Raw genomic sequence first — 144,179 nt, 5'->3', positions numbered from 1 at the left:
CACATGTACATAAGAGATACTGATGAACTGTGTGGTGTTTAATCTATTTATAAAACTTGAAGATCAAAAGTTAGCCTTAATGAGGCAAACAAGCTATGCTGGCTTTTTTATTCTTATTAAAGGTAGCACTTGTATGAATTGTTTTCTTCAAGTGTTCTGAGAAGCTGTTTAAAGTAAGTACCATGCTAATAGCATAGCCCTAGGTGATTGGGACATCTGAACATTTTAAAATGTTGATTAAATTAAGAAGGGGGAGAAAGTGTTCTGAAGACTATGAGCTCATATTCATTACAGCAAAGTTTATTAAGACATTGAGAACTCACTAAGGTAAAAATCATTATCTTTGTACAGCAAATTTAATTTGTAATAAACAAGCTCTTGACCATTAAATCACTGTACTTTATTCTCTGCATTGTTCAATTTGGTTACATTCTGTAACACTGAGAAAGGAAATAAAAATGGTTTAAACATTTTTTTAATTTTATTTTTTTTGTACATTTCATGCTGTGTTCAATAGATAGCAGGATAACTACAGCAGGGGAAAAATAAGCAGAAATACTGAAAGATGTTTTAGTAAAACTCTTTCTTCTAAGAAGTAGCAGAAGTCACAGATGACATTGATGAGGGGAGGTTGTTATTGTTATTCTCACTGTTTTGATGTCATTACTATGTTATTTCCATTGTTCTGACATAATCACTTGTTTGTTCTAATTGCACCAATCTCAACAGCATGATATTTATGTCATCCATCAGAATGAATAAATAACATGTTTTAGTGTGTAATTTATACATGTCAAACATGCATACAGTTAAAGCTTTTACATGTTATATCATTTAAATACATACATTACTGCAGTTTTTTGTTGTTTTGTTTTTGTTTTTATACATGTTTATAATGTATGTATCAGGACAAGTCCAATTATATGTAGATAATTGAGAACAAGTGAAGATTGTGGACATGGCCAATCATTGTCAGCCATTAGGTGGACCAAGCTATTCTACCTTTATTGAGGTTCTAACATACAATTTTCAAATTTAATCATTGCTTCCGATCATTTCCTAGGACTGCTTAAGATCCGTACCAGCATAGGATCGATCCATGGAAAAGTGTGTTTTGGGGATGGCAGGAGGGGAAGGAATGTTTGTAAAATAATTTCTTTTAACATGTTTTTTTTGTTGTTGTTTGTTTGTTTGTTTGTTTGTTTTTTCATGTAAGGCTTTTCTTGCTATTGTTAATCAAGCTATATATTTTGAGATTCTGTGCTGTATATTGAGCACATTGCCTGATGGTCTATTTAAGTATGTGGATGAGTAAATGGCACCCTGAATGTTTGCAATGCACTTCAGAATTTCTGTTATGAGGTATAAAACCAAAAGCTAAAACAGAAAGGAGGATTTCTCAAGCTTCTATGTAAATTTTCTATCTCTGCCTGCCACACATGGTAACCAGTGAAATATACTATAATGCACTGAATCACAGCTGTGTTTCTTCCTGAGTACTCATGTATCTATATACAAACATTATTATTATTTTTATTTTCCTTGTTACATACTCTCTGCATAGTTCATATACCTGAACAACTGAATGTCTCTGTTCTCTGTGTCTATGTATCTATTACAAAATATTCACATGCTTTAGTCCAGTCAGTCATAACATTTTATATTTCAATGATATTATTTCACAGGTGGCCCCTCAACTAAATATGTACATATATACATATATAAACTGAAAACAGAAAGGACAGTACAAGCTACAGTACAGAAAGTACAGAAGAGAAAGTACAGAATTCTACAGCTAAGAAACAAGAAATGCAGTTTGGGTTTACAGTGGTCTTTTTAGTATATGTATACTAGCAATTAATTTGATATGTAGTCTAAAAGGCATTTTATAATTAATTTCTCAGCATTTACCACATACAAGCCATCACTTTAGCGTGCTATGTCATTAACAAATTCCCATTTTTTCATAGAGAATAGGCATACTGATCTACATTTTCCCATGCCGCCTAGCCAGAATGGACTCGAGGGATATTATCTTATTCAGAAAGAACCTTTCAAGGTTGAATAAAAGAAATGGTGCAGGGTCCCTGGGAGAGGGAAGTGATCATCATTTTCACCTTCAACTCTTCTTTGATGTGGCAGAGTCAATTTTTAATCAGCAGCCATCAGACTGGGCTTCATTTCGCCTTACAAAGTCCTATTACTCTGCCACTTTCTGGAAGGAGGTGATAAGGACAATGCTCTTCTTTTTCTCTTCATAGAGCCCTGCATATGATGAGTCCCTTTGGAGAGGTTTGATAAAAAAAAAAAAAAAAAAAAAAAAAAAGAGTACATAGGGATAAAGGTCACCTCTCTGACAGAATTAACTCTTCAAGACAACAAACTTTTGATTCCATTGCATTTGTTTTTAGCAATTCTTCTGTATTCTTGTGCATGTAGTTTTTGTGGTCACCAGTAACAAGACAATGGTTAATCCCTATGAAGTGTTTGATCTAAATGTTACTTCAGATTATTGGCTTGCCATAGAAGAAAAAAAAAAAAAGAAAAAAAGTGGGAAAAAACAAGAACAATTCACAAACAAACACCATGCACCACTCAATTGTTCCACTACTAAGGGAACATTTTAAAATAAGTAACATATAATTAAAATACACCTTTTTTAAAAAAGCATCTCAAAGTCATCCTTAGTACAAGCATATACCATAGATCTTTACAGATAAATGATGAAAGAGATATTCCCTACAATCAGTGAAATTGAAAAAAAAAAAAAATCCCCCTCTGGAGGTGTTTTTTATGTTAAATAAACCTAAATTATTTTTTAAACTATGCATTCATGCAGAAAAAAAAAACCTCTATAATCTCTTAGTATCATTTATTGTAGTCAGCAGTCTTAATTGCCTCCCCGAAATGGATCAGAGTTCTGGGAATTACACACTAAAATGATGTTACCACTCTCCCGTCTTCACATTCCTTGATATAATCTCATTAAAAATATCAAGCCTCTAGGTGAGGGAATACATATGGATGCTAAATGCATTTTAAGCAGAAGCACCTAAACTGATGACCTAGTTATTACAGAACAAAGCAGCTGAAGATGAATTTTAATGCTGAAATAAAGCAGATTTCTTTCTTTCTTTTCTTTCTTTCTTCCTTTCTTTCTTTCTTTCTTTCTTTCTTTCTTTCTTTCTTTCTTTCTTTCTTTCTTTCTTTCTTTTCTTTCTTTCTTTCTTTCTTTCTCTCTCTCTCTCTCTCTCTCTCTCCTCTCTTTCCTCTCTTTCTCTCTTTCTATTTTATTTTATTTTATTTTATTTTATTTTATTTTATTTTATTTTATTTTATTTTATTTTATTTTATTTTAATTACTACAGTTATTAACATGTTTTTGGACTGAATTTTCTTATTACCTCTGGAAAACATATATGATAATTCTGAATCAACCAAAACAGTGAAAAGATATTTTTGGAGTACGATAAACTGGAGTACAATAAATTGGAGTACAATAAACTCTTATTTTCCAGGAGACCACACAAGTTAAAAAAAGAAAAAAAAAAAGTTTATTTACTTTTAATTACCATAAAAAATAGATAGGAAAAGAGGTATATCAAGTTGCAATTTGAGTTGCAAAAATGCTGTGTCAAAAAAAAAAAAAAAAAAAAAAGGCTTCTAGAGAAAATCTTCCTACCCAATAATGGGTACATGAGGGAGAAGTTATGCTGAATTCTATATATGAAATAATAGGGTTTTAGAGAGTTGGATTTCTCGCTATAAATTGCAAGGAACACTTCTGCAGGAACTAAGAGTATTGAGCCTGAAACATCATATTTACTGTGTCATCTGATGCATTGCAACAAAAATAATTTTGTCTTTGCTACAGGTTAACAGAGGTAGTATGGAACTAGTCTTCAAAACAAGTAGTTACAAAAAATCTGAAGTATTTCAATATTTTAATTATCAGTGTTATCAGGTCAGATGGAGGTAAGTAATTCCTATGGGTTACACCTGGGTGAAGGACAATAAAAATTTGTAAGATGAAGAGTCATTGCTTAGTGACACAATGTTTTTGAAGCAAATGGCTATACACAGTTTCCCAATGATTTCAAAGTAAAACACAGAATCATAGAATCACAGAATTGTCTAGGCTGGAAGAGACCTCAAGATCACCTAGTCCAACCTCTGACCTAACACTAACAAGTCCCCCACTAAACCATATCACTAAGCTCTAAATCTAAACGTCTTCTAAAGATCTCCAGGGATGGTGACTGAACCACTTCCCTGGGCATCCTATTCCAATTCCTAACAGATCTTTTGGTAAAGAACTTTTTCCTAATATCCAACCTAAACCTCCCCTGGCGCAACTTACGCCCATTCCCCCTTATCCTGTCAGCAGGCACATGGGAGAGTAGACCAATCCCCACCTCACTACAGCCTCCTTTCATGTACCTGTAGAGTGCGATAAGGTCACCCCTGAGCCTCCTTTTCTCCAGGCTGAACAAACCCAGCTCCCTCAGCTGCTCCTCGTAAGACTTGTTCTCCAGACCCCTCACCAGCTTCATCACCCTTCTCTGGACTCTCTTGAGCACCTCCATGTCCTTCTTGTAGTGAGGGGCCCAAAACTAAACACAGTACTCGAGGTGCGGCCTCACCAGAGCCAAGTAGAGGGGGATAATCACTTCCCTAGACCTGCTGGCCACACTGCTTCTTATACAAGCCAGGATGCTGTTGGCCTTCTTGGCCACCTGAGCACACTGCTGGCTCATATTCAGCCGACTATCAACCAATACTCTCAAGTCCTTCTCTGCTAGGCAGCTTTCCAACCACTCACCTCCCAGCCTGTAGCTCTGCTTGGGGTTGTTGTGCCCCAGGTGCAGGACCCGGCACCTGGCCTTGTTGAACTTCATACAGTTGGCCTCAGCCCATCGGTGCAGCCTATCCAGATCGTCCTGCAGAGCCTTCCTACCCTCGAGCAGGTTGACACACGCACCTAACTTGGTGTCATCTGCAAACTTACTGAGGGTGCACTCGATCCCTTCATCCAGATCATCGATAAAGATATTAAAGAGGACTGGCCCCAGTACTGAGCCCTGGGGGATGCCACTAGTGACCAGCCTCCAACTGGATTTGACTCCATTCACCACAACTCTTTGGGCCCAGCTACCCAGCCAGGTTTTAACCCAACGAAGCGTATGCCAGTCTAAGCCATGAACAGCCAGTTTCTTGAGGAGAATGTTGTGGGAAACTGTGTCAAAAACCTTACTGAAATCAAGGTAGACGACATCTACAACCTTTCCCTCATCCACTAAGTGTGTCACTTTGTCATAGAAGGAGATCGGGTTCATCAAGCAGGACCTGCCTTTCATAAACCCATGCTGACTGGGCCTGACTGCCTGGTTGCTCAGTAAGTGCTGTGTGATGACACTCAAGATAATCTACTCCGTGAGCTTCCCTGGCACTGAGGTCAAACTAACAGGCCTACAGTTCCCCGGGTCTACCCTTTGGCCCTTCTTGGGTGTCACGTTTGCTATCCGCCAGTTGACTGGGACCTCCCCTGATAGCCAGGACTGTTGATAAATGATGGAAAGCGGCTTGGCCAGCTCCTCCACCAGTTCTCTCAGTACCCTTGGGTGGATCCCATCCAGCCCCATCGACTTGCGTACATCCAAGTGCTGTAGCAGGTTGCCAACCATTTCCTTGTAGATTACGAGGGCCGCATTCTGCTCCCTATCCTATTCCACCAGCTCAGGGTACTGGGTATCCAGAGAACAGCTGGTTTTGCTGCTAAAGACTGAGGCAAAGAAGGCATTAAGCACCTTTTCCTCATCTCTTGTAACTAAGTTTCCCCCTGCATCCAGTAAAGGATGGAGATTCTCCTTAGTCCTCCTTTTTCTGTTGATGTATTTATAAAAACATTTTTTGTTATCTTTAATGGCAGTAGCCAGTTTGAGCTCCAGATGAGCTTTGGCCTTTCTAATTTTGTCCCTGCACAGCCTTGCAACATCCTTAAAGTCCTCCCGAGTGGCCCGCCCTCTTTTCCAAAGATTATAAACCCTCTTTTTTCTCCTAAACTCTAGCCACAACTCTTTGTTCAGCCAGGCTGGTCTTCTTCTGCACTGGCTCATCTTTGGGCACGTGGGGACAGACCTCTCCTGAGCCACTAAGATTTCCTTCTTGAAGAGTGCCCAGCCTTCCTGGACTCCTCTGTGCTTTGGAACCACCTCCCAAGGGACTCTACCAACCAGTGTCCTGAACAGCTCAAAGTCAGCCCTATGGAAGTCCAAGACTGCGGTTTTACTGATCCCCTTCCTGACTTTGCCAAGAATATATATAGCTCTAGTATTTCATGGTCACTCTGCCCAAGACCACCACACCTCCTGACCACCACATCTCCCACCAGTCCTTCTCTGTTTGTGAACAGAGGTCTAGCGGGGCACCTCCCCAGGTAGGCTCACTAACCAGCTGCATCAGGAAGTTATCTTCCATGCTCTCCAAAAACCTCCTAGACTGTTTTCTCTGGGCTGTGTTGTGCTTCCAGGATATGACTGGGAAGTTGAAGTCCCTCACTGAACAAGCGCTGATAATTTTGCAGCTTCTGCCAGCTCTCTGTAGAATTCCTCATCCATCTCCTCATCCTGGTTCGGCAGCCTATAACAGACCCCCACCAGGATGCTTGCCTTGTTGGCCTTCCCGCTTATCCTAACCCATAGGGACTCAACCTTACCATTCCCAGCCTCAAGTTCCACAACATCAAAAAACTCTCTGATGTAGAGAGCCACACGACCACCCCTTCTGTGCTGCCTGTTGCTTCTGAAGAGCCTATAGCCAGACATAGCAGCACTGCAGTCATGAGAGTGGTCCCACCACATTTCCATGATGGCAACTAAGTCACAGCCTACCTGCTGCACAATGGCTTCCAGCTCCTCTTGTTTGTTACCCATTAGTGTAGATGCACTTCAGTTGGGCCACTGCCTTCTCCCCCAGCCTTGCCATTGCTCCCCCTGGCACAGCTCCAACAAACCTTATTTCAGCCCCATCCCCTTTCTTACCTAGTTTAAAGCCCTCTCAATGCCCCCTCAATACCAGAAAAAAAGCCCTGCCAGCTCCTGGGCTAGGATCCATTTTCCCCTTAGAGATAGGTGGGACCTGTCTGTGGCCATTAGGCCGGGTACCAAGTAAAGCGCCCCAAGGCCAAAAAAAACCAAAATTTCTGTGTTGGCACCAGCGTCTCAGCCACATGTTTATCAGGTGGGCTTTCTGTGTCCTCTCTGTACCCCTCCCTGCCACTCTAGGGATGGATGAAAACACTACCTGTACCCTTGTTCCATCCACTAAACATCCCAGGCCCCTAAAGTCCCGTTTGATAGCCTTCAGGCTTCTCTCTTCAATATTATCACTGCCAGCCTGGACTATCAAAAGAGGATAGTAATCAGAGGGGCAAACCAGGTTGGGAAGCTTTCTAGCAACAACCCTGACCCTGGCCCCATGGAGGCAGCAGACTTCCCTACAGGTAGGGTCAGGCTGACAAATAGGGCCCTCTGTTTCCCTGAGAAGGGAGTCGCCTACAATGATTACCCTCCTATCTTTCTTGGTGGAGGCAGTCCTGAGGCGTGGAGTCGACTTCCTTGCCCTAGACATCCTCCTGGGTAGACTTTCTATCTCATCCTCGCCTACAAGCTCCAGGGCCTCAAATCTGTTGTGTAAGGGCACCTGGGAAGGTGGGGCCAGTGGGGGGGGGTTGCCTGCGAGATCGAGCAGGGGATTGTAGGTGAGGTCAAGCAGGGACCTGTCTCCATTCCTCCTCAAATCCTAGGTCCCCTCCCTCTGCCCGACAGCGACAGGGCAAGGGGTCTCACCCTGGTACCTCTCCTTCAGGCCTCGCAGGGCGTTTTTCCACCAGTCTATCTCCCGCTCATACTCCCTGATGGCCCTCAACCTCTCCACCTCCTCCTTGAGCTCTGCCACTAGGCAGACCAGGTCATCCACCTGCTCGCACCTCACGCACACAGTCTCTCTACCTCCCTCTGATGGCAGCAACAGGCTCAGACACTTCCTCCATCCAGAGACCTGAACTGCTGCATTTTTGAGTGGGTAGTCAGTCTGGGTGTGTACAGACTTTCTAGAGAGAGCGCTGTGCCTGGTGGAGACCATTGCAGCCTAACTAGCGGTAGACCGCCATTAGAGGAGTTGTTTGTATGGGCAGGGGGAACACTCTGCCCTCCCTGCTCGCCCTGCCCTCGCAAACTGCCACAAACTGCCATGCCACTCCCTTCTGACGCGCAACACCCTGTTTGGCTGTCCTGGTCGCCGTGCTCCCTAGGGGCAGCTTGTGAACGGCTGGGGAGGGGGCGCTGCTGGCTCTGCCTACGTGGAGCTTCCCTCGCGAGGGCTGCTGGGTCCTGGTGGCTTCCTCAAGTGGGCTCGATGACGGAAAAAAAAGCCCTGCCTGTCCTGATCCCCGCTCCTCTGTAGAACGCGTCTGCCCCGGAGCCGATAGTCTCGGCAAGTCAAAACAAAACAAATCACAGTAACCTAACTAAAAGTGAGGTAGTAGTGTTTTTTGTACAACTCAGATTTCAGAACTTTATAACACAACTGCTCAAAATTATTTTCCAGAAAAAAAAAAAAAAAAAAAAAAAGAGAGAGAGATATATAGTTAATTGTTTATTGGTCTGTAGTGAGTAATGGACTGCTTGGGGGATTGGTGATACAAGATAGAGTATTTCATGTCATGACTGCCAGTTCAGATCTGTCATTTGTATATGAGAACAATTACCATCTGATGGCTGCTAAGTGACTTATATTATAAGCACTAATATCACAAGGGGTAATAGTGGATACTGTAGTGGAAGTCTTGACAGGAATGGCTACAGATTACCAGAGAAAGAACGTTGGTTTTCCTTTTTTTTTTTTTTTCTTTTGGGGGAATATTCCCCCAGACTAAACCATGTTAGTCCTTCAGTTTGCAGAAGGTTCCAGTCTTTCCTTTTTTTTTTTTTTGTTTTGTTTTGTTTTGTTTGCTTTTGTTTGATTGTTTGTTTTTTGTTTGTTTTGTTTGTTTTGTTTCTTTGTTTTGCTTTGCTTTGTTATAGTACTATGGCTAAATAGGGACAGAAGCCTTGCAGCTCCTACCTGAGAGCACTTAACTGTTTCACCTGAAAAAAAAAGAAGTGTCAAGCTTTACCTGCACATTTGGTTTAATAGATCAGCACTCTTTACTAGTGTACAAGTTTACTAGTTACTCTTACTGCCTATCTGCCTACCTATATTAAGTTCTGTGAACATATTGCTACTTTCACATTGTCAGATTTCTTAAGGGAGGACACCTACAACTCTTCCTGTAATTGGACAGAGGAAATGAAAGTCAAGGAAGGACCTCGGATAGAAATTCCTGAGGAAGTTTAGCTACGAAAATCATATGAGACAAGTTGACACCTTTTCCCTAGTACTTGTCTATATGTGAAAATTTTCAATCATTAATATTTATTTTTGGTCTTATTTTTTAAGCTTATTTTTTAAGCTTTAGTCCACAATTCCAAGGACTACAAACATGGAATATTGATAAAAAGTCTTGATAAAAATAAAGTTCACCAGACACGCCAAAATGCAAGCTTTTATATACCATTCCAGACACATGAAACCATGATTCTGAGTTTGTATCATGGCATCTTGTTCCCTCTTAGAAGTGTAGCTCAGTGGGATCAGATAATCAGGGTAAGATTTGTATAGTCAGTGAGTTGCACTGTGGTGTTCAGAACAAACAAAAGCTAGCTTAGGCAGTTGCTTAAGCTTTGTAACCCCTAGAATTGCAATACTCCTAATTATTAAGATAAGTTCTGCCCATGACTCTCAGAGCATTGTCTGTTGCAGCCCACTTCTTATGTTGCTTGTTCTGAAACAGCAGAGAATCTTGCTGCCTACCGCTGTGTCTACAAAAAGTGGGGGATCTATCATGCTGGATCTGCCAACTCATTCATCTAAAGGGCTCCTTACAACGTTGAAAGATATTAGCCAGATGTACAAGACAAAAGTGAGCGTGAGGGTCATTCTTAGCCAGTCTTCAGATTTCAGACCATGTAAGTTCATTTCAGATCATGTAAGTTATTTGAATGTTCTACACAGTCATATTCTAAGCAGGTCTAAATCTAGTTTAAATTTTAGTCCAAGTCTGTAGGCACAACATAATCTTTCTGCTGCTGTTCCATCAGAAGAGGTACTGCTCTGGCTTGCTGTCAAGCCTGCCTACCTTCCTGCTCTCAGACAAAACTACCCATGGAACTACTCACACATTTCCTCATTCACCCATTTCAGTTAAAATTCAGCTGGTTAAATGAGCTGAAGGATTTAGTTAATCTAGACCATTTTTATTTAAATGGATTATGAAACTATTGTAGGAACAGCTGAGTAGGCAGAAAAATGAGGGGTAAGATATAGCAGGGTCACAAACACTCATTAGGGTCATAATCTTTCTCAGCTGGCACAGATGCTGCTGTACATGGACGTTTATCCTGAAGTGGAAAAACTTTAAAATATCCATCAGGAGAAAGGCAAGAACAACTGAGGCACCCACTAATCTAACAAGGGAGATAAACTTCTAAACTATTTAATTTAATTTTCATTTAATTTTCATTTAATATAAAGTGGTAACCTCTGAGCACTAACCGAAGCATGAACACTGCTTATAGGAATATGTAATGAAATGCATACAACTCTGAAATAGTCGAAACCTTCACAGAAATATGGGGTTTATATCAAAAGAACATTGTTTAGGTTGAAATGTAAAGTGCTTAAAATTTAGGAAATGTAAAAGTTAGGTAACTTTTGGTTATGCACAACAGCATGCAAACCTGAATGATAGGGTTACATACTGCATCTATCTCAGTGGCCTCACTTTGTTACCCAACAAGGTTCTCAAGAATGACGCTCTTCAACATTTACATTCTCATTGTTATTGCTTGGCCACAAGCCTTTTTGAATGTACACTGTCCAAATTCCATTCTGAGGAGACAAAGTCTAAGTTCCTCAGAGATTCTTCTTTGGCCCCTTATTCAGTTACTATTGCCTAGAGATAAACCCTTCTTTCTTCTGCATCTCTCTCAACAAATTTCTATCCTTTCTCAAAGTATTTGTTACAAGCTCATGATAATGGGGTCCTTAGTCATACAGAATTGATCTATCCCCGAATTAGATCTGTTGTGCCTAGTTCCTGAGACAAGAACTCAGTGTAAAACAAATATGGTCGTAATACCTACAGAGAAGAAAATCCACAGGAAGTTGGATCCTAAGCTTTGTAATTGTCTAGTGTATGGAGACAGTATTTATTTTCACAGTCATGTTGCTACGCCTTATGCAAAAGAGAATTAGAGCATTTTTGTCAGTAGATATTTGCTTACTCAGCAATAATAGAAATTCCAAACCTCCATTCAAGAGTATTTCCTAATAAACAAAATGTTTTCCCCTTATCTTTGGAAATTCATGTTCATCTTTGCCTCCCTTGATACTCCAACCTGTCTCCCTTTCAGCTGTTTGCTTTAACCTTCCCAGCCCGTCACCTTTCTTCACAGATGTCATTATACAAACTATTCTTTGCCGAGTTTCCAGTCATTTCCTATTCCAGATACTTCACTTCAATTTCTGTCTCAGTGCTTACTCAGCTCCATTTTTCCCAATAAAATTATCAGAAACTATTATGTCTAGATTTTCTCTTGTGGGGACCACAGTATAAAAGAAATATATTTCACTTCAGTTCTTGAGAAACTTTGGTATGCTACTCATAATTTATGTTCATAAACAACTAGACCCACTATTTTTGCTCTCATTTTAGTATGTGATTTACCCTGGAGGGCTAAGGAGATATAGGGGAATGGTGGAAAGAACTCTTGATTGGAACATTCAGGATTTGCTGGTTTTGCTTAGCAAGTTGAGCTATCAGAGTTTACAGTCATCCCCTGCCATTTGCAGCTAGCAAATTTCTGAAAAAGTGAAGAAGTTTAATTTGGAGCATTCTCTGCCCTTACAGACATACATCCAACTGTCTGCCATCTGTTAGCATTCAGTTTTAAACATTTCTTCATATGACAGTGAATGCTGATTTTTCAGTTATTTGTAAATTTTTTAAATTAGGAAAGATTTTTCTAAAGACAGTAAGATTTACATTTCTGGTATGGTAGTATCTTTCAATCAAAAACAGTCTTGGTGTAAAACAAACAAAATTAACCAAACAAAAACTCTGAAAACAGAAACTTATTTATAATTTCTTACCATGGGCAAAATAACATGCTCATTAGAAACATCAGAAGTGTCAAATTGATATCCAAGAAGTTCAAGTTTGGCAAGATTATACAGGTAGTAAACCTTGGAAGTTGTAATAGAATGGAGGTATCAAGTAGATTTTATAGTAAGCCTTTTAAATAATAGCTATCACAGAGTTTCTCAAAGTATTTCTCATTATAATCACTTTCAGAGTTAATTAAATCTCTGTGATTCCAATTATTTTTCAAAAGTTCATTTTGTATAATTATTTGTACTCTGAAATATTTATTGCAACTGCATTGCAGTTCCAGTATTTCTGAGATATTTTTACAGACGTGTACTTTGGTTTTGAAAGCAATCCACTAAGTGGTCAATGACCTTAGATAACCAAGGTCACAGAAAGTGTGTTTTGGGAAAAACAGCTGAGTTCTGTGGCTTGACAATATGAGTGGATATTTATCTCTCTTCCTGATAAGCTCACCTCCAGTTTCTTAACTGGCCAGACCCACTGAGAATAAAGATATCACTATAGAAGGGATCACTCACAGGTAGATCTTCAATTTTTATCTGATCATTAATTTCACCTTTCCAAGGACAAAAGGAATACAAATTTATTTATTTATTTATTTATTTATTTATTTCTGAAATGAAGAAGGAAATAAATGTTGTATATATTGTTTATCACCAGTAGAAATTAAATAGATTCCATATTTAGACAACTTGCTTTTTAGTACTTTTGCTGGCAGTCCTACTAACTGTGTTTGAGATGTGCCAGATCTTAATGACTGCAATTTTACAGTCCAGGGATATTTGTATTTTACTATTGTGAATACCTTAGACTAGCCTCAGATTTACAATATCTCCATTTTCCTGTGAAAATATCTTCCAATACTGAAATAGTATGTGTCTCTCCAAGACTAATTTCTAATGAGATACATACTCAGTTTTTCTCAAACATTATATTTTTCTTCACCATTTTTAGATCTTCTCAAGGATTCCTCAGAAAAGAAAATCATTTGATATATTAAAGGTTTATTTTCTCACATTACTTTGCTAATTAAAACTTGGTAAGTGTCTGTTTTTGTGCAGGTCACCTTATCAGAATCTTTTCCAACAGTCTGCCAAATATAAATTGATTTCAGTGTATTCATTAAGTACTAATTTAATTAGAATTATGTCACACCTCTAATTTTCACACTTAAAAGTAATTAATATATAGAAATGATATTAAGATTTTAAACTCATTATGAAATATCTGCAAATACTGAAATGTTTCTTTATTTGCACAGATGTCTCATGTTGTAGATTGATGAACACCAGTTATTTAATAAGGGTAACAGAACTTGCACATCTCAAAAACTAGTCTTGAAATTACACTAGTACTTCAGTCTGATTTAAACAAAAACATTATTGGTATTATAGTCACTGTGCAGTTATTAGAACACTACTCTGCTGCTAGTATTTCCTACTTGAGTATTCATATGTTTGTGGTGGTTTCACTCAGCTGGGCAGCTGAGCTCGACTACAACTGCTTGCTCACTCCCTCTCCTCAAAGGGAAAGGGGAGGAAATATGATGAAAAGGACTCAAGGGTTGAGATAAGGATAGGGAGATCACTCGACAATTATTGTCACGGGCAAAACAGACTCAGCATATGGAGATTAAAAAAAAATTATTAGCTAGTACTAACAAGCTAGAGCAGTGAGAAACAACAACAACAACAAAATCAAACTAAACACACCTTCTCCCCATCCACCCCATTCTCCCTCCAGCCCTGAGCAGCTCTGAGGAACTAGGAATGGAGGCTGTGGTCAGACCCTAATGCTTTGTCTCTGATGCTCCTTCACGGTCACTCTCTGCCGCTGCTCCATGTGATGTCCCTCCCATGGGATGCCATCCTTCCTGAACTGATGCTGTGTGGGCTTCCCACAGGCAACAGCTCTTCAAGAACTGCTCCAACATGGGTCTGTACCACAGGGTCCCTCCAACAGGAGCAAACTGCTCCAACCTGGGTCCCCCCTTGGGTGGCAGCTCCTCCCAGATCCCATGCTCCTGCATTGGCTCCTCTCCACCAGCTACAGTTCTGGCTCAGAGTCTGTCTGGCCCAGAGGCCTGCTCCTGCGGGGGCTCTCCATGGGCCACAGCCTCCTTCAGGCCACATCTACCTGCTTCACTGGGGGCTCCTCCATGGGCTGCAGTGTGGAGATCTGCTCTGCTGTGGGACCCATGGGCTGCAGGGGGACAGCCTGCTCCACCAGGTGCCTCTCCACAGGCTGCAGGAGAACTTCTGCTCCAGTGCCTGGTGCTCCTTCTGTACTGAGCTTGGGATCTACATGGCTGGTTCTAACTCCTTGCTCTCCCAGCTGCTCTTGTACAGCAGTTTTTCTCCCTTTGTTCAATCTGATCTCACAGAGGCACAAACAACTTCACTTATTGTCTTGGCTCTGGCCAGAGGTGGGTCTCTTTGAAGCCAGCTGAAACTGACCCTTATTTAACATGGGGCAGCTTCTGGATTCTCACAAAGGCTACCCCTGCAGCCCCCTGCTACAAAAATATTGCCATGTAAACCCAATACAATGTTAAGGAATATTTTGTACTTAGTCACTCACCCCACCCCTAGGAAAAAGTGTGTTTTAAGTCAAGAGTTAGGTAGCTTTTTACATAAAATTGTTATTAAAAATTTTATTAGCTGATTTTCTTCTAACTCCTGAATATATGTAAGCAGCACTACAGGAAACTGAACCATACCTTTCTGAAGATTTGGAAGACCATTCTTAAATACCTGGAAAGGAAAAAGAAAGAGCCAGTAACGTGTATTCAGACACGATGCTACTCTCAGAAGTCTATAAAGCTAGTAATTGGGCTGCCTTTTTGTCATGTATTAACTGTGAAATGTGTCAGTCCTTACTTATATAAAGAACTAATAATTATTTGAAGTGTTTTATAGCATTAAAAGCAATGGTTTTCATTTATTGTTTTGCTAAATATTTTAGGTTAAGATATCTTGTTACAATGCAAATGTATGTAATTGTTTCTTGCTGTACAATAATTTTTGCCAAGACAACTGGTAGAGCCAAGTAGGGCTCTGTAACTTGTCTTTGATGAAGACAGCCAGTGAGTCAATTTCTGCCTCTAGAAGACAGTCAGAAAACAGATGTCAGGTGGAGATGGAGAGTTCCTTAGGCTGTCTGGTGACCTCCATGCTACTGAGTAGAAGTCAACAGCTGTTTGAAATACCACTTGGAAGGATGATGGACATTGATTAAACTCTGTTGGGACTTTAGAAGCTAAAAGTGCTAGTGTAGGAACAGACAGTCTGCCTCAGAAAGCATTGAAAAAAAAAAAAAGAGCACTGAAAAAAAAAAAAAAAAGCATTGAATAAAAAACTAGGTGTACTTTGCACTAATCATAACAATTTTAATGAAAGATTGCCCTATCACCTGCTAAAGTGTTAAGAACAAGCAGATGCATGGCACAGTTTGGAAGGGAAACATACTAAAAACTCAATGGTGTGAGTAAATGCATTGCCATATAAGCTTCAAATCACTCCCTGCTCCAAAAATAGTTTTATAAATGCATATCAATATTGCTTGAGTGGTGACTGACAAAACCTCAAGGCAGGATGTAATCAAGATATTGTAGAGCTCTGTATGAAATAGAATGGCTTAATCATTTATGAGTCTTGGCAATGTTGGAGCAGTTCTGTAGTTATTAAAGCTAAGGCTTCACTCAGATTTACATAAGATCTGTAGTTAAATAACACTGTGAAAGATGGACAGTGAAACAAAAAGGTCAATACTGAAGTTTGTGTGTTTTTTCTTTTTCTTTCTCTCTCTCTCTCTTTTTTTTTTTTTTTTAATTTATTTATATATTTTTTTATTCCATCTAATACTGTGTTCCATCTGCTATGGTAAAATGTTTGATCAGTGAGAGTATGTTTTAATGCCTTGAGGTGTAAAAGATGTTTTTTAGACAGACACAAGAGAAGGAGGATGGTAATTTGAACAAGATGTTTCTAAAGACCAACTACCAGCAATGTAATCAGCTGCTGGGCAAAGAAAACACTAGGGGAGGAATGACACAAAGTAAAGTGACAATATCAGCGGAAGTCAGCAGAGCTGGAGGACATTCTGTGTTACATTGTCTTGTCCTGCTAGTGATGTGTAGACAAAGATACTGCATATCATACTGCAATTTGATACAAAAGAAAATAATTATATTGTACTTGTTTGAAAGCTTAAGCCAATTAGGTCTGATTACAGTAACTTATTAATATGTCTGTACTTGTAATCACTTAGTTGACATTTGATTATCAGTCTGAGGCCAAAATTCAGATTTAAACAAATAAACCCAATGCAAATAAAGGTTTATTTTAAACAGCCTGTATCAGTTTATAAATTACTTCCTTCATGCTATGAACACAGGACAAGAAAATATTTGCAGAGGACAGAAAATATATCAGCAAAGAATTAGCAAGATTCAATTTAAGATTCATACACAACTGCGTATTTCGGTAATAAAATCCAAACAATTAACAAAAACAAAACAATGAAACAAAGCAAAACACAAAAGGAGTTTAGTCTTTGCTTTAAAATTTTATTAATTCCAACACCTCCATAAACAATTGTACTATATATGCATGATCTCTAATTTTTAATGAAAATGACATGATCTGCATGCATGGACAACATAAAAGACAATTTAGTCCTTTATGTTTATAAGAACACAGGATCACTGGCTGTGGGTGACAGCTAATTTCCTCTAGTCTCTTTATGCCCTGCAGCTATTAATGCATGCTGATCTTCAAGTATTATTGGAAAAAATTAAGCACAAACATAAAAGAAAGCCATCAATTTTAAGCTAATTTCAACAAAATAATTTGAAATGCACTACTACAGTTAAAGAATATATAATATAATGTTGGACCAACAATTTTGTATGAAAAGCAGGTTTTTTACATAAAAAAACCACCACCACCACCAAAAAAAAAAAAAAAAAAAAAAAACAACATTATAAAGTACAGATGTTCTCTTACATTAGAAAAAAAAATTATAGTATATGTAGTATATTTAAACAAAACATATGGGATCCATTTCAGTTATTTTAATGCTTTTTTAGATATTCCTTGAACAAATACTTAAGGAGTATGATATGGGATGTAAAAAAAGCCTCTAATGTTCTTTTATTCTTTGGTATTAAAAAGGTACAAGGCAATAATTTAGGAACTTAATACTGAATGGATTAACTAGAAACCAAAGACTAGTAAAATAGGAAAAAGCAAAGCAAAACAAAACTTTCGTCTCAGTTTTACTGCCTTTGCCAAACCATTCCCTATTTTTTTTGAAGTTAAATGAGTGTGGTATATTTCACATCTAAGTTTATTCAGTTTTACTTTTCAATAAACTGTGGTTTCCTCTAGCTGTGCAGAAAGTTCTCCAACACGTTCTATCCAGTCTGTCGTGTTTGTTTATCCTTGGTTGTTCCACGTTCCTCCTTATTAGAAGTTCCATTTTCCCCTTTGAGGTATCTTTTTGTCTATTGCATAAATACAGGATATGTGTGACGAACTTGTGATTAGAAGACAAAGTCCCGTGTAAATTAAAATCCCTTTGCCTTTGTTTTTCTTTGTATTGAGCTCTAACATATATATTCTGACTAGTACTAGCTATGTGCAGTTCAGACTTGATACTGATTTTGAGTTTGAATTGTGTTTTTGTCTGTGCCAATTGTTCAGTGTATAGAGGTGTATACTGAAAAGAAACATGAATATGATATAGTTGATATCACATATTCCTGTGGAAAGACAGGAGAACAAACACAACTCACATTGAAAGAATTGTGGGATTCAAGTGTATGCCTCTACCCATCCTTTTCTTTTCCTGAAGCATCTTTAAAACAGTGTTTCAGATTCACATATATAAAATTTTGATTTTTGAATGTGTGAATCACCCCCCAGTCAAACCCAACTAAGTTAAAGTGAAGCAGTTGGTTTTCAGTGACTCTGGCAATCATCTTCTAAGCATCTGATTAATTATATTTGCACACATGATTGACTGTCTGAGCAAAAAGGCAGATACAACTACTGGAAAGAGGAAAATTTTGTCTGACCAAAAGGCTTCTAATGCTTAAAGTCAGCATCATTGTGATACAATGTTAGTTCTCATGCATTAAAAATATGTAATACTTTTTTTCCATATACTAAAAGCTGTTGCAAAAACTTGCAGATGACCATATATTATTTCTTACATTTGCATCTCAAAAATAGCTATTTCAGAAATTTCATAAGAATCTTATCCATATCTTCATAAAAAGACATATTTATACAACTCACAAATGCTTAGTGTTTATTTATTTAGTTACCAAAAGGAACTGTTGATTACTGCTGCTTCCAATCTTTTCTCTGAATCTCCAATATGCTGTTTCAAAATTACAACATGAAGCGATTTTGCTTATGAGATGGATATGTTTAATCAAGAGAGCCATACAACAATACATTGTAAGCTCTGTAGCTAATTTTAAAAAGCTCTTAAGTCCAATATATAGATTTTCGTGAGTGGAAAATACCAGAGTGATCTTTTCCATATCAAGGACAAAAGGAACACAGAATTTGACTGCAGAAACACCAGAAGCATGGGAATTATTGTTATTGTTATTGTTATTAGTAATTTATATTAATATTAGGATACAGAGCTTTTTCTTTCAAATTCACATAATTAATTATATCCAAAAGTTTTTCCTACCAAGTGGCTTTCTGAGGTATAAGTGAAATTAGCACAGTTCCCAGTGTATTTTGTAGTGAAGAGGTAGACTCCTAGCAGAGTCCATAAAGATGAAACTGCTACTAACTGGCATTTTGCGCAAGAAGATTTCATGATTTCATGACTCTCTACAAACTTGAGGGGACATTCCAGAATGTTGTTGGTCATTTACTAATGGTATGAAAGGAGCTGTAGGACCTTCCTTTCTCTTTCTACTACATTAATTGCATAAGGAAGTAGAAGCCTATGGCCACCAGAGTTATGATCTTGACTTCCTTTCTAGGTAATAAATAAATTTTAAATAAACAAAAATAAAAAAACAAACAAACAAACAAACAAACAAAAAACAGAAAACAAGTACTTCTCAGGAATTGTTAGGTTGTTAAAATAAATAAAATAAACCTGAAAACCGTATTCGGTATACTCTAGGAATATATTAACATTAGCAGAACTGCAGTCTAAAACATGCACATGTTTAGTAAGTATTTGCATTCTATTCAGAACCAATGCTGACGTATGTGAATAATTCCCATCAACTTCTCTGGGGATGATTTCTGCTTGTCTGAAAGAAGAGTGTGGCTTCCGTAAAGTAAGTAACAACAAGGTGAAGTGCATAAACATCAAGGTTGGGAATGCATGGAGATTTATGCAAAATTATTTGGGACATATGGTGTTCCATAGAGAATGATTTTGGCTCTTACAACTGGAATATTGCATGCAGAATGATTTGACTTCTAAAAAAAAAAACATTTTATTGTTTTAAAATTTGACTGACAGATCCTTTCTGAGCTCAATTTAAGGTGAAATTTTACTTGTTTGCTCATATTATAGATGAGCCTAATATATATAATATGTAAAAGGTAATAGCATAGATTTCTGTGGGTTGGATACTTTTTATTAGCAGTCACTCAAATTGCTGTATTTAACATTGTCATTAGTGCTAATTATGATCCATTTTGGTACACGAGGAAACGAATAGAACATGATGAATCATGCCTTTGCAATGATATGACACAAGTCTGTTGGCAAAAAATACAGCATAAAGTTTAAATTAGTTTAATTTTTATTCCTTGTGCTAATCTTCAACATTTCAATCAACTTAACAGTAATAATTTTAGCTCAGCCCACCTATTTCCAAAAATAAATTTATATATTACGGCTATGTAATCACATTTCCAGAAACATGTATAGAATGTGTATGTAACCAAGACGGTCAGAAAAGGAGGCAGTTTCCTCTCTCATTTCACCACATTTAACCACATTAACACATTTCATTTGCAAATTAAACACCAAAATGATATCCTTATTTTACCACCTCCTTACATTTTGTATCCTGGCTCTGTTGTCTTGATTGCCAAGGTAAATTAAAAAAAAAAAAAAAAGGAAGAAAAAAAAAAAAAAAGAAAAAAGTTAAATCATAGTACTACCATGGCCCCATACCAAAAACATATTGCTGTGCATTCAATTGCAATATTTCTCCTGAGGCCAAAACATTATTTTCACAAAGAATAACACTATGCAAAATAACAGGAAACATACTGTGAATAATGTCTTACATATGAAACCCTTGGTACTGTTAGTAAAACATTGGTTATGTGCATGCAAAATTAAATGGCCATGAAGAAGAGACAACATAATAGTTTGTGGATTTATTATGTATTAGCTAATAGCTTTTTTACTTTATTTTAAACACTAATGCTTCCACTTTAAAAATATTTCTAAAATTATTGCATATATTCTTACTGTTGCATGTGGGAAAATAAGTTGAAAGTAAATTTAAAACAAAAATCAAACAAACAAAACACTTAAATGAAGTAAATGAAAGGACAGATTAGCAAACACCAACTGGACAGTGATACATCCTGAGTAATTCCAAGACCCGAATGAATGGCCTATTTATTATTTTGCCATAATGGGTTATTAGTTTCATCTGCCTCAAAAAAATGCAAGAAGATATCCTTCATCCTGCAATTTATATTTCTGCGATATCTGTCAAATTTTGCTGCTGCTTCACTATTTCTGAAAAGCCAGAAATAGAGGTGGTGAGAGCTGAAATTTATCTGAAATAGGCATCATGATCACTCATACTATATTTCTCTCATGGTGTATTGGATTTACATGGCAAGGTTTTGGTAGTGGGGGATTGCAGGGGTGACTTCTCTGACGAGTCCAGAAGCTGCCCCACGTTAGACAAGGGCCAGTTTCAGCTGGTTCCAAAGGGACCCACCATTGCCCAAAGCCAAGCCAATATGCAGTATGCAATGTTGTTTGTGCCTCTGTAAGAGCAGACTGAAGAAAAGGTGTGTTTAGTTTGATTTTTGTTGTTGTCATTGTTTCTCAATGTCCTAGCTTTTTAGTACTGTGTAATAAATTTTATTAATCTCAAGCTATATGCTTGGCACTAAGGATGGCTCAAACTGACCATGAAGAAAGGTAAAGGGCAGGAAGCGACTTATCCCATACTTGCTATGATGGTATGAATAGCCTCTCAGAGACAGACTCTGAAACAGAGATTATATGGGTATATTGATACCTTGGGTATCAAGTAAGTAGATCTGCTGAAAGTGACCATCTTATCTAATATTTTACTGGTGCAAAAGCACAGCTGTGAAATAGGATGCTTTCAAATGATTATCTTGTCTTTCTGAGGAATCTGATGACAGTCAATGCTGCAGTCATGAGGCAGTAAGAGATAAGGAAGGGTACTTCTCTGCTTCTTTGTTTCAATAAATACCCTCTTATTAGGCTTTATCTTCACTCTTCTGTCTCTCTGCCCCAGTGAGTATTTTATTATGCTACACAAAGCAATACTGTAATAGCAGACCATAAAAGAGTCCCATCTAGACTTTTAGCCAGATTGGCTAAAGAGACAGACTCCCACCTGCAGCTCATTCCAGCTCTCCCCCTCAGTGGGACAGGGGGAGAAAATAGAAAAACACAGGAAAAAGAAAGCTCATGGGTTGAGATGAAGACAGGGAGTTTGATTAACAAATACCATTGTCTCAACTTCGAGAAAAATAATTTATTGTCAATTAAAATAGACTTAGGTAGTGAAAACCAAAATGACAAACACAAAAGTACACCTTTCCTCCCTCTTTCCCAGCCTCAGCTTCACTTCTTCACTCAGGTGGCACATGGGGATGAGGAAAGAGAGATTGTGGTCTATGAATAACACTTGCTCTCTGCCACTTCCTCCTCACACTTTTCCTCTGCTCAAACTCGTGCTCTCCACAACCTGCAGTTCTTCAGAAATAACCATGTGCATCAAGGCCTTCACAGTCTGCAGTGTGGACATCTGCTCTTACATGAAACACCTCTTCATTTTCATCTTTCTTCTTCTTCTTCTTCTTCTTCTTCTTCTTCTTCTTCTTCTTCTTCTTCTTCTTCATCTTTCTTCTTCTTCTTCTTCTTCATCTTTCTTCTTCTTCATCATCTTTCTTCTTTTTCTTCTTCTTCTTCTTCTTCATCTTTCTTCTTCTTCATCATCTTTCTTCTTTTTCTTCTTCTTCTTCTTCTTCTTCTTCATCTTTCTTCTTCTTCTTCTTCTTCTTCTTCTTCATCTTTCTTCTTCTTCTTCTTCTTCTTCTTCTTCTTCTTCTTCTTCTTCTTCTTCTTCTTCTTCTTCTTCTTCTTCTTCTTCTTCTTCTTCTTCTTCTTCTTCTTCTGTTTTCTTCTTCTTCTGTCTTCATCTTCTGACCTTGTTGTTTGCTATTTCTCACTCTTTTTGTTCCCTCATACTATGTCTGTTCCCTCATACTACCCCTTTCTTAAGCAGGTTTTCCCCAAGGAGCCACCAGCTTGACTGTTGGGCTCAGCTGTGCCCTGCAGCTGGGCTATTAGATCTGTCTGGAACCAGCTGAAACCAGCATGGGGCAGCCTGAGCTCCTCACAAAGGCTACTCTACAGCCTCCCTGCTGCCAAGACCTAGGCATCTGCACCAAATGCCAATTCAAATCCTCTCAGACAGAAGATGAATGTGTGCACTCCAAAAAACACTGTGTAAAATTCCCCACTTTCTTGAATTATACAAAGTTTCTTGGGTACAGACACACCTGCTTACAGTCCCACTTATATTTCTTATCTTATTATTCATCATTTTTGTTCATAATATCATTTTCAGTATAGATTTTACATAACTTTCTCTAAACAGCTGAAATGAAATTATAAGCCACATTTAAAATCATATTGTTTCTTCACACTAGAACAACTAGAGCCTAATTTGGAGAAATGGGGGCTCTCCTGTGATGGGACTACAAGAGCTTAGCTGACTTAGTCAAGTAAAATTATGTCTGAAAGAAGACATAATTGTTTATTTCACAGTGAAAAAATATTGTGATAAGAAGAGCAATTTATGCTAACAGACAATGCTGTCATAAGAACAAAAATAGTATTAGCTAGCCAAAAATATATAAATACAAATACAAATGAGTATTTATTTATTTATTTATTTTAAATTCCAGAAATCTGAGTATTTAGCATTAGGATCATCAGGACTGAGTGACACTACTTGGTTTAGGGTTGAGCCTGACAAGCAGCAGAAGGACAAATATGTCATGGATCAAAGCAATGGAAAAAAATCTGTAAAGGTTGCTTTCTGAGTCAAAATGCCTTATTTTCAAAAAGAATTCAGTCCTAAAATGAAATCTGTCTGTGCTCTGCTTAAGAAATAATGAAGTATAACCTAAAATATATTGTATTTCCATCGGTACTTAATAGGAAAAAAAAAAAAAAAAAAAAAAAAAAAAAAAGGAAGGAAAAAAAAAAGATTAGAAAAGAAGATATGATGGCCTAATTGCATTTAAAACTACTCATGAGGGGATGGGGGAGCATTTCTCACAGATATTGGACTTCACAGCCATATAAGGACTCATAACTAGAATTCATATGGGAAAGAAATGTGTTCGCTATGATGACTGACAATTATAGACACCCACTGCTAGTGAGGGAATAGATTTTATGACCTAGTACCTACCTTCTAGGCCTTGGAATGACCTCACTGATCAGGACGAATTTCAGCCAATGTTAGTTCTTTCTTCACAAAGTTGTCAGACAGACAAGAAAGTAGTTTTACATTTATTCAAAGAACAACATCGTGGGCAACTGCCAAAACTCCTAAAGAGAAAGAAACTCAGTCATCTCTGGAGACAAGAGGCTGTTTCTACCATTGCTCCTCTGGTTGTAAAAAGCAACATGTCCCAAGGAGATGAATTTTTGAAACAAAGTGTTTGTCTAAAAATGTATACCTGCCTTCAAGTGCAGTTCCTGTTTATGTATTTTTTTAAAATTATTATTTATTTTTTACTTGTAGTCTAGATACTTGTCTAAGTGCACTTGTATAACATTTTTTTATAGTTGTTCCTGCTCTGAGACATTGCATGCTAGATAGTTATTCAAAGCGATTTTCACAGTCAGAATATGAACTGCAGAAAAAAAAAAAAAAAAAAGAAAAAAAAATCTAAAGCAAATACTTACAGATTCTTAAATCTAATGGCAGAGCTAGCTACAGTTATTGTACTAGAGAGAAAGCAGTATTCTATTCTGGTAGATACTAATTAAGCTATAGTGTCCATGGTATAGTAAACATTAGTGACTTTTTTTTTTGTTGTTTTTTTTTGTTTTTTTTTTGTTTAAATCCTAACATGCAGATTATGATGGGGCAATTTAGTTCACGCTCTTCTGGACATTTTCTTATCATTATCATGCAATGTAATAGATATTTCATTATTATTTAGTCTGAAACTTTAGCAGAGAAGTTGCTGAAATTACCTCTAAATTTATACTCGAGTTACTGGACTCATTATTTCAAACATCTTGGTCTGAATCAATATCAGTAATGATTCATTCTTTTGATTAAGAAGTGACTCCATCTGTAGATGTCAGATAATTACTGAGATGACCTATAATGAGAACATTTCACAACTCTCTGACTTAAATTTCTTATTCCCTCAACAGCATAATGACTTCCTCCTAGATCTTTTTATAGTGTGTCTATGCTCCTGGGGTTTCTTTTCATGATCAGTCACTATCAGTGGTTGCTTCTATCATCTTTTTTTAGACAAAGAAAGATAGTGACTCCATACAACAAAAAATGCATAAAATGTGCTTTGTCTGGGATTATATATATATATATATATATATATATATATATATGTATTTGCATATATCCAAATTTTGTTCTGGAAGCTCTTTTACACTAGCAAGTATTTAAAGCTGACATGGACTGCTACAGTAAAAGATGATACAGGCTACTCTTTGTTATTCATTTAAGTAGTCTTATGGGAATCAATGTGTTTTTAAATATAAAATATTAAGATTAGAAATGCAAGATATTCTTTTGATCCCAGCAGCTGGGAATATGGTATTTAAAAGTATGTAAGAAGAAATTATAACTTTCACTGTGAGGCTTGCTTCAGTACTTGAAATTCATTGCTATAACAAAATACAAAGAGTACTTTGTAGTTAAGTTGTAAATTCTATGTTATTTCTTTTGATTCTTTTGTGAAATATTTCTAGGGAATAGAAAAATTACATCAACATCAGACTGTCTTTTGACTCAACAGATTGCATTTTTTTTACTCATATGCTCACTAATATTTAATAGCTTTCTAATATAGTCATGTAAATAGATTATGAATATCATGCAGACTCTACTCTCCTTCTAGTATTCTTACCTGTTGGTTTAACAAATAGACTGATTCAATATTGGCCTCTAATTTGGTTTGTATGTTATCCATGGCTGCCAGCTTCTCTGCCAAGAGAGTCTTTTGAGCATTCCTAGTTCCTAGTGCAAACAAAATTAGCTACTTTCTGTTTTTTTCTTTCTTTCTTTTCTTTTTTTTTACTGCAAACCAAAAAGTCAAATATATGTAAAATGTTTAAAATACTGCTATTCAGAAAAGCAACATCAAGGAATATATTCCCTACTGACTATTGACTATTGTTTTTTTTTTGTTTGTTTGTTTTGTTTTGTTTTATGAGTGAAATAAACTTCAAGCTCATTAATTACTATCACTTCATTCTTTTTCAAGATTTACATTCCTGTTAATGACTGGATCTGCTTAAACAGTTGGAAATAATGAAGACCAAAATGACAAGCTTATTTCGCAGCTTCATTTTATAGTAAAGAGAAAGAAATTTTGTCTAACAATAGACCTTGAGTACGGTAGGTCAAAAACCTCAGATACATTTCTATCACAAAATACTTTTAATATGGCACATTTACCGCATCAATAGATATCTGCTTTATTAGTATCAAAAAAATGGAATCATTATCCCTTCCTGATGTACATATCAATTTAAGACCTTACATTAAAAATACATGCATGAATGAGACCAGCAAGAACACTAATGAATGAAACCCATCTAACTTAAGAGACCTGGGCTCAGTGGATTGCAAAAGAAATCTTAACTGCGATGACTCTCTTTCCTAATGGGTTTTATGTGTGTGTATGTATGTTCATATGCTTCTGAAGTCAGGAAAAAGAAGCAGAAAAAAAGATGATAAAGGAGGAACAACCCAGATAAAATGCAGTGACTCCTCTGAAACAGTAAAAACCAGGAAATATTCACAATACAAATCACATTTTATTTCACCGATGTAACAGTCTGGTGGGCCCTCAATTGTACTGGGTTCTATACTTCTGCTGTGTTGCTCCATGTCAGAACTGACTTGCCATATTTTTTATTATCTAACCTGAAAATGGCTTCACAATCATTAGAATATCAGAAGTGCACAAATCAAGTATATAAGTAGATGAATTAGGTGAAATAAATTAAATAAGTAGCTTGGGCAGCAGATAGACATGGTCTTCATAAAAATTAATGTAATAAAATACCGTGTCTTGAAGTTTCTAGAAAGTATTTCATGAGTAAAGAGATATATAATAATGTTTTGTGAGAAAATGAAATCCAACAGAGTACGATGCTGTTCTTGATTGGTCTGTTTCCACTGTATAGGAAGTGCTTGTGCCTATCAGAAATATCCCCTTGAGTCTTGGTTTGTATCTCATGTACTAAGAAGGAATTCTTAACTTTCAATATAAAATCACTCTTCAAGAGCTTCTCATATATATCTGTCATTATAGAATACACTAATTGTTAACAACATTAATTGGGTTCATTTCTCTTAAGATTTGCTTATTTGAAATTGACCTAGATTTTATTGAGAGATCAGCATTAAGATTTTACCATGAGATATTCTGGAGATCTCTCAAATCAATTACACTGGTGAGCTGAACTCTCAGAAACACCTGAGCACTTCTCAGTCTCATCATGGAAACAGCGATGAAAGTAAGGAAATGAACTTCACCACTTTTCTCCTGTGAAAGAGTGTTCGTAAATACAGCATAAATAACAGTCCTTTTCTACAATATATTGACAAACCTTCACAGTTTAACCACATTAATGGGTGCTACATAAAGTATGCCATTAAAAGCTAAGTGTTCTATTTTATGGAAGGATTAAGACACTTATGTAATAATTGCTAATCTAGTTTGGCCTACTTTACAAACACATTTTTTCCTTGAAAATGTTTGGCACATACAAAAGATAAATCTCCCATTCCTTTGTCACCTTCTATAACAACCAAGCAATGCCAGACAATTTCTCTGCAACATAGGCACACTGAAGATTACTATAACTAACAGAAATCTCAGTACATCTGCATTAGATTTTCATGAATCACTAGTAGGTTCAGCAATATGAATCAAGCTTTCCTAGGAGCAATGGAAGACCCATCAGCAACACGCAAATGAAAGTCCACCCAAATTCTGTTTCCGCAAGACACTGCTGAGAGAGTGATGCTCTTCATAAAAATATGACTATTCTTTCAGCCAAAAAGATTCTTTTCAATGTTAATTTCAGTGTTAACATTTCAATATTAATCAGATTTTGTCAGATAAAAAGATTTTATACTGAGAACAAAATATGCTTCATTTCAGTCAGAGGTCCAAACAATAATTTATAAATCTAACCTTTAAAAAAATCCATCTACATATTGACTATTGATTTATTAGGCAGTCTCCATTTGTCTTCATGCAATGTAATATTCACAAATAACTTTCCCATGCACTTTTGAACACCTTTTCTGGCCTCCCACCCATTTATTCATTTCTGCAATGACTTACTGTTCAAAATCTCAGATCAAAATAAACGATGTTGAAAAGATGATAACAACTTGACACTGAAATGTTTCCTCCTCTCTGCAAGTGAGTCATTTCTCCTTTCATTAAATCTCAGATAGCTAAGAGTCATTCTTGAAGCAGCTACAACTTTCTCTTTGCATAACAATGAACAGTTTAAGGTTTAAAATCTCAGGGCTTGAAGGGGTTGATATAGAAATATAGTATCTTGAGGAACAGAATTTCTCAGCTTCCCAGTGTGACCTGGTATATCCTTCTGGAGTTAGCAAGGTTAAATGTGTTAATTAAGAATATGTTACAGTTTAAAAACTGCACAGTAGCTGTAAAGCTTTTTTAAAGTTTTTATGATTTATTGGGAGGTTTGTATGTTCAAACAGAAAATAAAAATTTTAAGAAATATTTTTGATATTTTAAAACATATTTTCTATGAGTCTATTTACAATATAGGTGTCAAAGTTATAAGTAAAACAAATAACTTTAAAAAAAAATTTGGAGCAGTTTTGCAATTAATTCTCTTAATTTTAATGAAACAATTGTATGTTTAAAAATAGCAGAATAGGTAGCCTTGGGAATGATCTCTCAAAACCAACCTGTTCCATAGTATGGAAAAGGTTGGAAAAAAAAATAAAGATCTATCTATATATACTCTCTCTCCCTCTCTCTCTATATATATATTTTCCAAAGCTATTCTAGCTATATATATATATATATATATATATATATATATATATATATATAGTTTGAATAGCTTTGGAAATAGAGAATGGAGATTCTTTCCTCCATCCTTTTCCACCACCTGTCTAGTGAAACCAGGCGGTTACCTTGTGGAGAATATGTTTGCAACAACCTTATGCTTTCAGAAGGAATTCAGATCCTTACACTGAGTCTTGTAAGAATATTCTCTGGTCTTGAAGCCCTTCTTTTTAAATCATAGTCTGCCTGACTACTTGTCTCTTTCTCTTTTCTCTTACTCTGTCCCACTCCCCCCCCCCCCCCCCCCTTTTTTTTTTCTTTTCATTTTCTTAAGAAAAGGTTTTGGCCTTTTCAAAATGACTAATGCCTGCATTGATGCATTTGTAGTTTTTAGGCACTGCCATGCAAAGCCATTATCACTGTAAAGCCCAGTGGGAGTTAAAGAGAAAATATGCATTACTTTTTCCACAGTGAACCCAAGAGAACTTGAGTTGCTTCTTGATACTAATCACAATTTTTCCAATTGCAATAGTTAATTACATTGGTAGAGGTAAATGATGAAACACAAACAGAAAAATGAAGTACACATTTATTTTTTTTTCTGATATAAATTTTCCTGAAACAAAAACTGATCATGCTGTGCTGAAATATGTGTTGGTTTTGACTGTCAGCAAAAGAGTATTCCAATATTCTCTGCATGTAACTGGAAGAACTTACAATATCACTTTGGCACTGGCTTGGTACCCAAAAGTTGTAAGCTCAAGTATGAGGATGTTAGGTGGGTAAATTCACTACAGACTGCATAGGAAGTATTCAATGTCATAAAATTTATGACAGCAGTGCTCTGACAATAAATGAGGTGATTAAATTATAAGAAATGTTTAAGAAAAAGGTGTCTAAGTTTTCTTTTTCTCAGCCTTTGTCATCTTTCTGTGATAGATACTTATATAAGCTATATTTATAGGTAGGCTTCATGGACTTTGGTAATAATTTTACTCTCATCTCTGCAGACAAATGGACTTTTGTTTTTCTCTTAAATTCAGGCCAGGAAATAACTTCTGCATTCCTCTTGCATATTAATAATATTTCTAGATCTCTGGTCTAAGAATGTGGGAGAGATGATTTCTGATTGCTCTTCAGTCTGAGCAGCTTCAAACAGCATCTTTAAGGTCTGCAGATGAATATGCTAAATACCAAATTAAATTAAGGTCAGGATTGTGCTACACTGCTTGTATCTTCTGTTTAAGTCAGCTACTGTGTAAAGGACATAAGATTCACAGTCAGAAAGAGTGTTAGCAAGAAGCAGCATGAATGCTGTAACTGCATGACAACCCTGCCTGGGTGGGAAGAATCCAGCCCTTGTTCTCACTACTACAGAAGAGTTTTGCATATGGCTCATATATTATCAATTTACATTAAGTGTGTTGCAAGTACAACTACAGGACTAGAGATTTAAACACTGGAATGTTTGGATGTGAATCCTCTGCATCCTAGTCTGGAAGTCAGGATTTGAACCACCTTGCTCGGCAACATGATGGAGTCTCTGGATATGCTTGTGGGCACATAAGCATATTTTTAAGGAGAAAATTTAAGTGACCAGTATACATAGATGTCTAGCCAGAGTTTTTGTGATAATGTTAAATGTCTGAATTTGACCAAAAATGAACTTTAGGAACTTGCATAACACTGGGATGAAAAAGCAGAACTGGGGATTTTAGAAATTTAAATCAAAAGATGTTTGGTATAAGTTAACGCCCAAATTTACAACTTCAGCGAATGCCTAACAAGTTTTAAGTGTATGAAATACTAGTCTACAAAATCATATTGTATAACTAATAATTGTATATCAGCTTAGATTTTGAACAGAACTTTGCTGGCTGATACACAAACAAGTATCTCAGATCCTCTGAAATTGTCCTATTTCAGCTATATGGATCTGTTAAAGAAAAAGGAAGATGTGAGGAAAAAATGTTTTGAGTAAGCTTGTCTTTTGATATTTTGTGCATTACCAGTGAATATTTTCACATTTTAAAACTAAAATGTGAACAGATATTTGTGAGAAAAAAACATGCCTATGATAAAAACCTAGACAATTGTAACATGCACAGCACTATATATATGTTCGCACAAGTTGGTATGTATACACAAGGTACCTACAGTTAAATGTAGAGGTATTATCTATTTAAGTCATCAAAACTGTTTGTTTTTTTTTTTTGTATAAAATACAAAGCTGTCTTCATAAACAGATTTCTGATGGATATACAATAAATTAAAATGAAAAGACTGTATAAAATAAAATATGAAATAAAAGGAAAAAGGTTTCTTAAGAAGACAAAAGAAGCTTAAACATCCACCCCAGCTGAGAGAGAGTGGAGAATCAAACTTCCCACTATGAATTGAATGTGCAGCCTGTCACAAAGAGAGCTGTTACTTCTGCCCAGTTCTGTGATTAGTAGACAGGAAAAAAGGAAGACCAACCATAAAAATAAATTAGATTTTTTAATAGAAAAACTACTATGCATTTTGAAATAATCTAAATTATAAAGTATTTTCTTTTTTATTCTTTCTTCCCTCTTTCAGATGAACTACAAGGACAACAGAGACAACTAACTACATTTAACACATTAGAGTATGTATGAGTTACTACAGTGCATGCTACATAGACAAAGGAGAAAGCAATTCAGTAGAATATGTGTGGAACGTGTAATTGTGAGTGCAGAAAATATTTTGTAGGTTCTACAAAGCCACTAAGAAATTCTGTAGCTGACTGGCAAAATGGTGTGTATAGCCCTTTGTAAAGAAGAGAACTATTATAGCAGTACAATACTGCATAACACACTTTAGCAAGTGCTGTATGATGCACAGTCTAATTTAATTGTTTGCCAAAGATAAGCCTAACAAAACCCCAACCAACCTCCAACAACAAAAACACACATTTGTGAAAGTTAAATCTCACAGTCAACCAGATCCTCTGACATCTGTTTTCCCTACAAAGTATTCAAGTTACTCATCTCCATGAATGTGGGCATATGAAGACTGAGAGAATTAATCCACTTGGTACTGCACTATTCATAACCCAGTGATGTTTCTAGAGCAACACTGATCACGTTCCTCTTTTTGTTCCTAATCAATGTCTGCTGTTGCTATTACTTATATACTTTGAATTCAGACTCAGAACCAAAACAGCCAAGCCCATCTCCACCATTAGATATTAATAGAGCTATGTACTCATCTCCTGATGATATAGAATATTTATCTCTGGTATGTCACTGTTGCAAAGGCACCCAATAGTCTGTGTGCAACAACCCTTCAACTATGCAGAATAGTGCTTGTCTTTTCTCCATGGAAGGAAGTTTGGGTAGCCCATCTGTCACTATTGAAATGTTAATTTGATATTAATACATTTCCAAACCGATTAAATATATCTGTGCATTCTTGATTGTCTCCATGACAGATTGTGAGGTTAAGAATGGGTGTTTGTGGGTAACATATGCAATACAATGGCTGTTCAAAAATGTAGGAGAAATGAACTAATAGGCTAACTGGAAAACTGATTTTTGGTGAACACATAGACCCTTTATACTATTGGTTCTTTGTCACCCATTTCATCAGAAACTTGCCTGAATAATAGCTGAGAATGATCCCTGGATATGTCTCTTCTCAGTAGAGGTGAATATTTGTGTTTCTGCTTTCTGAGGATGCTGGTATTTTTGCACATCCTTTTCTTCATAAGTTGCTGTATAAATGGGGTTAAAATATGAGATGGCTTGACCAAGATTTGCCAACATTAATTAGGGTTGAAGATACTCAGAAACTTGGTAGAGATGCAGAGGGAGGCTCTAGATGTGAGATAGGAAGCAATTCTTTAAAGTTGTTGTGTAATAGTAAGGGTCAATCTCTGCATTCTCTCAGTAAAAATTTGAAGTGTTCAAAGTGCTTTAAACTCCCCAGTCAATATGAGATTCAAAGGTTAGATTACGGTTAGGAACAAGCTTGTTCCATTCAGTGAGGGTGAGAGAGTACTCTTTCTTAATATTTCATAATCTTTGGCTGATAATGAGAGTAGTGGGTGAACACAGAGAAACCGTTTGACAGATTTTATTACTAAGCTGTAGAGGAATATATCTGCAAATATATGAGTTTCTTTGTTTATGAATAGGGGCATGGGACGTATGACTCCCATGACAAGCCTTTTGGGAAACTGGAGAAATGAAAAGTGGCCTTTTTATACAACAGTGGTTGACAAGACTCTGTATAGTGTCTGGACTTCACAAATTGGTTTATTGGAAATGTTTTTAATCAATAACAGCTTGCTTCTAAACATTGCTAAATACTTTTGTAAATTGCTGAGTGTCCTTTTGTTTCATTGGTTCATTGTAGAAGTATTCAGCATTATGGAATTAAACCCGAAAACAGCAGAAACTAAAATCTGTCAATGACCATCATTGTCAGCATATGACTAGGGTAACAAATACTATCTTACCAACAAAACCATGGTTAGCTTTTGTCTTATTTTTTAAAATGAATATTAATTCTGTTTGAAAGGTTTATTTTTGTATGCAGTGGGTAGAAAATACCAAACACCATCATCACTGTATAAAAATTCAACTTGTTTTGTTAATGCAACAGATAATATTGTTCCTATATTTCTCTGACTTTCTTTGTTAATGAACACTAAAACAACATTAATCCAAATTGTACTGTATGGGGCAGGATAAAACTCTTCCTGATTTCTGTATGAAGTCCTGAAAGTTATGGAAAAAAAAAAAATCTGTATGTGAATTTTGAGGGATTTTTGAAACAGCAAAGATCCCATGGCTTGCTGCAGCTGAGCAAACCAAGCTACCAGGACGACTATGAGAAGTTCCCATGACAGTGTTCCCACATCACCTAATTGAGGAATTTAGAAAAATATTGTTGCCAGCAGCTGACTTCAAGGACGGGACCTACGTGACCGCTAGGGGGTTGTTTTCTTGCAGGTGGGGTTGTTTTCTTGCAGTTGTTTGTCTGAGTGCTTATGACCAATAATCTTGTGTGAGACACTATCCGCCCCTGTTAAGTTTGCTATAAAAGTCAGGCTATTCGGGTAATAAAGGGAGAGCATGATCTGACCATACTGGTGTCTGTCGTGTTTTCAGCTGTTCTTCCTGCAGCATGTGGAGTTTTCTGGTCTTTCATTTTATAAACATAGCTATAAAACTTTTTAAATCAAGGAAGGAAGGAAGGAAGGAAGGAAGGAAGGAAGGAAGGAAGGAAGGAAGGAAGGAAGGAAGGAAGGAAAAGAAAGAAAGAAAGAAAGAAAGAAAGAAAGAAAGAAAGAAAGAAAGAAAGAAAGAAAGAAAGAAAGAAAGAAAGAAAGAAAGAAAGAAAGAAAGAGAAAGAAAGAAAGAAAGAAAGAAAGAAAGAAAGAAAGAAAGAAAGAAAGAAAGAAAGAAAGAAAGAAAGAAAGAAAAAGAAAGAAAGAAAGAAAGAAAGAAAGAAAGAAAGAAAGAAAGAAAGAAAGAAAGAAAGAAAGAAAGAAAGAAAGAGAAAGAAAGAAGGAAAGAAAGAAGGAAAGAAAGAAAGAAAGAAAGAAAGAAAGAAAGAAAGAAAGAAAGAAAGAAAGAAAGAAAGAAAGAAAGAAAGAAAGAAAGAAAAAGAAAGAAAAAGAAAGAAAGAAAGGTTAGAGAGCAAAGGAAAGAATGATTCCCCCCATCATTGCCTTCAGAGAACCTTGAAGTTACATGGTTAAAAACCCATGTGAAGAAATGCCAAAATGAATCCTGCATGAGCAATCTTAATTTTGCTTTTTATAAAAGTTCATTACAATAGTCATTATTTCAATGATCACATACTATTTCTCAAATAATACAATATAATCTAATGTAGTTTTATGTGACTTTAGACACACATGCTTAGCATCTTGGAATACATTTCCTGTTTTATACATTAGTCTGTTTATTTTATTTTATTTTATTTTATTTTATTTTATTTTATTTTATTTTATTTTTTATTTTATTTTATTTTATTTTATTTTATTTTATTTTATTTTATTTTATTTTATTTTATTTATTTTATTTTATTTTTTACCGTCATAATGAAACATGCATGTTTATTGACAATGACTTTGATGTAATAGCAATATATAATTCTCTCTCTAAGGCCAGGCCTACTTTGTGATTCTAAGATATAATTTCTAAATTCTAAGATATAATTTCAGGAGCTACCTTCCCTGGCTTTAATCTAGCTAGTTTGGGCTATAATTGCCCTGAGGATATAGCATGGGATTCAGTCCCTCGAGTAAATATAAAGGGATTCCTGGTAGGCTTTTACCTTTAGGTGTTGAGGTCCATACTCGTACATTTGCTATTGTTATCTGAATTACCTAGATTAAAGCTAACTCAGGCATATACAGTGTGCTGCAATCAACAGTCCCACCATCTGATGTGCAGACAGCCCAAAGATTTGAAATTTGACAGCATGGGCACTTGCAATCTGAACCACATTGGAAAGCCAAGCATTTAATCTGGAGCTGGGGTTTGCACAGAGGAACAGTTAGGATCACGCATTAATTAACTTCAAAGCTTATCAGCTCAGGCTGGGCGTACCTGAAGATCCAGAGAATGAATCCAAATTGTGAGGATTTAAAAACGGGGCTAAAGAAGGGACAGGACTGAGGAAGGAATAAAGGAGCTGTGGCAATCGGAGTTGGAGAAACTGGAGAAAAACAATGTATGAGAATATGAGAAAGGATAAGGTTTAGAATTAAAACAGAAAGTAAGAGTAAGGAGCAACAGCAGAGTTAGAATAGGGTGTAAACTGCAAAGAGGAGAAAAGGATGGCTTCAAAATGTTTGCCTGTAGTCAGCAGAACAATTAAACTATGTGATATTAATACTCGGCAAAGAGATTTTCTATAAAAATCTTGAAAAGGGATCATAAAAGCTGAAAAGAACCTGAAAAATAAAACACAGATCAAGGTAATAGGTAGCCAGTTAGTTTGGAGAAACAATTGTGGAAAAGACCCACAAAATCAAATTCCTCATACTGACAGAAGTTCACAAGAAAATCACAAAATCCTGTAGTTTACCAAAAATTACAAATGAAATATAGCACTTCTGAAAACTATTGTGAATAGATGGCTTTAGTGACACCATTGTGAAGTTCATGTTTCAGAGGAGGTAGCTGGAGGCTTTCTTCTGTAAAAGTATGGCCACATGCGTGGCGACATTTGGTTGGCCATAGAGGGGTAGGGCCATATGATAGGGAAAACCCTGCTAATTCCCCGAGCGTTTTTTTTTTTTTTTTTTTTTTTCCCCTGTAGTTGTCAGTGGACCATTGTACAGTTACCAAATTAATGTCCTTCTGAGTCCTTTCTGTACTTTCCTCCAGGAAGGCATTCTTAACAATACCATAGGCCTACAGTGGACATTAATAGTAGCTCCAATGGTGTCAGAAGTTCTTTGGTCTCCACTCTGGCTCTAGTGCCTCATGAGTAGATTTTTCATCTTAGACTCATATCACAGAATGGCTTGGGTTAGAAGGGACCTTAAAGATCATATCATTTGACTCCCCTTCCATGGACAAGAATGCCACCCACTGGACCAGGCTGCTCAAACCCCATCAGCCTGGTCTTGCAATCCTCTAGGAATGGGGCATCTACAACTTCTCTGGGCAACCTGTTCAAGTGCCTCACCACCCTCTGAGTGAAGAATTTCCTCCTAACATCTAATTTAAATCTCCCCTCTTTTAGTTTAAAACCATTCCCCTTGTCCTATCATTATCTGCCTGAGCTAAAAATTGCTCAGGTGTAGCACCTTGCACTTTAGACTTGTTGAACATCATTAGGATCACATGGGCACCACTTCTCAGGCTTGTCCAGGTCCCTTTGGATTTCATGCCTTCCTTCTGTTGTATTAACCACACCACTCAGTTTAACCACACACTTAGTGTAATCTGCAAACTTGCTCAATCTCATTGCCTATGTCATTGATAAAGATATTAAACTGTAATGGTACCAGGACAGAGTCATGAGGCACACCGGCCTCCACCTGGATATAGAGCCATTGATCGCAACTCTCTCTTGAAAGTGCAGCCTTTGAGCCAACTCCTTATCCAATGAATGGTCCACCCATCAAATCCATATCTCCCTAATTTGGAGATTGGGATGTCATGTGGGATCTGTGGGATCATGTCAAAGGCCTTACTGCAGCCCAGGTAGATGACAGTAGTTGATCTTCCCTTGTCAACTGATGCAGTCACTCTATCATACAAGGCCACTAGTCAGGCATGATTTTCCCTTGGTGAAGCCATGCTGACTCTCTTAGATCACCTCCTTGTCTAGCATGTGCCTTGGCATTTCTTCCAGAAAATCTTTTCCATGATCTTGCCAGGCTCACTCAGTGAGGTGAGACTCACTGGTCTGTAGTTCCCTGGGTACTCATTTCTACCTTTTTAAAAAATGGGAGTGATGTTTCCCTTTTTCCAGTCACTAGGGACTTTGCCTGACTGCCAGAGCTTTTCAAATATTATGGAGAGAGGCTTGGCAACTACATCAGATAGTTTCTTCAGGACCCAAGGGTACATGTCATTGGGCCCCATTTTTCTTTTATACTTGGCAGAATAGCCGAACAGAATTTTCACTAGTGAATGATACCATTGTTGCGGTAGCTTATTTCACTGAGTTCTCAATAAAAATCCATTTTTTTGCCATAGAGAGCTTTTGAACATTGAGAACTTTTGAGGGAGGAGACCATTATTGTCCTAAAATTCCTGTTGTTAAGAGAGAAAGACTTCTCTTGCTCCTCATTATCTGTTTCTAATCATCTGCCAGCTAGCTGTCCACATCTGTACTGGAGACAGGAGGCAGGAATCAGCAGCTTGCAAAGAAATTTCCTCAAGTAACAATTAAAAGGTGAATCTGTTATTGCTTGTGCAAGTGTTTGGCTATGGATTTTGGAAGGGAGGATTGGGTTTTTACAGTCTTGTTTCATAATACAAAATCCTAAGAAAGACTCCATAAGAGAAAGTGCATAGAGAAGCTCTGACTTAGAAGGAACTTACAGGGAGAGTGATATTTTATTATCTACAGCTCCTTTTGTCAGTAGGAAAAAGGAGGGAAAATGAATGCTCAGACCTCAGTGCTCTAGGACTTGTGATTTCTGAAAAGTGTTAATAATATATTTAAAACTTATGGCCTGGAATAGGATGATCAAATATCATCTGACAAACCTGTTAATTGGTGTTCCACAAGATGGAGTTGCTTTCTTTTTGCAATTCCCTGTGATTATTGAGACGGAAGCTGCTGAGGCACTGGGATGAAACATCTGAGCAAACTTCTAAACAAAGTCCTTTGCAGTTTACAAGATTTAAGAGACCCGCAGAATCTTTGCCTTAGTCTAACTTCTCATTGGCATCATAGAGGGAAGTTTTCTGTGGTGTAGCATTCTTGCACCGTTTATAAGGTTAGCACTCTGCTTCCTACCCCACACCCGCCAAAAAAAACCACTTGTCCAGATATGGTCTTAGTCTTATAGTTAGTCTTTTATTTTTAAAATAAGAAAAATATTGTAGACTTGAAAATACCAACCAGAGAGTGGAGTTAGTGTTCCAAAAAATGAAAGACATGGTAAAGTAGGAATTAGAATGGACATTACACCATCTTAGATTAGAATGCTGCTTTACATATTCAGATTAGTCCTTGTGAGAAACAATCCACAGCCAATAACACAGGTTCAGTCAAGGATCTCAAGTAACATTTTTATTCACGACTGCAGTGGTGGGCATCCTGCAAGTAGGAGAACATAGGAGAAGTGTATCATAACCTTATATCCCTATTGCCCAACACTTGATTCCTCCCCTGGTCTCTCATTGGCTGAGTATTACAGGTTCACAACCTACTTGATACTTGTTACTATACCAAATATGTATAATTTTATATGACCAACCTTTAATTTCTCTTTTTCTCTGTTTTTCCTTCTTCTCTTGCTACTGGAGGGGCCCATGATTTTTTGTTTTTGCTGATTCTGCAACTGTTTGTCTTATTTTTCTTAGCCATCCTTATTCTTAACCATCCTTATTTTGGGACAGTGGAACCTGCCATTGTCCCATTATCTGCTTAACATACTTCCCACTGTTATGCCTGCACAATCATTTTACAATATGCAAAGTTAGTGGAATTTTCCACTGCAAAAACACAACTTTAATTGTCACATACGGTTTCCCTTCAAAAACAGATAACATTGGAATAATACATTGAGTAGCTGAATACTAGATATATGGTTAGAGGGTAATTTTTTATTTTATTTTTTTTTACATGTACTTTAACTTTGCAGGCTAGAAAACTGACAATAAACAAAAGATAGCTACTTTATCTGTGTAAAATGCATATATTAGTATTGACCTCATCAATGTGTATAAATATCTGAGGGGAGGGTGTCAAGAGGATGGAGCCAGTCACTTTTTAGTTGTACCCAGTGACAGGATGACATACACAGACTGAAGCACTGGAAGTTCTGGCTGAATTCATGAAGAGAGGGCACTTCTTTACTGTGGGGGTGATAGAGCACTGGAACAGGTTGCCCAGAGAGGTTACTGAGCCTTGTTCTCTGGCAATATTCAAAACCCAACTGGATGCCATCCTGCACAATGTGTTCTAGGTGATCCTGCTTGGCAGGGGTTTAGACTATATGATCTTCAGAGGTCCCTTCCAACGTCGGCTATTCTGTGATTCTGTGAAACTGGTGTTTCCCTAAAAGAACAAAGTAAAATTTTCAATTCAGACTTCTCTTTAATTTTCACATGCTTCATTTTATTTTAATTGATCAGCATTGACAATGCAAGTAAGAATAAATTACTGAGTGGTAAAGAAACTTGCTTAGCTACACACCTCCCTAGGCCACCTGTTCCAGAGGGGTATCTCTGCTTTCACAACAGAGGAATCTTGGCAAGAAAACCCATATAAAACGAATCTTACAGTTCATGAATACAAGTTCCTTAACATTTTCAATGCCATGTGTTTAAATATTTCTCTCTTTGAGATGCCTTGTTACTATATTCACTCCAAATTTGCTCATGTGATGCTGGCTGAAGCTTTAAGAGGCACTCCTGATTGCTCTCCTGTAGTATCATCTCCTTGGCTTGACTTGGAATGAGACATGCTTTTTGTTATGCTTTGGTGTCTGTAGTTCAAACACTCTCTTGTACTTAGCTAATGGGGGTAGACAACTCCATCTATAATATACAGTACTTGTTCTCTCTTGAGTACCTGTGGTGGTTTTACCGTGCTAGGCAGCTAAACACCACAACTGCTCTCTCACTCTGATAAGCCAGACTCAGTACAGTGCCTCAGAGAGACATTAGCACAGGATACCCTCCACCCACCAAATACGAATCAGTCAAACAGAATTAAAACAGCAGTTTGTACTAGTAGTTTAACTACAAATCCCAGAAAATATTAAATGTTGAAAGGCAGTAAAATGAGATAGCTGCGATGAAACGAAACAACGAGGTTTGTACTGCTCTGCAAGTTTGTTGCTTCAAAAGAGAAAACGCTGAAGATCCCCAAAGCAGAATTTTCTGAAGTACTTACCACTGCTGTAGCTAAGCAACATTACACTTAGTAACATAATAAAATTAACTAAAACATTAATTCTTTCAAGTACTAGCTAGTTCCAGGTTCTCCAGAATATTACATTTATGTAAGAGAGTTGGAAAGGAATTATATCAGTCTTGTTTCAGCACTTTATTCTTGTCCTTCGCCTCCAGTTAAATCAATGAGATTTAGGCACCTTGGTGTTTTTGAAGATCCCAATAGACGTGTCTCTGTATCTTGAGGTAATGATATACTTTCAAAAAATGGCCTCCTGAGAGCTATACATTAAAAATAACTGCATACCTTTAATTGTTTTGTTGCATTTTGGCGTACCATGGAGTAAGAAATTAGTTTAAAAGTCATCTTGAATACAAACTGATGTACATGTTATAATCAAAAAACTATTGAAAGCTTTTTAAAACCCTTAGATCATATTAAGACCCATTCCGTTTATACTCCAGATACTTTGGCTGTGTATATAATTTGCCATAATTTTCCTGAAATCGGTGCAGATTGATAATTTACTATTGCTAGGGACCCACCCTGCAGATTTTTAGATACGTTTGTATAATGTACTTGAAATATAGTACAAGGAGGTTTTGTTTAGTGAGGATGAATTTATTTTCTGATAGTCTTCAGCTGGCTAAAAATTGAAGCTGTTGCACAGAATTTCTAATAAGGATAAAGTTCTGAGGCTATATATAGTTTTCAAATATTTGTATATAATCAGATTTAAAATGTGTTCCTTTCATTGCTTTCACCAGGCTTCATCCCAACTGAGATGCAATGCAATGAAAACCTTTGCTGGATAAGTAATTAGGACTTTTAGGAGGTGTTATTCACTTAGTCTTGGATTTTGCTTAATGTGATAGTCTCTAACCAATAGCAAGAATATATATTTCAATGTTAAAGAATGATAGCTGACAAAGGTTCTCCTAAATCCACCACCTGCTCTTTAATTTGCCTTTATGTAGATAAAATGTTTTTCTATGAGGAGATGTCATGCTTCTTTTTGATAATGTATTTTATTAAATGCAAACCAGGGTCTGGTTTAAACCAACAAAAGCAAAGAAATTTACTGCTTTGTTGTTAACTTACTCCATATGCTTAGTTAATGCTATACATAATAGAAAAAGTTGGCAACTGCTCTAAAACCCTTAGAACTAGTGAAATGAGTTAAAAAAAGATATACTGAAATGTTGGAGCATTCCCTTCATTTTTTCTACTTAAGCTCATGATTTGTTTTATTTATTTATTTATTTTCAGCTCCTTATATACATTCTTACATCACAGCATGCAGAAAGTGACAAATGTTGCATTTTGGTGCCCTTTCAAAACTTAAAGTCAAGCCTAGTGGATTAAATCTGATTGAAAAAAAAAATAGTGCAAACTTTCAATGCAGACATGAAAAAAAGCAAACCCACCCCTACACCTTTGCCTATTTCCTACCTAAAATACTATTCTCACACTTTGATTTATAGTTTCTTGAGATTTTTTAAACACCTCTGTTTGTTTTTTTTAGATTAACTTTCTATATTTTTCCTTTAAAAGCTCTATAGAGTAGTGTGTGTGTGTTTTATTTTTTTTTTTTTTCAGTTTGATATCTCTTCTGCCACATTTTATACCCTTTTTTTTTTTTTTTTTTTTTTTTTTTTAACTTCCTTCTATTTTGACTTCAGTTCTCTATTCTCATACCTTTCTTCCCTCAGTTTTATTTTTCCTTCTTCAATTTAAATAATATTCTTCTGGCACCAGGTCCAGTAGCACTTCTCCTCTGGTTGGTTTCTCTAATATCTATATCAGGAAGTTATCCTCAACACACTCTAGGAATCTCCTGGATTGTTTACAACTGCCGTGTAGCTTTTCCAGCAGACATCTGGGTGGTTGAAGTCCCCCATCAGCATGAGAGAGTGTGATCATGACAATTCTTGTAAGTGAAGCAGGAAGACCTCATCAACAGGCTCCCTTAATCAGGCAGCCTGTAGTAGACCCCGACTGCAAGGTGTGCTTTATTGATATGGTCCTTAACTCTCACTCACAAGCTCTCAAGCTGTCCGTGGCTGTTTCTCAGAGGCAACTCTTCACAATCAATCCTTTCCCTAATGTAGAGGGCAACAGCCCCTCCTCTCCTTCCCTGCCTGTTTTTGAAGAGCTTGTAGCCCTCTATTCCAGTGTTCCAGTCGTATGTTCCATCCCACCATGTTTCTGTGATAGCAATCAGGTCATATTTGTCTAATTGCACCATGTTTCCCAACCCCTCCTGTTTGTTTCCCATGCTGTGTGCATTGGTGTAGAGGCACTTCAGTGGGGCTATAAGACATATCACTTTTCCGGAAGAACCATTCCTAATTGCTTTAGGAGTTCACAAGTATATTTCCCTATTGTTTCTTAAAGTTACAGTGTTTTCAGGTTTGTTTCCTTCTCTCAGAGGTACATACCTTTCCCACATCACATCTAGTTTAAATGTCTCCTGATAAGCCCAGCCAGCTTACTGCCCAGAAAACTCTTGCCCCACCTGGTCAGGTTCTCCCATTTCGGTGTCAGCATGCCTGGTCTCTCAAAAGTCTGTCCAAGATCACAGAACGCAAAACCTTGAGCCTGGCACCAGCCTTGCAGCCAGTCATTCACTTGATCCATTCAACTCCTTGTTCTTGGGTCCCATTCACTTATTGGGAGGACAGAAAAGAACGTTATCAATGCTCATGATTACTTTAACATCTTTCTGAGGGACATAAAGTCCCTTTTGATATTTTGGACTCTTGTCCAAAACTACATGCAAAAGTAGGAAGTGGTCTTTGGAACCCACCAGGCTATGTAGTCTCTTTGTAATATGGTGAATGTGGGCCCCTGGAAGGCAGAAAACCTCACTGGAGAGATTATTTGGACAGAAAATGGGTGCAGCAGTGCCTGTCAGAGAGGAATCTCCAAGTTCATTGGTTCTGAAGTACCTTTCTAGCATGGCATAGTACCTTTCTACCCTCCCCTCTAGAAATTTACAACAGGCAGGATTGTGACCTTGTGGATCAAACCCTTAATATCCTTAATCTGTATTGGTAAAATCTGGTCAATAATCAGAAAACCTTATTCAGAAATGTGGGGTAATTTTTTTTATTTTTATTTTTTTATAACTTGTACTTCAGTCTAGATCACCATGGGTTTTTGGTTTTGATGACAAAAAGAAAACAACAACAACAACAACAAAACACAATCCAACAGAGCAAAACCAAAATCAAACCAAAATCAAAAACAAAAATGACACCTCACTGTAATCATTGACAATACCAGTAATTTCTCCCATGGAAAATACTAACTTCTTTTCCAGACTTATTTTTTGTGACAAAGATCTAAGATAAGAATAATTTTAAATTATCACCAATCAACAACTAAAACATTTCTGTTGCCAAATTTTTACCTAAAGATAAACTGAACAGTTTAGGTAAAGTGAAAACTGTTACTTAATAGGCTTTGTATGTGTACACAATTTCAAAAGTGCTTTTACAGGCATTTTAATTTCAAAATTTTATTTGTATTTTTTATTTATTTGTTTATTTTATTTATTTTTATTTTTATTTTTTTTTCAGCAAGAATAATATTTTGCTATTTTGTAGTCAAGGGATAAAAAATACAGATTTTTTTTTGAAGTCCCTACTCAATGTTTTCATGTTAGACCTTTGAGAAGGACATTTAGGCAAATAATGAAAGGAAATTTTATTTATTTATTTATTTGTTTGTTTGTTAATGAGTAGTCTTTTTAATTTTGCTTGTTTTTTAATTTTTTTTTCTTTTTTTTTGGTAACAGATATTACTTTATGTTATAATAAGTATTATATTATTTCATGAACTTAACAATAAATAATTTTTAGGTGTAAGCTATATTAAGATTATTCCCAGTGAAAATAATCTGGTTTCATTGAAAAGCTAAATGGCTAATTGACATTTTTAAGATTCCCTACATTAAGCTTTTTTTTTTTTTTTTTTTTTTTTTTTTCTCATTGTAATCTTACGGCTTTATAATGATCTCTGTAGAAAGATCTTAACCATTTTCCAAATGAAAAAAAAGTATTTTCCAAACTTTTTGGAAAATATATGTTTAGTTTCAGCATTTAAAAGACATTTTAACATGGAAGAAATGTTCTGTAATTATAATACACTGCATAGTATTTTTGCAGGTATTTAACTATGAGTTGAACACTACTAAAGCAGCTCTTCATCAGTATTTAGGTAATATTATGTTATATACTTAACTATTATAATGTCAGTAACAGTATTCTGGGGAAAAAAAGATAAGAGATCAGATTGTCTTGCAATTAGTCTAGAGAATATAAAGGCAGTAGGTCAGAGTTATTTTCAATTAATCTGAGAAATCCCCAACATTTTCTTAACCTCAGTAGTTTATAACAATAAGGAGAAGATTCAGTTGATTGCAGAAGGGCATAACCTTTGGCAAGTACTATATCTTATGTGAAAGCTCCATTGAAATGTTTTGGAAACCTTTGGTATTAATGGCACCAGGGACTTCTGAGATTCTGATCCAACAGAATGTCCCTCCATCAAAAGTGGGAGTTTCAGATGTCCACACTTAAGTGCCTCTGTAGGGTTCAGGAATCAAAACTCCTGGTATGGTCAATGGAGATCTAGTCATTTATTCAAAGAGCTAGAGAACAGAACAGCTAACTGATCAGTAGATGCCTATGTCAGGATAAACATAACTAATCTTTCAACACTGTCTGACTGTATTTATTAGAGAAACCACTGACTTTAATTTGAACCTAGACACTAGCATCTAGCTTCATGTTGTAGGTAAAACGTGTCCCCTAAAAAGTAGGGACTTGATTCAGTTGCATAAACAAACATATGCAGTGCTGTCTGTCTAAGATTTGTGAGATATCTGCAATGGGATGATGGATATGACAGGGAAGCTGTGCTAGATCCATGCCTTTATAATAATAACAGCATAATAACAACTAGAAATCAAGCAGGATACAGGACTCCATATAAATCCATGAAAGTGTTCCAGTTTAAGGGCCCTTTATGTACTTTGCTTGAACTACTTTTTGCTTACGATGAACATATGTCAAAAACAAACATGGTGACAAACAAAAAGCCTATAGAGAAATAGTCAAAACTACAAAAAAAAAGAATCACAGCATCTCTTGCTCAATCAGTCCCAGAGCCACACATTGCTCATGGCTCAGGAAGTATTTTGAAAAATTATCATCAAATGCTTTTTCTTTTCTTTATATTCTTCCTCAAGCATCCACTGTTGGCTTGAGATAGGCCACTATGTTAGATGACCTTTAATCTATTCCACCACAACCATTGTATGTTCTTATATCTGGCTGTCTACTGGTTATTTAGTAAAAGAGATTAATGTTTCTTTGTATATTATATCATTTCTTAAACAACAACAACAATAAAAACAAAAAGATTTTAACAACTAGTATATTGGTTACTTATACGACTGCATAGTTTTGGGGTTAACACTTTCTGAATCTTATATGCAATAAAGGCATAACAGCTCTTACAGTGACTCTGATAGCTTGTCATTAGACCAGGCATGGAAATATTTTCAAAAAGGTGACAAACCAGAGGAATACAGTTAGCTTACATACTAACATACATGTCAAAAACTCTTCAGATCTATCAGCCAAACATTTTCAATGGCAGATGTAGGAAAATAGAAGTGTCATTGACAATAGCATGTAGAACAGAGAAATATTAATCCAACAATAAAATCTCTAGGAAAAAATAGCGTATTCACCGTTGTGGAATCATGTGAAATATTTTAGCACTAAGTCATTCTGGATTTTGATACTGAGGCCTCCTTAGGAAAAACATTCCCACTGGGGAAACTTCTGTTAATACTTTAGAGACTTCCTCCCAGATATTCTATCTTGGCACAAGCTTGAAACAGTTTCTGAATGCCACTCCTTGAATCAATGAAAAGGTGCCATAATCATGTTTACAGAATGTACTCTTGTCCTTGGTTTCAATCATATGGTGTGATAAATATTGTACCTGCCATATGGAGATTGGATACCACAGGAAATTTAACTCATTAGCCATATCTCCACTTGTGATTTGATTTAATATGCACATACGTTCTGCATATTACTGCAGTTGTAACTAAAAGTGGGACACTTAGAATCTGCACTTAGTTACTGTATGATGTCTTCCAAGAAAGTTCCCTCCCTCCAGCTGAGCCAGTAGGAGTTCCAATAACTTTGTCTCAGCTGGAAATAACTCTTTGCAATAAATCATGGCTTGAAATGTGTTCAAAATTTTTTTTACAAAAAAAAATTCTTGCCATAATTGACATAGCAACTTTTTGCCTTACTAAGAACAAAAAATGTAAACAATTGTACTGAAGCATATGGTTAAATATAGAAATGTTTCTAAACATCTCCTTTTATGTCAGTAGTCTAGATTCACTTTGTGCATGCTGAGGAGCTGTATTTTTTTGATATGTCTTTGAATTTTTCTTTGTCTGTTTAGGAAAACAAGAGTATGACATAACTATTCAGTTACATACCCTCATAAGTCTTAAAATCACAACAGTTTCAAAAAAAAATGTTAATCCTTGTGACATTCAGAAATGTCTACCTTTTTATATTTTACTTGGCTGTAGATTCACAAAAAGCTAGTAAGTTTGATTTTTCATACATATATTCATGCATATTGCTGTTCATACATATATTCATACATATTGCTGTTCTATAAATATTTACCGTGTTACAAGTTAAAATAATCCTTTTACATATTTGCAAAACTATTTGTACTGAGGAATGCTTCCAAAGAAATGTGGAAAAAAAGTAACATAAATTGTCTGTATTTTCTCAACGGTAAATATAACCTTTGGCTCAAACAGCAGTCTTTGCAAGGTGTCTTGAATTGTCGTCCTACACATCCTTATGATCCTAATAGACTTTCTCCCCCATCTTGATATGTTAGTTTCAATTTTAAGAACAAATTAAACTAGACTGTATACCCTTTGGTGACAAGGGAAGTCTTATTACCTTCTTGTCCACTAGAAAGGTTTATTAGTATTAGAAAAAGGGGAAGACAGCACCAAATATCATCCCATTAGTAAGCACCATTGTTACACTGGTGTTATCAAATTTGTAGAATATAATACTTGGGAAAAATTTGCTTTTGATCTGATGAAACAGTGCAGGACAAAAGTCAGTGTCGTAGTGGTTGAATGGGGAATTTTTTTTGTATTTCTTTGTCTTAAAATACATGGGAGGATATTTTTTGAGTTATGCAAGTGTTTATGATGAAGGTACTACACTATAAAAATTAAGCAGGTCACTGTAATCAATCTCATAGTGACTTAAATGTTACATATCATTTCATAATTTAATAAATTACTTGTGTTACAAGTAATAACCATGTTTACAGCAGTATCCATCTGCACAGAATCAGATACTTACAGAGCACTTCAAGGAAGTCATTATTATTTAGGTAGAGAAGCTTATGCACAATTCTGTAAAATCTTTTGTCAATAGTCTGAAAGTATGCCAGTAGCAGGCTGAAAATAGAACTCAGGTCTCCAGGGTCCCTTGAGATTCTCTCTGATATCCTTTCTGTAGGACTACATTTTACATTGGACATTGATTAAATGAATTCGGTATTTCATTTCATTTATAAATTAAATATTTAGTATTAAAATTAACATTATTAATGCTAATTGTATCTCTTGCATTTTCTAGCTTGCTTAGTGTTTCAAGTATGTTGCCATGGTCTTGGCTGTGATCGATAATTTTCTTTATAGAGGCTTGCATGATGCTATGTTTTGGAGTTTTAATGAAAATAGCAGTGATAGCACTGGTGATGTTTGACTGAATAGTGGTGATGTTTTAGTTGTTGCAGAGCAGTGCTTACACAGAATCAAGGACTTTTCTACTTCTTGTGCTGCCCTGAACCTAAAGATCTGGCATATTGAGGGTTAAATTGTAATGTAGTTCATTTTTACTTGCATTTGCTTAATTTCAGCAAATAACAAAACAAAACAATGATCTTACTTTTTATTGACTGCACTTTAGTACTAATGCTCCAATTCTGTTTTCAAAGAAAGTCCCAGTAACTTGTCTTAGATAAGGAACTTCTCAGTTTATGAACTTTGGAAAAAAATAGCTCCAATCTGTTATAACTGATTTCCAGGTGTCTGAAAATTAAGATCTTTTGTAAATTTGCATTATATATGATGAAATAATATCAAAGAAAGCAATGAAACAGGGCTGCAAAAATCTAAACAGAAAATCTCCTGTATTCCATCCATGTTGTCAACATCATTGTCACACCAGTATGTGACAATATGTGGACACTAATTTACCAGTACACAGTTTAGCTCATCCAATTTCACAAGTAGATTGTAAATAGAAGCAGCTCCTACTATCTGGCAAAGTGTTTCTGAAACATGGACATTGGGCATTCTTAAATCCTGGAAACAATTTTTGTGAAGGCTATATCTCTGTTTTAAGAGAACATCATTCCTCTCTCATCAAATAAACATTGATATAATTCAAATATCCTAATGAGGAAAGTAACAATGAAAGTAGTCTTTTAGACCACTGGCAGCATAGCCATATACTGTAGATCATTTTTGTTATATTTTGTCAAAGAATCTTAAATTTTTCCCTATCAAGTTCTACAAATACAAATGACTGATCTCTTTCCATATTCTCTGCAATGACATTTGCAGTAAATTTAATTTATAATATTGTACCAAGTATCCACTGCTGCACTGTCATTGAGATTATTGAAATGATAGTTCTGCTAGATAATCTATCAATCCAAACTGCAGGACTTGGACCAATCTCGTCTATATTAAAATTACCTTCCCTGTAAGAAAGACATAATTCTTCTCCTTTCTTTCACAACTTTGCCTTATGTTTTGAGTTTTATGAATAATTGCTTTCTACTGATCAAAACCAAATTCTAATATACTGCACACATGGTCATTGATCACTATAAGCACTAATGTATAAATAAAAATATGTTTATGTTTCAAACTAAAACTGACATCTCCATAATAAGACCTCATACGCACAGGCTAGTACATTACTATGCCATATCCAGAGAGGCTGATTGCTCAGTTTCTGTGAGAATTTTTCCCAACTGAAATATGGACTAGTAAAACATAGAAATAATATTTCTATGAATATTTTCATATTGTATTATTTCATAGAAATAATATTTTCTGTGTAAAAACAACAACAAAACAAAACAAAAAAAAACACAACCCCTCTATGTATGAGATTGCTAAATTAACTGAACTCTAGGATTCTCCATTAATTAACATAGTATTGCAGGTATATATTTAAAGCAAAATAGATTTAAAACATTGGCTTGATATACCACTATAAACCTGTTTTCTTAAAAGAGCAGTTATTTGATATCCCATTACCAGTCTGTATTGGATAATCAGCCGTGCCACATGATCACCATATGATTTGCAAACAATTAGTCAACTGTTACTGAAATGTGCATAAATAAATGGTGAGTCAGAACTGTGATGCCTTAGAAATGCTTTCAGGTCTATGGGACCTTGATAAACTTAAGTGAATATGATACTAAATACAAAACAAACAAGCAAAAAAACAAACCCACTAAATTCAATTTTTAAAAGTTAGCAGAACATATATATATACATTTTGTGTGTACTATAAAATTTGTTTTAGGTTTCATAGATGTAGAGCAACAGTTTGGAAATAAAAGAAAACAGGTGTCTACTTTGAAACTCCCCACCTTTACTAGCTTTTAAAAGAATTTTTCCTTGCTGAATGCAAGAACAATTACTCAGCTACCAGTTCTAATAAATAAATAAATAAATAATAATTATTATATTTTTGGCTATTGTAATTTTTGAGTGCTTTACATTTATTTAAATACACTGCTTTAGTCTATCATTAGGCAGGGATAAGGTCTTCTTCCTCAGGCTAGTGTGCTGTATATAGTGTGTTTCTAAAATTAGACTACCTTCATTGAATTCTGTAAGTACACCTATTGTAAGCATTGGTTGTAATCATCAATGTTCCCCAAGCAGAAAGTAAAATAGAATAGAAAAAAATGAAAAGAATAAAAGAAAAATAAAGGCAAAAAGTCTGACAATTAAAAAAATGACTATGTAAAAATGTTGTGTTGTTCTAAAAAGACATCATGTATAGCCACTTGAAAAGTGGATAGCACTTTGTCATCTTAGAAGTTAAACCTCCAGCCTGATACATTAATAACTCTCTGAGAGGAAAAGTTGATTTTGTGTTAAATGCTTAGTGCTTTAGTGAATTTTCCAGAATCTGTATACGTGCTTGCATTCCAAGATATGGATCTCTCCTACTCTTCCCACTCTCTCTTTTATCTTTTATACTTTGTCATCCAGAAGATGTCCAGAATATGTACTGTAAATATTTTCTCGGATGTCAGGTAGCTAGTAAGCTTTCCTCTTGTGTTTCAGAAACTAATTCAATTCTACTAAATAAGCTAAGGTTGGTGTAGTGAAGGAAGTACAGACTTTCAGTGTTCTTCCTTCACTAGCTCTGAAGTGTTTTGACCCATGGTCTCTGCCCCAATCTGTCTTAACTCTCCTCTCTCTTCTCCCCCTCACATTCTACAAAGAAACAAGAAAACTCAAGAGAAGTCAATAACAGTCTTCCTATTAACATCTCAGTGGTTTGGATCTAACCCTGACAATGGTGTAAGAATATTTTTTTCTTCATTGGGTTACTGCCTGTTTTCTTCTTGGAATTTGTCTGCATCCCTTCCTGTTAAGCAGAGGGGGATGTTCCCTAGTTCTCCTCTTACATGTTAGATTATGAAAGGTAGAAAAGTGGATCTCAAAAATTTAATTCTAAATTTCCACTCAGTAAAAGGGTGTTTAGTTCCTTCCTTTATACATAAAAAGTTATACCTTGCAGCCAGTTTGGTAAATACTGTACTTCGTTACTGCAACACAAAACTTATTATCATCAAACAATACGTTAAAACATGATTAGCAAACACACTGAATTAGAAAACATAATTTCTCTCATACTCTTTTAATCATTCACTGTTGATTTTCTATTTTCCCTTTAAACTGATTTCATTTTCTTAATCATATTAGTCAAAACTTATTTTCTTTCTTTTAGATGTCTTACATAAAACAAAGTTCATAGAAAACATGAACATAGAAAACATTTTCCAAGTGCTGCCACTGAAAGAAAGAAGTTTTTGTCTGGAGAATGGAGTCCAAAACAAGATATGTGAGGATGAACAGAAGAACCCTTTAAACTGAAGAAACAGAAATTTTCAAACCCCATGTTGTCTCACTGGCAACTGAGTGAGGTGTGGGGTGTAAAAATTATTATTATAAGAAAAGGATACTTATTTCCACCATGTTGGAGCAACAAGTATTGTTTCATCTTAAGCAGAAGATCAGAAAAAGACATTATATAGGAACTGTATAAGAGATTATAACTGTACAAGAGATTCAGATATGACAGTGTAACGTTTGCCTCCTTTTGAAGACTATGTGAAGCATGCACTGCTAATAAACAAACAAAAACCCTCTAGATTGACAGGGATCCATGACTGAATCTTATCTATTTTCTTTGTTAGAAATATCAGTGAACTTCTGTTAGGAAAGCTCGGCCACCCAAGAAGTCACTACTTGGTGACAGTTTGTATCTAGTATCAATTTTTATTTTATTTTATTTTATTTTATTTTATTTTATTTTATTTTATTTTATTTTATTTTATTTTATTTTATTTTATTTTATTTTATTTTATTTTATTTTAATTTTATTTTATTTATTTTGTTATAACACTTTCCACAGTAATATAGAAGCACATATCCGTATTTCTAATAGAGTAGTCTTGTGTCATGTCAAGTTTAATTAATTTCCCTTCTTTCAGCAACACTGGCCTCCATGGCAGATCTGTTGTAGTGTTCAAAGTACATCAACAAGATGCAGTCAAAAGAACTTGAGTCCTAGCATTGAAAATCTCAGAATGGAAAAGTAGACCTACAGCTCTGATGGAAGAAAAAAAAAATGATGGTTTCTCCTGAGTTCTCTGCTGGGGCCAAATGTCACTGTGATGGTAAAACCACAACGCACATGTTCTTACATAAGATTATTGACAGTGTCTGTCTGGTATAGGACATACCAAGCTTCCTGGTATAGGACATACCAAGCTGATTTCTTCATTCCTTTGCATTGAAGGAGGAACAGCTTCATCAGAATTGCTACAGCTCCTGAGAACATGAGATACAAACTTCCTGATGCCAAAGAAGCCACTACCACCCTGTGTTTCATACCTTCTTGAAAGGTATGAAAGGTGCTTAAGCACATGAGTAAGTTTAAAATCTGCAGGGAAAAGTGGCCCTGATGATGATTATCACCTAGTCTAGTTCCAGCTGATGGCTACAGCTGAAAGTCACAGGCTATATTCCCTCAGAACTGGTGCACAAAGACCTTGAGATTGTTGTGTGCCCCGTTTCAAGCATGATTGGATCCATATTATATCAGACAAGTTTACTTTGAAATAAAGTTAATCTGAGTAGCAGACTTTTTATTCCTTGTAAAACAATCCATGGGGTGTTACAGTTTGCCCACCATCAAGGGCTTGAATCAGTTGCTAAATATAAATATCCATCATCATTACGATGCCTTAGTGTATGCTCTCTTGGCCTCCCATTCTCCCTCCACAGAAACAAAGCTTGTTTCACTTTTACAATCTCTGGTACCGCATACCTTAGATTTTTCAAATTACACTGGAATCCTATGTGTGGGGACTGAAGATATGGACAACTAGCAAAGAGTATAGTTCTCATTCTTCAAAACAAACTGGAATTAATGTTAAATCTTGTTTTGGACCTTGCCTTAAGCATTGTTAAGATAGTGAAGAACTCAGTGCATGATTAACTACTAAGTTAACTAAGAAGTTTAACCACTAAGTTAGGCATGTTCATCATGGTCAGCGATAGTTTATTTTTTTTTTATTTTTTTTTCCTGAGTCAAGAATATTAACATAATACTGTAAGTGGGAACATTCAAAACATTAAGCAGTATATGCCTAAATCCCCTGGCAATCATCTTTTGGTAAGTTGCATTCCATTTTGTTTTTCAAAGTATAAGCATATGGTCCTTTTGAAATTACTTAATTATCTACAGTAATATTTTCATTACTAAGTACCTGCACCATTTATCTTAAATACTTTCCTCACAATCATTGCCACATACTAAGCAATACAAGTTATTAAAACTAACACAAACCCAAATTTTTACAGTGTTTCTAAGTACTTTCTGATTCCAAAATAATCACGAACCAGAAACAGATACCTAATTATGGTTTAGGTGTATTGTAGCTTAATGCAAAGGCATACATAGGGCATGAGGGCCACATTCCATGACCGAAAGACTCCGGAGATATGTTTGATCATTCTTTGTGATGCATAAAATATGTCACAGCTGTATGATAAAAAGATATCAGCCATCAGGTAAGGTTGTCATTTGCCCTTGCTGGATTATATTGGAAAAACACAGTGTTTCTGCCTTGTACTTGTGTGGGATTATTGCTCAAGAAAACACAACCTATTTAGTCCACGCACACATTACCATACCCCTGTTCTATTTCAAAAGAAAGCAGTCATAAAATAAACATGCTAAGGAGAATAGATCTGGTTGATATTTTGTTTCAACATACACCCATTTAGTATGTTATAAGTTGTGAATATGTTAAGTACTGGTCTACATTAAAAGTAGGTTCTACAAAAGGATTGCATATTTCTCAAGGGACTAGTTTCTTTCATTTGATTTCTGTTATGCACACATCTTATTTTAGTTCAAAATCTAAGCCTGTGTCACTAGTAATACATATAACAAAGGAACAGTGGCCGTAAAAGTAGACCAAAATGTATAAAGATTTATTATATTTCCTATTAGCCTACAGACTTTAAAAAATAATAGTTATTAAGCCATCTGCATTATTAACATATTCATGAAAATATATAGAAACTATAACTGTTAGAATCTTAGTAGAATCTAATGATTTTGTGTCTACTATTTTCATCCACCCAGGAAGTACTTTTATCAGAAATTCATACTTCATTATTTATTGGGTAGAGAGGAAATTTCATGCTTATCAAAACAAAAATTGCCTTTAAAATAACTTTGGAGACTGGCCTTAATGCAGCATTTATTAAATGTAGAAAGGATACATACATAAAATATAATATTTTAGTATGGGAGATGTAAGAAACAGAAATATATTTGGTAGATCAGTAGTTAAAGTTTATAGCAGCTACTATATAAACTATCTTTACTGAGATGTAGAGATAGATGGTATAGTCTTCTAACTTAATGTGTTCAGAGTACTGAGTTTAGTGATGATCATTTGAGATTTTACTCGGGGTCTTTGGTGATCGAAATTACTCTAATGTGCAAAATAAAACACTGTCATTAGTTTAAAAGAAAATCACAAGAAAAACAGAAATGAGAAAAGAATATCATCAGAAAGGTAAGTTTATTCAGATTCAACTGAAATGATACGCATGCTGATGAATAACAATAACAGCTCTCAAGGCCATTAGAATCAATTTAACCTGTTGTGTAAATATCTTGTGGTTTTCAAAAACTTTTGAAACTTAAACAGACCTATCTATATGTTAACTTTAGCATTGGCTGCTTGGTAAGAGAATGAAAGTCATTATTTTTTTGATTGAGTTTGAAGAAACACTTTTCACAGAGAATTAACATACAGCACAACAGACAAAATTGATTAAGGGCTGCCATCTGGCAGAGGTCTAGAAAAGTTGCTGCCATATGTTTTGACCAAGACTGCAAAATAAACTGTTTTATACTGTCACCACCTCCATTTCTGCTTTATAAATTACATTTGGTTTTATTATATATATGAAAAAGATTAGGAAAGGTTTCATCTATGACTGGCCACTTAATTGGAAAACAGACGCTACATAAAATTTTAAAACAGGAACAGGGATCATGGAGCTCAGTTTGAAAGCTGTAAATAACAAAAGTGTAAGGATTGCTATAAACTGCTTATTAGGCATATCTTTATTTCTTAGTCAGTAATATTTAAATCAATATTCTACAACTCTGGTTTATTCTTGATAATAATTACAGAAGAAAATGTAATACAAAATTCCTGTGCAGAGAGGAAAAATGTTTGTGAAATTCATGGGTAATATTAAAGAGTGTTTTAAAAAAATAAATAATCTTTTTCTTAAAAGGATACAGTTTCATAAAGAATAGATTAAAAAAAAAATCAGTATATATGTATGTTGCTGTTGGAAAAATAACATATCAGGTTCAAATGAAATTTAGGAATGTTAATCTCTTTTGCAGCTGCTATTTTTGTTTTATGGTATTTTTACAGCTGTTTTTAATTTCTTTTAAGAAATACTAAACCTTTCAGAGTATTCCCTAGTGAAACACCATGGTACAGATAATTGGTTTCATTGCAATTCAGATTATGAACATCATTTTTCAGTTGTTACTTTCAAACTATATACACAGCTAAATCTGTAAGCCATTTTCTTTATTTCAGCTACTATCAAAAATAGCTTAAAACATCATAAAGCCTTTGTAAGGATTTGTGATGTTTGAAAATATTTACTCACTAATGAAAAATGTTCATAATAAATGCAAAACTATCTTCAAACATTTATGCTTATATACAGGAACAAATCAATTATTTCATAGCAACTATAACTGAAGAGCTATTAATAATATCACTAACTTTAACTCTGTCTTGTGCTCTGTGTACATCATCCTCAAGTTTCTATCAGAATTCTTGTAGGAAAAAAACAGACTAACTTTTACTCCCTTCCTTCCCTCCTCTCCCCTGGGCCTCTGGTTAATATAGGGCACAAAGTATTAAGCAACACCTGGATATTTCTTTTTATCCTTGTGTTCAACACGTGGTTCCACATTGTATTTACTACATAGCCTCCAAGCCCTGAAGCAAATAAGCTTTTATTTTTCTTCATAGTCTTCTATCTATGTCATCACTGTAATATCAAAGTGTTTCATAAGGAATAATGAATCTATTCTCAGAATGCTTCAATAAAGTACTTGAATGAATATTTACAATGGCAGAACATAGAGAGACACTGAGATCTGTCATAATGTTTCAAATAAAGAAAAAATAGGTGCAGAACCCAGACTGCTTCGTCTTAATCCATGGCCTCTGTCACAAGACAATTCACCTATGTTATTCAGGCTGTTCACAACCTGCCTTATTGTCTGTCCAGTGTGCCCAATGCATACCTAACTCTTACGCTATCAATTTGCATGATTTAGATTTGGCCTGAAATTGAAGGGAGACAAAAGTCCAAAACTTACATGATCAAATAACAAAAGAATTTATCAAAGCACGTACACACAGGGAGGCAGAGCTCATGCTGCATTTGTAACCTTAACTTTGTCGTTTCCTGACTCCAAGTGGTTCTCTTTTTGGTCTATATTTCACTTAACACTCAGGGTAAGAGGAAGTAAAAACACTGGAAGTGTTTAAAAGACAAATTGAAAAACATAGACATTCCAAAAAAATGTTGTTAATGGTAGACATTAGGATTTTTTGTTCAGTGCAATTTTTGTGCACTGAAGAGAAAAAACAGAAAGTGTTGCCTCATTCCATGCATGTCTCATGTCTTGCTTTCTCCCATATGCATCTTCATCTACTGAAAAAAAAAAAAAAAAAAAAGAGGAAAAAAAAAAAAAGAGAGAAAAAAAAAAAGAGAAAAAAAAAAGAGAAAAAAAAGAGAGAAAAAAAAAAAAAAAAGGCAGGACATCTTTTGTCTCTGTTTTCCTCCCAGTGGACTGATACTTATTTCAGAATTCCCTGTGAACTTTCTCTGAGCTACATACACATGCACAAAACCACAAAGCAGACAGTTATGACATCAATTACAAAATTCACCATGAATTCATGTACACCCTTACCCTGGTTCACACATCAACACTGATTTCATTCAAACACTAAGAGGCACATGTGAGATTAAGACTATTGCCTATGCTAAATTTCATATTGTTTGACAAATATCCATTGTCTCCTACGCAATTTATGAATGGAAGTCCTGTTTTTAAACACGAAGTACACAGAATACTAATCCTAACTGATAGACAGTTGATACTTAAAGTTCAATGAAAAGAAGAAAGTGACCAGAATAACAACTGAAACTATATTATTAAACTATATTATATATATAATATAAACTATATATATTATAGTATATATATATTAGTATATATTGTAGTGTGTGTATATATATTATATATATAATATAGTACTTATATCATATATATGTATATTATACAATGTATATAATATTATATATTATATATATTATTTATTATATATTTTATATTATTTATTATGTATATATGTATATTAATACATATATACTGTATATAATATATACTGTATATAACATATATAATATATATATACACTATATGTAAATATATACTCATGTAAATATAAATTTATAATATATAAACTACATATTATTATATATAAACTGTTATATATATAATATAATATAATATATGTTATATTATTATATGTATATTTATATATATAATATAAACTATATAACTAAACTATATAAACTTGTAGAGCTTAGTGATATGGTTTAGTGGAGGACTGGTTAGTGTTAGGTCAGAGGTTGGACTGGGTGATCTTGGAGGTCTTTTCCAACCTAGACGATTCTGTGATTCTGTATCAAGCAAGAATTTCTATTTTTGATTCAATTATATTTATTTATTTATTTTTGAGGTAGATGACACATAAACACTATATGGCTTTGGTATATTTAAAAGTTATAACCATACTTAGCACAGCTCAGGTTTTCATTCTAAATAAGCCATGCTATTAAAGCTGGTAAAATAACTCTTAATAAATATTCAACATCAAATTTCTCAGGAACCTGTTTTCTGAGAGGCATTTTTTACCTACAGCTATTCAGCATCTTTATTGATAATCTGGCAACATACTGAATTTTTGCTGGCAAATCTTGCAGGTCATATAAGAATTGTGAACTTTTAAGGATGAGGGCACATTAATTTTACTGAAATATATAGATTACTAGTGAAACTTATCTCATTCAAACATTCAAACTCTTCATACATTTTAAAGCACAAAAATGTACAGTCATCTGGCAACAACAAAAAATATAGATGCATAGGATAGGATGCAATGTTTGGAAAATTATGACACTAAAAATTAGGAAGTGAGTAACTGGATGAACATGAGCTACTATCATAGTTCTATCATAGGTTTATTATAGCAGCTATGGTGGACTTGGTCCCTGGTTGTATAGACAAAGGAATAATGAAGGAAATGTTCAACCTTTTTGAGTCAGGTAATGGAGCAGGCCTGAATTTACAGAAGTGTTTGAACTCCTGTGAAAAAACAGTTCTTAAAAGAAATAAATTGTTTTAGAATTGGGCATTTTCTTGCATATTCTTGCATATTCTTTGACCATAAACCTTTTGCAGAGCCAAAAAATTTACATGCAAGATGGAATGAGAAGAATATGAGAATTGATTCATTTTATGAAATAATTATTACGTATTATAATAAAAGTAATCAGAATTGAAGATGTGGATTTTTGACCATTAGTCTTTAAAGATTAACCTTATTATTATTAAATGTAATAATGCGTTACCCATATATTCTATGACATTCTCTAGTATTTATAGCCAACATTTCTGAATCAGACTCCTAAATCAAATGTCTCTTCAAAGCCACAACTCAGAAATGGTCCAATGATTTTCAGGAAGGAGGAGCTTTATTATGTATTTATTTATTTATTTATTTATTTATTTATTTTTGTATTTATTTTCCCCCTCTTAAAGACAGACAGATTCAATTTATGTCACAATTTATGAAAAAGTAAAAAGTAGTGCCCACAGTTTTTAAAAGTAACACATAGAGTTTTAATACCCAAAGAAGATTACAGAGAATAAATATATATTTTTTTCCTATCTTTTCACTTTGTGCTACTAACAGCATTTAGCATATGGCATTTCACAATTTCTCTTACACAAGCAGTCAGCTGGTGATTTTTTTGTTGTATGAACTTATGACAGGGCAATAAGAGACTGAACTCTCCTCTCCCCCACCCCCCAAAAAATAGTATGGAAGCATAAAAGAAATGACAGGAAAATGACAAAAGCTTGCATCATAACTCAAGGCTAAATCTTCTGTCTGACTCTATTTTCCAATAATTATACTGAACTTTAAGTATTCTAGGTTCAAAGACACAGTGTCCTTTTAATCAAAGACTAAAGATCTGTTCCATGCCTGATATGGTTAAATGGAATTTTATCAAGCAATGTAATTGTAACATCAACAACAAACCTACCAGAGCAATAGTAAGAGCTTTTAGTGCTCAAATAAATAAACAAATACGATTAAGATATAAGAATAAAAATAGAAAATAGAAGCAGAGAGTCCTGAATGTGAAGGAAAAATTATTGTGCTCAATGTAATATCATCAATAAAATTATTTGGTAAATGAAATGCAATATAATGCAAAAGTAAATGAAAGAATCAATGAAAAAAAAAGTCAGACTAATAAACTAAAGATGCTTGGTTAAAACAAGTGATATATAGAACAACGTAGATTAAAACATTGAAGTGAAAGATATACCTAAAGATGGGTGTGTTTCAAAGCATACTTGCAAATGTATTGATTTTAATTAAAGCAGTGGGAGACTGCTTCTCACCTCAGAGCACATCTTTTTACTAGGCTCAATAAGGATGTACAGAATTTCAGGAAAATTGGTTCTCTGCAACACATTTTCTATTCCTCTCAAGCCACAGGTTATGAGGAGTCATGAAAGGACTTCTGATGGTTACCTTGTTTTCCTAAGCTTGCAAAATGTTTCAAAGCACTCCAATATGTCTTTACCTTTATTCACTGCTTCTTCAATTTTTATGTTTCCTCCCCATAATTTACCAGCAAACATTTCTTTCTTCCTATGGCATGATACTGATACTGATACTAAGGAGGAACATTTGTTGCAAGATTCTAGCAGGAATTCTTTAACATACAAGAGGTGCTTTATTTCATCAAACTAATAGGTTCTTCAGTCTTACTGAAGGGTATGGAAGAGTCCAGATCTGCCTAAACTCCTTTTTTTGAGATTTCTTGGTGTTTCAACAGAAATCTGCTAAAATGGAAAAGTTGCATTGCCAGTTCAAATTTGTGTTTAAACTAACATACTCTTGAAGGAGTAATTCCAGCTTAAAGTTTTAAATTTAATGCCTTGCTACCTCACAGCACTGGCAGTAGAGCTCAGATATTTTTATATCCATGTTATGATTCACATTTATACCTAGAAACTGCTCTTTCCATCATTGTTATTTCTTGAACAAAACATTTCATAAGTTTATTTATTTATTTATTTATTTATTTCACATAAAGGTACTGTTTTTTGTTAAAACCTAATGAAACAATTAAATTCTTCAGAAAAAGTAAAATGCTCCTTAATTCTGAGCATTGTTGTGGTTGCAACAGAGGAGAAAATTCCTTCTGATTCTTAAACTGGATTTGCTATTGGAAACTGCATCCTAGAAACATGCTGGCAATACTTCTGCTTGTGGATTGAAAACAGAGGGCAGCAGTAATGGCAAGATGGCTGCCAAATGCTAGGAAAAATATTAAAGGAGTTACCTGTCCCATGCTGTTCCAAGTAGGCCGGCATGCTTTGAGGCACAGAGACTGCAACAAGGAATAAATCTGCGTTGGTTCAAAACACTGCATCCCATCTACTATATGTGCTAGTCACCTTGGCTATTTCACAGATGAGTCCAGCCAAATTTCATTTGACAAGTGCTTTCTGGATTTCCCCAAAATACAATTTACTTTTCCAAAAAATATGTATAATGATTTTATTTTTATTTTTTACCATTTATTTCACAACTAAAACCAATAACCTATTAGATTTTATTGCGGTTTAGATATTCAAAAACTATAATATAGAGAGTCATAAACATGGTTCTAAAGAATGTGTATACAAAATTTTCCACTTACAGTAAAGTAGCAGAACCAAATTAAGATCTTTAAAAAATCCTGAATTCTGAAATTCATCTTTGTTTGCATTTCTTTTATGCATTCTTGTACTGTGATTTTCACTGATATATTTAAAAAGACTAAAAGAGTGAGCAGATTCCTTCCATGATCAAGAAGTAACTGTACCTAAGAAGCAAACAGTAGTTTTACAGAGAAAGTAGATGTTATACTACTGAAGTAATATAGAATTTAAATAAATTCATAAATTTCAATATCTATATATTGCATTTTAAAAAATACAGTAATACATACTGTGTTTTTTTTTTTTTTCTTTCAATAAGATCAATGAGAAGCAGGTTTTGCACTCGTCTTCTCTACAGACTTTCATTTGCTAATCCAGAATCCATTTTACATAACACGTTGCTCTTTTTCTACTCAGAAATAGCTCACAACAACAACAACAACAACAAAAAAAAGGCAAATGATTTTATGTTAGATCTATTTTTTCTAATCAAGTCATCACAAGCTCACAGGTATATTGCTATATTTCATCCAGTCCTTGCCTTTAAAAATGTGTTATAAAATGCTAAGCATATACCAGTTGCACCAAAATACTTGATTATAATATATCCTTAATACAAGAGGCATTGCAATTTTATATCTGCATTCAGCTTCTTCTACTCTGTAAAAGATTGTATAGTTGAGGAATCTGAACCATCTCTGTCTCTGCCCTAAACACTGAGAGAAAAGTTGTACCTAGAGCAGGACTTTGAGACACCTTACCCTCTCCTGCAGAGCTCAGAGGATAAATGTATGCACTAACAGAAAGAACCTTTAAGGGCACTGTTTTTCTCTTGGCACCCTAAGCATAAAACACGTTATTCTGGTAGGGACATTTTGTGCTCTTATGAAGAGCACCTTTTAAAATCAGATATCATGATGCCCGTGGCCATAATAGCATCTCAAGGGCATGTGGGAGGGGGGTGTACTGGGTCTGGGTGTACAGGGAGGGGGGGAATAACTCTCTTGCTCTCTTTCTTGGCTGTAAAACCACATATCCCCAGTAAAGCTAAATTGAACAGAACTACCCTCCTGTTTTTTGATTTTTCAAAGAAATAATGTAACAGTAGCCTACAGGTGGTAACATTTTAAGAAAAGTGCATTTGAATGGAGACCATAGATTCCCAAGTCCATTGACAAGACAAAACACAGGAAGAAGAGGTGCATGCCTCTATTTTACATAAGACCTAGTGTTGAGTTCTTCATTTATAGCAGGAGGTGGGCCCTCCTAAGGCTAAGTGCTTTAAATTGTATATGCATGCTAGTAGAGTTTCTAGAGAAAACTTCACAAGGTAGAAATAATGTTGTATTTTATTTTATTCTATTTTATTTTCTATTTTGTTTTGTTTTGTTTTGTTTTGTTTTGTTTTTCCCTTTTTCCCTTTTTCCTCTTTGATCTTTCAAAAGCTCTGGGTAAACACATCTAACAGCTCTCAGCTACTTTTGCTTAGCTTACATAGCTGGAATTTTATGACAACAGGCAGTTGGAAGAACAACTAGATTTCTGCTGCAATTGTCCTGAAAGAGAATAAACAGAATCTTTTCAAATTAAATAGGACCTCAAAATAGATACTTACCTGTTGTGAATTTAGATTAGTCATAATACTAAAAATCAGAACTACTGGTGACCTATTTTCTGTAGCAGATTCCAAATTCTGTTGACAAGCCAACAGATACAAACTGGTAATAGGCTAAATGTTTTTAAAGCGTATACTGTTATCTTTAAAGTGACCAGCAGACAACAAAATTTCTTCCTGATCACAGTTATATATATATATTTTTTTTCTAGCAGGTCAATAGGTTATATTTAAAGAAATCTACACAAGTAGCATTCAGATGCTAAGCTTTTGTAGTTACTCCACAGCTTTCTGGAATGCATCTGATAACAATACATAAAAATGAATATTTCAGTCATGAATACATTCTGAAGAAGAAATCATAGTTTCAAAGAGCAGTGGTTTTCTGGTAGTGATATGGTGTGTGTGAGATGTGTATGCAGGAACATGCATAAAACAGATTGAAATATGTGATGTAGAAAGGTTTTTCTGGCAGCAGCTTGGAGTGTGATTGTAAATCATTTCCTCTTTTTAGCACTTAAGCAAATGTTTGAAATGTTGCCTTACCATCATCTGTAGAGCAAATACACAGGCCATATTATGTATACATGTGTAGAGATATGTACATACACACACAATGAAATATAAAACATTTATATGTAAACCCCTATTACAAAATTGTGTTTATATAAATTTTCATATAGCCAGAAGTACATCCACATACCACATGTATATAACTATATTTATTCACTGAAATAGAAATAATGTATTGAATGTATTGTGTGTGTACATGTATCTGCGTAGTTACTTCTTGTAAATTATATTAAATTGTGCTGCACTTAAGATATCTTTGATCCTTTTATGGAGTCCATCTCAAAATATATTACACAGTGAAAGTAAGCCCTCCTTTTAGTAAATCCTGACAGTGAACCTTCAGGTGTTTCAGCCTCACCTGCTGTCATTTAGCCAACTGAAAAGATGAGAACCTCCATATTAAAAAAAGAAAGAAAAAAAAAAAAAGTCAATGTCTGTTCTTATGAGGCAGTAGAAATGGGCCCTTTCTCTTTCCTCTTTAAAATAAATGAGTCATTGTAGCTTTTATTAAAGTCAAGTGTAGATTAATAGATTTTTCAATGGATCTGAGTTCCCTATAAGTAAATTCAATTGTAAGGATGAACTGTTTGCATTACCAGCAACATTAACCAGATCTACCTTAGAACTAAACCAGCCAGACTGTCTTATTAACAGATTTGTAGCCCAAGTGCATGAAAGCAACTAAAAATAATTATATATATATAAAAAGCATAAACAGGACACACCTTCACATAATTTTTTTTGTTGTGTAAGCCTCAGGTTTAGATTTGCTTGAATTCAGTTTTGTCACTCCTTAACTTTTTTTAACAATAACTGTAAGAGGTCCCAAAATCTTGACTGAAAGCTTGTTTGCAAAACATTTTAGGATAGAAGGAACATAAAACTACTCTATATACTTTGTAAGAATAAGCAGTATTGCTGAGATAATGTGTTAAACTAAAATGAAGGGTTTCTATAAAATTGTACAGGACTTTTACCTTGATTGCATTTAGCTGGCATAATAAAATCATATTCTGAAATACATTTTTCTTGTAAGTTTTCCAACTGTTTTTTTTGTTTTGTTTTTTTTTTTTTTTTCTTTTTCTTTTAAGCTTTCCACCTAATAGCAATTTAAAAAGATATCTTTAGAACTCTGGTTATATAATGGCTGTAAGTCAAGGGATGGGTGAAAAGTCTACTCCCTGTTTGTCCTGGACAACCTGCTAGAGGGTGGCTGTACTTGAGGGGACAGAGGGAAGGGGGGGAGGGAGGACAACAGGTAACCTCCAGAGGTCCCTTCCAGTCTCAGACATTCTGTGATTCTTTGATAAATGAGGGAAGACTGGAAGGATGGAAGAAATTTTAGCCTTAGCTCCATCAGTTGTTGCTATCCATGATGTCTACCCTTGGTGGAAGATAATGAATCATTCCAACTAAGTCTCACAAGAGGAAAACAATCACTGCTTAACTAGGCTGAATTGGTCATATATTTGAGGGAGTGAAGGGAAAATGGGAACAGTTAAGGGTTGCTAAATCTGGTAGTTGAATAGCGTTGAGGCTGCTATAGCTTTTTGTCCCTAGCTTTGGGCTCTCCCAACCCACTATTGCTTCTCTGTGTTCCTTTACAGATGTGTAGATGAGTTTCTTTATGATGTAACCTGACATAACCTAACATTGCAGGACCCAATGCATGGAGCCAAAAATGCATTATTTTTCTCATGATATTACTTCCCAAACAACTATGGATCTGTCCCACTGTTTACAGGTCTTTACCAATTAGCATGATATTATAAATCTCTATGCATGAAATTTGTGTGCATTTAACACCTAGCTGATCAAAAAATGATGTGTGTGTGTGTGTGTGTGTGTGTGTGTGTGTGTGAAGGTAGAGAATCATGCATTTATTATGTTACATTTAAAAAGCAACTTGCCCACAGAAGACTTCCAAAGCAACTTGACCTATTCTTTAGTGTTTTAAAACAAAAAGATATAGGATTAATGAAATGTAAGTATGAAACCATACAACCAGCAAATTTCAAGAGTTTTGATATTTTTCCACTCTTGAAAAACATACTCAGATTACCTCATGGATGGTACATACTAATCTTGTAATAAAATGTATAGTGAAATCACAACTACTTTTGCACAGAAATCCCAAAATGCATCTCCGCTCAGAGACAGGATTGATGTGTAAAATGTGGATCAATATGTACTACTCCAGAACTCAGTCCAGAAAAGTGGGGAATTATTCCAGGGGTATGTAACACTGTCGCAAAGGCAAGTGGTGGTACAAGAACTTACTTCATAGACAGAGAGATTTTAGTTCAGGCACTTTAAAAGCCCCAAGATCTACACAGAAACCAATAGAAACCTAGTGAAAATCACCAGAAGTGCAAAAAGGTTTTGTAGCAAATCAGCATCATCTACTGAGCAGATCACCACATCAGATTCCAATTAAAATATTCATCATTCAACATTCATCATAAGCATGTTGAAGCAATCCATCCTGTAGATAAGAAAGATATTGATACTACAACATGGAACTTCAAATCTGAAATAGATAGTTACAGTGTGCTTGCCAGAAGGAAGAGTTCCTGAACTCTTCCTGAGTTCCTGAACTCTGGCACTGTGGCCATTAAGCTTAAACTGGAGATTCAAGGCACTGTATCTTTTGCAGCTTGTAACAAAAATAGAACAGACATCTCTTGGTCAAAGGAAAAGATATCAGCACTGCTGTATCCACCAACAAAGTAATACCACCATCAGCTTTATCAAGACGTGCTTTCAACTGAATTTCATTCATTCCAATATATCCTAGAGACTCTACCCTTTGCAATCCTCAGCACTAAATAGATCTGGGAAGAAGTAGAATAAGTAGAATGGACATTATCAAATATACACTTCATTAATCTGAAATAGTGCATATATTTTCACTGTATCAGATGGCATTAATCCCTGTCTCCAGCCACTGGATCCATAAAGGCATATTTTTTGTTTGTTTTTGGAATGCCCCAGATAACATTAAGTTAGCACTTTAAAATAAATAGAAGACTATTTAAGAGCATCGTGACAAAGATTTGTACAATCTTCTGTACATATTATTTGTTATTTTTGTGAAATAACAGAAAGATTTGACCCAGAACAATTTCCATCTAGTTGCTAGAGACTGGAACAGAAATGAGAAGTGAACTTAATTGCAATTAATAAATCATTTGTTTGTTCCCACAACATTTGGGAAAAGACCAAGTGAAGATGCATATATCCCAGGATTTTTAAAAGAGCAGCTGTAGGTAGCATAAGGATGCCTATTCTGGTATCTCTGAGTATGCCACAGGCCTTACAGAGGACTTAGAAATGATGAAATACTCCAAGTGGGGAGCCAGTGTGTTTTTTACTTCTATGTTATCCCTTGGTGCTAATCCAAATGATTAACATCAAGAAGTTAATGCAGCACTGCCACATGCCATATAATGGTGCCAGATTAAAGGCATCAGGGTGATATAATTATTATAGTCATAAGAGAAGGATTTCAATTAAAGGTACCATAGCAGCATGCCACTAAAAACAGCACAGCAGCATACTAATTAAACTGCAAAAATCCACCAAAAGCAATGTAACCAATCCAATGAAACAGCCAACAAGGAAGCATAATGGCATCCTAGAATCCAATAAAATAATGCCAATAAAATTATGATACACTATATCATCACAATAAAGGGTAAGATCAAAGGTTATAGAGTTGTCTTCCGAATGTTATGGACAATTTGTGAACAGTGCATGTAAAAAGTTTGCTTTGAAAAATTTTTTACTTTTTATGGAAAAACCAACATGAAAACATCCTAAAACATTTTTCCTATGCTTAAAAGGAATAATAACCCTTACTACAATATTTTCCTTTTCTCAGATATCAATTGTGTATTGCAGTACCAGAAAACCAAAGCAGCTTTGACTGTTAGACTGAAAGAATGAAAGAAACACACACAGCTAAATAAAACAATGCCAACTTATGGCAGGCAATGGCAAAAAAAAAAAAAAAAAAAAAAAAAAAAGTCAGCTAAGTGAAATATATTGTCTTCAGTTAATCAGTCTGGAAAATAATTTCTTTTTTATAAGCTGTAGATCACCGCAAAGAAGAAATTGAAAATGTAGCTTATAATTTATGGATATCAAGAACAGTTCGAACCTGATGATGTTATCTGAATCCTATGCAGCTAAAATTTTGACTGACTAACGTGAAATAGTATGAGTACTTTATATGTAATGTCAACATTTATGAGGTTTTTTTAACTTACTATTTGGAAGTGTGGAATATCTTCAGTTCCCACCAACATTACTGTGAAATGAAAAATAGTGTATCTGAGAATCCAACTGCTAATAGCTAAAAGACCAAACCCAAGAAACCGGTAGACAAACATACTGAAAAATCCTAAAGTGTGCTTCAAGTTCAGGAAGGGAGTTATTAAAAGTGAGTAAGTTAGAGGTGTTCTCAGGTGATTTTAACATAAATACTGGCTGACAGCTATGGAGTCTACAAGCACTTGCTACAAGTCTGGAGTGAACTTTACAGTAAAGCAGCTGATTTATTTAAGATGACAAGTGTAAAAGCAGCAGAGCATCTTTACTCAAATGTTATTTCTTAAAATTATTCTGTCTTTCTTAATTGCTAAAAAAATATACTAGTCCCTTGTATAGTCCTAGCTTTACTCTACAGGTCTGACCTTAAAATAAAGCAAGTAGATACCCCAGACAGAGGGGACTGTAATATTAAGGTATTAAATACCTTCATATATGCATAAGACAGAGGTAGCAATAAAAAATATTGTGTCATTAACAGATTAAAATAAAGATTTTTTTGCACGTATGTGTGTTTTTTTTTGTTTTGTTTTGTTTTTCTTTGTTTTGGCAGGGAGGGTATGGAACTCTTGCTAAGAGTTATGGGTATATAATTGGGAAGACAGAACAATAGTGAGTAAATGGAGAACTACCGAGAAGAAAGCTCTAGAGAGAAAAAACTTTCTTGCATCGTCTAGACCATCTGTCTATACAAGCAGAGAAGAATGGAGCAAATAAATTTAGGCTTGTGTGTATGGGTCACAAAGAAAGGAAATGGCTGAGAACAGGAACGTGATACTTGGTAATCCATGAATGGACTGAAATGACAGCTGAGCAGACGGCAATCACTGGTAGAATGACCTTTCAGGTATCCATATCCTGGAAAATATATATTTTTTTAATCTTAGTAGATAGTTGTATCTTTGTCCACATTAAAAAAAAAAAACAAACAAACAAACAAAAAAAAAAAACAAAAAAAAAAAACACTTCAGCATGGTCTTGCCTTGCTTGAAGCACAATTTTCATACATTTCACAAGGAAGTTTGTGTTTAGTTCTCTCTTTAATATCTCCTTCATTACTAATTAAGAACCGGAAATATTCCATTTTACATTTTTCCCTTCCTCAAGCACGGGCTTTCCCCACAGGCTGCAGTCCTTCCAGGAAAACACGCTACAGCATAAGCTCTCCCCACAGAATAAAACTTCAGGAAAACACGAGTCCTCTCCATGGGCTATGGTGTGGATATCTGCTCTGGTGTTGTCCTTTCCACTGGTTGCAAGGAGTACCTGCTTCACTGTTCTGCAGGGGAATCACTGTTCAGGTGCCTTGAGCACCTCCTCCTCCTCCTTATCTGACCTTGATGTTCCCTCTACTGTTTTTCATAATTTGTTCCCCCTTCCTCTGCCTGTGTGGCATTTTTTCCTTTCTTAAACACATCTTCCCAGAGGTGTCACAATCTTGGCTGCAGAGCTAAGCTGTGCTCTCTGGTGGGGCCAGAAGAGATGTTTGGAACCGTCTGTGTCCAGCAAAGCCAGCCCTAGCCTCTCCTCACAGATGCCACACTGCAACCCTCCAACTACCAAAAACTTTCCATGTAAACCCAATGCAGTGGAAATAGGTGAACACCCATTAAACCCTTAAGAAACAGAATTCAAATGTTTTGTGTAGCCTTATTCCTTAGATGACTACTTTAATGATGTAACATAATTGCATTAGGAGTAGTTACAACTACTGTGTCAGAGCAGAAAATCTGAAATGTTAGATTTCTATTAGAGCAGTTAATTGACTTTATACTTGAAACAGATAAATTAATGATTCCTGAAAAGTTTTATTGGTGACTATTATCACAAGTATTGCTGTTATATATAAATAACTCCTGCTATGCACAACAGACAAATGTACAAAACACAGTGTTAGACCTACCAAAATACTGCAAAGAATATATGTATTTTGATATGTATTTGATGCCAAAATTGTGTGCACATTACAAAAGTTCAAGATCAAACAAAATAACCCTTTACAGAATTCAACAACATTAAGAAGTTCTAGAAGGAAGCTGAGAGTAGTGTCTTAGGAACCTTTAGGTCAAGTGGTTTTCAAAATGTCTTATGAATTTTTTACATTACATTCAATCACATCAAATTCAAAGATAATCCCAATATATATGTCTGTGTACATCACGTGAGGAGTAGGTCTTTCAAAATAAATACATTTTAAGAGAGTCACTTCTCTCCGATAAATAACACCAGAAGAATACAGACAAAATTAAAAGGCTGGACTGTCTTTCTTCTGAGGGAAGACTGAGAGAAATGGATCTATTCAGCCTAGAGAAGAAAAAGCTGAGAAGGGGGATGATAACAATATATATAAATACCTGAAAGAAGGGTGCAATAAGGATGGAGCCAGGCTCTGTTCACTGGTGTCCAGTGGCAGGACACAAGGCAATGAGCACAAAATGGAACACAGGTTCCTCTTGAACTTCAGGAAGCATTTCTTTACTTTGCTGGGAATAGAGCACTGGCACAGGTTGCCCAGAGGGGTTGTGGAGTCTTCTATCTGGAAACGTTCAAAAGACATGGTCCTGAGCAATCAGCTCTAGGTGTCCCTGCTTGAGTAGGGAGGTTGGACCAGGTGACCTCCCATCCAATCTTGACCATTTTGTGATAGTATAGTTCTGTGAAAATGAAAACTCTGAAAGGGTTTTCCGGTCCTTTCATCAGATTTTCTTCTTGATTTGTCTACTGACAGTGCATGATAACTTTCAAAACCTATTATATGCTTCTGTCCTTCAGCTACACCAGTTTCTAAAACAGTTGCATGTTCCATTTACATATAGGAGCAGTGACTCCCTGTTTTCTGATATGTATATGTTGGGATGTAACAGAAACCTGATCAAAAAATATTTTATGGATACTGGGATCTTAGTGTGTTCATGAGTACAAGACATTCAAAAGACCATGTCAAGAAACATACACTACTTGTCTGCATACATTACAGACAAGACCAAGCAGATGCATTCACACCAGCTAATAAAGAGAGCATTCAAATTACTTAGAAGAGCAAGAGGGCTTGGCTCACACCATGAAAGACTAGGGATGTCTAAAGATATAGTGCACACTCCCTCAACTGCTCCTCCCAAATAATTGAGAATAGAAAGGGAGTTACAGCTAGAAAGTGATACTACCTGTATATACTTGACTGTTTGCCATTCTCTTTTCTCTTTCTGTACTCTTAATACCCTCTTTCTATTTCTTACCTGAATGCCCAAATCTCCCTTTAAGATTAGACTCTCTCCCCTTTTATCAGATCCCTGTTATTACCTCTACCCTCAGCATTGCCACAGACATAATCCACTTACCTCTCCGTACTCCTTGCAAATGTTCCTATGTGCAAGTTATTTTATATTTTAAAATATGGTGAATGTTCCTGTATTTTCTCTGAATTCAGATAATATATTTTCAAAAACAACAACAACAACAAAAACACTGACAAATCAATCCTGACAAAAGCAACACTTCTTCATCACAAGCAGAGGATTTATTCAAGCTTTTCATACATTCCTCTACAGTTCTATAGTGACCCTTCAGGCAAATCATTACTCTTTTTTTGAGCTCCAGCAAGAGTCCAGTCAAGTACTCCTTGACCTCCATGATAGTAGCTGCAACATGGTACTTAGAGGTTGCCTGGTATAAATCAAGGGGAATCAGATCCTCAAAGAACTGAAAAGAATTGGAAGGCTTATCTGTCTTCCTTCCAGGAAGAAGGGGTAAGGTAATATGTAAAGATGGGGACATAGAAGGTATCAAGTAAAAACAGGGACAAATTAATGTACAAACTAAATCTTACAGAAATTGAGCTTTCTGTAACAAATATTTTGTATTCAGTTTCAATTTTGTATAATTGTGATACTTAAATATCAAATATATAAATAATGGTAATGAGAAGGGAAAAATATAATAACAGAGCTTCCCATGCATATGGATCTGAAACTGCTTTTATTCTTCAAATATATTATAGATGGTGGCCCTTCACTCCTTTCCCCACAACCATACCTGCTAACAAGCCTTAATGTTTAAAGCTTATGGCAAATTAAAGCCACTTGAGTTGAAATTCCTGTAATGTTTATTTCATTATGTGCCTGTTATAAGAAATTCTTCTTTTGGGAAGGATATATTTTCCTTTTTCGTTTTCCATTTAGTGGTGCCTGCTATTTTTATTGCAACTTCAAAAACAGTTGAGCCCTCTTATAAACCTAAGGGCTAATATAAGTAGCTTAAGAAAAAAAAAAAAAAAAAAAAAAAGTTAATAAATAAATAAATAAAGTGAATGTAATGCTTGAAGAACATTCCAGATTAACAGCTCTGGCTGAGACTGAACTTTTCAAACAATCAGCAAAGTAGCTACAGTGCAGATGATGTCTACAAGTTTCCCTATGCTCTGCTACCCTCAAATCTCAAATTTGTTCGCAAGGGCCCACTTTCCGGCATGAGAGGGCAGTTTATAGTAAAGGCTCATTAAATTCCTGATGTCTCTGCTAGAATTGCAAACAAAGGTACAGTTATTTCAGTAGGTCTGTTCTTCATCATTACATACATGTATATTTCAGATAATTCTATATTTGCTGCAGCTTAGAAGGACTAAAACTCTTTCACAACTTCATCTAACTCTGCAGATAGCATATTATATGTTCTTGCATGACTTCGCTTCGTAGAAAAAATAAAATATTATTTTTTATTTTTTATTGTATGACTCATCTTCTGAATGAAGGCTTTACTGTTTACAGAGGGAAGAAAAAAAGCTGAAGGGAGACCAGTATAGTCATATTTAGTAACTTAAACAAATATTGGAAAAAAAAATATTTCTGTTTGCAAACTATAAATGTGGTCAGTCTAACTATTAAAACTTACATCTCCATTAGTTTATATATTTTTAAAGATTTCAAGTTGATGAAATCCTTTTAAGAGTCATTATTATGTTAATGTTATAAAAATTCCATGCAGTATGGGAGAAAACAAAACAAAACAAAACAACAACAACAACAACAACAACAAACTCATTGTTTCACTTTTAAGGGAGAGGTTTTACTTACATACTTTCCTAACAAATGTGTAAAAGAGAATTCTAAGATAATGTCAATTGACTATAAATGAAAATGACTTTACCTTTTTGTCTTTTTCTGGAAAAAAAAAATTAAAAAGGCTGTGTTTTGTTGTTGTTTTTGTTATTTCTTTTGTTTTATTTTTTCTTAATTTTTACAAAGGGAAAAAAGGAAAGACATGTGAAACATACAAATTGTGTTTACATTACCCCTGGCTCAAAAGAGTCTATGGTGACGATATTCATTGGTAGGAGTACTTTCCAGCTGTCAAATGGCTTGCTCAATGTGACCTTCCCACTGACTGCAATCTTTTAAACAATATATTTCTGTTTTAGAGGTTTTTAAGTCTTCTGGAAGTTAAAAACACATGAGAAGTCAAGCTTGCCCTTCCTTCCTTCCTTCCTTCCTTCCTTCCTTCCTTCCTTCCTTCCTTCCTTCCTTCCTTCCTTCCTTCCTTCCTTCCTTCCTTCCTTCCTTCCTTCCTTCCTTCCTTCCTTCCTTCCTTCCTTCCTTCCCTTCCTCCCTCCCTCCCTCCCTCCCTCCCTCTATTCTTCCTTTTCTTCCTTCTTTTCTCTGTCTTTCTCTCTCTCTCTCTCTCTTTCTCTCTCCTTCCTTCCTCCTATCTTCCTTCCTTTCTTCTTTTATCCCTTCTTTTCTTTGTTGTTCCTTTTTACTGAAGGGCAGACAGAAGCAGTTACCCTAAATATTTTTCTGAGTAGGATTTTTATTCACTAGATAATGTCTTTGACACACAGATGCCAGAGTTCACTTCAGAAAACATCCCTGATATATAAAAGAGTAAGATAAAATATTTTGATTCATAGTAGTAATGATTTAGATTATTGTCTTTCACTATTCAGGATGTAAACTGATTATTTGGAGGGAAATAATTTCCCATGTCTTTGATGCTTTAGTTTATTTGTGTCTAAATAATTTCTAACTGATGGTTATTGGCATGTTATATAAGATGGACCAAAAATCTAACTTTTATAGCAAACCTTATGTTTTTGTTCAGGCAAAATAAAGAAAATGAAAAAGAAATCTCTCCCATTATATTTTTAAAAGCAGAAAGTTATTGGAAAATTTGTATGAACAGCAAAAATGCTTATGTAAAGCATCTCTCAAAAGTTTTATTTTATGGTTAAAACTAATCAATATTTCAGATACTAATAGAGAAATTCAAAGGATCTCTACTTAAAAACTGTTTCCTTGAGAAATAAACAGAATAACGTAATAGCCACATCTGAAAATAAAGTAATAGTTAACAAGAAAAAACGCACTATTTCAATGATTTAGTGAGAAAAGCTACAATCATGTAGCCTTCATAAATGATATCATAATGATAGTGCTTTATCTGATTCATTGAAAATGATTCAGCTTGAGACAAAGGAATAAACAATAATGAAACTCAACAATCTAAAGCTAAATGACTAAGATACTCGATGGCAGTTATATCTGCACAATAGATGTCTCTTTTCAAAAGACTGAAGGAAATACTCTGAGACTAGAAGGTTTAGGAAAGTGGTAATGAGATACAGAGCCAATGACCTCCAGGTCATTGAGTTCAATTGCATTTTTGGTTGCTACTGACTGAAATTTGCTTCAGCTGATGGCTATTCAATAGTCTATTGCAAAATGAGTTGGAGGTCTCAATCCCATCCCTAGTACAAAAGTAACCACATAACATTTAGCAGTCAAAGCAATAACACCTGCAGTATGTACGCGTGACCCTTTTACCCCATGTATTTCAAAACAAACTTGAAAGACCTTGAATTTTGCTTCAGTACATGAGTGTTACTCCAGTGAAACATCACTTCTGAAACCATTTCACACAAAACAAATTACATTTGTAATTAAATATGAAAGCAAACAAAACATGTACTATTGTCTTATATTTCCTATGGAAGTCTGGTATCTTATGCTCCCCTGCATAACTATTTTTTCAGAATGTTTCAGAATTTGGCAATGTTCATGTTGAAGTGTGCAGAGACACATCCAGCCTGAGCAAAGAAAGATTTGTAGGATCACACAGCTGTGCAACTATAGCTGGATCAGATGTCCATGTTGACTAGTGTTGATGAGAACTGCTCTACTCCCCTTTTTGCTTTGCCTCCGAAATTTCGCATTGTAAATTCTCTGTTGTAGAAATTCTCTGGGGTGTGCTGAAAATTTAGGGAGATTTCAGGAAGATATTGAGGTAGGGGAACCTAAGAAAGAATGAAAGTTTAAGAAACTTTTAAGAGTTATAATGAAGAAACTGTCACAACTAGGCTGGGAAGAAAATAATTCATCTAGATGGTCATGGAAGTGTGATTCTTGTAGTTCACTTAACTCTATTAAAACTGGATTTTCACTGTTTTGGGGTTGTGCACTCTTGGTTACCTTATTCTGAAACAGTTCTTTTTGTTTATACATGGTATGTAGACTCTTTGCCAAGACTACTTCAGACATGCATTATAAATTCCAAATGGTTCCTGCACAATTAATATTTCTCAAATCTTTTATAAGATTTCTTTTTTGTTTAATCACAGTGATTCCATGAGAAGAAATAGCCTCTAAGTATAAATGTCTAAATGAAGTAATGAAGTAAAAAGTAGTATAGTCTGATCACAACAGAAATATAAATATTAATTCAGCAATCTTAAGAAGAATAGAAGAAAGAAGTTAGTGTATATTCAATATCTTTATGGTTAATCACAAGGAGAAGAATAAACTTCAAAGGATCAAGTGAAGAAGACTCCATCATGAATAGAGAAAGCACAAGTCATGGATTGTTCTGGGTTAACCATTTATAAAGGCAAGTTATAAGACATGATTCCATAAACACTTATTGAGACACACCAACATGAGAGCTAGTGAAGTCTAAGCCAATACCTGAGGAATCCTTGAGGAATCAGAAGATCTTAGAAGGATCTTTACAGTTGCCTGTGTCTTTTATAATGCATTTTAGAAGCATATAATATCCCAAGTTGGAAGGGACCCATAAGAATCATCGAGTCCGACTCCTGGCTCCACACAGGTCTACACAAAAATTTAGACCATATGACTAACTGTACAGTCCAAATGCTTCTTGAACTCTGACAGGCTTGGTGCCATGACTATATCCCTGGGGAGCCTGTTCCATTGTGTGACAACCCTCTCAGTGAAGAACCTCTTCCTGATATCCAGTCTGAACCTCCCCTGTTGTAGCTTGACTCCATTCTCTCAGGTCCTATCACTGATCATTAAAGAGAATAGATCAATGCCTGCCCCTTCACTCCCCCTTGTGAGGAAGCTGTAGACCACAATGAGGTCTCCCTTCAGCCTCCTCTTTTCCGGGCTGAACAGGCCAAGTTACCTCAGATGCTCCTCGTACATCTTCCCCTCTAGGCCCTTCACCATCTTTGTTGCCCTTCTCTGGACACTCTCCAATAGTTTCACATCCGTTTTGTACCATGGTGCCCAGAACTGCACACAGTACTCGAGGCGAGGCCGCACCAGCGCAGGGTAGAGGGGAACAATCCCTTCCCTTGGCCAGCTAGCAATGCCATGCGTGATGCACCCCAGGGTATGGTGGCCCTCCTGGCTTCCAAGGCACACTGCTGGCTCATAGTCAGCTTGCTATCAAACAAAACCCCCAGATCCCTATCTGTGAGTATCCCCAGAGGAACTGGGGGATCAGCATTTCATCCCCCAGTCTGTATGTATAGCCAGGGTTGCCCTGTCCCAGGTGCAGGACCCAGCACTTGCTCTTGTTAAACTTCATGCAGTTGGTAATTGCCCAGCTCTTCAATCTGTCCAGATTTCTCTGCAAGGCCTTTCCACCCTCAACAGAGTCAACACCTCCTCCCGGTGTAGTATCATCAGCAAATTTGCTCAACACACCTTCTAGTCCTATTTTCAAATTGTTTATATAATCACTGAAGAGAACTGGCCCTAAAATGGAGCCTTAGGGGACCCCACTTGTGACCTGCCACCAGCCTGATGTGGCCCCATTTACCACAACCCTTTGAGCCCTACCCATTAGCCAACTGTTCACCCATCGTATTATCTTTTGTCTAGCTGTATGCTGGACATTTTGTCCAGTAGGATCCTGTGGGAGACTGTGTCAAAAGTTTCACTGAAATCCAAAAAGATCACAACAGCTGGTTTCCCTTGATCAACTAGATGGGTGACCTTATCATAAAAAGAAATAAAATTAGTCAAACAGGACCTACCCCTCGTAAGCCCATGTTGGCTGTGACCAATTACTGCATTGTCTCCCACGTGAGCTTCAATAACATCAAGGATAATCTTCTTCATAATTTTACCAAGCACTGACATGAGACTGGCAGGCCTGTAGTTGCCAGGGTCTTCTTTCTTGCCCTTCTTGAAGATTGACACAACATTTAACAGCTTCCAGTTAACTGGGACCTCTCCAGATTCCCAAAACCTTTTAAAAATAATTGAGAGAGGTCCCATGATGACATCAGCCAGCTCTCTAAGCACCCTGGGATGAATCCCATCCAGACCCATTAAATGTCTCTGTTCTGCCTACATCCTTATCTGTGAGGTGACCTTCCCCATCAAGTAACAGACCTATGTTTTTTCTGGTCTTCCTTTTTCTATTCACATATTAAAAAACAAACAAACAAACAAACAACAACAACAACAACAAACATTGTTATTGTCTCCCACAGACATGGCCAGCTTCAACTCTAATTAGGCTTTGGACACACAAATTTTCTCCCTACAAATGCTAACAGCGTTGCTGTATTCTTTCCACGTTGCCTGACCCTGCTTCCAGCAGCCATACACTTTCTTTTTCTGCCTAAGCTCCAGAAGAAGATCCCTGGTCAGCCAAGCTGGCCTTTTGTCCCATCTGCTTTACTTCTGATATTTTGGAATTACCTCTGGAATTGCCTTTTAGGAGGCAGTTCTTAAAGACTGACCAGCACTGATGGATGTCAATGCCTTCAAAAGCAGTTTCCCAGAGGACCTTACTAACTAGTTCCCTGAGCAGCCTGAAGTCTGCTCTCCCAAAAGCTGAAGTTTTGGTGGCAGTTTTCCCCTTCACCAAAAATTTTAACCTCAACCTCATCATGGTCACTATGACCAAGACGACCATCAATTGCCACATCCCCCACAAGACCCTCTTTGTTCTCCAGCAACAGATCTAGGAAGGCACCTTTCCTAAACGGCTCCCTTAGCACCTGCACTAAGAAGTTATCATTGAGGTGCTTTAGGAACCTCCTGGACATTTTAACGTCTGCCACATGGCAATCCCAGTTGATGTCTGGCAAGTTGAAGTCCCCCATAAGGACAAGGGCAGTTGATATTGAGGTATCTCTTGGTTCCTCAAAGAATAATTCATGGGTGTCATCATCCTGGCCAGTGGTCTGTAATAAACTCCCATGAAGACATCCCCTTTATTATTTATTTTTTCATCCCTTAGTCCTTACTCAGGGACTCTCAACTTTGCCACCGCCAACTGCAAGGTCCACACGGTCCAGGCCCTTCTTCATGTACAGCACCAACCCCCTGCATCTTCCTCCTGAGGAGCCTGTAACCATCTATTGCAACACACTAGTCACAGGACTGATTCCACCAGGTTTCATTTATGCCAATGATGTTGTAGCTATAGGACTGGGCCAAGACTTCTAGCTCCTCTAGTTTATTCCTCATACTGCATGCATTTGTGTAGAAGCACTTCAAATGTGCCTCATTGTACGAAGCACCTTGTGGAGCAGATCGAAGGACATCACTAGCACACAGTTCCTCTGATTCTATTGTGCCATCCATTAGCTTATCACTGGTGGGCCTGGTTTTATCCCTTTCTCCCTTTGACTCTAGTTTAAAGCCCTATCTATAAGCCCCGCTAACTCCTGGGCAAAAATCCTTTCCCCCCTCTGAGAGAGGTGCATCCCATCTAGTGCCAGCAGGCCTGGTGTCACGTAGACCTTCCCATGATCAACAAACCCAAAGTTCTGCCACTGGCACCAGTCTCAGAGCCACATATTCATGAGATTTGTCTGCCTGTCAACATTGATCGCTCATATTGGAAGGACAGAGGCAAACACAGCCTGTACCCCTGATCCTTTAACTAGTCACCCCAAAGCCCTAAAGTCCCTTTTGATCACTCTCGTACTTGTCCTTGCTACTTCGTCATTACCAGCCTGAAAAAGCAGTAGCGGGTAGTAGTCAGAGGGCCATACCAGGTGAGCGACTGTTCTTGCAATGTCTCTTATCCAAGCCCAGGGAGGCAGCAGCCTTCCCTGTGGGTTGGGGCCAGTCGGCATATTGGGCCCTCTGTCGCATTCAGAAGGGAGTGCCCTATGACAATAAACCTTTCGTTCTTGACAGAAGATGTAGTGATGCAGGGGGTAGGTTTCCTTGTCTTAGGCACCCCTTCCAACTGGGATGGGCTTTCTTCTACATCGTTGTTTTGACTGTCATGTTCTAGAGCCTCATACCTGCTAAGTAAGCGTAGATGGGAAGGTGAGGTGGGCAGGGAGAGGGTTTGCCTACCACCTCGAGCAGAAACCTGCTTCCATTCCCCCCTCTTGGTCTAGGTCCTCTCCTACTGCCTGGCAGGATAGGGGAATTTTTTTCTTTTGTGTAGTGGCTGCCTGGTGGGATAGGGGAACCTTTGTTACTTGTGTTGTGGCTGGCTTGTGAGTCTGTCTCAGAGAGGGTAGAGTATGCTTCCACCAGTCAATTTCCCTCTCTGACTCCCTGATGTCCTTTTATAGTGCATTTTGTCATTTGCTTGCAAAACTATGTCATAAAATAAACATTTTATATTATACTAACAGTTTTCTAATTATAGAGATGATTGTGAGAATCCCAGTAATGGATAAACTTTGCTCCTTCAGGAGCTGCAAATATATTATTTAAATATGGGTTTATCAAACCTGAGATTTGAATATATATATATATATTTTTATTTATTTATTTATTTATTTTTTTGTATGATTTTGGCCTCTAAGTCACCTGAGCTGCTTCCAAATTCAGTGGGGAATCCAATATGGGTGTGTACCATGGGGACCATCTGTCAGGAAAAGACTGCTCCAGCGTGGGTGCCTCAAGGGCAGCAGCTACTACTAGGTCTCCTGCATGGGCACCTCTCCATGGTTTGCAGCTCCAGCCCAGGGCCTGCTCCTGCGAGGGCTCTCCATGGGCCGCAGCCTCCTCCAGGCCACATCCACCTGCTCCACCAGGGGCTCCTCCACAGGCTGCAGCATGGAGATCTGCTCCGCCATGGGACCCTTGGGCTGCAGGGGGAGAGTGTGCTCCATTAGGGGCTTCACCACCAGCTGCAGGGGAACTTCTGTCCTGCCACCCAGAGCACCCTTCCCCCTTCTTCTGCACTGACCTTGGTGAAACCCTCTGATCTCACATGGTGCAGCTATGTGCTCGGCTCACATAACACCCCTGCTAACAAAACCCTGCCAAGTAAACCCAGTACAGGAATATCTCATGTTTTCTTTTAGCTTTAAAGAACTTCTCTTTCAGAGAAAGCCTTAGACAGGTATAGGAACTTTTATCCTATGCTATATAACCATTTTATAATTAAATTGAATAAAAGTGATTCCAAGACTAAGTATGCTACAAATTGATATTCTGGATAAAACTTGGTTTGACCTTGTACACCTGCACTTCTGTACTCAAATCCATCAAAAATTCGGTCCATCACAGTCATCTGTGGCTTTGACTATTTACAAATTAATATGACAAATATTTTTATATATTTTATAACTGAAATCATTAATAAAATTTCAATTATTTGTCCTATATTTTTTTATTTATCATAGATTATGCAGTTTCCAGAATCATTTGATTTATTGATGAGATGATAAACCACTATGAATTAGATAACAACAGTAACAATGAGCTGTAGAAGTTATGACAATATTCAATTGATGAATACAAAAAAGGTCATTTTAAAGTGAATCTATACCTAATAATACTGTTGCAATAGGAGAGGAATTAATGTTTGTAAACATTATAGTAGGAAAACACAAAATAAATAAAACTAGAGCATGTCTCAGCAGTGGCTGCAAGACTTACCCTCTTACCTCTGCTTTAACATGGACAAATTGTTAATGACTGTAAAGCAGACCTCTAGCTGATCAAGAATCAAATACAAATATTTCACAGAATCACAGAATCATCTAGGTTGGAAGAGACCTCCAAGACCACCAAGTTCAACCTCTGATCTAACATTAACAAGTCCTCCACTAAACCATATCACTAAGCTTTAAATCTAAACATCTTTTAAAGACCTCCAGGGGTGGTGACTGAACCACTTCCCTGGGCAGTGTATTCCAATGCCTAAAGTATGCCTTTCTGTAAAGAAATACTTCCTAATATCCAACCTAAACCTCCCCTGGTGCAATTTTAGCCCATTCCCCCTCGTCCTGTCAGCAGGCACGTGGGAGAATAGACCAACCCCCAGCTCACTACAGCCTCCTTTAAGGTACCTGTAGAATGCAATAAGGTCACCCCTGAGCCTTCTCTTTTCCAGACTGAACAATCCCACCTCCCTCAGCTGCTCCTCGTAAGACTTGTTGATAACATTAACAACGACATCTTGTCTGTATTCTATCCAACTTTCAAAACTGTAGTAAAATTAGAAAGCAGACACATTTATTTTAGAGATTAGCATTTTAGAGATATTTAGCACTAGCATTCATGCTAAACAAGAAATTCCTTTAGCAGAGAGAAAAATTATAGGATCATTGCAATGTATTAACAGCTGCAGTAGAACAACAAAAAAAACTTCTTGCTGAGCTGCCAAGCTGCACTTCCACAAGCCTGCTGAAGGACAGTCACTTTCATATATAAGGGACAATCTCAATGACAGAAAAATCCAAATCCTTGACATTTACTTTAATTGGATCAGAATTTAGTTTTAAAAATATACACTTGCAAGCCTTGGTCAAAGAACAATAAACATTAATATACATGATTTCACTCAGGCAGTTTCTTTCAAAGGAAGGAACCTCTATTCCATATTAGTACCATTCCAGCTGATTAACTCTTTTATGTCTATTCCATTCACTCTAATTTAAATTTCATTAAATCCGGTTCTCACTGAGTTCAAAGGAACTTTTATTTTTAAACACTGCCACCATGAAACTGATTTGTTCTCATCAATATCATTATTTGCTGTATCTGAGAATGTCTTCTAAGAAACTGCTTCCTTGAGTGTTATTTTCACAGAATCATAAACATTAAAATGATAAAACACCCAAAGTCTCCTGTTTTCAGGGCATTTCCTCAGGCATATTGTAGTATGTCTGAAAAGGCACTTATGCCAATTCCATTCACTCTATCATCTGCCGTCATTACAATTCCACCCTTGTGATGTTACAGTCAGTGCTGCATAACTCTATTAACAAATCAAAAAGAAAAGGCGAACTATGAAAGAAATTATTTTTCCGAACACTAAGAGCTGTATTCAGTCAGCTGAATACATGGTGCCCAGGATGAAGTTGGAGACCTCCCATGGCTTCAATGAATAGTTCAGATCACATAACATTTAGTACCATATTTCCACATCTATTAAATTAAACAATGCTGGGAGACTTTCCCAGGTATGGAGGCCAAAGCACACAGGGTAGCCTGTATCTACACTGTGCTATACACTTATCCTCCAAAAAAGGTCTGTCAAATGGAAACCCAGACTCATACCTACTTCCAAACTACTTCCTAGGAATGGTTTGCCAGGGTGCTAATTGGGAAGTGGGAACCTCTCCAGTGGTGAACTGGAAATTTTTACAAAATCAACCTTTGATCTTAAAGAAAAGATTTATGCTACCTTAAAACCAACTAAAATGCCCTTTCCCCCTGAAAGAACATTTTCTCTGAAACAAACAAAGAAAACTCACCATATTTGCCTTTTCTGAAAAAGTAGTAGGAGAAGGGTATCAGCTGGAATGTGCAAGGATGAACGTTTATCCCCCTGTTAATAACTTGAATCCCCAAATCAATTTCAATCTACATAAAGGAATAATCATTCTTGCACATTAATTACTATTGAATGCTGTCTTCATGCTATTGCTGACAAACCTAGTCTTTTTTTTTTTTTCTTTTGAGAAATGTTGAGTCTTATATGATGATTTTGTATCTCTGAAAAACAACCAAAAAAAAAAAAAGACAAAACAACAACAACAACAACAAAAACTAAGCTAATTTTTTGTTGTTGTTGTTGTTGGTTTTTTTCCTCAGAATCTTTTAAGAAAGTTCAAACATAAGATCAGAATATTTGAGAAGTGATTTAAACTTTTTGAATTGAAAAAGTCTTTATTAATATTAATGTCTGTGATACTGAATCTAAATGTTAACTTAGCCAATACATATTCAGTGCTCTAGATAATTATGGTGTTTTTCCTCAAAGCAATAATAGAAACTAAAATTGACAGCTAGGTACTAATGAGAGTTAATACTGAGAAAAAGGAAACTGAGATGAAGACAAAACTGCAGGTAAAAGTTATACTTTCTGTGTGACAACCAAGGTTGAGAGATAAATTACATGAGGAAATTCAAAGCATATGTGACCCAAAACTACAAGAAGATATAACTGAAGAATTTCACAGACTGAAAATAAATAACTGCTGAGAACAAAGGGCCCAAACTCTGTCATTATTAACTGAACAAAATTCTTATTAATAATTAATACTAACAGTTTTGTTATAACTAGGACTATAGAATTTGGCCCTCCAAAGACAAAGAAAGAAAATTGAAAATGTAAGAAACACTACAGAGAAACCCCACCTTTCTTGTATTTAATATTGAGAAGTCTACTGTTAAAGGTCACTATTTTTATAAATGCTCTAAAGTCCCAAGGCTTAAATTAATTGTCTTAGCTTTGCTGTATACATGTAGTTTACAGTAACAGAATCACATGTAAGTTATCTAAGGAAGTGGATTCCTGCATATAATCTCCTCACTCCTTGTCCACTCTTCTCAGCATGGTCTGCAGGTTAGTCCTAGTGATATTTTTGCATATATTTGAAACCAGAAATGCAGTCATGTTCATTACTGGCATCAGCTTTTTCTTTTTGTTATCATATACAACCACATTAGGGTCAAAACCAGTTATTCATACAACCTATGCTGTCACAATAGCTGACTAATGCCTACAGAGCAATTAAATCATTTTGCTCTATATGTTCCTAAATACAAACTAAGCATCTGGGGTGTCTATCCAAGCAGTGCACACGTGAAGTGGAAGACAGCAAAAGGTGAACATGCCTTTTCCCAGCCCATGTCAATGTAAAGCTGAGGGTTGGCACCAATAAAAAACACGTGTCTTGTTCTGTAAGTATGGAACTTAAATCTGTCCTATTAAAGGAGGAGGTGGAGAGAGGAAGGTGTCTCATTTCTGTTTTTAAGAAAGCCAACCTACTGAAAATTTAGATAGCATTTTGAGAATTGGGGAGGTGGGTAGTGTTTAGTGGGTAGGGTAGAATTACACATGCAAAAGCTTCCTAGGAGGACAGAGACGATTAAGTAACAGAATGATAGGGAGAATATGAGGAGATGTGTTTGAGACTGTCAGGAGAGGACAATAAAGGGAGACATACCATCTCCCTTTCTGTGTTTTTTTTTTTTTTTTGACATGACTGCAGATGCAAAAAAAAAATAAAAAAAAATAAAAAAAAAAATAAAAAATGTCCAGATATGGGGATGAAGGTGATGTTCAAAAGTGTAACTTTTTTTACACTAGCACTGTATAAAAGAATACAAAGGAGACAAGGATCTAATTACTTCAGGAGAAGGCTTTGAGGAGGGTGAATTCATTGTTATACAGGTGTAAATAGTGTTTGCTCTTCCAAGAAAGATCAAGTACAAACATTATAATTTTATTGGACTGTTGCTAATGTAAGGCAGAGTTAAGATTGAATGAGTGTTATCTATAATTTGAAATACTGCATTTCTTAGTTTTTAGCTGTTTGCATTTAGTCGAAAACTGCAATCTGGAAAAACATGAAAGAACATGATTCTGCATACTTCCTCATTAACCAATTCTGTTTGTTTGTTTTAATAAATAAATGACATTTTAGAACTATCTGGGGAATAAAGTAATTTATTTATTTTATTTTATTTTATTTCTGTATATTAGAAAAATGTATAGCTTTTATTTTTAAGATGATTTTTTTGGTTTACACTCATATTATTATTATTTTAACCTCAGACCAGGCTTTCAAATATTTACGTACGATGTACTAACCAAACTTCAGGTAGTAGGACAAGCATAGAGCTGTTCTGTACATTTGCAAACACTGACCATTCTTCAGCCATTTTATCCGAAGAGACAGTTTCAGCTGAATGAGAAGGAAGCCTCCAAGCCTTTAAGATTGAAAATATTTCAGCTTTCTTCAACTATTATGAACCTAGAGGTTTCCTTTGCATAAGAATAATCAGAGGATTTTTTATTTTTTAATAGAAAACATCTTGTAAACAGAAAGTTCTAACATTTAAAGAGTGAAAATCAGAAGTTTTGAAACAGAGGTTCTCCTTCAGTCTTTGCCACAATTTGAAGGAAATTAGCTAAGGCCATATATTAATAATACAGAATTTTCCTGAAAATATTTATTATGATCACATCTCTTCAAATGGAAGAAGAAGGATAACAAATGTTGGAGGTTTTTTTTTTTTTTTTTTTTTTTTTTAAATGACACTGACGGTAAAAGGGGTTATGTTCTTAACTTACTCTCTTACACCACTTACTCTCTTACACCAATAAGTCACACAATATTCCCTGCAGTGCAGGAAAGAGAACTCTAGAGATAGCTCCTGTCCCTTATTGTCCCACAAAGAGAGTAAGTGAGAAGAAAGAGACAGGAAGATTCAGCAAGTCATTATATACATCCAACTTCATCTCTGCTGGCTTGGAGTGTAAGAAATGCTCAACTGTTTCAAGTGCATAGACTGATGGAGGCTTGTTCTTCAGTCAGGAAACTCCTTGACATACCAGTACAGTATAATTAACAAATAACAGAAATAATTATTAAAAATAGTGTTTAATATAAAATACATCATCCAAGTGAATTGTCTTATTACCCTTTTTATAACAATCATATTTCATTGTGAAGAATCCAGCTTTATGCATAATATAATATAAGACAGGTTCTGCAAGCACACTCATTATTCCAGAATACAATATATATATATATATATATATATATTTTTTTTTTTTTTCTGATGTACAAAGTTGATATAGGGAGAAGTCCTGAAATGGTCTAGTTCATTCTGCAAGTATAGTCCATATCAAATTGTTCTTACAAACTTTTCAGGCAGAAATATTACAGAAAGCCTGTGAAGAAATTGTATTTGCTTTTCAAAATTATTTAATTATTTTATTTTTATACAGAAAACAGTAACAGCCATTAATATTTCTTTTAATATTTTGGTAATATTACTCTGGTTTTTATTATTATTATTTCATTGATATTGAATTAATATTTTATTTGAAAGGTATCTTGCAGTTAATTTGATTATTTATCATTTTAACCACAAGAAAAAGCTAGATTAATATTCTTTTATTTCTTTTGGTTTAAACTGTCATTTATCATAAGCTAAAGAAATTAAAAAAAAAAAAAAGTATATTATTGCCAGTTGTCCAACTACTGAACATGCAGTTAAACCATGAACCAGGTATAACATTTGCCTACAAGATCAAAGCTGGCTTCCTGCAACAAGATCATGGTTCATAATTTGAGTGCCACTAATTTCTATTACAAAAGCAACAGATAAACTACATTTAAAAAGCTTTTTGCTTTACTGGCAGGACAGATTAGGGTTTCCATTTATTCTGAATGGTAAATGTAGCTGTTGCTATAGTAACTGTGTATCTCTTGAACAGTAAATAATTGCGTTAAATGGCTAAATAGCAAATAGGTTTATGGCTACTTTAAGTACCGAGGAACTTAAAAATTCTAAAATTTTAACTGTAATTTTCATTATCATGTGTATGATGATATAGCACAGTGGCTATAATGGGTCCCAAACAGAAGCTGGAAATATTTTTAACACATTTATTTTCAAAGAGTTTGACATTTGTGCACTGGATAAATGAGAGATTTTTTCTGAATCCCAAAAGTTTTAGATGAATGTTAGTCTAATATTAACTTTTACTGTGATCTTCTACAGTTTTCTCCAAGCAGGTATCATAGAAAACTAATGAAAACGTATTAAAAGATTCTGTAAGAGTTAGGTTCTTAGGTTTAAAGATTAGAAAGACTTAATTGCTTGTGATTTGAACAACCTCAAAAAGCCATGTAAAAGTCCAAAGACTTTTTATCCAACGCATCTTTTCATTAGAAAAAATATTTATTGTTACAGGCAGTCCAAGCTAAACAATTTATATTGTAAATTTTTATAGATGATTTGGAAGAAAATATCTTTAATCTGACTATTTTCTATAAACATCTAAGTATTGTATGACCTGATGATTCTCTGATTTAATTCAATACTATTAACCTGCCAAACACACACACACACGTGTGCACATGCACAAAGACAATATGAAAGGAATAAATAAGCAGTGCTATCTCTCGTGAATACAAATGAGAGATGGTATTTTTGATCCCATTAAGAGATTTAGTTGTGTGCTAATGTTTGTGAGCTAAAACCTTAAGCAATTATACACTGGATCATCAATAAAGAAGAGGGAAAATAAAATAACACATATTATTAGCTGATCAATCACATAACAGCTGATTATGATTATTATAGCTGTTATTAGCTGATCAATCACATAATATTATATAGCCTGTTGTTTATCTATAATGGGCAACACTGGGTTACATTGTCTTTGACATAGAAAACTGCTTTATGGTTTTTAAGCAGTTTAAAAGAGACATTGAGTTATGTTTTCATAATTTATGAAAAATGTGCCTACTCAAGCTTGAAACAATACATACCAAATAAAGCAACAAATACTTCAGATGTATTTTGAGAGATGATAATCTTATTAGACAAGTAAATTTAGGCCCTTAGTGTTGGAATATTCTAGAACTCTGCAAGATTGTTAATCACACTAAAATAAAACGAAATAATTTTACTTATAATTTTACAGATAGCCATGAATATTTTCACAGAATCACAATAGGTAAAAGTATCAGAAATAGTTAAGAACAGTCCCCTGAAGTATTAGCAGGCTTATGTCCAGATCTCAAAAATATCTGGTTTTCTCCTTAGATGTACTATACTATTGGAATTGTCTTTAAGCTCTCAAGATCAAGTTTGTCCAACTAACTAGGTACAACTGTTACAATCTGATATTTCAAGGAATTATCATATCATATCATATTGTGACACGATGTTCTAGAAACATTCATCAAATAGGCAACAACAGAATAAATAAATAAATAAATAAATAAATAAATAAATAAATAAATAAATAAATAAATAAATATCTTTACGTGCTCCTAGGAAAATAATAATCTTATTGGAAAAGCTGTCATGGGAAGCTGGCAACTCTGGAGACTGAACTGTGGATGGGAATTGTGGCCTGGAGTAAACCTTTTGAGATAATGTCAGCATCTTCCAAGATTGTTGCAAGATTTGCCTATCTAAATTAATATATACATATATATATATATATATATGTCTCAAGCAGTGGTGTGGTAGCTTGGAAGTATAAACCGTAGTTAAATTGTCTCTAACACAGTAAAATAGCTCTAGATTATACAAAATAACCTACATTACACACGAGAAATGCCAGGAATAAATACATCTTTTTCAGCAAATTCTTTCAGCAAATAAAGAATGGACAGTGAACAGGCAACACAAATAAAATCAACAATACTACAAACAAAAATGACTTTTCAGTGATTTATTTTGATATAATTTCTAGAATTCTTCAATAATTTGATATTTTCATTACACAGTAGGAAGGGTTCACATTATTCTCTGTGAAGACCCATGTGAAGAAATCCAGATTTTCTGTAATCTCTTTATCCTCTGAGATCCTTTCATATGAATTCCTGATTGCATTCTGTACTTGCTAGGAATGAAGTCAATGCACTTCATTCTCCTGTCAGATTTATGTTTCTGATATTTTAAAGTAACTTTTGAAAGGCCCAGCTTTGTTTTGTATTTGTACAGCCCTTAGCACAATAACAAATCATATCATGAATTAGGTTCCTATAATTTGTGGTAATAAAAACAACAATTCTTATTTTCTGTTTATATATTGTCTTCAAATATATGCTATCTTACATAAAGTATATGTATATTAGCCATTAGCTAATGAGCCAAATTTGCATTTTAAAACTTTATTTTTAGAAGAACTTATGTTCCTTTTATCTTCTGTCCCCTTTTTGGTGGACTTATTTTTAACAAGTTCTGGAATTTTACATGGCACTTTTTCCAAATTTATTTGACTGAGCTGAATCAGATTCTGAATAAAGTACTTTTTTTTTGCTGCTTACACAGTAAAATTTAATTTTTCCATATCAGGAATAATTCATATAACCTTTATTCCTCTTATTTTTATGTTATTCAGCCTAATACATTCATTGGAAAGTGTGTTCACAGTATAAAAAATTCATTTTCCTATGGTATTGTGTTTTGAGGTGACAGTTGCTATGTAACTGCAAAAAGGTTGATTATTCTTTTTGTTGAATCTAGTGTGATAACCAATTTTCAAAATTTGCTTTTAATATACATGTATGTTAACAGAGATGTTCTAGCTTGCATCCCTTTCACATACTTCTGTCGTGGTTCCGCTCGAGTGGGCAGCCGAGCTCCACCACAGCCGCTCTCTCACTCCCCCTCCTCAAAGAGGAATGGGGAGAAAATATGTGAAAAGGGCTCAAGGATTGAGATAAGGACGAGAAAATCACGCAATAATTATTGTAACGGGCAAAACAGACTTGGCATAAGGAGATAGTAAGATTTATTGCCTACAACTAACAAGCGAGAGAAGTGAGAAAACAAAGGGAAAAAAAAACAAAAGCACCTTCCCCCCCCATCCACCCTCTTCCACCTCCTCCCCCCGAGCGGCGCAGGGGAACGGGGAATGGGGGTTATGGTCAGTCTACAGCACTTCTTCTCTGCCGCTCCTTCTCGGTCACTCTCGTCCCCTGTGCTGTGGGGTCCCACCCATGGGATGCAGTCCTTGATGAACTGATCCGGCGTGGGCTTCCCACAGGCAGCAGCTCTTTCAGAACTGCTCCAGATATGGGTCCGTACCACGGGGTCCATCCCTCAGGAGAAAACTGCTCCAACCTGGCTCCCCTACGGGCAGCAGCTCCTGCCAGGTCACCTGCTCCTGCGTGGGCTCCTCTCCACGGGCTACAGGTCCGGCCCGGAATCTGCTCCGGCAGGGGTCTTCCACAGGCGGCAGCCTCTGTCCGTGCAGGGCCACCTGCTCCACCGTGGTCTCTTCCACGGGCTGCAGCGTGGAACCCTGCTCCACCGTGGTACTCCATGGGCTGCAGGCGGACATCCTGCTTCACCATGGTCCTCACCACAGGCCGCAGGGGACTTCTGCTCCGGCGCCTGGAGCACCTCTCCCCCTCCTTCTACACTGACCTTGGTGCAAGGCTGTTCTCTCACTCCTTTGACTCTCCCGGCTGCTGTGTGGCGCAGCGTTTTTTCCCTGTCTTAAATATGCTCTCACAGAGGCGCAAAACAACATCGCTTATTGGCTCGGATCTGGAAAACAATGGGGCCTTTCCCAAACCTGGGGCAGCTTCTAGATCTTTCTCACAGAAACCACCCCTATGGCTCCCTGCTACCAAAACCTTGCCACGTAAACCCACTACAACTTCAAAAGATGTAGTGTTTACAGCTAGATTTTATCAATTGGAATATTCAGCCTAGAAGAGAGGGATCTGGGGGTCGTGATAGACAGCAAGTTGAATATGAGCCAGCAGTGTGCCCTGGCAGCCAGGAGGGCCAATCGTATCCTGGGGTGCATCAAGCACGGCATCGCTAGTAGGTCAAGGGAGGTGATTGTCCCGCTCTACTCTGCGCTGGTGCGGCCTCACCTCGAGTACTGTGTGCAGTTCTGGGCACCACAGTATAAAAAGGACATGAAACTGTTGGAAAGTGTCCAGAGGAGGGCTACGAAGATGGTGAAAGGCCTGGAGGGGAAGACGTACGAGGAACGGCTGAGGTCACTGGGCCTGTTCAGCCTGGAGAAGAGGAGGCTGAGGGGAGACCTCATCGCAGTCTACAACTTCCTCGTAAGGGGTTGTCAAGAGGCAGGAGACCTTTTCTCCATTAACACTAGTGACAGGACCCGCGGGAACGGGGTTAAGCTGAGGCAGGGGAAATTTAGGCTGGACGTCAGGAGGGGGTTCTTCACAGAGAGGGTGGTTGCACACTGGAACAGGCTCCCCAGGGAAGTGGTCACTGCACCGAGCCTGTCTGAATTTAAGAAGAGATTGGACTGTGAACTTAGGCACATGGTCTGAACTTTTGGGTAGACCCGTGCGGTGTCGAGAGTTGGACTTGATGATCCTTAAGGGTCCCTTCCAACTCAGGATATTCTATGATTCTATGATTCTATGATTCTATGATTTTTCTAAAAGCTTGATGAATTTCATCTTTTTTATTAAAAAAAAGTATTGGAAGCATGCTATTCTGAATTGACAATTCTTAAAGTAAATGATGCCTAGGAAATTTATTGTATGTTTGGTATCAATAAAGTTTCATAGCATTTTCAGAGGACAAGATTTCATTCAACTACTGTAGCTTATTGGTTTAAAATGACATGCAGCAGGATGTTCACTTAATTGGTTAGAAGTATTCAACAACTGATACATTTTGGAGTTAAAATTTATAGTGTATAGAAAAATATCAACATTTGTACACATAAGAGCCATTACTTTTATTTAAAATCATTTTATGTAGTTCATATTTCAAAGAGAGAGTTTTTTTCTTCATTTTCTTTCATGCAACATCCGTAGTCAGAGGTAACATCCTCTAAACAACTGAAGAGACTTTCTGGGGGGATACTGTTTGGCAGATCTCAGAGGAAAGACAATGCCAATTTTAAAAAACAGTGTAGCTTTTATTTCCACAGCTTAGCTGGATATCCAATGCAAAATTATCTCAGTGAAGTACGTTGCAAGTTCAGTCTAGGCAGTGTTTTTATCCAGAACCTGAGGACTGATCATGGTCTTTCCCTTGTAGCTGTATACATTTACATTTTCAAAAGAGGCTTTATTGTATCAAAGCCTGAGCAACTAGCCTCTCTTGTTTCAATTCTAACTTCATGTGTTTTCTACTGTTTGTTTTTATTCTTTTTATCCTCTTTCGACTAGTTTTATCCTGGTGAGAACTGGAACTTAGATTTGATGATCAGCATACATGACTATTGTTTTTTTATTTTGTTTTGTTTTTCATGGTTTCCAAATAAAATCAGACTTACTTAAAATCAATGCTATGTCTTTCTTTCTGTCCACATACCCACAATAACTTTTGAAAAGGATGGTCATTCAAATAAATCTGAAAGTAAGTAAAAACTTCAGAGAAATTAAAAGCCTCTAATTCTAATGCAAATGAGTCTTTGGTTAGAAAAGAATCGTTATTAGTATGTAACACATAAGTTGTGAACGCCCCAAACACAGACACACTCCAAACAGGACTCATGTATCATTAGCCACCATAGAACAAAAAACATATCCATAACAAACTAAGGTGTTCTTTTTGGTTTGTTTGTTTGTTTTCCTGAGACTATTTGAATCCTAGACTTTCACACCAGTCAGCCAAGGAACACACAGTAATGTTTCTCATGGACTTTTCCAGTCTTTTCTCCTAAAGTTTTATCAGCCAGCATCATTGGCAAATTTGAAAGAATCTCTCCTGAGTTCATTTCCTGTGCAAACTCCTACAAACGTGATTAAAAGTTTGCCAGAAACCAACAAATAATTCATCTCTTCTCTCTCTAGATTTTTTTTATTATTTTTTTTTTTTAATGTGCACTACATGGATTTCTATGGTGTTCTGCTTCCTGGGGAGTGGATTCACTGATAAGTTACTTCTCTTTGTATCCAAAACTACTTAAATATAGTAATGAAAAAAAAAAAATATACAATGGTTAACTTATGTTTGGTTAACATAATGTTTAACATAAATATGACCAAATATTCTTGGTCTAAATATGACCATATATTAATTCTATATATGACCATATATTTTATTCTTATTATATTCATATAAAATAATATTTTATTCTAAAAATAAAATATAAATATAATATATTCATATTATTCATTCCATATGACCAAATGTACCCCTCTCCCAAAATCTTATATCAAATAAATATCATTAATATAAGATTGCAGGTTATGGGCAAGGCAACCACAGTAGTCTGCATTATAGTCAATAAAAGCCTTTGCCATGTTTGTGGTATTTTCTTAGAAAATAATATAAACACTACTTCTGGAAAATTGCCATTTACTGAGAACTTCAGAAAAGTACCCAAAAGGTTCTCAGTTTTGGTCTAAAGCAATTCAGAATAAAATAAAATAAAATAAAATAAAATAAAATAAAATAAAATAAAATAAAATAAAATAAAATAAAATAAAATAAAATAAAATAAAATAAAATAAAATAAAATAAAAAATTAAAAAGCAGTGAGTTTCTAAAGTAAATTCTTAAAGTAATTTTATATTTGTCTTTTACAAAAGCAGTATTTTAGAAATACTTGGACAATAGGCTTTCTGGACATATAATATAACTCACTTATCATGGGTGAAACACAACACCAACTCAGAGTGGATTTGGGTGACAGTTTAAGAAACAAGGTTAGAGCTACCATGATACCTATTATCTCACATATTCACTTGCTCAGTTTGCCTCCAAAGTTACCTTCCCTAAATCTCAATTTATCTTCCCTTTAAGGAATTCACTACTGGTCAGGAGTGGATGTGCAAAAGGCTGTGCACATGGCAGCTGGTCACAGTTACTAGCCTCAGATGTTACTGCCAAGATCCATGGGTCTCCAGATCCGTTTTCATCATCTAAATACTCTATGTACAGAAACACAGCACAGAATCAGTATCTTAATACTCTTACTGCATCATGCCTTACTAATTGGAAGATTCAGCATTGTATTACCTTTGCTTACTCCAGGTGTTATTCATGTTTGTAACTAACCTATACTGGTTGTAGATGGCAAGTGGCAGGCTTCAGCTTGAGAGTTTTGGACATTCAACTTTACCCTCTCCCCAGCAAGAAAATGCCCTGCTATCTATCATTGCTCATGATCTTATTTATTATGTGCCACACCACTAAGCTTTCAAGCAGAGGTTCAGAAAGGACATATCAGCCAACCTTCCTAGTACTAAATCAAAGTTCAAGAATGGTACAGACTTACTGCTTTGTAAAATATAACCAGATCTACTAGGATATGAGCATGATCAGAATCTTAAACACAGAAATGTGAATAGTAGAATATAAAATCAATTGTTTTGATAAATAACAAAGAAAACCTGAAATATTGCAAAATAAATAATAAGAATATGGGATATTAAGAAAGATTATCTTTTGCTCACACAAAATATTTTATCTGACTTTGAAAGAAATTCAGTAGGGCTTCCCAGTTATCAAATAATCTATAGAAGTCACAAATTATGTAATGCAAGTAACCAGTCAATGCTCAAGCATTTAGAAATAAGAGCAGTTTTGGACTGGTGTGTAGGATAGGCATTTATTGGTAGGATTTTCAAAGATAGGATAATATCTTTTATGATATCAGTATAAGAAACATTTTCATCACAGTTTAAAGGTTTGAAGTCATGTTAACTGCTGCATTAACTTGATCCAAATGTATGACATACCATATTTTCTCTTAGCTATCAAATGTTTTATTTCTCTCTGAAGAAGTACTTTCCAATAACTAACGTCATTTATTTGCAACATCTTTTACACATTCAGATGTGATTTCCAAAGAAACATTTATGTCTAACTACAGGGAAATCGGAAACCTTATTTCTCCTTTGCAACGAATTTTTAGAAATAAACAGAATCCAGTGCAGTTAGGACTTTTAGTCTTGCAAATACTGTAACAATCATAAAGCAGTACTATTAATCACATAGTGTCAGGACAGTGATCCCAAAACTAATCATTAGAATTACATAGCCATGAAAAAATGTAAAAAAAGTACTCCAGGAAGCATGAGATTATCTGATTACCTGAAAACACATGGAAAACTACCAAAATATTTGCTAAAAAATATCTTCAATAACCATTTCAATGTATTCAATATTTAGCTTTTCCTCCCTAGCTTTTTATCTTGTCTCAATATCAACCAAAAACCTCCTAGAACACTTCATTGTACTTTCACTGTTAGCACTAATTCTTATGGGTCTTCAAAAACCCAAGAAACACGCAAAATTAACCCACAAATTGCAAATCTGGCTTCCTCTATAATCTTCAAAATTAGCCAATCAAAATCAAAGGTAAGTGGTAGATATTTATAAATGTACACACATTTACAAAACTAGAAAAAAAAAAAAAAAAAAAAAAAAAAAGGTTGATAAAAGTATAGGTACAATTAAAAAAGGAATACAACTATAACTTCAAATTAAATACCACTTCACATCACTTCATGTTTGAAAACTACTCACTTAGGCCATACAGAAGGCTGAAGAACCTTGAATTCATCTACCTCAACAATAATTAAGATATTTACCAATGTTTTACAACTACTGTTGTTTTCATTTTTAAGAGGTCCTACAATAAAGAGTTGATCCAAAGAAAAATAAAGAATGTGTAAAGACATGCTAGTTCAAGAAATATTTGAAAACATTGTGTTCAAAGATTTCAAAAACCTGCAACAGAATATTATTTTCACTGCAGCTTCTGTATTCATTCTTTCAATACAGCTCTCTTCTTCACAACACCAGTGCTAGCTCTAATTTGATGAGAAATACATTTACAGGAGAAACTTTTATCGATCATAAAATATGCTTTAACATCTCAGAGATAGTGGGCTTATAGATTACTCCACAGAGAATTTGCAAGTTAGTTGCGAAATTGTACATAGATTTCCATATACAATAACTGATATATAAGCTTTTCAAATGGAAAAGCCTCTGAGATCTGTTCTTAGGCATCTATTTTTATTCTATTTATTTATTTTTAATGGATTTTTTTTAAATTTTTTAAAATAAATAAGAAAGTACAGATATCATAAGAACCAAGAAATATATAATTAATAATCAATAAACAATTCAGCAGTTTTTAGAGGATGTTCAGGTAACCTTTGGCAATAAAAAGATTGCAGTATATATTAAATTCAAACCTTAACAGGTATTTAACATTCCAGGGAAGCACAAGCACATTGGTAATGTTGATTTAGCTCTCTTAATTTTGTTCAAAATTACCTCCACAGATCATAGACTCAAAGAATAGTAAAGAGAACAAAAGCAGCAGACAACAAAGAAACGTACATAAAAGGAACAGTTATAAATAAAACTGGAAAATGAATAGATAATAAATGAATACTAAGTAGAATGGCAATATTCTGTCAGCACACAAAAAAGCAAACACTGACTCTGAAATCTGATATATAATATCATTTAATAAAAACAATATATAAAAATATTACTGCAAGTCATCATGTATTATCATCTCATGGTGTAGCACTACACTGAAATAAGCAAAATATCCTCTATATTTCTAGACCTTGTCACCTATTTGTTATTTCATCTCAACAGAAGAAAAGTCTCCAAAACCAAAAAACATTCAAGTAAGGTAGCAATAGTTCCAGAGAGTGAACTATACTATTCTCCGTATTTTTGGAAAAGAGTAATGTTACAAAATAACAAAATTAATGTAGTAAACCTGGCCTGGCGAATGCCCTTTGCATTACCATACCTGGTCCATCGTATTCGAATAACATTCTCAATTTCTTTGTCTGTATGAAAAGAGCAACTAAATGTAAAATATCAGTTAGATAAATGCATGCACCTCTTTTTCTACAAAATGGATTTTTTACCAACAAAAGTCCCATATGGCTTTCAATTATATATTATGACATCTTTGATCTAGGTTATTGGCAGTGTCAAGTGTAACTTTAACAAGGTGTAAGGAAGGATAACCAGCAACGAGGTGATTCTAAAATGAAATTAATATCAAAAGGGATCTTTATTTCACCTCCTAGACTAAAGGAAAAAATAAACTGAATGTTCTCTTTATGTCATGGGTGCAATATTAGGACACCGTATAGTGCAGATCAAAAAAAAAAAAAGTGTTTGTCAAGATGGCAAATTGATCTGCAAAACATTCTGCTCACCTCACCTGCAACAAAATTTTATATTTAAATAACCCTCTGCTGGCATGGGAAAAGTTGGAATCTTAAAAGAAAAAGAAATGTTTTTAAAATATGTACTAAAAAAAATGTTCTATTTTAGAAACATTTCAATTAATAATCTAGTCTGGTAAGACTGATAATATAAATATATTCTTTAATCAATATTAACTGTCTGTATTAAGTTTTAAATATAAATATTTGTGACACCTGTCATTTGATTTCCTCTGTTACTTCAAAAATCCTAAATATTAAATTATTTATTATTAGATTATTATATATTATTATATATTAAGTAATAATATATATAATATGATATGTATTATACATATATATACATGTACATTATCAATACATACTAATTTTAAATATACATATATTAGTCACTAACACATTGATAAAATATTATTATCAATATTAAATACATTAGAATATTAATATTAAAATTAAATATTGAAATATGAAAAACCTTAAATGTTATGTTAGTGTATATTTTAATATATTTATTATATGTGGTATATATAATATATAATTTAAATAATATATAATATATGTAATATATTATAATATTTATATATTAAATTATATTATTTAAATACATGTATTGAATTAGTTTATAAATTATTAAACAAATGAGTTTCTACAAGCCTGAAAAAAATAAACTATTAATTGCAAGTTTTGCTTTTAATTAAAATGTGAAGATCTCAGAAAAACTCAGTGTAATATTACACTGACTGTTACTCTCCTGAAACTTACGCATGTGTATACTATTTGTGGAACAACATTTGTTTTTTTTTTAACAAATATTTTAGGTGAGGGAGGATAAAAAGACGATAAAACAGGATAAAACAGGGGATCGGGAAGGCATATTTAATATGGTGGACCACATTCAGGAGTATGGCACCTTGATAGTGTGGTTTGCTATTCTTATAAAGTCCAAAGCAATGATGCAATTGTTATGCTCTGTGAAAAAAAAAAAAATGTTTGTTTGTTTGCCTTCCTGAAATTTCTCATTACAATATGGGATATAAATATATAGTATAAATTCTTTTAGATTAAAATTTCTAATCCTAAATCCTGCATTTTCATGGGAAAATACAGAGTATTTAAAAAATAAAATTTGATGAAGGAATGAAAAAACAAACCAAAACAAAAAGTAACTTGGTGCCTGTATTAACAGAGGACTAAATGCAATGGTTTAATCTTATGTCCCTATGCACTTTGAGGACTTTGTTTCAAGTTGTGGTTTAACCCTGACGTGCAGCATCTTGCTCACCCTCCCAAACTGGGACACATGAGAGAATCAGAAAGGTAAAAGTGTGAGAACTTGTGGGTTGAGATAAAGACAGGCCAGTAGGTAAACCAAAATGTGCATGCCCAAGCAAAGCAAAACAAGGTATTAATTCTAAACAATTAACTAATTTCCTTCCACCCCTTCCAGCAAAGCAGGGCTAATCATGTATAGTTGTTTCTTGGAAAGGCAAACACTATCACTTTCTGTCCATCCCCGCTCCCCCCTCCCTCCCCCAATCATTAAGCATGATGCCATGTGGCTGTGTCCACTCCCAGTTTCTTGTGCACCCTGAGAAGTGCAGCATGAGAAGCAGAAAAGTCCTTGGCTCTGTGTAAGCACGACTCTGCAACAACTGTGACACAACATTGGGGTGTTATCATAAATATTTTCATACAAAATCCAAAACACAGCATAATACAAGCCTCTATGGTGAAAATTAACTCTATCCCACCCAAACCTATGACACAAGTGTCTTAAAGAAATGTCAGAATCAGAAAAGTTTCATGCCATTTTTTTTAATGTCAAATTTCTAAAAATTTTAGCCAAAATGAAACATAAAAGCAGTTATAGGATCATCACAATGCTTTCAGTAAAGAAATTTCTCTTAATATTGAACCTAGACCTCCTCTGGTGCAACTTGAAGCCATTTCTTCTTGTCTTATCGCTTGGTGCTTGGAAGAATAGCCCGATCCCCAGTTCGCTACAACTTCCTTTAAGGTAATTATAAAGCACAATAAGGTCTTCCCCGAGCCTTCATTTCTCCAAGCTAAACAACCCCAGCTCCCTCAGCTGGTCCTCATAAGACTTGTTCTCTAGACCAGCATGCTCCAGCAATGTCCTTCTTGTAATGAGGGGCCTAAAACTCAACACAGTATTCAAGGTGCAGCCTCACCAGAGCTGAGTACAGATGGGCAATCACTTACCTAGTCCTGCTTACCTTGTGGCCCTCCTATGGACTCATTCTTATATATCCATTTCCTTATTGTGCTGGTGGTCACAGACCTCAACAAATCACTTCGGGTGGGATCTCACAAGAGCAGAGCAGAAGGGGAGAATCACCACCCTCAACCTGCTGGCTACTGCTTTTGATGCAGCCCAGGATATGATTGGCTTTCTGGTCTGCAAGCACACATTGCTGGCTCATGTTTAGCTTCTCATCAACCAACAACTCCTGGTCCTTCTCATCATGGCTGCTCTTAATCCATTCTCTACCTAGCCTGTATTTGTACTTGGGATTGCTCCATTCCAGATGCAAGACCTTGCACTTGGCCTTGTTGAACCTCATGAGATTCATGAGGCTCACTCCTCAAACCTGTTGAGGTTCCTGTGGATGGCATCCCTTCCCCCTAGTGTGTTGACCAAACCACACAGCTTGGTGTCATCGGCAAACTTGCTGAGAGTGCACTCAGTCTCATTGCCCATGTCACCAACAAAGATGTTAAATCCCAATGCTGACCCCTGAGGAGCACCACTCATTACTGATCTCCACTTGGACATTGAGCTATGGATTGTAACTCTAAATGGAACCATCCTGCCAATTCCTTCCCCGCCAAGTGGTCCATCCATCAAATCCATATCTTTCTAATCTTATCGCACTCTACAGGTACATAAAGAGAGGCTGTAGTGAGGTGGGGGTTGGTCTATTCTCTCACGTGCCTGCTGACAGGACGAGGGGGAATGGGCTAAAGTTGCACCAGGGGAGGTTTAGGTTGGATATTAGGAAGTATTTCTTTACAGAAAGGCATACTTTAGGCATTGGAATACACTGCCCAGGGAAGTGGTTCAGTCACCACCCCTGGAGGTCTTTAAAAGATGTTTAGATTTAAAGCTTAGTGATATGGTTTAGTGGAGGACTTGTTATTGATAGGTCAGAGGTTGAACTTGGTGGTCTTGGAGGTCTTTTCCAACCTAGATGATTCTGTGATTCTGTAATTTAGAAGCAAGAATACCATGGGGGACAGTGTTAAATGCTTTGCACAGGTCCAGGTAGATGATGTCATTTGTTCTTCCTCTATCCATCAGTGCTGTAACCCCATCGTAGAAGGCCACCAGATTTGTCAGGCATGATCTGACATGTCTGATGCATTAGGAATCTGCAGTGCTAGAATCATAATTATCAGTGCAATAGATGTCCCTATTTCACTGGTGAGATTTTTAAATGAGGGTGGTCATAATGTAGGCATCTTCATCTCATAATGTGATTCTGGACTCTCTTCATAGTGATTGAGGAGTTAATCAATATAGACAATGGAATGTTGAGAATGAGTCATCTTATTTTTAAAATGATTTAAATTGATCAGATTTTTTTAGAGGATTTTCTCACTGCATCCCTAATAACTATAGAGGGAGATGTGGAAATACTTGCAATTGAAAAAAAAAAATGCAATTCCACATATTAAAAATGATTTTTCAACAAAAAAAAAAAGGCCTCTTTTTTTTTTTTTTTTTAATTTATTTTATTTATTTATTTATTTATTTTTCCTAAATGTGTGGTTGAAGTGTTCCCAAATAGGCATAGAAAGTTTGCAATAATTTCCCTCTAACTCTTTCCATCCTCTATAGGAAATTTCTTCCTGTGGACCCATTCTTGCATTCTCATACTACATTTCATTATGACACTGAAGGTCATTCAATTATCTGGTTCATTTCAGCACTTTTTTGATGTTGGACAGAATTTGTAGAAACACACTATAAAGTAATCCATTTTTACCTGTCACAAGAGCATTATAGAGTCTGCTTATATTAACTCTGTTTATATGTTTATATATGATTATTATAAAGTCTGTTTATAGTTTAATATTAAAGATAAGAATACACAGAAACAACTATTTCAATTACTCAACCAAAAGAATATGCAGTCTAGCTTTATGTTATATATATTCAGAATTACGTGTTTATATGTATCTTATAAGAAATAACGGAGAGGACTGATACTTCTTACCAACATAAATTGTTCATTTCAGTGTTGAATTTTGACAAGGAATATTATATTATATTCATCAGGGATATCTTCATAAATGTTGTAGACAAAAAGTACACTTAGAAATTAAAAGTGTTGATATGGCAGGCTTGAAAAATCTGAGGAAAAGGTCATGAAGCATAAGAACATATACATATGTCTCTCCTATCTACAAAGTTCAGTTTTGCATTGTACATCATTAACAGGTCTAAACATTGGACTATGTTTTAACAGATTACTTTTTAAATATATGGTTATTTGTGCTAATTCAACAGGATGTAAATGTGTTGTTTTTTTTTAAAAAAAAAAAAAAAAAAAAAAAGGGTTTGTGGAGAGCTGTTGCAGAGCTCCAAATAAAAGATACAAAAGTAAGCAGAGAATGGTAAGCAGAGAAGAGAGTTCTTATGAAAGCTTTAATTGTTTGGGGCCATAGGAAATGAAATCAGATTAAAAAAAAAAAAAAAAAAAAAAAAAGACCCAATTTTACTCATTTTACTCACTTTTGTTCTTTGATCCACTGATTAACATTTGCAATCACTAACTCACTTTCCTGATGGAGGCGACTCTTGTCAGTTCGTGCTGCTTCCAGAGACTGCCGCAAAGTTTCCAGCTGTGGATGCAGACAGATCAAAGCACATGATGGACTCCCTAGAACACACTCTATCTGGAATACTAATAATAGTCTGTACTACTTGTAAAGAATCAAGTCATTTTTCTCCACTCCTTCAAATAATCAGGGTTTCCTTGTACATGCTATTAATTGATTCAATATGCTAGAAGGAATGTCTGCACTTTTCCCACGCCTTACATTTACCCGTTTATTATAATATACACTAGTCTACCTCCAGAGGTTGTTTTAATTGAAATCAGATTTATTTAATAAAAATTGAATTATTATAACTTGCTATGTTTCAGTTTAAATATTCTGTTCTTTCCACTTTTTGTTTATTATTATTATTATTATTATTATTACTGTGTATTTCTCTAAGAATACTTATCTGGTCATGTCTTGTTGCATTTAAGATACAAAAATGTAAAAGACATTGAGTTATTTTAGTGTTTTAAATATAACAAATATATATATATTTAAAAAAAAAAAAATTCTGGGGGACTGAGTAACTTAAAATTTGTGAGCTGAATGGCAAACCTTTCACATTTGTATCTCCAGTTGGCATTAAATTCAAGTAAACATTGGTGAAAATCTGCTAACATCCAATAGTTGAGGTCTAGGTAAAATGATATATTTTTTTATTATTTTTATTATTATTTTTTTTAATTTTAAAATGATTTGGTGGCCTTTTAGAAAGAGACAGTTTATGTCACAAAAAACATCACAATGGGTTTTCTCCTGGCAGATTCTTTAAATGGGCTAAAGATTGCTTTTGTCAATAGACCCTTCCTTACCTAACTGCCAGAAGTACAAGTAATGCAAATTCAGAATAATTCAAAACAATGTGCAATTAAACTTTTAGAAAACTCCAATAATCCAATTTAAATCCAATTTAGAAATCTGTAACAGTAATGAAATTCTTAGTGGAGAAACCTTTTGTTCAGCAGAGGATAATTAAAGCTTACATGAAAAAGAAACAAGTAAGAACAGAATGTATTGGTCTTAAATCCAGTTAGCCAAATAAAAGAATGTTATAATACAAAACCATATGTAGATTTTTAAGAACAATGCATTTATTCATGTTTTTCAAATGAGAATATATACTTAAAATTATTACTTCCTTCAATAACATTTTATCATTGTTAAAACCAAGAAAAAATATCTTTAAAGAAGCATGATTTTTTGAATGCAGTTCAAAATCGTGGTCTCATGTCAATGACATTTAAAACTTCTGAGTGCCATAAATCTACTATGCATACAAGCATCTTGTAGTATTAATATGAATAATAAATAAATAATAGAAGAGACAATATATACCTAATTAAAATGAAAACAAAATAATATCCTCTTACTGTTGGTAGAGTCATCTGTTATACATATATAATTATATATATACGCATTATATAATAGATTAATGCTGCAAAAGCAATTCACTTTTTAAAAAGATTTTTAAAACATTATCATGTATTATTAAACCACACAAAGTTTATTTTTTATTGCTTCAGTAACTATGTGAAATTAGATAAGAAGGTTTAGTAGTTGACAAGTTATGATTACCTAATGTACTTACAAAGCAGATAAAATACGTCAAACAGTTGTTGACACAAATAGTGATCTGTAAGGTCTAGGAAGGGTTACAAATATGTTATATGTACATATACATATATATAAAAGTGACATTAATTTTGAACAAAATACCTATAAATAATTTACATCTATATTTGTATTATCAAAAAATTAAAAAAAAAATATTTCATGCTTCAGAAGTTCTGTTAAAAAAAAAAAAGCACAAAATTATTGTGGTTTGCATAATTTTACCTTTTTTTTTAGTCATTTGAAAGGTAATCATTGACACCATTCTCCCGTTTTCTTTGCTTTCAGAAAATTTTGAGCAAAATTATAGCCCTCAGAAAAGTGAAGTTTCAATAAATGCAACTTAGGTAGATAAACCATGATATCACACGAAAGAGAGCAAATATCTTTCTATGATTTTTTATCAATTTCTAACTGCGTTACAGCCCATCTGGTCTGATGTCCCTACAACAAAGACAAAAGAATGTGCAAACTCACATAGTAATTTAACGTAGCCTATTAAGAGACAAGGGGTAGTTATGAGATATTTCTCCTTCTTTCTAACAATCTTTACTGAATCATTTGGAGTGTGCACGTTAGCAGGCTGCTTAGGGATTTATCTTAGCTGTAAGTTAATTGTTAAAAGTGGTCTGAGCATAAGTATATGTAATAATTAACCACCTCCATCATGTCATACTAAGAATGGTGTACTCGGTAGACTACAGAGGGCTACCAGACTAATTCAATTTCTTTGGAAGGGGGGAGCCCTAGGTAAGCATGGCATGGTGAACTGCAAGGCAACATGAAGTTGTTGGCTACTCCAGCCTACTCCTTCCTCAACCTGCATTCTCTCTGCAGATACACAGGAGGAAACCCATCATGGAGCAGGGGGCAGAGTGGCTTTGAAGGAGCAGCAGAGATGAAGAGTTATGGACTGACCACAGCCCCCATTCCCTGTTCCCCTGTGCCACTCAGGGAGAGGAGGTGGAAGAGGGTAGATGGGGGGAGGGTCTTTTTAGTTTTTTGTTGTTGTTTCTCACTGCTCTAGGTTGCTAGAAGTAGATAGTAAACTTTGTACTAAGTAATAAAAACATTTCCACATAAACCCAATACAAGTCTACATATAGTCTGAGACAGTAGAGCTCCTTTGTGCAAAATTCAAAACTTCTATTATGAGGAGCCTAACTAGTATTTTCTTTAAACACACAGACACACACAGACACACACACACACACATATATATTTTAATAATACAAGATATGTACTGCAAATGGGTGCTAAAAATGTCCTTGGTTTTCTTCTTTTATACATAACCAAATTCCTTTTCAAGTACATGCAAGAGACCGGTACAATTCCTTTTCAATCACCCTGTGCTGAGTCTGTTTTGCCCATGATGATAATTTTTTATGATAATTGCCGAGTGATCTCCTTGAGCCATTTTCATTGAATTTTCTCCTCCTTTCCCTTCAAGGGGGAGCAGTTGTGGTGAAATTCAACTGCCCAGATGAGTAAAACCACCACAAGATTCCAGTAAATGTTACTGCTTTGATTACATACAAGATGTTCTTTCCTGAACAAATAAACAAACAAACAAAAGCAATACTCTTTCTTGTGCAATAATATTCATATCATTACAATGATATACTGAGTTATATATCTGCTATCTTGGTACAATTTTTCATGTTTTCCTTCATTTCAAGAAAAAATAGCTTCTCTGCAGTTATGTTATAAATCTACTGGATAAAGACATAGCATTAATGGAAAAAAAAAATTCTTATACCACAACAAGAATATGCATACAAGGAGCAAGACAAGTACTTTTATATGTTGATTTCTTTTTTTTTTTTTTTTAACCTACACTTACACATGCTTTCTATACAGAAAAGCTCTGTTTCATATAATCAAATATAATTTTCCTTTTATTTGTCTATACACTATGAATTTGTAGTAAATTTTGGGTAGTTACATGATCACTAGGTGCAGTAAGAAATGTCTTAAGCCTGGTTCTATATATTAAATCACTCTTAGAATTAAGTTATAGCACTCTGGTCTATTGTTGTTTCAATCTCATTTTTTTTTAGATTTTGCAGAGACAATTTGCAGAGTGCACTTTTCATTACTGTTTTCTCTTATACGTGAGAGGAATATATTAATCTTTATTATTTAGGGATACAAATCAGAAGAGGAGATGTAATCAACAAACACTGTGCTAGGAAACATACCCTTCAAGGCCATTGAATTTTTGAATGAAATCTCATATCGCTTACCCCTAAAGGTAGAGTATTTTGTTTTCAAAAATAGGAAGATACTGGAATTTTTAAGCATATATGTAGACTATACATTAGGCAAATAGGCATACAGAAAATGTAATCCTGCAAATCCCTCTCTGAATCCCAGTAAGCAGTGTACCATATGGACAAGTAACATTTCCTATAATCAGTGTATTTCTTTAGATAATTGATGACCACACAGGAGAAAAGTCTTTCAGAAGCTTTAATATTGAGAATGTGTATCATGAAAGAAGAAAGACAGCAAAGAAGAATGGGCAATGACTCTCTGTTGCCTGTTTGTGTGATGTGGCCATGATAGAGAGACGCACAAGGTAACGGAGGTTCTAGAGCTATTTTTTCCACTTCTAAGACTATTTTCAAAAAGACAAGAATTCTGAAATCTGTTCTTTTAAGGGCCTTCATTTTTACCTGTTATTAAATCTTCCTATATTCCTACTATTTAAAAATCAAGTGCTCTTCTGTTTTGCTAAGTTAAGAGTTCAAAATTACAAGTCAATTCTGAAAAGTTTGACCTGAAAGGACTTTTTAGAAGCTCTTTTAATTTTAAGTGTTGCATATGGGATGAAAAAATTTATAATCAATCCCAGAATTACTTTATAGGAAATGAGAAAAAAATACTTGAAGTTTGAAAAATGATTTGTAAAGAATTACATAATTTAATTAGGATTTTTGATGCATGTAATTATTTTAAAACATGAACAATATATCACTCATGTTTCATGAAGTAATTGTGGAATTAGTAATTCATTACTTACTGAAGTGTTTTTTTTTTTTAAATATCTGATTCAAATTTATCTGTTTTAAAAAGAGTGTAGTAGAAGAGAAAGGAATGGAGTTGTTGGCTTAAATTCCCATACTTGTTCCTTAAAAGAAACTACGTAGTTAGATGCTGTCCTGGGGATCATGTGAAAACTATACAGCAATAGCTATGTCCTCAGGTTCTCTGCTCTCCTAGATTCACATTGGTATTGACCAAATTGACCCAATCCACTGCTCTACTGCTCTACTCTTTTTTTTTTTTTTTTTTTTTTTTTTTTAGCTTCATTGGAGGCAGTAGTATGGTGGGGCACCTGTTCAACATGGCCGCCACCAAATTTCATAAGTCTTCCAACCACTGAAGTGCAGTTTCATATCACTGGTTGGAGGCCATGGAAAAAAAGACTGCATTTCATTTTGATTTTTTTTTCTAGAAATTTTTCATTGTTAAACATGAGGCAGGTTCAGAAGCTCTGAACTGTTTAATGTGACAGTTATATAATAGCCTTTGCTGGAGCACTGGAGAGGCAGTCTCTTCCTCCAGACCACCTTCTGCAGGATCCTGCCTAAAAGCCCCAAGACACCTGGATTCATCCCAAGTGATTTTCATTGCTGATCCAATGAAATATATTGTCTTTAATAAAGACCTTTGCCCTCTTTTATGCCTTTAAACCAGCAGGGTTATGTGAAATTATCATCTAAGTTTGGTGAAGCTTAAGTTTGTAAGCTCTTGCTCACTGGACACAAATAAAAAATCTAATTTCTTGACCTTCGAACTGCCTTTTATCGTTATTTTTATTGACTTCACAGAAAAACACACAATTCTCTATGGGGAAAATATTTAATGGTGATTTATTTGATTAAAAGAAAGTTTGTTAAACTCAGGTGCTTAAGTTAGTAAATACAGTGAGAAGATGCCATGACTAGATATCCATCTTAACATCAGTGCCATCTCAGTGTGGTCAGCCTCCCAGTAATAGATTAAATAAATCGAGCAGGCTGGGGATTCCCTTAATTATTGAAGAGGAAACTAACACTTAGATGTACTTCTCAAATGCAAAATAAATATTGCTCTCTTCTCTTCACTAGGAAACAAGCAGAGCTAATATAACTGAAAATTGCAACATCCTTCTCAACAGGTCTCTTGTGTTTTAAGTGGAATAAACACAAGAATCAACCTACTGTTGACCCTTATTTGCTCTGGGGATTAAGGGAGTATATAGCATGCAATGCCTTATTAGTATAGTACTACTTATTCTCATTCTCCTTTTTATTTTCTGACACATGGCAAAGAAAACTTACAGAGAGAATATACTGAGGTGTATTCTTGAAATCAGACAGTAATCAAGAGGGTTCAGTGTTCTGTTACTTCTTTAAGACTACCTAACGTATGCATTGGAGAGCTTTCTAGTTTTGAAAACAAGTATTAAATATGTATCCAATGTGTTTTGTATAAGAATAGATGATTTTTGAACTAAAAGTTCTCCATTATTAAAACAGACTAACATATGGATATAGTCAGCTTAAGTTCTGGTAATATCTGTTTTAATACAACAAGTTCTCCTGAAGCTTATGGGCAAAAGAGGAGGGAGAAGTAAAAGGATGAGGTCCTTCACTTTGAACTCCTGTTTCAGCTAATTTCACTGTATGTTAAAAATAAAAATAAAAATAAAATAAAATAAAATAAAATAAAATAAAATAAAATAAAATAAAATAAAATAAAATAAAATAAAATAAAATAAATAAAATAGGATGTTCTCTGCAGAAATATATAGGAAATGCCAATAATGTAGAGGAGGACCAGACATTTTATGGGGGAATTTTATGACACAATGAGCTCTGAGAAGTTTGGAAAAGGAACTATTATGCTACTGGTGCAAACCCATATTGTGTGATTTCCACTTAAACAGTAAAGTTTTTCTATCCTGAAATACTTTGGGGGATAAAGATGAAAATCTAGTAACAATTCAGCCATATGTCTTTAATAAAATCCAAGTTTTCCTTTGAGGTCACTAAAAGAAACAAAATTTCTAATTCATGTTTTAACATATCCTTAATGCATCAGTAGACTCACCTTCTTACCTGAGAAAATTCCACAGCAAATTTTCTGTGTGAAAAAAAAAAAAAAAAAAAAAAAAAAAAGGGCTATGGGTGCACATCCCTATGAATAAACAGATGAGTAGAAAAATTAGTTTTTAGAACTTTTTGTTCCTGTTTCCTTAGCTATCTGCATGTTTATATTACACAGTCATTGTGAAAAAATAAATAAAGTAAAGTAAAGATTAGACATGTATTCTCTCTATTTCCTTTTAGTTTGTATCCTTTCTGGTCTCAGAAGTCTTGGCTTTTTGGCAGCACAGCAAACTGGCTTTAAGGTGGCAGGTTTGTCCATCCAAGCTGCCACAAGACTCCATGTTCAGAGCAGTTTGACAGGTCTAGTGCATCCATGCATCTCTCCCATAACCATTTGGTACCACTGGAATAATAATCTACATACTTTAATGCCTTTTTATTTATTATTATTATTATTATTATTATTATTATTATTATTATTATTATTATTATTATTATTATTATTATTATTATTATTATTATTATTAATGTTGTACTTGAGGCTGCTGTGTACACTAGGCTTGCTAAATTCTGTTTAGCACGGGTTTGCCCTGTGTATGGATTGGATCTGCTGAGGGTGCAAACTAGCCTGCTGAAGGTGCAAACTAACTTGCTAACCAAGCACTTTCCTACTTGCAGGAAACATATCCAAATTGCAGGCAGGCTCAGTTGTTTGCTTAGGTGACAGATCAAATACATGTACAAGCTGTATTGAATGTATTCTCAAAGTAGAGGCCATGCAATGCAGTCCATGTTGAAAAAAGTTTTAAAATACAAGTAGGAAGTAAAGTGATGAAAATACTGCTTGATATATATATATTTTTTTCTAGTGACAGTTCTCAAGTGATATTAGCACAGTTAATGTAAAATCATTGTTGAAAAAATAGTTCACAACAAATATAATTGATTAGATCAAATTATGACAGAATAATATGGTGGTAGACAAATAACTTCTGAAGTAGAAAATAGCTCTTGAAAATTTATATATTTAAATTCTGATATGACCAGAGAAAAATTCATTTTTTATTAATTTTATAGGATAAATGCAACTTGCAAATTTTTTATTTATTTATTTATTTATTTATTAAGTTTTACCTCTATTTCCCTACATTTAAATAGGGATTGGGGAGAAAGCACTGTATATTTTAATTATTTCATATCTGTATCACTTTCACTGATGATATGGACTGTCTTGAAAACAATTACTATGTTAATCTATGAAAGAAAAATCAGGACACTGAGTTTACTAATTGCTATTCTCCAGTCTATGCACATGGTAGTACACTAGCTGTTAAACACAGAAGTTAAGAAGTACATATAGTTAAACTGTCAGAATTGTTTATAAGCTCAAATGTCGCATGAGTAAAATACAATAAGGAGATATTGTGTTATGTGCACCAGACTTTATGGCAAATGGTGACTCATCTTTGAATCTATTGAAGGATGAATTGTTAAGGAGCAAATAGTGGATTCATCAAAGCAGATCCTTCAAAAAACAAAGATAATACAAATCCCTTCCTTGCATGGCTATGTTATGGTGATTGTTATGGTAACTCAAGTCTAAACACTCCAATAAAACTCCCTTAAAACACCCTTTCAATATCTGCCCCTCATCTGACTCTGCTAGAAGCCATTTAAGCCTGTATATTTAAGGCAACATAACAAAATTTTCTGCCAGATTAGTGTGCTGAAGCAGTTTGGCACAGATTTCTGTGCCAAAGCACAGAAGCCAGGACAAGAAAAGGGTTGAAATGAATGAAAGAAAGGCTCCAACTGCAGTGGCCAGTTTTTACATTGATGCAGACTGCCACTGAATCATAGTCTTAGAGGTCTATATTATAGCCACCCTTGTTAAAACACATTTAGCCAATCTAACTCAAAATACAGTGGGACCCATTTCAACCACATGTTCCACTGCAGGAGGCTCTCTAAAGAAAACTGGAGAGGACAAGTTTTTATTATGTTATTATTAAATGCCAAAATGGGGCATAGTGCTTTCTTTTATCAGACAGCAGGGAATCAAGTTAAATGAGAAACAAAAATTCAAAATAAGAAATGCTTAAGATCAGCAATCCTTGATCAGTGAATCCTTGATCAGTGAGCAGGAATGTCTGAAGTCCAGGCTTTATTTCTAGGCTTTGCCACTGAGTATCTTTCTGGTTTGCAGCAAACTCTCCAGGGTCCCTCTCTATGGAGTTTCCTTGCATCTCTTCCAAGGCCTGTTTGCCTACCCTCTGCTCTGCTCATCACAGCACATTTTCATCTCTGCCTGATCCAGCATTGTGCAATGTATATGCTGTGGACTGCACAGTGTAGTGCTTTCTCTCTGGCTCTCCTTTCAGACCATGCTGTTTCTCCATAAAGAATCATCATCTCTCCACTTCTTCCAGAGTTTGTGACATTTCCCAATCACCCCTGTAAAGGGGTAATTATTATCACAAAGGTTTATATATATAAAAATAATAATAATGATAATAATAAAAAAGATATTTTCAATGCAGAATAGCACGGTGTCAGATTGCTCAGTGGGAAGTTGGCAATGTAATAAAAGTACCCCAGGTTACAGCATTTGTTTTCTCAAGGCTTTAAGATTAATTCTACTGGAAGTGGTGGTCAGGTTTGTACAAGAATGGACAATTATTATGCTTCTTACTTTCCCAAGGAAATTTGGAACAAAGTTTTAATGACCTTAAAAAGATGAATTCTTGTTACACATCAAATCTCAATTTACTCAAACACATCTCCCAAACTATGCTTTTATATTAAAAAAATGCTATAGCCAAACTAAAATATCTCATCTACTTTATTAAAAATGACAGAAAATAGTATGCAATGGTATATTAAATAATTAATATCCACAAAACTTTCTATGCATAAATAAGTTTATGATGCAATCACAGTTGAAAATAAAATCATCCCAATTCTGATTATTGTACTTATTCGAAAATCTTTGAATACTCAGCTGTGTCTCTGCTTCACATGTGAAGCATTTAGTCATCTCACAAATACATTTATTCATCTATCTTCCTATTATTTTTCCCTCTGTCACCTACAGTTTAAAGGTGTAATTTGCTTCTATCCTAAAACCAACAAAATGTTACTGAAAAAAACTACCATTACGAAAGGCACATAGAAAAGATTCTAAAACATAAATACCATGAATCATAAAATATTTAAAAACATAAAAGTATACCATTTTAACAATTTAAATAAACTTATACGCATACAATACTGAATGTGAATGGATTCGAAGTGTTATTTGATTTTTATCAATAACTGTAAAAGTGAGACATGACATCTGCTGTTTCTTGATTTTCTTTCCCATGATATCTTCTCCAGTTCCTAATACAGGGAAAATAATAGTAATAACAACAACAACAAGCCATTTTGAAGCACAGTCTTTTCTCTGTCTTTTCATTTCTTTGTAGGTGAAGTCATGAATTTAAATTTAAGAGAGAAACTATAGGCAGTAAATAGTTACCCTTCAGGTTTGCTAAAATACTTTGCTATGTGTATTTACAGGTAAGTAGCACTGCTTTAGCAATCTCAGCTATTTTAAGTTTTCTCTTTTCTTGAAGGTTACTAATGCAATTTTTGGTATTACAAAACTATTTAGAGATTTTATATATATTTAAAGCTAGTTTTCTTGTTTGTTTGTTTGTTTGTTTGTTTGTTTTTCTTTTTTTAGGAGAAGTAAGTAAAAAGGGACTCCACACAATTACAAAAGTGGAGGCTTCATCGCTGTTACCCAGTAGTCTCAAAACAGCATTATAGGTATTTGAGTGGTGGTCAGAGCAGAGCCGGACAGCATGCTGTAATGGCTGAATGCACTGGAATATAGGTTTTAGCTGAAATTCCACAATTCCACAACTCCAAGTTACATATATACATATATATCATGCATCTGAGGTGTTTTCACATTTATGCTTGAGATGCCTTTACCATCTTCTGAACTAGAGTTCATTTTAGAAAGGAACTTGGCTACAGCCATTTTGTTAGCAACTCCCAGTAAACTTGTGATAGCAGGCAGTATCCTAACCATAACTAGATAACTCAAACTAATTAAAATAACTGTTGTGAAAAATGTGGACCTACTTTCATAGGGAGTGTAAAAACAAAACAAAACCCTCAAGCAAACGAACAAGTAAGCAAGAAACTAGTACAAATGTATAAAAATCAATATATAAGTAAATAAAAAATCAATAAGTTGTTGGCTTCAACATGATAAATACAAGGAAAATTAACCCTTATGCTAACAAGTACCTCAAACTGCCCTGTTGCCATTAAAGCCTGATATGCTTTTTTCCTCCATTTTCCCCCATTCTTCTCAGGGTCAAAAAAACTTTCTTCTGTTGAGCACATTAGGGAAAATGATGGAAATATGTCTGGGCAGGTGAGCATGGTGCAGTTGTCCTTTCTGACAGTTAGGTCAGATAAGCATTTAAAGATACTTATCTTTTGCTAATTGACTTCAAGGACCTCATTGTCCAGCAGCGAATCCCATAAAAAAGTGATGAAAAGAAGAAAGCTTGACTCCTTTCCCTCTTCTCTATAGTGACGTAGCAGAATAAAATGGCTACTGTGTTGTTGCTATGTACTAGGAAATTGGAATCATATTGTAGTAGAGCTCCATACCAGCTCCATATAAAACTTGATTTGTCTACTGTCACAAATCTGTATCAGTAAAGCAGCAGCATATAAATTTGTTACAATATTTTATTTTGTACAGTAGATGTATTTATTAAAGTGATTTTGACTCAAAAAAATGTAACCAAGAGCAACATATTTTAAAAGTCTTTAAAATCTTGTTTGTAAAGGGCAGAGAAAAATACCAAAAATTCCTTTGTTTCAGAAGCAAAATTATTTCTGAGGCTGAGTTGGTTGTCATTAGCTCTCTAGTTTTGCTTTTAAGAGTTGCAACTAATATCATTTATATAGTAGTTCCGTTATTAAAGATATATCGAGAAAGAAATGGCAAGGAAGTATTGCAAATATAGTGGTAATGTGGTAATGTAACATGATTTACTTGCAAGAGCCACTGAAAAATTGTTAATGGTAACCACTCCAATGAGGAGAAAAGCATTGCTTCTCCGTAGGTTCAATGGATACATAAATAAATCTAACCCACTATCAAAACAGAATTTGTTATTATTATTATTATCATTACTGTTATTATTTAAAATATATATGTATATTCTGCAGAGAAAGAATTGTGATTTAATGTGATCAGAAAAAATATAGGTGTATTGTTTGTAGGTACAAACTTGGTACCTACAAACAATAGGTACTTTTGTAGGTACTCTTATGATAAATACCAAAAAAAAAAAAAAAAAAATCTAGCTGAATTGTTTTCTATGTTCTGCTTCTAAGTTCTACTGAGTCAGAACGGAAAAATAAATAAATAAATAAATAAATAAATAAATAAATAAATAAAAAGCCAACCGTGACAGTATAAGAAACTGGGAGTCATGAGTCAAGTTCTACATCATACAGCTAACAAGTAAAGTAATTTGAAACAAAAATCCTATTTGGCATACCATAATTTTGAGCAAAACATTCTTAATACAAAAAATACCAAAAATTGAGTAGAAAGTGTTGACAGGGTATCCTATAGTTCTCTTTATACCCCTCACAACCCCCTTCATACCTGTTTACCCTTCTTAATATATATATCATGAAGAGTAATACACATACATGTAGCTAGACATAGTCATAAAAAAATAGTACTGAATTTTGATACATGTATGACAGAGAAATACCAGAGCTTATTCTTTGGGCAGTGTAAGTATCCTACAAAGTAATTAAGAATGCCTGTTAAAAACCAAACCAAACCAAACAACAATAACAAAACAAAACAAAAACCAACCAAACAAAAAAAAAGATCCAAAAGAAAACATCATCAACTCATTTTTACTTTACCTAGGAAAAAATACCAGTTTCATTAAAAAAAAAAAATGTATTTTTTTTAATTAAATTAGTTGTATTAAAAATACAACTGTATGAGATATTTTCTCTCAGAAGAGATAAAGAATAATTGTTTCAACATTTAGCAATACATTCTAAGTATTTTCTAACCTTAAAGATATCCTAATAGTTTTTCATTTACGCAAATAAATTCCTATCTTTTACATTTTTTCTTCTCTCTTTTTTTCTTTTTTTCTTTTTTTTTTTTATTTGAAAAATCTTGCAGAAAACCACATGGTTTACTTCATATTTTTAAGTTGCAAAGGAAAACAACTTTTATATTTGAGTTAAATCTTTTCTAGATTATCTTCAGTACACATATGGAGTTACTTTATCTCTTCAGACTTGGAACATTGCCAGAGCATAGACTGGGAACTTTTCCTCTAGAGACAGCTCACATTCATTATCTGAGCATTGGGACATCCTTGCTTCTGCTTTTAATACATTTGGATACATCTTTTTTCATTTGTGATTACTGATAGTAGTTTCACTCTCAATAATGACTCCTGTTCAATCCAGGAAAGAATATAGAGTAGTGACAAAAGATTATTTTAAAGATAGTTTTAATATACAAAGCAAAATACTATGACATCTCTGTGCACAATAGGATGTTTTCAAGAGGAAAGGAAAGGAAAGGAAAGGAAAGGAAAGGAAAGGAAAGGAAAGGAAAGGAAAGGAAAGGAAAGGAAAGGAAAGGAGAGGAGAGGAGAGGAGAGGAGAGGAGAGGAGAGGAGAGGAGAGGAGAGGAGAGGAGAGGAGAGGAGAGGAGAGGAGAGGAGAGGAGAGGAGAGGAGAGGAGAGGAGAGGAGAGGAGAGGGAAGGGAAGGGAAGGGAAGGGAAGGGAAGGGAAGGGAAGGGAAGGGAAGGGAAGGGAAGGGAAGGGAAGGGAAGGGAAGGGAAGGGAAGGGAAGGGAAGGGAAGGGAAGGGAAGGGAAGGGAAGGGAAGGGAAGGGAAGGGAAGGGAAGGGAAGGGAAGGGAAGGGAAGGGAAGGGAAGGGAAGGGAAGGGAAGGGAAGGGAAGGACTTTAAATATGTATTGTACTTAAAGCACAGAATATAGAATGTTTATAATATGGAATTAGCACTTTTACTATTAGGCACATTGGTTTTAGACCCTATCTTTTGAAAAGTAAGGCACATCATGTCTTTTTCACCATTTTGCCTGCCTTCACCTAGAGAATTTCCTCTTAATTAAAAAAAAAAAAATGTACTTCAAAAAATAATCTACTTTTTGAAAAAAGTGTATTGTATCATAAAATGATACAATAATGAATACCTCCGGATGGAAGGGACCTTAAAGATCTAAGTCCAACCTCCCTGCCATAAGCGGGATGCCACCCACTAGAACAGGTTGACCAAAGCCCATCCAGCCTGGTCTTGAACACCTCCAGGGATGGGGGTACAACTTCCCTTGGCAACCTGTTCCAGTGCCACACTACCCTTAAAGTGAATAATCTCCTCCTAAGTTCTAGTATAAATCTAGTTTTAAATCCCTTTTAGTTTAAGATCATTCTTCTTTGTCCTATCATTATAATTATCAGAACTATCAGAATTATAATTATCGGAATAATTATCTATCCAAGTAAATAGTCCTTCTACATCCTTTTTATAAGACCCCTCTAAGTATTGAAAGGCCTCTTCTCCAGGCTCTCTCCATCTCTCTCAACCTTTCTTCATAGGAGAAATTGGCATTTCTTTACCAATTTTTCAATATCTTTAACAATATAAATATCCTATATGTGGCATTGCATATATAATTTTTTTGCATATATAATTATCTGATATAATTGCATATATAATTATCTTATATAACAACAAAATCATTGCTTCCTTTTCTGCAACTCCTCTACTTATGCATCCAAAATATATGGTATTCAAAAAGTAACGTGTCACTACATTTTGTCACTATCACATTACGTTAAGATAGAGATTGATTTGCTAGGTCACGTGCACTAGACCATTCTCCAAATCACTGTTTGTCATGACTCAATATATGACTCCATTCTTTAGACATATCAGATATAATTTTTTACAGTGCAACTTCAGCTGTGTGTTACCAATCATTAATTAACATGTTTTTCAAGTAGATTATTTATTCAATAAATAATTCAAGTAGAATATTTATTAATACTCACGTTACATTCAGTTCCAAGCCATTAATAAGACAATTTTCAATTTTGTATCCTTACAATTCCCTGTCAGGACCCCTGGCAAACAACAACTGCTGAATTTTTAGGTCTAGTACTTAAGCCCATTGAAATAACTTTTTAATGTTCATGTTTTAGTCAGAATATAATTTATTACCAAGTGAAATGTTGCTCAAAGATCTAAAATATTAAATGCACAGTTTCATTTGAAATCACAATTCTAATGATTTTATTTAAAAAGCTTTATTTAAAAGCACATTGTTTAACATGATCTGATATTCAATTAAGAAAATATTATCAAGTTTTTCCTAATGTTATTGTTAATGCCAAACCATCTGTCAATATAGTTGCAAATTCCTCTGACCAGCTGATTTGAAAGGTTTATCTCTAGCAGATATTGTTTAACAAACTCTCCAGTTATTGATGGATTGGAGAACAATTCATTATACTCTTTTATGAGTTATCACATATGTTCTTTCCAAACACAGAAGAAATTATTCTCCTTTATTAGAATTGCTACTATCTCAATCTCCTAAAAGCATTGGAATGCTTCAAAAAAACTTAAGGGATAATTCCAAGGATTTCTAACAGGTAAGTAATTACAGTTCCAAATTGGAAAAATTAATTAGAGAGAGTTATAAACACCTAGATGAGTATGATGTGTTAAAGATGCATAGGGTTCCTAGCCAGCCAATTTGCAGTCTTTAATAAAACTCAATACATATTGAGTGGATTGAACAATGAGGCTTGCTTAATGAATAACAACAACAACAACAACAACAACAATAATAATAATAATAAAGGGCAGTGTGAAAGAAGTGTATAAAAATATTTTGTATAATTAATTTAAATAGAAATATTTTCCATATTAATATTGTAAAAATATTTTTCCACTTACTTATTGTGATATGAGGACATATTCTTGTAGATTTTCAGCACTGAAAAAATGTTGAAAAGTGTCACAGCATAAAATTGACCAACACAATACACTTAAAAGACAAATAAATTCTCTTTCTGAAATATAATTTCATACAATTAAAGACAGACAAGTTAAGCTATGTGAGTAATAAGAATGTTATCTCGTTTAATTGTCCAGGAGAAAGCATACGAAATATAAAAATCTTGTAATTTTTGAACTCCAGTACAGGGTAGGAGGTTAGGATTGGTTTGATTGGTTTACATCCTGTAATATGAAGATTCCAGCTTTTTATACATAAAGAGTTGTAATTATATATACATATATACATATTTCTGTCTGTTCATGATATTATTAATAGTCCTATAGATTCACCTTACAATATTTTAAACACTTATGTATTTGCTAAGGAGTCATGCATGTTATGAATTTTCTGCAAAATACTCCATTCAAATTTGTGTTTTTGTTTTGTTTCATTTTTATTATTATTATTATTTATCATTTTTATCATTATACTATATTCGTATATGATGCAATTATTATATATTATGTTATGTATAATAGTTTATTATATAATTATATTAAATCATACAATATAACATTTTATTTTTATATTATTATATTATTTTATTCTATTTTTTATTATTTTATTGCTATTATCTTTTTATTGAATCATATTGTCTGATCCCACCTGCAAACTGACTGTCATTAAATTAGTGGGACTGTTTACACGGTTAAGAATTTGCTGTATACTATGGAGAACTAATCTCTTAGACTTTTTTTAATTATTATTTTTCAGTTCTTTAAATTGAAATTTTTAGATTTTTTTTTTTCAGAAAATAAGAAAAAATATTAAATTATAGCAATGTTCATGGCATTTTCAGAAAATATAAATAAAATAAAATCAGATAACAGCAAGAGTTACTTCAGTAGTAATACATATCAACTTTATACTTTAAAGCAATAATTCCAAATTATTATTTTATTTTTTTTATTTTTTTTTAGTTCATATAGACTATCAGGCAGACAATGCGAGTAGCAATGAAAATTGTATTTATTTAGTAAAACAGATACCACTTTTGTTTATAAAGAGTTCAAAAGGATAACCCAAGGAATGTAAGTGTATTTTATATACATAAAATATTTCAATGTTTTCAAATGAACACTTAAAAAATATGCATATTATTAATAACAACAAAAAGGCAGTACAAAATAGGGGCTGGAATCATATATAGTCAGTGCTTAAATCCAAAGATCATTTAATAGCCACATGATAAGCTACTGAAGAATAGGATTTGTATAGGAACAAGTGACATAACTTTAAATATAGTGATGTTAGTAGGCATTGCTCTAATACAATTTCTTTGACTTTTCTTTGAGTATAAAGAAACCTTTTTCTTCTGAGTTGCATACTGTAGCATGTTAATTCAGCATTAATTATAGAACATGTCAAACTGTATTTCAGTCAAAGCTCCCTGTAAGTCTCCAGAGCTTTCTTAATGACAGTAATTATAGGTCATAAAAAGAGTCATCTAAAATTAACATTTCTCTCATGTCTTGATGGGAAAATGTAAATGGCTGCATAGTACAGATGTTTTGATTAGTAAAATTTACACTTCCTTTTTTGTTTCAATGCTTGTCAAACTTCACAGTGCTATACGTAAGGTGTTACATTTTTAATCTTTCTGAAGAGATAAAGGTGTATCTAAATTGACGATATGATTTCTTCACACTCTAAGTTTAATTTCCAGTTTTATGCAAAACTGTTTCAGTAATCTATCACAAGTAAATCTGCAATTTCTGCCTTAAGAAATATTAGTTTTATGTGAAAATGTTGGATTAAACCAGTTATAACTTTTCAGTATTAAAAAAAAAAAAAAAGAGAGAGAAAGAAAAAGAAAAACAAAAGAAAAAAGTACAATAAAGTTGTAGTAAATGATGAAATGAAGTTTTTAATACATAAGCATTGGATTGAACAAAAAGAATAATATGAACAGCAAAGCTGACTTCTATCAGCATTAATTTGTATTTTATTATATGTTAAACACAAAACAAACAAACAAGCAAAAAACCATCACAAAACTGTGTACTCTGAACTGTCAAAATTTACTTCCCAGAAAATGAGAAGAGAAACGTTTTGGTTTAAACAATGTTAATAACATCAAACATCCAGGGAAATATAACAAATTAAAAGGGAATCACTTCAAAGCATAAAAGGCCTACACCTTAAGTAATAATAAATCTAATACTTGACATTAATCTCCCTAGAAAATAAAATTAGATAAACTTTTGCAAGGGCATTCAGAACAGCCAATCCAGTTTATTAATAATTTCCTGTTTTCATACTAGAAGCTCATATTATCTGGTCACAGCTACAGTAGACCTCCACAGATATTTAATAAAGCTGCCGTTGGTAATCCTCTCTGATTACCTATAACGTTCCAGCTGTAACACATACTGTGCTGCAACTTCACAGAAGGACATCACACTGTCACCTGGTATGATGTTTGACAGCTTATTCTGCTACACCAAGCCAGCACAAAATTACTTTTTTCAAATCTATCCCTAGTTAATAACCAAAAGCAATAATGGTATTCAACATGCGTAATACACTGAGAAGGAAAAATGAGGCAACAGAGAGAAAAAAGATTAAAGAGTCACTATTATGAAGAAGAGATCAAAAACTGAATCTTGTAACATACAACAATGTTTCAATTATAACACCATGCAGAGAGCTCTACTTATCACTCTACAAAACCCATACTGCAAGTCTAAGAAACACAAGAGAAAATTCCTATTGTGTTTACACAAGATGCATTTTTATTCCAGTTCAAACAGAGCAACATTTCAAAATTTTCTTTCTAAATTATGCTCAGAAATTCTCCTAGGAGCAGATGATGACTTACCTTTATTGAAAATGTCTAGTTAATAGAAATATTTTGCTTTGATCTAGTTTTCACTAAAGCACGCATCTTATGTTATAGAGAGATTAATAAAATATTGTACTTATAGAAAAGATCAGAATTGCTATAATTAAATTTACAGGAATACTAAAAGCTGAAAGAAAAACAAAAACAAAAACAAACAAAAACAAACAAAACAGAAGAGAAGGAAAAGAAAAGAAAAGAAAAGAAAAGAAAAGAAAAGAAAAGAAAAGAAAAGAAAAGAAAAGAAAAGAAAAGAAAAAAGAAAAGAAAAGAAAAGAAAAGAAAAGAAAAGAAAAGAAAAGAAAAGAAAAGAAAAGAAAAGAAAAGAAAAGAAAAGAAAAGAAAAGAAAAGAAAAGAAAAAAGACGTACAAAATCTTAAAATGAAAATATGTGTGCTTTCACTGTGCAAAATACAACAGACTAAAATTCTACCGTATCAGAGCACATACACAGCCAACAGCCCCACCAAGGTGTGCAAGGTGAATAAGTAAGAAGAAAAAAAAAAAAAAAAAGTATCAAATTTGCTTTATATTATAAAAATGTAGTGCAATAGATTTATGTTTATGTGCAGTTTATTACGTAATCCCTACAGCAACATTTTAAATACAATGAAACCCACCATTTCACTCCTCTTAAAGGAAAAATAACAGGAGCATCATTTGCAAATTAATGAAGTAATAGGAAAATCACAAAGTTCTACTGACTAATGTGTAAATATTTCTCTCAATGTATTTACTGATGTCAGTTTTCCAAAAATAAAAATGTCTTATTTTTCTCACCAGTAGCAAAGCTGATCATTTCATTCTCATGTCTTTCACAATAATCAGATTTTTTAAATAAAAGGGTTATTACTTAACCCTTTCATTTAACTCTCCACCATTAAAAATGTCACTATCCCACCTTCTACTATTCCAATGCTACCAAAATATTCACAGTAATTCTGTAAATCCAACTGCCCTAGATCTTACACCTCTGTTTAAAACTCTAGCTGAACATCAGTCCTGAACAGATTCCTGAGGCTATTCACCCTTGGAGTCAGATTAATATTAAATGATAGGGTTCTCCTGATGATAGAGATCTTGTAGGTGATAAAATCTAGACTTGGCATTTATATAAAATTTTTTAAAGCTGAAAATGGTTTGTCTTGTAAACAACCAAGTTAAATGTAATTTATTTATTTATTTTTTAAAGTGTTTAGGAGTCTAAATATTTAGAGATGATTTTGGAGGCCCATGACTTCAGAGTAACAGCTTATTGGTTTGTATGCAAGTGTGTTGTTGGTTCATGTCTGTTTTCTTCAGTAAAGAGCAACAATTTTTAACATGGAATCCCTAAAATGAGCAATTTTATTCACATTTGATTACTCAAAACACATTTGCATTTGCATTTGATTACTCAAGCATTTGATTACTCAAAACATATGCTTACTGAGAGAAAGAAAGCTTCTATATTAAGGGAGCCCCAAGACTCTCCATATCTCAAACTGCTACCCATCACCATTCTGTCTCCTTTTTCCTTCCAACTGCTGTCTCGTTCTTTCTCCTTTCCTGTTGGTCATCTCTTGTTCTTTGTTCCTTTCCTGTTGGTTATCTGTTCTTACTTGTTTAGGTTTATTTAGACCTATGGGATCCTTGGGAAAAAGAACATCTTCTTGTGTTCAATTAGTGCCTGGCACAAACAGGTCTTAGTTCCTGAGTTGGGTTTCTATGCACTATAATAACAGAGACATAAAATAATAACTAACAATTAACAATTATTGGGTTGATCACAGTAAACAGTTAATTAGACAAGTTTCATTCCATAGAATGGAATATTACTCATACAAATGATAAAGACAGAGATAGTTTTGTTGTTGTTGTTTGTTTTTCAGAAGAGACACATTATAGGAGAGCCTCATAGTCCTTCTCTTTGCATACAGTATAAAAGCAGGTTTTTAATTTCCTTTAAATTAGGTTTGGTTCAAGAAGAAGCAGAGCTGAAATGCATACTGTACTGAAGGTTTCTAATTACCAAAGCCCTATCCAGAAACTAAAGAAGTTTCGGACAGCACAAACTATTACAAAACAGTAGGATAGGTCGAGGAATACATATTTTAAATGATGATATATGTATAGTATACCATGGCTAACTCTTTGCTGAATTAGGGGGATATGATAACAGTCTATATCTTGGAAGTGTACATCCAGACCAGGAGAAGAATCACTCAGGGTGATAAACAGGAATTTAAACAGCAGTAATAAGATTAAAGCAAAAATGAAACTATTTAAGCTGCATATCAGAAAATGCTTTTGATGACACATTAACAAATAAATCAACATAAAGCACTGTACATCACCTTTGTACATCTAGATTATTTAAAAAAAGGGGGGAGGGTAAACATTCAATTTTCATTTGTGAAAAACTGAGGAAAGCTTTCAGGTAAGGAAAGATGTAGATCAATTAATCGTTTCAATTCAAAATTCACATATTAAACATCTTGTGGAAAAGTAGACATAGTCAGTGCAGAACCCAAAGTAATGAAGTTTGCTATCACCCATATCAGCTTGCTCAGGCAAACTTCTGTGGCTGTGGTGGGCTCCTGCAAATGGATTGTCTTTCTCAGGTCACACACAGAGGCTCACTCCTTCCTAATTTGACCTCCCCTGCTTTGCTGGCAGATGTGCATGTATCAAGGACATTTAAAACATTTTGTCTATACAATACAAATAATCTTATATGTTTAATAATAACGAGTTTTCCTAACCTCATTTTTTTTGACAGAATGTGATTAGAATGCCACATAAAGGAGGGTGTCAAAGTGGTGAATTCTGAAGAGAGGGAAAGAAAGACAACAAATGAAAAATGAGGGACAGGCACATAATATTTTGTACTGTTACAGATGCTACAGAGAAGCACATCCAACTCCAGATTGTCTCTGAATATTCTGAGTCAGTTAGAATATTTTTACAGGCAGTCCTCTCAGTAGTCCAATTAAGAGAAGATAGTGGCATTGATAGTTATAATATCCATATCTGGAAGAAAAAGTTGAAAGTTCCTAAGCAAATTGTTGAGAAGAAAGCACTTGTGAACATTGTCATGAAATGATCTACTAATAGTAGTAATTTCCAAAACTAAGATAGCTTGGCTTTCTAAGCAAGAACATCTAATACTCTCAGAGGAGTTTGTTTTATTTTCTGCCTCAATATCTTCCTCCAAACTCCAATACTTTCTTTATTTTTCTTTAGAATGAGTATTAACCAGATAGCTCCTGTCCATATACCAGTCTGCATCTCATGTGAGCTGAAGCCATTAATATTTTCTAGGCTGGTCAGGTACCTAAACAATCGGTGAGGAATGCACAAGGTCATTATTTAATAAATCAGCCAAATTCAGCCATATGCTTATACAGCATATTCATATTATTTTGTGGAAATTATTGCAATATCACAGTACAGGTATGATTATTCTGTTTTGTGTTTTGTTGTTGCTGCTATTTTCAGATAGCAAAGAAAGAGTCAAATGCTGCAAAAAAATATAAATTTTTGCTTTGGTCTCTATATCTTGGATTATATATCTGATACAGATCCAACTCTAGACACTGAAAAAAATAAAGATTTCAATCCATGGAAATGACAACCCAAAACACCTTCCCACTTTAATTGTGATAAAGGGCAGCATTATATTGTACAGCTCAGATTTGACTCAGCTGGTATACTTGTTTCCACACGAGATCTCATGCAGCTTTACCCATGCTAAACTGGGAAAGGCAGTGTAACCTGCATACAAATAAATCATTCCAATAAAGATGAGAATGCATACTGGAAGCATAATGCCATATGCTTTCTCATTAGATTTCTGAGTGACCTTCGTTACATGTTAAAGTGTTCAAATAAGAGAATAATAATGAACATAACACCCCTGAGAAGTCAAATGAAAAACACACAACACACACGCACACACACACACACAAAAGGGATTTATTACACCTGTGCTTTGAAATATCTCCAAGAGAAAAGAACTTCTATCCAGCTCAAGGAAGGACCACAGATAAGAAAACACTGCCTCTAAAGAAACAGGACAAATTTGATGGAAGTTCACTTGTATCAAAGTGCAGGTGGAAATTAGAAATGAATTGGAAAAATATTAATCAAATAGTAATCAAAAAGTAGGAGGACTGGGGGGAGCTGTTGCCTGTGGGAGACCCATGCTGGAGCAGTTTGTTCCTGACGGATGGACTCTGGTACAGAACCATGTGGAAGCAGTTCTTGAATAGCTGCTGCCTGTGGGAAGCCCACATACAATCAATGACTGGGGGGAGGAGGTGGAAGAGGGTGGATGGGAGGATGGTGTTTTTAGTTTTGTTGTTGTTGTTTGCTTGTTTGTTTCTAACTCCTCTAGCCTGTCAGTATAGATAATAAATTTTATCAATGTCACTATTCTGAGTCTGTTTTTCCTTTGATGATAATTGTTGAGTGATCTCCCAGTCCTTTTTATTGTATTTTCTCCCCCTTTCCCTCTGAGGAACAGGAGTGAATGAGCAGCTGTAGTGTAGCTCAGCTACCCATCTGGGTGATACCACCACACTGAATACCACCACACCAACTATCTTGTTCAAATAACCAAGCACAAATGATATGTATAGGATGAAGTGTTTCAGAATGGAGGAGTTAGTAATTTGGCAATAAGGGTAAATAAACACCAGAAGAAACAAATGCTAGATCCTCTCTGTCTTCATTTCTTCATGTTAAAACCATATATATTTCTGAATTTTGAGATTTTTATTCCTCATCAGAAGCAGAACATGACAGAATCACAGAATGGTTCAGGTCATCTGGTGGTCATCTAGTCCAATGCCCCTCCTCAAGCAGGGTCAACTAGGGCAACCTGCCCAAGACCATGTCCAAACAATTATCCAGTCATAACTATGTGGCAGTCATTGTGCATACAGAAACTACAGTCAGGGAAATCAAAGGTTTCTAGGCATTCCAAAGGCTGAAGTGATTAACATTATCCATATCCAGATTAAAAAGTATAAGCCAAGATATTAGAGAATGCTTATCAGGATTATTAGTTTGGGGCAGAATTAATCAAAGTCTGTGCTACTTTTTCTGTAAAAAGTGTTTATATAGAGGAATATATTTTGTAACAAGAGTAAATCCTGCTAAATGTTATTCTCTATTGATCAGAATGTACAATACATTTTATTTATGTCAGAAAAAAAAACTGGCTGAAATTTAAAAAAAAAAAGTTACAAAAAAAAATACAACAGGGACCAAATAGGTTAATAAATACATAAATAATACAATAATATATATGACATGATATAAATCTGTTACCAAATGTATCTCTCATAGCATAGCCAATATCTTTGTGAATTTTATCACATGGCAAATTAGAGTAAAATGGTAGTTAATAAGGCTTTTGAGTGATTACATAGTACCCCTATATGTGGTAATGATCTTAATATGTTAAAATGTAACTATGATGACACAAACATATTAACTCAGAAGCATTTATAATCTGCTAAATCACTTCCAACAGCTACTTTGGTAAAAGAAAATTCAAGAACTGTCTAGTTTTAAAGTAAGTGATTGTGGCCTATGGGCAACATACCTGAAATTCCCCTAAAATATCTACTTTTTGTACTTTTATGTATTTATTTAATGTATTTACATATTTAATTTACTTTATTTAATTTATTTATTTATATGTATTTTGTACATAAATGTGGCAATACCAGTTTAAGGAAACTCTGTATTTTAAATTGCTGCTGACATGAAGAATCAGGATGGAAATGCCAAAGATTTAAAGAACACACTCGAACCATTTCTCCTCACAAAACCTGCTACCTGGCTTTTAATATATCCTTGATATTTAGATGATAAAAACCATAGAGTAGTACTGCTATCAAAACAGTATAACATTAGTACAATCATTAGAAAAACAGTTTTTCAAACAGTAATTTAAAAGAAGGTTGAATACTTAATGATTTGTTTTTCTTTTTTTTTTCTTTTTCTTTTTTTTTTTTCCTTTTTATTTTTTTTTTTTTTTCAGTAACACTGTACTTTAAAATGTTTAAGTTTCATTATTTCTTTCCCAAATTGTTTTTTGATGGGGATTAGTTCTGGGGAGACTTTCCTACTATCTTTGATAGGTGCAATTCCTTTCTCCCAGAACCATTTCCATTCAAACTCCTCCACGGAGCAGCAGGCTGCAATTTCTGCATCTGTGCTGTAATTCTACTGTAATTCTTGCACAGAATCCTAGTCAATCAACCCTGTCCTCCCCATGCTAGCCAACTGTCCCTTTAATACAGCAATAGAATTCAATATGAATTGAGTGAATAGAATTGCGGTGCTAGGGGGACAGTCAGCTACTACAGAGAAACAAGATTGATTGACATTAAAGCATCTGTGGAAGAGTTATAGAAGAATTACAGCAGAGTCACTGAAATTGCACCCTCCACATTTCAGGAGAGGAAAAAGTAGTTACAATAGATGCTATTAATAAATAAATCTACCTTCCAACTAAAGCTGCATCGGAAATCTTTTTTTTTATTATTATTATTTTTATTGTATCCCCAATTTCAATTTGTGAGCAGCTTTTATTAACTATGTGAAAATTGGTTGTGACTTCAATTCTACAACGGTTACAATTCCAGGACGATTTTGATTTAAAATCAGATGATTTTTTTTTTAATTTTTTTTTTATTTTTTTTTAGTAGAATGTAGGTTTTCCTGTTCGTTCCTCACTTTCCTCACTATTGAGATAGTTGAACGAGTACGAGACTTACACATACACAATTTTTATTCTTTTTTTTTTTTTTAATATATATATATAGTATCAGAACAAGAATGTATGTAATACTATTGCAGAAGCATTTTCAATATGCAGAGTTTCTGTTTTTCAGTTGTAAAAATCTACATCATTATATAGATATGGTACTATATGTTAAAATTGTCTGATTATATTTTACTTTAATCAGAAGTATGTAGGATTATAGAGTCATAAAATCATAAAACAAGCATATTTGGAAGGGAGCTAAAAAGATCACTGGGACCAACCTTTCTTTGGAAAAGGGAGACAAGATCAGAATATTTAGCATGCTGTCCACCCTGTCTAATCACATCTTGTGTGATCCGTCCAGTGGCTGGGATTCTGCCACATCCCTGGGGAAGTTGTTCCAATGATCAATAGTTCTGACTGTTAAAAAAAAAAAAAAAAAAAAAAGCATAAATATATATATCTATATATATATATTTGATATATATCTTTATATTATATATCAAGACAAACCTCTCCCAGTGCAACGTTCAACCATTTCCCTTTGTTTTCTTAGTGTGGCTGCTTGAGAAGAGAGAACCTCTGTTCTCTTTGCACATTAAGTACTAAGATACACTGATGAATTCCACACCAACAATTTAGTTATGCCCCAAAGTTACAAGTCCCTATATTAATTTCCTTTACAGGAAAAGTCTGTTTCTCCATGCCATATTGCATCTAAACATATACTAGTTGCTCTTCTTTTGAGGAGCAATGTCTTTATGCAGATTTTGAAAACAAGGATAATGATGAATTTTAATAAACACAAACTTTAATTATTCATTCTGGTTTTATATAGATTATTAACAGACACTGACACAAGAGTGTCAATCAATCAACAGATGTGTCTTGTTAATTTTATGATAGAATCATAGAATGACTTGTGTTGGAAGAGACCTTAAAGATCATCTAATTCCACCTCCCTGGCAGACTCCCAGGGATGCCTCCTGCTAGATCAGGTTGGCTAAGGCCCATCCAGCCTGTTCTTGAACACCTCCAGGGATGGGAGTGCATCCACAACTTCTCTTGGCAACCTATTCCAGTGACTCACTACCCTTAAAGAAATTCCTCCTAATGTCTAGTATAGATCTATCCTCTTTTAGTTTAAGACCCTTCACCCTTTTTCTGTAATTATATACCCAAGTAAACAGTCCTTCTACATCCTTTTTATAAGACCCCCTTTAAGTACTGAAAACCTGAAGTAAGGTCTCCCTGAAGCCTTCTCTTCTCCAGGCTCAACATACCCATCTCTCAGCCATTCTTTGTAGGAGAGGTGTTCCAGCCCTCTGATCATCTTTGTTGCCCTCCTCTGGACTCACTCTAACAGGCCCATATCTTTCTTGTGCTGGAGCCCCCAAACCTGGACGGAGTACTCCAGGTGGGGCATCCTGAGGGCAGAGTAGAGGGGGGCAATCAACTCCTTCAACCTGCTGGTCACACCTCGTTTGATGCAGCAGAGGATGCAACTGGTCTTCTGGGCTGCATGTGCACACTGCTGGCCTGTATCAAGCCTTTTGGCTACCACAACCCCCCAGGTCTCTCTCCTCAGGGCTGCTTTCAATGAGTTCTTCTCCCTATCTGTTGTCCTGTCTGGGATTGCACCAATCCAGGTTCAGTGCCTTGCACTTTGACTTTTTGAACTTCATGATGTTCACATGGGCTCACTTCTCCAGCTTGTCCAGGTCCCTTTGAATGACATCTCTTCCTTCTTTGGTATCAGCCGCACCACTCAGCTTGGTGTCATCTGCAAACTTGCTGAGGATGCACGCAAGCCCATCGTCTATGTCATTGATGAAGATATAGGAAAGGACTGGTCCCAGGACAGACCCCTGAGGGACACCACTCATCACTGACCTCCACCTGGACATAGAACCATTGACCACCACTCTCTGGGAGCAGCAACTGAGCCAATTTCTTATCTACCAGATGTCCCACCCTTCCAATCCATATCTTTCCAATTTAGAGATTAGGATGTCACATGGGACTGTGTCAAAGGCTTTACAGAATTCCTAGGAGATGACATTAGTCGACTGATGCAGTTATTCCATCATAGAAGCCCACCAGATTGGTCAGGCATGATTTGCCCTTGGTGAAGCCATGCTGGCTGTCACAGATCACCTCCTTCTCCTGCATGTGTCTTAGCATGGCCTCCAGGAGGATCTGTCCCATGATCTTGCCAGGCACAGAGGTGAGGCTCCCCAGTCTGTAGTTCTCCAGGTTCCCCTTTCAACCCTTTTTAAAAATGTGAGGCATGTTTCCACTCTTCCTATCACCTGACTGCCACGATTTTTCAAATATGATGGAGAGTGGCTTGGCTACATCAGCCAGTTCCCTCAAGACCTTGGGATGCATGACATCAGGGCCTATAGACTTGTAGTTGTTAAGTTGCATCAGGAGGTCCTCTCTTACAGTGGGAGGGACTCTGCTCCTCCAGCCTTGCCTAGGGATTCAGGGAAGCTTGACCACCATTGAAGACCAAGGCAAACGTACCTCTGCCTTCTCCACATTTGTTGTTACCAGTTCTCCATCTGGTCATTTGTCCAGGACAAATGCTGACTATCTTAGTCATTCTTTTGTGGATAATGTACCTGTAGATCTCCTTCTTGTTATTCTTTGCATCCCTCACCAAGTTTAGTTCTGCCTTGGCTTTCCTGATCCCATCCCAGCACATCCAGACAGCATTCCTGTACTTTTCCCAGTGCACATGTCCCTGTTTCCCCTGTCTGTACATTTTGTTCTTTTGACTAAGTTTGAGCAGCAGATCCTTATTCAACTATGCCAGTTTGCTACCTTCCCTGCTTGATTTATTCCATATGGGAATAGAGAGTTCTTGTGCTCTTAGGAAAATATTCCTAGAGTTGCCAGCTCTGATAAGAGTCTTTGTCCCTAAGGACTGTGTCCCATGGGATCTCATCCACAAATTCTTTGAACATCCGGAAGCTGACTCTTCTGATGTTCAGGGTCCCAACGTTGCTCTTAGACAGGCCTGAACTGACTATCCTGAACTGACTGGGTAATGTCTTTCTTTTAATCAGAATGCACGTGGTATTCCTGGAAGAAAACAGACTTTTTCACTGAAAAATATAATTCCTTGCTGAAATCTGTATACATTGTCAATATATGTCACTATAATTGATAAAAATTAAAGGTTTAATAAGTCTGAGTGTTGCTGGCTAATAGAAGCCCTCATCTAGTCTTACTCTTAATTGTGATATTGATGAACTTGCATATTGTAATGTTTTGTAACTCTTTATTAACTCCTCTTTAACCTCCTCTGTATTTGAAGAAACAGAATATCTTGGGATCAGTGAGCTGTACCATGACCAGACCATGTGAGCCAAGGTCTGGCTGTGCAGGTACTACCATACCTCAAAGTGATGATTTGAAGCCAAGTATGTGAAGCATTTCATCAGTGTTTCTAGCTCTAAATTTTAAGTTCAGGTCTCTTCTCAGATAGATGCCTCTGAAATGTGGGAGACTCACATTGCTAAAAAAAAATAATGAGATTCAGCAAGTCTAAGTGCAAGGTGCTGCACCAGTGCCAGGTCAGTCCCATACATGAGTAAAAACTGGATGGAGAACTCACTGAAGGCAGCCCTGCAGAGAAGAACTTGGGGGGTTTGTTGGACAAAAATTTTGACATGATTTTACAAACAAAATATTACAATCTGCAAGTTCAGCCCCAGACCTAGATGCAATTCTTGACAGCATTCCTGTACTTTTCCCAGGGCACATGACCCTGTTTCCTCTGTCTGTACATTTCCTTCTTTTGCCTAAATTCTATCAGCATGTCCTTGTTCAGCCACACCAAACTTCAACTTTATATTGAAGTTTGACCAAGTTCTCCCTAAAGATGAAACTCTTCTTAGCAGAATGACAAAATAAGGATCCAATGTTAGCAGAAAGTGATGTTCAGAACATGTTTTTATGTTCCCTTTTCTGTCCTCTTAGCCTTTCAGACTTATTTGTTTTCTTTGTCTTGCTTTTCTGCCAATCCCTCTTAAAAGACGTTTCATCATCACTGGAAAGGATAACAGTGTTTGTATACATGTAACAATTTCTTCAAGTAATGGGCTATAAGATCATGAATGGTACAAGGTATCTCTTATTCTTCATGACTACATTTTCAAGGTCTTTATAGAAGCAAATGAATATTGTGGCATGATTTTCTCTGGAGTCGTCTCTGCAACTGTAAGTTCTAGAAACACTTTTGAATGAAATCAGTAGATTTTGAAAAATAAGTTGAAACCTTGTATTTCACTATGAAGGCTGATGACAGTATTTTATCTAAGTTAAGCTATCTGGAGACAATGGACAATATTTGGGTTTACTTTTTTTAAGCTATCTGGAGACAATGGACAATATTTGGGTTTACTTTTTTTAAGCTATCTGGAGACAATGGACAATATTTGGGATTACTTTTTTTTTTTTTTTTTTTATCAGTTGAATAACTATCTATAATGCTAAAGCTTAGCAAAGAAGTTAGTTTGAACTAACATAATATTTTGAACGATTTTACATTAAATCCAGTCAAGAGTTTTACAGTATACAATATAAAGTAGATACAGAAACTGTTTTTCTGAAGGCAGTTAGCACAGAAAGGAAGAATAATAATAAAATCCTTCATGAGATCATACTTTATTGATCTAATCAGCTTAAAACTATATGGATTTTTATGTGGCTATGTTTCTATTTTATTTAACTGATACAAATGTTTTTTAAAAAAGTATGAATTATTAATGCTTAATTTTAAGTTTTTAATTTTTTTTCTTCCTTACAATGATCTCAGTAAAACAAATCATCCACTTTAGGCACATATGTTACATAAATCAAGAAAAAAATAATTTAAATGAATAATGTGGCTCAAATATTTCCTTACAGTGTTTAAAATTAGTTTTGTGCAGTTCTGATTTCTTAATTGTAAAGGAAGTGGACCAGAAGGAGAACAGGCTTGTAGAGAAAACTGTTGGACATCAGAGGACTACTTGAGTTTGTTTCCCCCCATGGAAAAGGAATAAGGAGGATTACAAGATTTTTCCTATCTGCAACAGAAGAAAGAATGATGAAGAATGATAGAATCACAGAATCACAGAATGACTTGGGTTGGAAGGGATCTCAAAGACTACCTGATTCCTACCCCTCTGGCATGGGCAGGGACACCTTCTGCTGGACCAGTTTGCTCAAAGCCCCATTCAGCCTGGCCTTCAATCCTTTCAGGGTTGGGGAATCCACAACTTCTCTGGGAATCTTGTTCAAGTGACTCATCAACCACATAGAAAGGAATTTCTTCTGGATATCTAATCTAAATCTACCTTCTTTTAGTCTAAAACCAATACCCCTTTCCTACACTCCCTGATATCCCCATCCTCATCTTTGTAGGCCCCTTTTAATATTGGGAGGCTGCTATAATGTCTCCTTTGAGCCTTCCCTTCTCCAAGCTGGACAACCCCAAATCTTTATAAAAGAGGTTCTCCAACCCTCTGATCATTTTTGTGGTCCTCCTCTGTACCTCTTCTAACAGGTTCATGTCTTTCTTATGCTGGGAGGTGTTCTGCTCAAGAACAAAGATATCTTAGTAAATGACAGCCATTTCCATTGTTTCTTGTTTTTCTTTTTTCATTCAGTCAAAATGAAAACATTAAAAGTTGCAGAACATGATTTTACACCTACACCTTGTATCTTCCATCTCATTCACCAGACAGGTGAGAGCTGCTTTCTGTCCTTGACATGTAGCAAGCAAGGCATTGGCTAGGGTTCCCAACTGCCATAAGCTCTTGTTAAAGAAAACAAAACTAAGCTGAGAAAGGAAAGATACTTAAGCTGAGTAGTTGAAACTACTTGCCTAGGGGAATTTCTTGGTGTAGGAATAGGCAATCATACAGCATATATTTTCATGTTACCTCTGTAAAGCACATCAAGATTTTCAGACTGAACAGTTAGGCAGTCTGCAACAATCTTCTTGTAATGCTGATTCTGTAATCCTCCCTCTCTGGATTTCTTTTCCTTGGATATCTTACACCAGACACAGCAAGACAAACAAAACTTAAAAGCACAGTACAAATTTCTATTGGATAATACAAGGAAAATAAGTGCCTGGAACTAATATCTTCTAGAACAAGTTTTAACTTGGTCACAAAGCCCAATAAGACAACAAATGAATCTCTGTGATCAGGTTGTCATCTCTCAAGTGGGAAGAAGTTGAACTCCATTGCTGCTAAGAATGCATTGATCACCATCATCCTGTTCTTTGAGGGCATTTTCAATTTTTTTGTATCCTTTTAGGTTGTTATTTTTCTTTAAGTCCTTGAGCTGCCAATAGCTGCTGTCTCAACTATTAAATTATTTTGTTCCTCAACATTTTTATTTCAAATAACTTTAGCATGTCTACTTTCTTATGCTGCACTGACCATATTTTTGTTGTTTGTTTGTTTGTTTGTTTTTTTCCCAGTAAAAATGAGACAAGATTTTGCAGCTCTTCTACACCAAAATATGAAGCACAGGAACTAAAGCCTTGCGAGTGGTTAAAGATATCCTAAAGGGACTCTATACTGAGGCAGATAAAATCATGTGGAAAGACAAAGAAAGGACCATCACTTATGGCTGCTTCTTCATGCAAAAGAGTCCCTGGTGAAGCATGCAGGTCTTTGGCCTACTAGCCAAAACAAGTCCTATGTTTAAAGCACCCATCTTAAGTCAGGAGAGATATAAAAACTTTGTTTATTGATCCACTTTAAGGGTGGTGAAAGTGGTGGAAATTAACAGAAAGTATCAGACCTCTTTGTAAAATTAACAGGGAAAATATGGACTGCAGAAAAATCTTCTCTTTACGTTTAAACTTCCTAGTACAAATTCTGCATTATTCACTCAGTTAGATAATAGGGCTGCTATTTAGGAGGATCTTGACATCCTGGAGAAATGGGCTGACATGAACCTGAAAAATGCTGCACCTGGACAGGATTAATCTCAATAGGATAAAAAACAATTTTGCAGAAAATTTTCTGGGCATCCTGGTGACAAGATTTTGAGCATGTGTCCTTACAGCAAAGACCAACATCCTGGGCTGGATTAACAAGAGTACTGACAGCACGTAAAGGCAAATAGTACTTCCACTAATTTTTCACACTTATGAAATTGGAGCATGGTGTGCTTTCCAGTAACAGAAATAAAATATTGACATACCAGAGTACGTCCAGTGTAAGGCAATCAAATAATTAGGTGTACATTACAGGAGAGGATAAGCTGAGATAAGTGGTATTATTCAGTCTTAGGAGGATAAGATTTACCAGAGATTGACCAGGATGCTTTTCTCCTAGTTGGATGGTATGGAGAAGATGGAGACAAAAAGTCTTCTTTAGAGTGCAAAACATTAGGACAATAGGAAACAGACACAATTTGTATAATGGTAAGTTTACAGTAGAAGTAAGGAATTTTTTCTTGTCTGTGAAGTTGGTCAGATACATGAACGTGTTTCCTATGTAGACTGTGGAATCTCCTTCCTTGGAGGTATTCAAAACTCATCTGAATACAGTCTTAAGTAATTTACTGTCTTGTTGAACTACAAGATTTCTGGAGGTCTCTTTAAACAGGTGTCATGTGTCGTCCCTCTGCCCTTCCCATCCCACCTTTCCACCCCCCGATTTTATGATTCTATGACATTTTCCAGAGTGGAGTGTACTGGAATAAGTGGTGAGAGATTTAGAGGAGGCAGTAAGGCAATAAAGATGCCTAGCTTTAATAACTTTGTTTTAATTTCCAGTTTATCAATTTTTTTTTTCCATATAATTTTAACAAACATCTTCTCCATATGCAATGGCTGTTAGACATAATTTCCCCATACTTCTCCATGATTTTTAAAACCTCTTACATGTAAATAAAATTCCTTAATTAATTTTCCATATCTAGAGTTCTTGTGAAAGCTTTCTCCTTTAGCCCTAGTCGAGTCTTACATAGCTTTTCAGAATATCCATACTTACTATGTGGGAGAAGAAGATCTATCTTAAGAGAAATATTATTCTGCAAGTTCTAGTAGCCTGGAAATGGAAAATCTGACTAAGTTCACTGTTGACATCCATGTTGTCCCTCGCAAGATGTTAATGAGAAGAATGTTTTAAATCACACCAAAATAATTTTCAACTGTATTTTCTCAGTGCTGATCTTTATGGCAAATGTAATGTCATTTGGAATAGATCATTGTCACTTAGACTAGCAGTGTACATTAACCTTCTCTTCTATGAAACTAGGTGTTGGAAAAACATGACCTCTTGCTACTCAGCTTTGGAAAAATATCAAAGGCAGAACCAATGATACTTTCAAGTAGACTATGAGAAATCTTACGTTCCCTTGATTGGTTTCCTTATTAACTTTATTTTTTTCACTTTACTTATATTGTTTTAATTCATTCTTGGCGCAGTTTATGGCTGTTTGGTTCTTCTGTTCATGAGTGTTCAACACTCTGAGAAACAAGTAGAGGCTTTCCTGTCATAAGACATAAGCTAAAGAAATATGCTAAAGAAATGGAGTATTCTTAAATTGCCTTCGTTATTGGATTGTATTATTCCCATTAAATGTGAATGGCATTCCAGGTCATGCAGTTAAAAGACTTGGTAATCTGAGGGTGAATACACAAGTGAAGTGAAGCATCTACTTTTATTGTAGGCGCTTCTGACATCTCTGACACAGTATTTCTTCAGCTTTACATCTGAGGCTGCCCAGTATAGTAGAGGAAATAAGAGATAGTACAACATTAACAGCTACTGATGACATATGTAGGAAGTAGGAACCTGACCAGAGGTCAAGTGGCTCATGAAAAGTACTTGCCCCATGACTGTTACCCATACAGAGGCTGGCTGGGTCTATGTAGTCCAACATTATCTGTCCCAGAAGTATTCTTTAGCACAAAACTTTCCAAACTTTAATATTAGTCCATAAACAACTTAAAACATCATTAGAGATAATCAAGCTAGAGTTAAATAAGTTAGTCTTGGATCTGGAAGTAGGATGTCTGTCTTTGTATATTCTTACACCTGACAGCTGAGAATCAGTTCTCATTAACCCCAGGCACTGCAGTGCATCAACAAATCTGTATTGTCTATAGGAATCTGAACTGTCTCTTTTCTTCAAGCTGTGCTAAAAATACAGAGCTTGTGGATTCCAATATCAAATTTCACCAGGAAAATGGCAGATTATAAAAATTAATTAGTTCAAAGCATACTACAGAAAAAAACACTAGCACTCACAATTGTTATTTTGAGGATTTATTTATATGTCAAATATGCATTTCATTAAGTTAGTACAGAGAACATCTCACCCGTCACAGAACATACCTCGAGCAAACAAAAAAAAAAAAAGGTAAACAGTGAATACTCTGAACATGTAAGATGGCTTGGCTGAAGAAGAATTCATTAGAAACAAGGGAGATAAGGAGCCATAACCCAAATGTTGTAGGTTTGAAATAAAGCTTAAAAAGAAAAAAAAAAAAAAAAGTACAATCACATTTCTCTCTGAAAAATAAAGTGTGTTGTGGAGGTGAAGGCAAAATTCTTATGAGCTCTTATAAACATCCAAACCCAGCTGAATATACTTAAGAAATATATTGTCAGGTACATGGGTTTATGTTAATGATACATTTATTATCACTATTTTTATTATCATTATTATTTATTATTATATCTTATCAATGTTTTATATTCCTGCTGCTGCTTCTACTGTTTTAATCCTATATTCTGCTTCAAAATAGTTTGATTTGTTTTAAAAAGTAACAAAGAAGGATATATTTTCTTCTTTTCCTCCACAAACATAGCTCTCTAAAGAGATACTAGTCTAACACCCAGAAGTAACACTACAGCCCTAGACTAATAAATCTTATCTAATTAATAAGGTTGTTTATATCACTGTAGTAGTGTTGATTTCCTTTTAATACCCCTCTGTACAGAGAACTCACAGTCATTGCTTTCAGCACTCAGGTTTTCACTGTTTTGACTGCTGAATTTGAAACATACATACGTAAAGGAGGACCTCCCTGCCCCCCCCATCTCCCCTCCATTCAAAATTTGAGATTCCAATAGATTATTGTTTGATTCAACTTTACACTTCTGGATACAGTGTAAGTGACAAGACCAGTTTTCCAAAATATAATTTTGAAAGAATACCTAAAATTTTACAAAAAAAAAAAAAAAAAAATCTTCTGTTTTATAGAGAAACAGTTGCTCATAATCATACTGTCATAACATTAACAATCTTGAGTTTCACTTAAATCCTAAAACATCTTTGTGCTTTACATCATCTCATGTCTTTTTCCCTCTTTCTGTTTGTGTACTTACAAAGTTCTTAAAATATTTTTGAATTTTATCTCTTCAGAACATGTATAATGCATTCCTTCCCACAGTAAAATAAATGAACTGGACAACAAAAGGGTATATGAAATCATTGAAGAGATTATATCCTAAAATAAATCAGAATATTTTAAGAATAAAGTAATGAATCCATTTCATTATTTCTTGCAATGAGAGCAGCAATCTGAGCATTGGGAAGTTCAGAATGTAATGCATCATGGACTTCCATATAGAGAGCAGAAAAGCAATTTTTATAAATAGGCAGATCATATAAAAATGATTTGTATCAATATCTATCAGTCTGAACTCTGACAGTACTGCACCCACTGTTTCCCCCAAAGTAGGCAATAATGAAAAAGTATCTCTTCCATTTATGCATTAATTTCAGGACTGATTGCACCTAACCACATTGAATCTGTCCACATCCTTTTCAAGCATGGCAACTAACGATCACAGTTCCTGTCATGTAGATCAGTGCTTCAACATCCGGTTGGAAATTGTCAACTCTGCATACTACAAATCTATGTTCTGTCAATAATACAAATGGATAAGTAGGTAGGTGCAATTTCAGAACTCCTCTCATACTGCTTCAAGTTGTGCTGAGCCATTTTGTCAAATAATGCTCATAAATATGTTTGCCTAAGCTCAAAAATGTTTGCCTGCCTTTTCTTTTTAACGCACGCTATTACATTAATTATCATTTGTTGGCATTATCTTGATTAAATTCAAAATTCTAATCCTGATCTCTGTGCATCTAACTAAGGAGACATTTTCTTTTAGAAAATACCTATTCATTCCAATTTTGTACTTTTTGTAATGGTGCAACCTTTAGGCATGATATCCAAAACTAAAACACTGTGAAAACTTCAGAGTTATTTTCTGTCCTAGACTTTCAACAACTCATAAATAGGAAATGTTTTATGGATTGTCAGATCAAATGTAAACATTTTTGTATTTATTTCTCTTGCTTCTTTCATTAATGACTTCTTAATTCTAAAACATAATAAAAAAAAAGACACAAGGAGTAAATGCATGGAAGAAAAATGACAGAATAATCTGCATTTTCTTTAATTATTATGCAGTACTTAAATGTTACAATGAAATAAAAGATGATCAATAAATTGCATAGTGTTAATCATGTCATATAAGGGACACTGCAGGCAATATAGAAAAGGTCAATGATGATTTACTTACTGGAGTAAAAGTATACTTGGAAAGAGAATGCTAGCTTTTCTGAAGAAATACACATTCAAAAATTTATAGAAGGAGAATAAATGCTGTCAAATTAAACAAGGATAGTACTTACAAACTAGGCAAAGTGATATGTGATAAATGGCAAAGTGATAATCATGCTGACATCAAAACATGTTCATGAAATACCATCTGCTGTTAAAAGTAGTAAGAGTTTTGTTAGTCATGAATATTTTGACAGATATGTCACACAGGTTTCACCTCTCCTCCAAATTTCCTTTTTATTAACCCAAAAGAACAAATGCAATAGAGACATTTTGGTAGTACAGTAAATGCATGTATACATGCATAAATATTTTGTTATATATATATATATATATATATATATGCACTCAGAGTATTGTTGATGTGTTAGTGTATGTGGTCTGACAGTTTGAATCTTTTATAACTTGTTTAATTTGTTAATCTCTTAGTTCAGATTTTAAGATATCCCCCATAGGAAACTTCCATTGGATTTCTATTTCCAAAAAGACATGGAAATCTGCTGTAGCTGCTTAAAATATGTTGATCTAAGCCTCAAAACCACAGTGTGAAAAAAAAATGATTTCAGGTCTTGGATTTTTCATGCAGAGAAGAGAGGTTTGTAAATGTATATTTTTTTTTTCTGAAAAAAAAAAAAAAAAGTTCTCATTTCTATGCATTTCAATTTGCTGTATGTTTTGCTTCAGGCTCTATCAATGGGACCCATTGCAAAAACTGTCTAATAAACAGAACACTAATCCATAAATATATATAAAGAAATGTATAAATGGATCTATAATATATAATAGATTAATATTACTATAATCTATAACGTATATATGTATCTATATATATATACACTTTCACCTTGTCCTTTTGAAGTCTGTATTGTGTTCATCTTATCCAGCAGCCAGACACCCATTTTTGCCTCTTGCTCATTCCCACCCCTGGCAGGATGGGGACAAAATAGAAGGAAAGCAAGACTCATGAATCAAGATAATGACAACTTAATAAAGAAAGCAAACATTGTGCACACAAACAAAGCAAAAAGAGGAATTAATTTGGCGTTTCCCATCAGCAGGCAGATATTCAACTTTTTCCTGGCATTCAGGACCTTAGTGTAACTGTTGTTTGGGAAAACAAATGCCATAACTATAAACCTCCCCTTCCCTCTCTCCCCTTCCCTCCCCCCCCTTTTTACTTTCTCTGTGCTTTTTATGGTTGAGCGTGACATCATATGGTATAGAATATCCCTTTAATCACTTTGTGTCAGCTGTCTCAGCTATGTCTCCTCCCAGATTTTTGCCCACCTGCTACATACTGATTTTGGTGGAGCATGGAGTGGAGAGAGAAAGTTTTAATGTTATACAAGCACTGCTCAGCAATAGATAGGCACTGCTGTATTATCTACACAGTTTTAACCTCAAATACAAAGCACAACACCAAATGAAGAAAGTTAACTCCATTGTAGCCAAAACCAGTTCAAAGTCTCATTTCGTAGTTGCAGATATGTGGAAAGAGACAAGTTATATATTGCCCTCATCTTTCAAACCATTACCTTTTGCACAAAGAGAAAAATATTAGGCTATAGATCAACAGTAAACCTAATACTGCTTAATACTGATAATACTGCAGCATGGAACAGTTGCCAGCTCTAGTCAGTTTGAAGTAAACTTCAGCTGGTTATGGTAAGAAGAAAAGAACCAGAGAGTATGGGAGAAGAAAGCGTACTGCTGCATTTGGTTGGGGGTAATGGGACAACATTATTGGGATTTACTGTCTAAATGACCTCCTATCTCTACACGGCAGATAGAACCAATAGAACTATAGCTACATAAATAAATGTATACTTTGAATTAATATATTAACAATATAAATTAAATTTAGAATTGTTTCACATGTGGAGAACTGTCTTTAACAGTACCATGGCTTTGCAGAACATAGTAAAAAGTTGGTGGTATTTGCATGTTTATAAAAAAGGATAACAAAAAGTACTTTTCAGTAAGCCTTCATTATAAATTTTGGGACTATTTTTTTACACCATCTGAAGTAATACTACTATGTCTGTTTGAGTTACATAGTCTTTCAAAAATATTTTCTTATAATTTATGTTTAATACATTTCTATTTCTGATTCTGGAAATACTGTAGAACAAATGGAGCAACTGATGTTGTGATGACTACATAAGAATGAGCACAGTAGAGAGTAAAACTCCAGGATCACTTCTGGAATCATGATTCTAGAGTCACACCTGTAAAATCTCAGTTTTGCAATGACAGAATAGGTCCCTTACATAATTTAATGCCAAAACAGGTAGGAAAGTAGAAGCACTGAACTTTCCAAGCAAATCAAGAATTCATTATTTTCTATCACACGTGCCTACTATAATACAGGCATGGTAATTCCATTACTATAATACCATGGTAATTCCATCTCTTACTGCCAAGCCACACACAGCTTAGTGAAGAACTAGTATCCCAGAATAAACTACAATAACAAAGTAGTTTGAGCAGTACAGAAAAATGATTATAAGATTAATCATTAAGATTGTATTACAACATAGATTTATACTTTACTCTTACTCTGTGGCAAAATATGATTATTCTCTCCTAAATTCCAGCTAAAGATGCTGGGATTGTATTTATATATATATATATATGTATATTAATATTAATATTTATTTATTTATTTTTAAGAATAACAAATAAGTAAGTCATCATGGCATCATGGCATTTTTGAACAGACCATGTTCAATCAGGTATCTAAATCAAGTTGATTTTATCGCTGTTTAGACTATTAAACATGTTGCAAGATAATAAAAAGGAAAAAAAAATATAGATTGAATACAAAATTTTTAAAAAGAAAACAAAAAACATTACAAGAATATCAGAATGTCACTGGAAAGTGTTATTTGGTGTTATTTGCAAAACGTTTCTGTGATTAGGTTTAGCAATTGTAAATATTTTTCTTTAATAATGTAAACACATTCCCAGAGAAAAAATAGTAAAATTAATCCTTTAAAAAGAGGCTGGGGTTTTGTAAATACGAATATAATAAATTATTCTACACATGGTTCCTTGCTTTCTTTAACATTCAAATAACTTTAAACAGATGAAGTAGCTTACCTTCTTCCTCTGAAGGTGATTAAAGATAAATATAAAATATGCTCTATGAACTGTCACACAAACAAAATAATAGAAACAAGATTTTCAATAAGAGAAGAAAAAAAGCTTTTCTATTATCAGTATTATGTCAAATATACATAGTACTTTCCTCTAATGTAAAAGATTCAACAGTAGTAAACTTTTTCCACTCACTTAATATAAAGGCTGTGTAGAAACTTAGCTAGAGTTTGGAAACTGTAAGGCCTCTGGATTGTTATTTTTTTTGTGTGTGTGTTTTTGTGTGTGCATATGATGTGTACACTGATTTCTGTGATAGGAATGGAGTATAGAGCTAGGTGATTCATTATCATACAGAAAACAATGGTTTGTCATTCTCATGTTTAGAAGCACAAAAGAAGAGATAAAGTTTGTATGTGCACTGTGAAGAGCTGAACTTAAGAAAAAAAAATGAACAAAAACTGTGTTAATCTTCAGAAATTCAAGCATCTTTGCTTACTACAGAAAACCAGACATTCCATCCCTCACTGAGATGGTGAATGAAGCAAGTGGTAAAACATTGTTTTATTTGCACAGATATGAGACATCAGACAAACAACAAATTTTCGTTTAGAACCACAGAATTCATAACATTATTTTTTAGGTTAATCAACATCATAGATAAATGAATCTCTCATGCACTACTGGAAGATACTTTGTTAAATTTTAAATGAAATTGTTTGGGTTCCAGTCACAGGATAGATGTTGAAATACAAAGTACAATGAAAGGGCTTCCCCTCTTCCCTTTAATGGGGTATAATTTACAGATGTTATTAACCTGAAAATGTTCTGCGTAGGCTGCTGTTGAAAATGTAGTAATCAAGTTTAAATTTAACTCACCTGTCTATATGACACTGTACTACTGCCATATCTTCAGATACCTTATCAAATACATAATACAGTACACATCCACAGCAGACCTACTGAAGAGCAGAAAAACTTCAATTACGGAACTTCAATTAAGGAAGGAACTGGAGAGAAACTACTGTATTGATGGAAGGAAACAGAATGGAGAAATTTAGTTTATTAAAGGTGTTGAAGAAAGGACAAATGTTCACTGCAAATCTGCAAATAAACTATTGGTATAGAGTGGAAAAATATAATTAAATATATCTATACTGATGGACTTTTAAAAACTATGTAACAGCTCTTGTTAATAGTAATTTAGAAGTAGGGAGACAGCCAAGTCCTCAGTGAGACCAACTGATCCAGAAAACAACAGTTTTCTGGACAGTGTTCTTCAGTGTAAGTGAAGAAGAGAAAGTTTCTTCAGTGTAAATGAAGAAATTTTACAGTTCACAGATATACCCATCATAAAATTTTGAATTGACTTTGAAGTCTGAATTTTGTCTACTTGACAAAATTATGAATGGTTCAAGAAAGGTCCATTTCTATTCCCACTTTCATGTTTTCTTTTAATGTGGAAGTCTACAAGAAGACAATACAAACAAAATGAGAGCAAACTTCTTAACACCTCTCTCATGATGCTCTCACATGCCCTTACCCCTCACAGTCATTTCATTCTGACATACTCAGCTGAATGATGGGAGGGAGACAGAACTTACTGGAAAAGCTGGAACCCCTGGAAATCTGAAACTAAATAATCAAATGATAGAAAACCTCAAAAGCTATTTTAGAATAAGAAATATGAGAAAGGAACTTCTCTTTATATTACACAATTTATATCTGATAGAGTCAGTAGTGATATTTAAGCTTTTTAAATATTTGTTTGTAACTATATAACAATGCAATCTTGTCTGTGCAAAAGATTATACAGAGCTGTATGATGAAACAAAATATACTTTATCAAGATATACTTTGTAGTTACATTCCCAAC

The sequence above is a fragment of the Aythya marila genome, assembly GCF_965140915.1.
Source record: "Aythya marila genome assembly, chromosome: 2".
Taxonomy (NCBI): Eukaryota; Metazoa; Chordata; class Aves; order Anseriformes; family Anatidae; genus Aythya; species Aythya marila.
The sequence above is the reverse complement of the archived record's forward strand: the minus strand, read 5'-3'. Positions refer to the sequence as shown.